General features: G+C 44.7%; 7 protein-coding genes across 13 annotated transcripts; 1 reads left to right on the top strand and 6 right to left on the bottom strand.

The window, feature by feature from the left end:
• Positions 1-45357: 45357 nt before the first annotated feature.
• On the bottom strand, positions 45358-70637 carry HTRA3 (HtrA serine peptidase 3). The gene is made up of 9 exons (XM_064710166.1): positions 69967-70637; positions 61784-61883; positions 59844-60066; positions 59022-59216; positions 56402-56434; positions 55612-55726; positions 49307-49355; positions 47593-47688; positions 45358-46344 (listed from the first exon to the last, which is right to left on the bottom strand). The coding sequence occupies exons 1-9, from the start codon at positions 70388-70390 to the stop codon at positions 46179-46181; spliced, it is 1401 nt and encodes a 466-aa protein (XP_064566236.1). The 5' UTR covers positions 70391-70637; the 3' UTR covers positions 45358-46178.
• Positions 70638-73997: 3360 nt separating this feature from the next.
• LOC135446435 (large ribosomal subunit protein uL1m-like) lies at positions 73998-88289 on the bottom strand. Of its 7 annotated transcripts, none has more exons than XR_010439809.1 (11): positions 87162-87295; positions 86935-87040; positions 86095-86350; positions 85828-85911; positions 85424-85495; positions 85132-85243; positions 84603-84703; positions 83275-83356; positions 82484-82635; positions 75350-76305; positions 74002-74128 (listed from the first exon to the last, which is right to left on the bottom strand). XR_010439809.1 is itself a non-coding variant. In XM_064710160.1 (11 exons), exons 1-11 carry the CDS (start codon positions 87193-87195, stop codon positions 76298-76300), a joined length of 1200 nt encoding a protein of 399 aa, XP_064566230.1. In that variant the 5' UTR covers positions 87196-87300; the 3' UTR covers positions 76283-76297. The 7 variants fall into 7 exon arrangements, 6 of the variants coding, with proteins under 6 accessions (XP_064566233.1, XP_064566230.1, XP_064566231.1 ...); XM_064710160.1 differs by lacking the exon at positions 74002-74128 and adding an exon at positions 78578-78770 and having other exon boundaries at positions 76283-76305; positions 87162-87300; XM_064710161.1 differs by lacking the exon at positions 74002-74128 and adding an exon at positions 78620-78770 and having other exon boundaries at positions 76283-76305; positions 87162-87298.
• Positions 88290-88971: 682 nt separating this feature from the next.
• On the top strand, positions 88972-109567 carry CNOT6L (CCR4-NOT transcription complex subunit 6 like). The gene is made up of 12 exons (XM_064710158.1): positions 88972-89080; positions 101685-101806; positions 101913-102099; positions 102486-102571; positions 102910-102999; positions 103781-103849; positions 104103-104260; positions 104629-104783; positions 105043-105194; positions 105887-106111; positions 106565-106767; positions 106862-109567. Exons 2-12 carry the CDS (start codon positions 101695-101697, stop codon positions 107072-107074), a joined length of 1650 nt encoding a protein of 549 aa, XP_064566228.1. The 5' UTR covers positions 88972-89080; positions 101685-101694; the 3' UTR covers positions 107075-109567.
• A 1302-nt stretch (positions 109568-110869) lies between these two features.
• On the bottom strand, positions 110870-112318 carry LOC135447231 (interleukin-8-like). The gene is given in 5 exon segments (XM_064712145.1): positions 110870-111151; positions 111153-111197; positions 111305-111388; positions 111648-111783; positions 112255-112318. Coding segments are annotated over 5 exon segments (447 nt in total). The 3' UTR covers positions 110870-111033.
• A 305-nt stretch (positions 112319-112623) lies between these two features.
• On the bottom strand, positions 112624-114804 carry LOC135447229 (C-X-C motif chemokine 5-like). The gene is made up of 5 exons (XM_064712143.1): positions 114747-114804; positions 113448-113543; positions 113202-113331; positions 112972-113055; positions 112624-112888 (listed from the first exon to the last, which is right to left on the bottom strand). The coding sequence occupies exons 2-5, from the start codon at positions 113509-113511 to the stop codon at positions 112864-112866; spliced, it is 303 nt and encodes a 100-aa protein (XP_064568213.1). The 5' UTR covers positions 113512-113543; positions 114747-114804; the 3' UTR covers positions 112624-112863.
• LOC135447230 (interleukin-8-like) lies at positions 112624-116317 on the bottom strand. Its single transcript, XM_064712144.1, has 7 exons — positions 116242-116317; positions 115866-115995; positions 115280-115363; positions 114747-114819; positions 113207-113331; positions 112972-113055; positions 112624-112888 (listed from the first exon to the last, which is right to left on the bottom strand). The coding sequence occupies exons 1-4, from the start codon at positions 116300-116302 to the stop codon at positions 114810-114812; spliced, it is 285 nt and encodes a 94-aa protein (XP_064568214.1). The 5' UTR covers positions 116303-116317; the 3' UTR covers positions 112624-112888; positions 112972-113055; positions 113207-113331; positions 114747-114809.
• A 13893-nt stretch (positions 116318-130210) lies between these two features.
• On the bottom strand, positions 130211-136527 carry CCNG2 (cyclin G2). Its single transcript, XM_064710157.1, has 7 exons — positions 136267-136527; positions 135185-135322; positions 134200-134450; positions 133988-134066; positions 133808-133906; positions 132530-132735; positions 130211-132048 (listed from the first exon to the last, which is right to left on the bottom strand). Exons 1-7 carry the CDS (start codon positions 136375-136377, stop codon positions 131916-131918), a joined length of 1017 nt encoding a protein of 338 aa, XP_064566227.1. The 5' UTR covers positions 136378-136527; the 3' UTR covers positions 130211-131915.
• Between the last annotated feature and the right edge of the window lie 3088 nt (positions 136528-139615).

Genomic DNA, 139615 nt, shown 5'->3' with positions numbered 1-139615 from the left:
CAGTGTGACCAGAAGCATATTTATAATTGCTTTAAATTGTTTACACAGCAAAGTAACAACTGACGCAGCTGTCTCCTCCTCCCACCACTCCATTTCCTTTTTTGTCTTTTTGCTATTTCAACATTTGGTTATTTTGATGAAATACATTCTGCCATATTGCTTTACTGTCTCCCTTGTTTTGCCTCAAGATTTAAAGATGATGTGAAATGACTTAAGGCCCAAATGTGGATGAATTGGCATCTGTACCATGACATCTTCCTCAACAGAGATTTATAGGTGGAATATGTCCTTTGCAGGAAGCTCTGCAGAACACAGGAAGAAAGTTGTGTTTAGATCTGCAAAACTAAGCAATGTCCTCCAACAACATCACACCAGAGGCTCTGTATGATGAAGCAAAGTCCTGCCTTGCCTACCACCTCTCTTAAAAATATTCCCATCTCCAGGAAGCAACATCTCAGAAAGTGCCATGTATCTGTTGCCAGCTGGCATTTTTCACTCAGTAGAAGAGCCAGAAGACAGACAAAAAGGCAGAAATTCAAGATTTTTGATCTGTGCTCAATTTAGGTCCAATTTGAGCAGTTACTGTGGGTTTGTTTCTTTTTTGACTTCCCACAAAAAATTCCTCAGAAGATGAGCTGCAGAAACAGTGCTATGTGCTGTTCTGGAAACTGCATTCCAGAATCCTCCTCCTCCTTCAAAACTGCCTTACTGTGTCCAGGATCTCAAAGGTTTTACATCCAGGTGAAATGTGGGCACGAGAGAATGCTGTTCAGCCCCTTTCTCCTCTCTTCCCTTCATTACTTGCACACTTCCATCTTTCTGTAAGCTCATCTTCCTGCCCCACAGCAATGCAGAGGGCAGAGCTGTATCCATCATTGTCAGTAGCCCATGCTGGTGAGCCACAGACCCATGCAGTTTGGCTCTGATCTTTCTTGCAGCAAGGTTTCTTCTGCTGGAACTTTAATCCACCCTGTCACACCCCACTTCCAACCTCTAAATTCCCAATACAAGGCATTGGAGTGCCAAGTCACATAATGAGGTGGCAACACTAAGCCTCAGAGCAGGTGGCAAGCTCACCTATGAGCCTGCCTAGTCACAGGGGACCAAGAAATCACATCATGTGAAGATGAAAGGGCATCACAGAAGGTTTGTAATGCTGCACTGAGGTTTTCTGAGATGCACTGACCAGAACACAGATCCCTCTGAGTGAGTGTGTCAGCCTGGATTCCTGTACTGGACCTGAGTTCTGTTTCAGGAGTTCTCATGCCTGGCCTGTATGAAATAGAAAAGCAAGAAATTCAGTCCCCATAGGGTTGGCAGATGCCACAAAACCACTGGCAGGCAGGCAGTCACACTCGTCAACTGCTAGCCCAGAGGCTTGAGTGTGTGCCAGCAAGTACAGCACACTTGGCATCATCTTGCTTTATTTTCCATGAAAACAAGTCCTCTTTTCAAGATTATGTGATGCTCTCAGCCTCTCCTCTGTGTCTCCAAGCCAAGCCCAGGGTTCCCACAGGTTCCCTCTTGTCCCACAACTTGTTTCCCCTATTTTCCTCTGCTCCACTATGTCCCCTATTCTCCTCCCCATGAGCACTGATGTCTGACATTCACTCATTTCTTGAGCCACTCTGAGTGCTGCTGTAGTTTTTGACACAAAATTTGAATCAAATTAACATACTTCAAACTCTCCTTTGACTCAAGTGCATTTACAGCCAGAGGCTTTTTTTTCCTTTCCTGTCTCTGGGGTTTTGCCAGTGGGACAATTAACATTGCCACAGGTGTGCCAACATTGTCCCCTTGAGCCAGAGGTGGCCTGTGCCCTTCTCCACTGCCTGCCAGGTAAGCATTGAGCTGTCTGCAGCTTAGCCCTTCCCTGTGTTTGATGTGATTCCCCCAAAGAACGAAAGACAATTATTTATTCATGTGTACATCACCCTGCGCAGTAAATAAATAATAATGCAACATGTGAAGAAGCCATTTCCATTTTTCTTTCTACTTCTACCCAGTGTGAGCATGTAGCAAAGGAAGGACCTCCCAAATGTCCTTCTGCAAGCACTGAGCATCCCTTATCCTGCTACAGATCTTCCTCATATTGGAAGTTTTACAGGTTCATTGATCTAAAATATGCACTCACATTTGAAAAATCCAGGCAGTCACAAGTTAGATGTCTGTACTGAATGGCAGTGGAAGCTTTACTATCACAGGAGGAGTTTTTCAGCATCTTAAAGGAGCTGATGTCTTGGGCTAAGAGTATATAAATTGATAGTTTCTATGGCAAGATGCTTTTTTATCCAAGATAAAGGTCAAGCACATCTGGAAGATATAATAGCTGTGTCCTATAGAGACTACATCAACTATCTTGCTGCCAAAATCTTCTATAAACAGGCACAAAGGGCCAATCTGCTGATTTTCCCAGCTGTCACTGGTTTATTTAAGGGGCTATGTCAGTTTTCAATTATTGTTCAGTTAAGAAAAAATGAAATGTATTGTGTAAGTTCTGTGTCAAATTACCATTGTTGCATGCTATGATTCCTTGAGATTTGAAAAGCTGCATTTCTGTTCTACTTATCTTCTTGGATTGTACATAATGGTTAAATGGTCCCTAAAATCTTTTAGCCATTTCACACACAAATTAAACTTACTTTCATGAAATAATTATAGGAAGAAATCTGCTTAAAGTGGGACAACCATTTGGTGTCCCAATCCAAACTGTCCAGTGCATGTCTTAAATGCACAAATATAAATTTTTACTTTATTTTTGAAGTGCTAAACAAACTCACTAATCACACTACTTAAAACTTCATGGCATAGATATGAGGTGAAAATGCAAGAGCACAAGCATAAGCACGTGAATCTACAGTGAGATTCTATAAGCAAGAAATCTATTGAGAACAGAGAGGTGCAGGAGCTGGTGGCAGGAGGGACTCTGCAGACGTGCATCGAGAGCCCTGCTGCTCTCTGCAGCTCCTGAGTCCAGTTCAGGATGGTGAGAACACCCAGGGGAGTGCAGAACCCACAGCCCCCCTCTGTGGGTAAGGCTGAGCCCTTTTAACCGTGCTGCCAGCAAGGAGGTGACTCAGAGGATGCAAGGGCAGCATCCAGCTCCCTTCTCTGCATGACCTGCACTTCCCTGGGAAGCACCTTCACCACTCACTTATGAATGAAGCAAGTAGAAATCAGACCTGGATGCATCCTGAGGTGTCAGAAGCAAAGCAAAGCTCAGCAGTAGAAGTTTAGGCCTGGTACATGGTTCCCAGCTCCTTCTGTGCTCCACAAAGCCCGCAGCCCAAAAACTTCTGTGATGTCCTTGGCTGAAGCTGAGGAGGAGGAGTGTGGTCAGCTGCACCACATCCTCATGACCAGGTATTCTGACCAGGGCCTCACCATTTTCTGCAGCTGACAGTTTGTGCTATAAGTTTATATTCACCACACTGGACACTTTCTGGGATTAAAAGGAAAGTTAGTCTGATATTGGGTTGTCCATTTCATTAATCACCTTAATTGCTGATTGAGAACTTACATTAGCAAAGAGATTTTAAATGCAGATAAGTATTAAAAGGGCTGGACTTGTAGCAGCTGGTATGAAGGGACAGGTAGGAGGTGAAGCATCAGGGATTGTTTTTGTCTTTATCCTGGAATCAGAGGAAGTGAGAAACTGACACTGCTCTTGCTTCTTTTACACAAGCATTCTTATTCTTTAGAGAGCTAAAGTAAATAAAGAAGTAGAGAAATGAAGAGACAAATAAAATTCTACTTGTAATTTACTCCACTAATTAAATGAAGACACAACATTTGGTTATAAAGCTGCACCAGAGACTTTGTTAGGGATTTTTGTTAGGGATTTACAGCTTGGCTGTGCAGTAGCTGCCTTCAAACTTAGTTGCTCATGGTCTCAACTAAATTTTATAGTTCTGTCTCCTTAATTTAGGCCCTAATGAACTTTTCCTTTTCCCCAAACTTAATTTCTTGACCAGCCTTGTAGATATAAAGAAAGCATGAACACACTGAGAAAGAGATAGATAGATAGATAGATAGATAGATAGATAGATAGATAGATAGATAGATAGATAGATAGACAGATAGATAAGGAACAAGTTTTTTACCAAGTACTGGTCAACACCTCTCTGCTTCTTAGTTACATTTTGCTAAAGCAGAACAAATTTTTGGACATGTACAGTACGCTTACAAAAATATTTTTCTACTCTTATCCTTTTTTATAGGCTGGGTCAAGTTAAACATTTGTGAAAAAGATGATTCAGCTCCTTCATTTACATGGAACTTTTGTAGCTCACCAGAGGTGGAGGACAATTAAAAGCTTGTCTTATGAGGTCATTCATGAAGGATGATTAGTTTTCCTGGGAATCCAGGGCTATTAGAGGTGATAAGGTCTGGAGAAACTCCAGGACAAAAGGGGGAGACCGCTCCAGCATACAATGGGAGAGGCTCTGATGAGTCAGCACTTCTGAGACAACAGAAAGCCAGAGCACAGCCAGGATGCTGGCAGGGACCTGTCTGAGCAGCAGGTGCACGTTAGTCAGCATCTACCAGGAATATTCACAGAGGCAGTCCCCAGTGAACTTCTCTGGGCACAACCTCAGCTCTTGAACAACTTGAAAATGCTGATTCTGGGACTGGAACACGTAGGTCTTCCTAAAATACAAATCAGGCAGGCTATAAGGAAAACCTGGGCTCAGTCTGCAGGCTGGACATTGGCCAAAGAGTGCTCAATACACAGGGGTGGAGGGAGACATGTAGGGGAAACAGAAGATTTGATCTCAGATTTTTGCTCTGTGGATAGTATCTGTGATACCTGATCAAGTGGTGAGCCAAGCAGCCCCCACCTAGACCTACAATTGTGGGGGCCTGAATATATGTTGTATTGTGGGATCTGTGTGGGTCTGAGTTGCTCCAAACGAGCTGCAGCTGCAGGGTCCTTAGTTGGGCAGCAGCTGTAGCTCGTGAAGGTAACTGAAATAAATAGGGGTGGGTCAAGAGCCCAGGAGGAGCCCCTGGGAAGACAGGAAGGACTGAGCTGCAGAGAATGGAGAAGAGCCCCAGCAGAGAGGCGAGAACAACACTGCAGCGAAGATTACAACAACTGGTGCCCCGTGTGAGGAAGAACACACAACCAAACATTGAAAGAAGGTATGGAATCCCCCGGACAGCCGAGAGCTGTGGCAGCCTGAGAGCTGGGACTTTGGATTATAATATGGCCTTTGAATTAAGGAGCTGTAGCAGCAGAAAGCTGGAAGAATATGGCCTTTAAAGAAAAGAGCCTTGGAACATCTAAGGACAGCCGAGAGCTGTGGCAGCCTGAGAGCTGGGACTGTATAGGGATATGCATATATTCTATGTATGTATCTAGGACAGCTGAGAGCTGGGACTGTATGCATATTGTAATTGTATAATTGTTAAAAGAAAAGGGAGAAATGTGGGGGCCTGAATATATATTGTATTGTAAGACCTGTGTGGGTCTGAGTTGCTCCAAACGAGCTGCAGCTGCAGGGTCCTTAGTTGGGCAGCAGCTGTAGCTCGTGAAGGTAACTGAGATAAATAGGGGTGGGTTAAGAGCCCAGGAGGAGCCCCTGAGAAGAAAGGAAGGAGTGTGCTGCAGAGAATGGAAAAGAGCCCCAGCAGAGAGGCGAGAACAATGCTGCAGCGAAGATTACAACATATAATGAGCAGGGGATTGGTGCCTGAACCAGCCTCCCCTGGCCTTAGCTGTCTATTGAAGGTGCAGCTGAGGTGATCATCTAGAATGCCCTCACAGTCACTGAATAGAAGCAGGGTCTTGCAGAGTACAGCTCATAGCAGCTCTTTCAGAGGTCTGTGGTGGGGTGAGATGAGCCACATTTTCTGCAGACACTAAAAAGTTATTTGTTTCCAGAAGGAATATTAGGGCACACACCTGTAGGTTTATTTCATGTGTCCCCAGATCTGCTGCACCCAACCAGCTTTGGTCAGATCCAGAAACGAGCCTGTGAGTACCTACATACAGCCTCTGCCATTTCCAGCCATCACAGGGAGAAAGGAGAGTATCCCACTGATGGAATGGGGATGGTCCCTTTCCTCCTGAAGCACTGTTACTGAGAAGTATGACCATGAGCAAGAGAGAGAGAAAGAGGACAAGAACCATGACATTTTAGATCAGGTAACTTTCTGTGTCTCAAGAAACGAAACTTTAGTCAACAACTAAGATTGTTTGGATGGGGGATATTTATTTAAGTCCTACACTGGGTATTGGACACATCAGTCCAACTGCAAGTTTTGAAGGAAACATCCTGTTTATGCAGAGTCTAACACAAGAGGGATGAAGCAATGCTGTTCCTCTTTAAGTGCTGTTGGAGACAGAAGCGAAGAAGGACCACAGCTTGTGCCTGCCAGTGAAAGGTGCCTTGGCAGACTCTGAGGTTAAGCCTCTGCTGGTAAATTGAGCAGGTTCAGAAAGGCACCCAGGCCAGCAGGGACAGGGCAGGCTCTGCCACTGAGCTCACCTGTCCTCCAGCTGTCCCTGCCACCCCAGCCCTGCCACTGCTGTGGCAGCTCAGCCCCACTCAGCCAGGAGCCAGGCCCAGCAGTGCCTCATTATTGGTAGGAATTTAACACGTGGTGAAAACAGGCGAGAAAATTTAGGAAGAATGAGTAAAATTCAAAATCATACTTTGACCTTTCCCTTAGACAATAACACACAAAAAAAGATTTAGGCAGGAATTTTCAAAATTCAGCAACCCATGGCAGATTGGCTTATTCTTTAAAATTACTGAAAAGGAAAATCTCTAATCTATAGAAATGCTCTTAAATTCACTGAGGTCATCAGAGATGGCAAAAGGTAGAGGAGTCTTAATAGAGTTCAAAGGTGCCTCAGCTTAAGAGTTGGAAAAATAGCCAGTACTCCAGATGGGAAGCAAACTGAAAAACATTCTTTGTTTATATTTATTTATTCAATTTCATTGTGTCCTTGGTTGCCCAGAGGAGCTACTGAGAGTAGTTTCTACTGTGCTGTTGGTTAGAGTTAGGTTACACACACATTTAGAAATTCAGCTGTCTGCCACTAATGAATTGTTCAGTGCAGCTTGAGGTAATGATGCAATTAGCAAAAGCAAGCCAAATCTGTCCCAGGTGAAGCTCTACTGATGTCAGTGGCTTTATTTGGGATGATGTGCTTATTCCAGTGTGTGTAGGGACAGTGTGTAAAAAGAAGAGCCTTGAAAAAGGACTTGCATGGATTTCATTTGTCTTTTCCAATACTAATCCTGCATTACATTGAGCAAAATGTCAAAACACAACATTTGCATTTCTGGGGGCCAACTCACAGGCCCAGTGCAGTAATGCCAGAACCTCATCCAGTGGATGCCCATGGTGGGGGGAGGTGGGACAAGATGATCTTTAAGGTCCTTCCCAAACCAGACCATCCTATGATTTATGATTCTCTGACTCTGTTTAATAATTATTTTATATTTGTTATAGTGTCCTTTAAAATTCTACCCATAAACATGTAAAATAACATGTTTTTTCGTTTCCCAATAACAGGGTTTCCATTCCCTGCTGACATGCTGCCTTTTTGAATTTGTAAAAGTAAAATAAGTACTTGAAGTCCTTATGCCCAGCTATTCAGGAATCAATCTGCTTCAGAGGAGACCACAGTAAGTGCATGACAGACAAAATAAGGGTGAATTTTGCCTTCACTCCCCTCCTGATTGGGACACTGTGAAACACAAAGCAATAACCTTTCCTTGGCCAAAAGGCTTTTAAAGTCTGTTCCACCAATTAAAGATATATTTTATTGCAATGAAGTTACCAGGGCTCCATGACTGTTGCCCTGATAACTAAGAAACAAAATAAAGATTAAAACTGAAAGCACAAACCAGCTATTTCACCCAGGTTGTACAGGAAGTCTGTTTCAGAGCTCCCAAATCATTCTGATTCAGGGTTGCTCAATTAGTTTTTCTGGACTTTGCTGGAAATTGTGTTACTGTCCCCTTGGTAGAAAGTGAAGCCCTGATGCAGGTCTCCCCAGCCAGAAAGCCTCTCCAAGCTGCAAGAGGCACTGGCCTGCATTAGCATGGGAGACATCACATCTGTGACTGAAAAAATCCAAGTGAATCATGTTCCTGGTCAAGATCTTGTCCAGAAATCATCAGCCTTAGTTGGTGTCTTAAATAAAGAGCCATCCTTCCTCCTATTGCTTTGAAATCAATAAGGGCAAATTTATGACAAGAAGGAAAGTCCACTTGATAGCAACATAAAGAGTACAACAATACCTACAGGCCTAGGCTTTATTATCTCTGAAAAAAACAGTGTTTTTTTAAATGGATCTGCTTAAATGTGACCTCTTAAATGATCTCTGCTAGTGGGTTGCAGCAACAGTTCCCCAGCTGTGCTGTTATTCATAAGTAACCATAGAAATCAAAGTGCTGCCAAGTATGTGCTCTTTGTTTTTTCGAAGGGCTGAAAGATGATGCAGTGATGTCTTTGCCCCTCCTGACTTAATTCTGAACTCACCCCCTGGCAGCCCTGATGGAGAGGTGAAGATGAGACTTGCTGTTATTGGAAAGCTCTGCCATCAGAGAGCTCAGTCAACAATGTCCCTCCTGCCTCTGGGATGATGGTGCATTTTCGAAAGCCCTGCAGCTAGAAATAAGATGTGGTGGGAAGTTATATCCTGTTGTTTTTCAGTAATTGCTGTTTTTAATGAATAATATATTTTGTTTATTTCTATTGAGATTGAACTGAAGCAGTGTTGGTATCCTTAGTCAAATAGTGTGTTATGGAAAGGAAAAGTTGTATAAAATCTCTTCTATGGGGACACTTTCAAGTTATTTATTAGCCACATTGATCTTTGAGTTTTTCTGGGCAATTTTGTTCTTTGAATAAGATTCTCTGAACTGGCATCTAGGCTTTTCCAGTATCCACAAGAGTGGCACAATTCCAATGGGCAGCACTAATCCTGTGTTAGGATGGGATTAATCCTCCTTTTCCCAGTCTTAGAAGGAGCAATTAGCTGACACCAGCTCCTGTCTTACAGGCAGCTACAGCTGGGTGAAGGGACCAATCATGATGTTCTGCTGCCCATTTACTGGGGAACTTAAGGACTAAGAAACCTTGGTGTTTTGCTTTTTATTACCCCAATTTCTTTTTTGCCACACCCTGTACTGCCCACAGCAGCCAGGTACCCATGGGCAATGACAACCCAATGTGCTTTTGCTTTCCATTGACTGGGCAACATCTGCCCTGCAGGAAAGGACACAGCTTCCCACCTGTCCAGGAGAATTTAGAGACCATCCAAAATGTGGTGCAGTGATTTCTTCTGGAGCTTTTCAAGGGGAAAATCACAGAAGAGGACTTTCTAGCTTGGCATGGCAGCAATAAATTGTGCACAGCAGATTCAGCTGTCTGAGCACTTCTGGCTTGGCATCAGTGTGGAAGTAACTCATGTCTCTCTACAAACACAGTGAAAGAATCACCACCCCAGACCTGTTAATCAAAATTAAACAAAATAATAGATTTGGCAAAAAATATTATTTCCCTCTGTCACCCTTTGAGGGGTTTACTACTGCCCAGTTTGATTTCACCACAGGAACTTTGTCTAAGGGAAAAAAAATCCCTTAAAATCTGGCTTATGCTTGCCAGATATTCCATGTTGATGTGTACCAAAAATGTTGGATCATAGAAATGTTTGCAGTCTGAAAAAACAAAACATCTTCATGTTGGTTCAAATAAGGAAATCATACAAATACCATAAAGACAAAACTGCCAACTCCGGAGTCCAAATGAATTTAAAAGTCTATATTTAGCTCCTACTATTTCTGTTTCAATTATAAAACATTTCTTGTTAAATACACACCCTCATCTCAAATGCTACACTCAGTGTATTTACTTGGAGCTCCATAATTCATCTCTATTTTTAGTTTGCTCACAAATAGAGGAATAGCAAAGGACAGCAAGTAAATGATTTAGGCTGATGTTTTGACAGGACCCTCACAGCTGCTGCGCTAGGAATTGCTCTGGAAAAAATCCAAACTTGCCCAACTCCTGTTAAACAACTTGTCTTACAAAGTGTCAGTTCTTAAGCAAGCCTTTCCCTGCTTTTGGGAAAGGTAGGAGAAAAGGGTACATGAATCCTTGATGGAGCAGAAGGAGTGGATTCCCTAAGTGTGCAAATGGCATTAAATGTTGTTTTGGGACCATGGATCACTCCTTGAAAGAGAGAGATCCTTAATTTAAATGCCAGGCCTGGATGTTACCAGGGGTATTGGGCTGTTGGAATTTTTTATCCTGACTGTTTGGATTTTCTTGAAAGATTTGTAATTCCCTGATTGCTCATTAGAAACAAAAGTGTTTCCATCTTCTAATAAATGCTAAATTTCTTTCTAGAGTCCATTCAAAATGTTCAGCATATGTTCCATGTGCCCTGTTGCCTGCACAGAGCATTTCAAATTTGCCAACAGCCTGGATTCAGGAGGTGAAAAAGGGAGCGAAAATGCAGAAACATGATTCAGTCCCACTTGTGGTAAATAACAATGGGATGAAAAGTAGAGGGGTCTATTTTATTTTAAATAGAAAAAATGTTAATACTTAACATTTTCAGCAGGTTGTAGAAAAAAGAAATCAAACTGATGTAAGATGTGGATGGGCAGCGGAGGTGTGGGGCCAGGCTGTTCACTCTCCCTCAGGCTCATGCCAAGGTGTGAGGGGTCAGGTCTCAGTAAACCCACTGGACACTGTCAGGGGAATGTCTTTGCCTTACCACTCTGTCACATGCATGGTGCTTTTCCAAGCTCAGGGGGAGTGAGATTAGGCCAACATCAATTTGGCTGAATGAGAATTGGCTTAGTTGCTTGTTGCAACTAAATGGGCTCTCACAGGATGAAGTTTGGGAAAAGGAAAATTTAAACTGGAATACAATTTACACCACTCGAACGAAGGAGGATGTGAAGCCTTTCCATAAGGAAAGAGGCTGTTTCTTGTGTCCGAAGCCTTTCAAAACTGGACCACACAAAATCCTAACTACTCCCAGGAGCAATAAGCTACTGGTGGAAAGATGGAAGGGATGAAGTAATATGAGACAGATATTAAACCCTTCTTTGAGGTACAAGGAGGGAGGTATATATCCTCAATAGAGAGAAAAAGACAGGCAGAGGGGTAAAGGCTAACTCCAAAAAAGTCAGCTATAATTGAATAGTAATCTAAGTTTTTAAGTGTGATGTGGAAAACTCTAATTTAGCTGCTGTAAATCTTGGAAGAAGTTACATTTCACTGGTAGCTCACTTTCTCTTTAAAGCCTCCCACTTGCACATCCATGCTTGACTCAATGCAATGGCATGAGCCAAAGCCCAGCCAGGAGCCCTCCTAGGCTGCTGGAATAAAGAAAAATTCCCAGAATAATTTTTTAAAAAATTTTTAAAAAAAAGAGAAAATCACCTAACTACTCTCATATTTTAGCCTAATTTGTAATCATTAGGATATGGCATAAAAGGCCAGTTTTGCCTCAGCCTTCTTTCCGTTCAACTGTCCTTTAAATGCCATCTCTGGGTTGAGCCTTTGAAAAGTGCCTGTGCTCAGGACACAAGTCCAGATGAGGCCCCTGGGTGGGATGATGGGATGACAGCTGGTCCCAGAGCCCTTGGTGCAGCTGCCAGGCCAGGCTGTGTGTGAGGGCTGCAGTGACTGCTGGAGCCTTGTGGCCACATTTCTCTTCACAGAGAAAAGCAAGGCAAACTTCCCAAGAATATTTCCAGGATTCACATTCTCTGAACCTCAGAGAAAGGTAAAAATTCTTATCTCATTTACTCCTCCTGTGTTGTTCACAAGTGGAAAGCATCATGGAAGACTGTTTACCTGAAGGGAATTGATAATTGGATTCTGGTGTGAGTGTTTTGACAGTCACCTGATTATGTGCAGAATTGAGTTGAGTTGTGTGTTACTCTATCAAGAGCTACAGACAGGAGCAGACACACCATTGTCATATGTCCAAATTCAGTCCCAAACACTAAACTAGTTAATTATACTGAAATATGTTTACACAAGCTGACTAAAAGGTAGAAGATAAATGTTCATGTCATAGTGTTTATAACGAGAGTAACATCAGTTTCTTCTTGCATGGAAGTTTGAAAGCTGCAATACAGAATAAAAAATTATCACAAGTGTGAGGATTTTTTAAATTAAATATTTATATCAGGAGATTTTCCAATTTGATTAGAAGGATTTTTGAAAGTAGAATTGGCTTGAAATAGCTGCACATCAAACAGCTACTCTCTCAAACTAAATTAATGAATAAAATATAAAGTCCTATACAGCACTGTGTGACATACATATGGTTCAATATGAACCATAAAAAATGGCTCAGTTATTCTCTTCAATGCTAGAGAATATTTAAATACAGAACTATTTTTAAAACATTGAAAACAAAGAGAGGTTTGACACTAGAGCACTTTGCACAGCAATACTTTTGCAGCAGCATATCTCTTTAAAATAGCAAGAAAATGAGAAGAGTTTCTAGGAAATATCAAAGACAATGTTAATAAAAGCAACTCAGAAAAAAAAAAAAAAGAAGGAATAAGGGAAAACAAAACTGACAACTTTCTTGTAACCACAAGCTTTGATTAAATGCTGAATTCACACTTGCAAAGACATTTGTTCTGCAAAGTATAAAATTTACTGCCTGTTCTGAACTGCCTGTGTCCTGTTTTATCAGCATCTGATGTTGCTGATCCCTTGGAAGATATTTGTTTCACACACCCAGTGATGTCTAGTAAGTTCCTTCTCCTAGGAGAGACTGAGTATTCATTTGTTGCAGCAAATTCCCAAAAACCTGCAGTGAGCTGGAAATCATCCTAACTCAGCTGGGTCTTCTCAGAATGACACGCACTGACTGGCTGCAGAAAGATGGACTGAAAATACATAACCTCATCCAATGCTAGGTGGTCCCAAATGCCCTTGGAACAATTCTCCAGTGATTTTTATTCTTCTTAAACTGATATCTCACATTCATGCTATCTCAGAGTGTGAAGTTTGAGCAATATAATGAATCATGGAAACTGAGGCATTGCAAATACAGGCTTACTAAGAGGCTGCAAAAACAGCCCATGGAAAACAGCAGAGCAGCATCTGCAGGCTTCAATGAACTTTGGGCCAAGCCTTGAAAAGCACTGCCTTCTCCAATGACCAACAAATTAAAAAACAATTAATTAGATTTACTTCTAACTTATGTCCCCTTCTAAGAACATAAGCAAGATAATTTTCTATATTAAAAGTGAAATTCCCACTGCTTTAAAAGATGAGTTTCTTCATCACTAAGTGCATTCACAGCCAGCTTCCCCTAATTAATAACGGATCATCTGAGTTGAGAATAATGTCATGGATGGACAGGCAACCAGCTCAATCCACAGATAGTTTAGAAATGTCTCTGTGTTGCATCTCTTCCCTCTGTATTTTCAATAATTTGGACATGAAACTGTCACTTCTGGTCCTAAATTAGCTCCAGAAGATAACTTCTGTTCTAGTACAGAAGTACCACTGGGTTACAATGCTCTCTCCTAGGATGGTGCTCACCAAGAGCCCAGGTGAGAGGGAGCCAGTCCATGCCCAGGCTGTGATCAGAGGCTGGAGCAGGTCTCCTGTGAAGGCAGTCTGAGAGAGCTGGAATTGCTCAGCCCAGAGAGGAGAAGGCTCCAGGGAGACCTTAGGGCAGCTTCCAATGCCTTGAGGGGATAAAGGAGAGCTGGAGAGGGGATTTGGCAAGGACATGTAGAGACAGGACAGTTGGGATGGCTTTAAACTGAAAGAGGGGATTGGATTGGATTGGATTGGATTGGATTGGATTGGATTGGATTGGATTGGATTGGATTGGATAAAAGGAAGGAATTATTCACTGTGAGGGTGGTGAGACACTGGGACAGATTGCCCAGAGAGGTTGTGGACTCCCCATCCCTGGATATGCTCACAACCAGGCTGGATGGGGCTCTGAGTAACCTGATCTAGTAGGAGGTGTCCCTGTCCATGGCAAGGGATAGAAACTAGATAATCTTTGAGGTGCCTTCCAACCCAAATCATTCTAGGATTCTATGATTACCCTGAAGCTAGAATTCTGACTATATATACTGAAATATAATAGAAGGGCCTTCACTGAAGTTTGGTGCTGTTGTCAGCTTTCCTCTAAAGTACTACAACATCAAGGATTCATCAAAGCATGGAAACATTTGTGTTATCCAAAACCAGCCCAAACAATACATTTCTAAGTTCTCCTGTCAGAAAACCAACATCAAACACTTGGCATGCTTGACACAACTGGTTTTTAAAAGACACCGCAGAAAAAAAATCAAATGTTTCCAATGGCCTCAGTTGGAAGCATGACATCTCTTTAAACACGTTCCCTTAAGGATTATTCCCCAAACACAGGGGAGTAAAGTGATTTATAATTTGTTTACAAAAGAGGGTCAAACCTCTAAACATCAAGGCTGGTGCCATTTTGGTGTATTCTGAAGAGTTGAAGGGCTTGGGTTGGCCTGTACAAGAGGCTTCAACTGCAGCTGGTAATGGTATAAACACAGTTGTGCTTAAATACATATGCTTATACTTGTGTAGCTGATTTTGGCCAGGCAAGGAATTATACTGGTAGAACAGTTTTTATTAATATACATTCATAACTGTATCCAAAACAGCATTATGCCAACATATATATACACTGGAAAAATAATAATACTCTTAAACAATCCCAGCTACATGATTATAGGCACTGCCTCATCTTCTCAAATGGCTTTTAACCTTCTTCTGAACACTTACTATAAGGATGAAACATATAAAAGTGGATTGCAGTCTATCTTTCCTGCAGAAAATGTAATGTACAGTCCATTTGACATCTTGAAATAACATTAAGCGAACCAAGAAACCTGAAAGTTAGATTTGGCGTGTGACATATTTGTAAATCAGCTTTCCGTTGCATCAAATCCTCCATTATTTTTAATAATGAAATCAGTGTTGCAGCCCTGTAGCTAAGTAAAACATTCACTTAACATGGCTGAATCTTTTAAATGATTATTCAAGGCAGGAGCTGGTCTGTTATGCTCTTTATGCTGTGCTTAGAAGCCAAGGAAAGTCTCAGTGGAGGGTAAGTCAGTGAGAGCCTTCCCAGAGGGCTCTGGAGGGTTTAGCAGCTATTCTGCAGAGTAGGTGCCATCAGGTGTGTGCATTTAGGAGAATTCCCAGGGGCAGAGCTAATAGAAAGGTCCCTCTCCCTCCTGCTTGCTTGTTTCACCCTCAGAAGTATTTTTGCAGATAAAGATGATTCCACAGTGATTTTTAATTGTTTGCAAGGACCATTTAGAATTGTATAAAAATTAAGTGTGCATATTTAGTGTAAACCTGTACTTACCATTTTGGAGGGTTGTTTTCTAAGGGCTTTTGGCAAATTAGGAAGCTCCTGCTGCAGCTGTGAGTACTTTTTATTTAAACATCTGAAATTCCACAGCTATCAGCACATTAGCTTGAGCTTCAGTGACTCGTAAATCTTTCTCAGCATCTTATTTCATGAGGTCTAGTTCAAGCGTTAGATGGAAATTGCATTTTGCAGAGACCATATTTGAGTACATTACTTAAAGAGAAGCAAATGGATTTTCATTTTAGCAGTAGTCCAGGTAAATACTAGAGAGTGTTGAAAAAATGAAGGATCTGGTTTGAGCTGGACAGCAGGTTTTTAATAGAAATAAAAGACAGAGATATTTTTTACCATTAGTAATGACATGGAACATCAGAGATATCTGAAGATCTGAGGCATGAACACAGTGTCTCAAAATGCACTGAAGGCAGGCACAGCCTTGACACAGCAGCTACCTTGCCAAAAGCTGGTGACAAGGGATCCACCCACCCCAAGAATGCTGTTTGGATTCCCAGTTCTTCAGCCCCACTTTGAACACACCCTGCAGACAATGGCAGGGCTGCTTGCCTGTTTTGAAGCTACCAGCTGCAATCTGAGCCTTTTAAGAGCTTTTTAAGCATCCATCTTGGACTGACCTATGATACAAGTAATGGTATGCCTAGTTAAGAAACAAGAAAACTCTTTTGATGATGTTCCAGATGGTTTTCATGTGTTTACCACGCAGGCATCCATTTTTTGTGAACCTTAAAGCCATGGCCTATTTGAGCCTGCTGAGAGATTCAATATTTTTCTGCACCACAAGATACTGTGCAGGTGGTTTGGGGCTCCTGCTCAGTGCTATGATCTAAAACTTCCCAAATTTTAGAGAACCTAGGCCAGATCTTCTGCTTTCCACTCCATCATTGTTCTAAGACGGATTGCTTGTCACATCCCTGAAAATGCAAGGGTTTGAATACCCTTTCTTATGACCCAGGGTGACTTTTACTTTGAATGAGGCCCCAGCTTGGCCCAGCAGTTTTCTCACAAAGTGAAGATTCAAATCTCCCTCACCACCAACCATCAACACAATTGCAGCACCCATGTAGGCAGAGGAGCTAGGTTTGTATTGCCCATAAACTGGGCACAGTGTCTTACCAGTCAAAACAGAGAGTCTTTTCACCATTTTCCTCCACTACCCAGTGATTTTTATTTAGCAGCTTCTGCACAGTGAAATTATCCATTGAGACACCTCAAGAGAACAAAAGTCAGCCTGAGCCCCAACAACCCCGTGGTTTGTATCCCCTCCTGAGCAGTGGGCACTTAGACATGCACTCATTCTTCTGTGGAAGGTGCTCACCAAAGGCTGAGGGGAGCTACAGACAGGAGAGGCTTCACTGACCTATGTGAAAAAACAATTCCAGGAAAAACATCTGGGCCAAGCTAGACACGGGAAAAATTCTCGTGCATGGAGTGTCTTCATCCTTGCATTATCAAAGACTAGAGATTTTACCTTGCTCTCCCAGATTTTCTCCAGGCAGAACTGGAACACGTCCTGAGAGTGTGGCCCAGGGAACAGGGATGTCATGAGGAAGACTGACAAAATGTGTGGAGCTTAAGAACCCTGAGAGGACCTAGGTACTGATCTGCTATCAGGATTTTGAAAGAAATCCATATTTCCAACACTAGAAATGTAGACATCTAGACATGTTCACTGATGGGAATTCCATTTCTGTGAAAGGTATGAAAAAATCCAAGGATCTATGTTTTGGATTTGAGTACCTTAAGCTCCTTTGCAGACCTTGGCCTTTCCTTTTTATCTCTGACACTGATGTCATTCATGGTTTGTGCATTTTTACAGAGCAAGTGACATAATAGTCTACTACAGTCAGTCAATAAAAATCCAAATAGAGCTGCAAAAAGCAAAAGGCTATTTTTTTAAAACCCTAAACAGGAATTGTGTGGTGTTTAATGGACTACCTGCAGTGTAGGGAATTGCTTTGGGCCAGGTAGAAATGGGCTCCGGAAGTCCTGAACGTAGTCAGAGCAAATAGTTTCCAGACAGTGACAAGGTTTTCAGGATTAATAACACAGGTGATGTAGTGTAAATAGGCAGCCTGCAGAGACACCAATCCTCCACTCCTGCTTCCTGAAAATCAGCTCTGGTGATTTTATTGTCCGTGTGACCATTCTTTTCCAGCGAATTCCCAGGCAGATGCTGCTGTCAGCACATTTATGTTTCTCAGAATGGACGATAAAAAATCAGACATGTGACCCAGGCTGTGTAACTGCAAAATGGTAGCCCCTCAATGTCTCCATTTTCACCAGCAACTTGTGCACCCAGTCAGCACCAGCCACGTAAGCTCTAGCACTGACAACACAGAAAAGCCCAGCACATCATCAGAAGACTATGACTATTCTCCTACCTCTCCTATATATTACAGGTTTTTTTCAGCATGTCTATTGAGTAAGATTTTTCATGGAAACAGCAGCAAAGGTTTTGGCAGTTGTAGTGTTTATTCATCATCTGTTAATGCAGTGGGCAGAGCACTCATGCAGCCTGTTAAACACCTATTTCTAGTTGTTTTCTTAGCCTAAGGAATGTCAAATTCACACATCCTAGGAATGAGATCTAAACATTGAACTGTTGGAGGATGACTTCATGCACCCTTTAGACAGCCAGCTTTCACTGGAGTTATAAAAGATTCACTAGGCCAAGAGATAATCCTTCTATTTTCAGTTTAAAGTATTCCTTTATGAGGGCAGACTCACGTTCCAGTCCTTGCTGTAAGACCTGTTTATATATCTTGTCCAATTACTATGGATACTAAAGAAATACCATGCAAAATTCCTACATGCAGTAAAATTAGAGGAGTGTGTTTGCAGCTTTCAGGGAAACAACCCAACCCCTAAATTAGAGTGTTGATTTCATTGCTTCTTTTGTCTCATTCATTTTTCCTTGAGTGTGATCAAAACTGAATTTTCCATCGATAGAAAATCTTTTATTCTCAGTTTAGTGGGACACATTTGTATTCCACTTCATTTCTGATTTGCCCACAGCTTTGTCAGCATAGGAACACACTTTACAGTGTGCACTCATTGTTTTCTAAGACCAGTTAGAAATAACCAAACCAACATCCTCAAAAGCACAACTCTGATGCTATTTGGCTTCCATCTTCTTTTTTGCAAAACTAAATTCTGAGTCTGAAGAAATTTAGTATCAAGCAATGGTTTTAATGTTTAGCTTAATGTTTCACGGAGTTCCTCCTCCTTACTCATGCCCCTTGGGCTATCACTCCTCTTGTTGTTTTCATCTTTAATAAATGCTTTTAGCAGGTTTTTCTTCTTAGTCATAATTTGGCAATAAAACCACCTTTTTTTGATCTTCCAATGTTTTTTTTAACTTACTCATTGATTTCTCATTCAATAGAGTTAACTCCTCAAATTCAATATGCATTTCTCTATTTTAATTAAATTATTCAGTACCTATCTGAAATTTACATATGAAGCACAAAACCACTAGATTCTGAAACTCTTCAGCAATAAAACATGTTTTCTTACTTCCTGATTTGTGTTAAAACTTCTTCACTGACACCAAGATTTCAAAATATCTTTCCACAGTTATATATCTCATTCCAAAGAAAATCCAGTGGAGAACATAATTTAGCATTTTTCCATATTTAATAGCATTTATTCATCCTGAAAGTACTTCAGTGATGTGACAGTGATGCTATGGTCATCTGGACTTTATATAAATCTCTGGAAAGGTGCTTCCAGAGAGTACATCCTTTCTCCTAACTTTACCCCTTTTTGAGGTATGCTGTTATCTTCTTTTTTTTCCAAGAAAATTTAGAAAAATAATACATTCTCAGCTAGTAGGACTTAGACAGATGAAGGTAGGCAAGAAGTCTTCTCCCTCTTCTGTAGATTTTGGCAAGGTCTGACTTTAGTGTTTCTTAGTTTCCATTAACATGATAAATAATGGCTTTTAGTAAAGCTGGGCCTAGCACCAATTCTTGTAATACTTCTTATGTTCATCTTCCCTTCCAAACTGGAACATAGCCATTATCATTAACCTTGATTTATGGTCCCCTGTCTGCTTGCCAGCCTACTTGAAAGTGTAGCTATCCTACTCCTTTTTAATTCATTTCTGAAATGAGATTCCATGCCATGTTATTATAAAGTCCAGATTCAGCAAAAATTCTGAATTCCAGCTGTATATTAATCCTGCCACTCCATTTAACCAGAGATGTCACTTTGAGGAGAGCACAAAGCCCAAGGAGTGTTAGGAATGAGCATTCCCAGCACAGCAAGAATAGGGAAAATAGGTCTGACAGGTTGAAGAGATGACTCCGGATTTCAGGAATAGTCATATCCCTTTTCAGAGACCTTCTGTTTTATCATTATGCCAAGGAGACAGCATGAAATTGTCTTTACTAATTTTCCTCAAGAATTCATAACCATTGGCTCCATTCATCTGCATTAATAGAAAAATACTTCATTACTATTGTTATTTAGCTGCTAAATACCTTCAGGAAAGTTGGCATTCTGAGGGGGAATTGGTTTAGTATGATCATCCTTGATGTGTTCAATACAGTTCTATTGTGATGTAAGGACTAAAACCTGCTCTTTTTCAAAAGCTTTTTAAAAATAAGCTTTGTTCTGAGGTCTCACTCTGTAATCATCAGTGAAAGGGGTAATTAAGCTTCTCCATTGCTAAAAATTTGTTTCTCCTTGATTTCTTTCCATCTTTGTCTTTACTGATAGGAGTGGAGGCAAGGCAAATCTGATTCATAAAGGCAGGAATTCTGAATCTAGATAAGGAAAAGCCTCCTTTGAGGCAAACAACCCATTGCCCCACAAAAGAGCACCTGAAGAGCAACGCAGGGGCAGAAATTATCTGCAGCAAATGCAATTTGAAATCTCTCATAATTTCTTGAATATAATAAGGAATATAAGTAAGAGCAGCAATAAATTATCTAGCAAACATTTTATTTAATGGTATTCATTTCTTCTTCCCCCTGTCCCTGTGAGCATTGTAGCACAGGATAAGCACACTGAGAGACTTTTAGGTGGTGTAAAATACAGTTTACAACTTCTTCAGGAAGGAAAATAATTATCAGAAAAGCTTGAGGCTGGAGAGTTCATTCATTTTCTAGCTTTATTTCCGTAGAATATACCCTCAACACTGGCAAGAAGTAAAGAGCAACAGTCTCAGTTGCTAACCCCTGGTTTTCATCTCCCTCTAGGGCATCTCAAGCTCAAAATCTCATCAGACACACTTTGATCCAATGAACTGATGCTTCTGCTGTGACCTTGTAGCTGGTGCTTACAGCTGTGTCTGTGCAGTAAGATAACAAAAGCAATACAGGAGTCTGAGTAGACAAAATAAATTCCTTTAAAACAACCAAAATTGTTACACAAGACCATAAGGTGGAAAGGGAAAATGTACACGAGAAAAGACATTAGGAATTCCTAATGAATTCATAATGAGAGGGTTGGGGATCAGCTGAAATTGGTAAAACAACTTTGTATGGTTTCTTTGGGCCTGGGGCATAGAGAGGTGGGAGGGTATCTTTACTGATCATGAAGTGTAAAAGGGAAGGTGGTGTAGCTATGAGATCTGCATTACAATTATGGGCATTTCAAGACATTTAATTCTGTTTGCCCCATGGGGTTTTCTTGTTGCTCCCCCCCCCAAATTCTACATGTAAAAAAGGAGGGCTACAGAGAAAACCAACTTTCTCTACCAAAGAAACCCGTTTTGATCCCTGACATTTCATTTTATTCTCCATTTTCTTGCCTACCTCAAATTCAACATAACCTTTGGAAGACATTAGCACACCTATTTGTCTGAAACAACTGTGCTCTTTTCTTCTTTGTTTTAATCCTTTTACCAGCTGCTTTCCAGCAACTTAGAAAGAATTTAGGTCTGCTAGATGTTAATTATTACGCTGCTTGCCTACTCCCCACTCCGTGTGTGTGCCCTGATCCTGCTCTTCTTCATCATAAAATCACAGCAAACTACACCACAGAGGCAGCATTACTGCAGAAACGTTTCTACACACAGAGGTCCTTATCTAGCCATTGCTCAATGCTCTCTCAGGGAAACCTGACTTCAGTGGGAGAAGAGATTTCAGGTCATGAACTGCAGAGCACAGGAACCCCCACGGAAATTTTATGTAGCAGATCAAGGCAGTGAAGCCCCGCCAACACAGTCCTGTGGGAATGCTGACACCACAACTGAGAAGTGTTGACTTCTGCCTCCACTTAGGATATACTGCAAGAGCAGAACCTGCATTTATATATCAGCCTAAGGCTGTAAAACCTTTCATGACGCTTCAAGTTTGATAAAAACATGTTTGTTACTGTTTTAATATTACTTTTAGCATGATCTTATTTATAGACCTAATAGTAGATTTAAGATATCCTAGAGGTGGAGTTGGTAGCACTGCCTACTATTAAACATTACTAACACTTCCACTTACAAGGCTCTGTATTTAACAGCATATAGCTTTGCCAGACCTGAATGGTTTGGGCTGCAGTTTTACATGTAGTTAAGAAAATATAGCCTTAGGCTGAATTTTATTGGCAAGTGCCAGCCAAAATTTTGCAAATGTCCAGCTTTCTTCAAGAACAAAACTGAGAAAATATCTTTTGCAATGTTAAAAGTACACAGATATTTTCTTGGAGAAGCTGGAAGAGTATGCCACAAGACACCTTGGAAACACAGTGAAAATTATACTTTCTTACATGAAGCACTTTTTCACTTCTTTCCACCAAATCTAGGCAAAGTTTTACAAGATAAACTTCTATGACATCATAGATCAAATGGGCTCAGCAGAAACAGCTTCTGGTTTAAAAGCTAAACAGCACCAGTCCTGTCCTCAGTGAACAGTCCACATCTCACATCTCCTCTAGTGCTGTTCTCACAGAGTTGGAAATGGGCATCTTCCAGATTTCCTCTCTTTGGGGACAGATTTCTTGGTATAGACACTAAGCAATAAAAATCAAGCTGAAACATGAACTTGCATGGGAGGAAGCACAGAGGAGAAATGGTCTACTAAGGATTGGAGAGGGGGCAAAGATAGACTAGTGAAGGGAAGGACACTGAAAATGAGTGGATGAAGATTTAAATCTTTTCTGGAGGATGGAAAGTGAGCCTGGATGAATTACTTGGAACAAGAGGCCCAGAAGAATCAATGCAGGCATAGGAACATGTTGGACAAGGTGAGACATGAAGTGACAAGTTGAGAGTCATAACATACTTTTTTTAGCCTGCAATTGATACCCAGCTTCCTAAGCCTCATCCCTTGCTGCTGCCAGATCGTGGCTGTGAAACCCATTGCTGATCTATAATGCATTTTTCTTCTTCACAGCTGGTCTCTATAAATTATGTCAATGTATTTCTGCTGTAAATTATTTTACTGCTCGACAGCACCCTGCTGTGCTCAGCAATGATATATGATGAAATACTTCTGTTTCTTTTACAAGAAATATGAAATCAGGCCTGGTCAGAAATGGGTGCTGTGGTTTAAGATGACACTGCCATCTAAGCCAGAAATTTGATTTCCTCCAGTGGTTTAACTGTACCAATGGCTCCATCATCTCTAAATGAAGCCTAAAAATGTCTCTTGCATATTCAGTGTGAATTCTGGAGAGGTTTTGGTGAAAATGCTCAGATGTGACTGATGTTGCACTGAACTTGACAAAGAACATTTGCACAATCTGGTCACCTAACTCATAATTACAGTAATCTCCAGCTAGGACATGACCTAAACCAATTCGAAAGCTTCATAGCCAAAAAATCATTATTTGGTAGAAAAACAACAAATAGGCAGGCTTTTGTTAATTTATTTAGTACAATGATGATGATACAGTGGGTTTGTGTAAAATGCTACTTGATATCAATGGAAGGCAAATGCTTGTGCTCAAAGATTGATTTCTTAAGATTTCAGTACCTGATTTTAGTTTCTAGATTTGCCTGTGGCATTTTAAAATATTCTGCATGTGCTGACACATACAATTGCCTAAAATATGAAATATTCCTTGTATATTTTCTTTTTTGTCACATGAGATTTCCTTATTTTAGTTCCTGATCTAAGAAATTTTATTCTGGATACCAGAATTTATATGACCCATAGCTCAGTTCAGTGTTCAGCTCTTTATTTTTGAAAGCAAAGAAGAAAATTAAAAACCATTCTGGGTACTTTTTCTGAATTTGGTATACTGAATCAAAAAAGCACAGATATTTGTTTGTGGTTGGAAAAACCCAAGGTGCCATTGCAGTTCTGTTTCACCTACTGTTGAGGTTAGGAAGAGTCAGTCGCAGTTTTTTCCACAGTTTAGTTTGGCCTCTGACTTTGTTCAGTCACCCTGTGTCACACCAGTGCCAGCAAAGCTATCCATTTCTCTCAGCATCAAACACCAAAAACCCAACTCCATGGAATTAAATTCTTCCCCTTTCTTACAGCAGAAAGGTTGAAGCTTACTTGAGCTGAAGCAGGGTATATTTTGTCTGTGCTCTCCAAGGCTTCCTACAGCAAGGTGACAGAAAGGTGACTTGTTAGAATTCTGATCAAGCACTGCTGGTTTAGGATTTTCTTAGAAAATCTTTTCACCTTTCTGAAATGGAGGAAATCTGGGCAGATCAATTTTCAGAAGAAAAAAATTGTTCCCAAACTTAGGAGCCCTCAGGCTGAATCTCAAAGCAGCGGCTTTAAGATATTTCTTACTGGCTTTGCAGTAAGGCCAGACTGAGGAGGTCTGGATTCAGTACTTGGGTTAAATAGAGCAGATTCAGCTTTCTGAGTTACAGCCACTGAGGAACTTAGACTGTGAACAGAGGACTTTGGTAGAACAAAGGCACCAATACCTCAGGCTGGATGCTTCCTGCCCTCTGCCTATCTGGGATACAGGCAGGAGCCATTCCTCCAGCTTTGCCCAGAGGTCCACTTTAGAGAGATTGCTAATCTCCGCTTAGAGAGATTGCTAATTGCTAATAAGAAGACAGAATACTGTTTGTGTATGTATTATAAGTTTGGACCAAAACACAAGCCTCCCTCCTCCACACCAGCCGCAAGTTGCATACTCTCCTGGCTTTGTTCCTTCTTGGACCTTGGATTCCTGTTGGCTTGGTGGAGAGGGAGAGCTCCAGTTCTCCCCAGCCCAGGAGGCCAGAGCTTTGCTGTCTGCCATGGAAGCACAGCTGAATGCCCCTCATCCAGTGCCTGCCTGGCCCAGTTCCTTGCCTGGTAAGAGCTTAAAGCATAAGACCCAAAAAACAAGGGAATCACTTTTTCTTGAGGAGTACTGTTTTTAAAGGAAACCATGAAACATTACTCTTTCAAAAACCAGATGTAAATCTCTAGCCACAGAAGACCCTCTAAACTCTAAAATGTATGGATACATCATTCTGTAGGCTTGAGTCCAGAGTCTATGCTCTGGAGAGGGATAGTATTCATAACACATAAAACCCCCATTCTTTTCCTATTGGTTAGGATTAGGCTTCTCCTTGCTTAATACGTGTGTTATGTATTTTCCAAGATGTCCAGTTTTCCTCTTGCTCTTCAAAGGGAGCCCATGTATTTTCATACACACTCAGTCCTTGCACTCAAAGGGTCAATGAATTAAAAATGCTGGTGCATCAAAGTTCTTCCAGGAAAACAACCTATGGGCTAGATCCATATAATTAAATTTCTTGTCTGTAACAAAATTTGGTGTCTCAATTTACTTGGCCTATTTGAAACATCGAGACACCAAAAACTTACCCTCAAAACAGAAAAACAATTTATAGTGTGAAAAGCAGAATGTTTACAAAACACATTACAGAATCAAAACACTGATTTTTTTGGATACAGAAATGGAGACGTAAAGGCTCTGTATAAAAGAGTCATGGAAAACCACTGGCTGGACTGTTGGACTTTGTGATTCCAAATTAATACTTTCTGATCCAGCCACTGAAGCCACCCAGCATATTCTGATGAAATCTGTGCAAGTGATTTGCCAATATAAGTGGAAGAACTGGCTCAGTCTGTACTCACTTCTCCTTAGTGTGAATGGGATTACAGAGACAAACACTATCACCCACATTGACATTTTCCAGTTATTGTCCAAAGTGTTGCTAATGCCAAGAAACAAAACAAGAAACGAAATTTCTTTTAGGATTCCCTCAACCACATCAGTTATCACTGAGAGGTAGAAGTATACAACCTGAATCTCAAACTCCCTAAGTCATATGGGAATATTTTGCTGGTAGAATAATACAAGGACTAAATTTTACTGATGTTTGCCCTTTTCCTACCCTACTTAAGATGTTACTGGCTAGTCAAAAGTACAGAATACTTTGCTAAACAGATATATGCTCTTTCTGTTCTATCCAAAGTCCATTATTTTTTACCTGTTGGCTATGAGGAAATGCTAAGACATTTGGGACTGTTCAACCTGGAGAAGAGAAGGCATCAGGGTGAGCTAATTGTGGCCTTTTGGTGCCTGAAGGGGGACTGCAGGGAGGATTGAGAGAGGCTGCAGGAGCTTGCAGTGACAGACCAGGGAGAATGGCTCCAGGCTGCAGGAGAGAGGATAAGTTCAGGTGTTTGGAAGAACTTTTCTGTGAGGATGGCCAGACACTGGGATAGATTGCTCAGAGAAGATGTGGATGCCCCATCCCTGGAAGTGTTCAAGGACACTTTAGAGCTTTGAGCAATCTGGTCCAGTGAAAGGAATCACTGTCTGTGGCAGGGGGGTTGGAAATAGAACATCTTTATAGCCCTTTCCAACTCAAGTCATTCTACAACGTACTTTATGATCTTTTTGTTCTGAAAACCAACAGATTACCCACTACAACCAAACCCATTTGTATCACAATCTTTAGTCTCATACTATCAAGAAAACTACATGTTCCAAAGTATGAAATCTTAGTATATGGATCAAGAAACAAAAGGAGGATTAGACATTCAAGCAAATTATGTATTTTTGGGCTGCCGTCAGCTTCAACCTACTACATTGTTGGTTGTTCTAGGTTGTCTTCAAATCTCACTGTGCTTCAACATTCCTCTTCAAATCTTCAGAAATAACACTACTTAGACATATTTAAGGAATATGCATCTAATATATGTCATGCCAATAGATGTCATTAATGAGTATCGAGGCAAAAAAATTAGAATTGCATCATCACACACTTGAGTTATACAAATTAAAAATCAATTCCCTTTTACACAGTAGAGAATTATAGGAAGGAAAAAAAGATGTCTAACACCTTAAAAAGGGTGAAACAACAATTATTTCACCTCCAATACTTTGGAAGGAAAATAACACCGCTTCAGTATTGAATATACTCAGTGTTTATGATAAACTATCAACACAAAAAATCTGTCAGATTCTCTTGCATCATTTTCATCTTTCTGTGCTTGTATTGTTTATATACCCATGGTTTCTCTCTCCCTGACTCAGACATGCATCATCACTATTTCTGGGAAAATATTATTGACATTTTGTCCTTGGGTGTCTGTCACTTGTGGAGGGGGAGGGGTGAGACTATCTAATGCATGGAATGTAGGTCATAAAAAGCTGAGGACACTCAAGATGTTTTTGAACCAGAAAACAGACTTTACTGGAATAGGAAAATAAGGAATTAGATGGCTTCATGTGATTTAATTTTAGATGCTTCACTGAAACACCCCAGCTGCTCTGCTGGTAGCATATTTTCTAGAGAAAATTAGCTGAGTGTTCTAACAATGGTTCAGTGCTGGTAGGCAAAGTGAGAAAAAGTCAGCAATTAAATGGAATTTCTTTTTTATCTCTGCAGAAATATTGGGGAACTCAACATTCCTGCAATTCAGCTTGCTCATGCATGGAAGCTGCAAGGTACAAGCTGAAGCTTAGACGCTACCTCACCACCTCCAGCCCCATCCAAGGCAATTCGTAAAGAGCACTTCACATCACTGACAAAGGAATTTGGGACAGTTGGAAAGTGCTTCACAAGTTTTTTCCATTCCAATTCTTCATTCTGGGCGGTCCTTACCAGACCCTGCTCTGGGTTTTGGCTCTTCTCTACCCAAAGCTGGCCAGAATAATTTCAGTTATATAACATTTGCCAGACACTCTTCTATTCTTCAGCCTGTCTCTTTTCACCACATTACCCAGAGTTCCAATTTGCCTAATAGCATTTTCTCCCCTTCCTACTTCATCAAATTCTCTCCTTGATTGTCATTATCTCTGCGAGAATCTTTACAAATATTTAAAACTATTTCATATCCCTAACTCCTACTTCAGAGCTCAGAGGTTAACACATAGCGCTGCTCTCTCCCTGGTCACTCTTGTATGGGTACCCAACAACAGTTACAAAGGGAGATATTCATACCTCAGCAACTGGAATCCTATCACAGACATCTTTTATGAAAAATCCTTTCCATAGGATTTTTTCTCCTGAGAAGCTGAGAGGCCTCAGGAACAAAATGCAAACAATGGTTGTCTGCTGCTGTGGAATGCAACAGGTGGATCTGTGATTGGCCCATCTTGGTTGTTTCTAATTAATGGCCAATCACAGTCAGCTGGCTCCGAGACAGAAGCTTTTGTTATCATTCTTTCTTTTTCTACTCTTAGCTAGCCTTCTGATGAAACCTTTTCTTCTATTCTTTTAGTATAGTTTTAATGTAATATATATCATAAAATAATAAATCACGCCTTCTGAAACATGGAGTCAGATCCTCGTCTCTTCCCTCATCCTAAGACCCCTGTGAACACGGTCACAGAATCTTTCTTAGAAAGCTCTCATTTCCCATGAAGTCAGTGGAGAATGCTGTTTTATCTAACTTTGGTACAGGTACTAGGCATGGGGAATATCCTTAAACAACTGTAAATACATGACAGAGGCTTTAGAAGCATTCATGTAGGAAACATAATTTTCTTCTGGGAAAGCAGAAGCCTCCCTTTTATGGCTGTGTGTTCCACCTAAGTGGAGTTCCACCTAAGTTTTTGTGGGACTGGGAGGAGTGATGACTTGCAGGGCACAAAAACACTGCTGTTGATCCATGTTATTGGTCCTTTTGATATTCTGCTCCCCTCCCTCTGCCCTTACCCAGTGCTGTGGGATGGGCAGGTGTTGGTCACAGCCTGGGCACGATCCTGAGCACACATCTCACTCATGCCCTGAAGCTGGCCTTGCATGGTTAATCCCTCATAGCCAGGTGGTTACTGAGCATTTTGAGGACTACTGACCCAAGTGATTTCCAAACCAATGTTTATGCAAATGGGAGGCACAGGATGTTTAATGTCTGTCTGCTACACTTCTAGTGCAGTCACCAGAAACCATGTAATCCTCTATCTATTTAATAGCTCACTCGAGAATAGCAGCCAGATTCCCCTTTCAACAGTTGTGGCCCAGAAAATGCAAGATTACACAACTTCAGTCACTTCTTGACAGCTTACAAGAAAGTAAGTTTAAAAGGTCTTTGTGGGGTTGGAAATTTCTGATTGCAGAAGCCCAATCTTAAATGAAACACCATAAAACACTACTAGGGTATAAAAGACATTCTTTCAGAGTTACAGAAAAATGCACATTGCAGGTAATCCTCTAGTTTGTCTGCAAATGTAATAAAGTCCAGGAAAGGAAGCAGTGTTGGAGATAAATGATGGAGAAGGATCTCTGCAGTGGCAATGAGAAAAAAGACACCACTTGAAAATATATATGATCATAGTCCACTTGATTTTTAACATTAATAGGAAAGAATTAAGAAAAATAAATTTCGAAGTGCCAATTCAAATGTACATAAGTTGTAGTGGATCTAATTAGCCCTCATAAAGACTTGAAGGGAATGGCTGCAAATGGTATATCAGATCAGAACTTAATCAAAAAGTAGAAAACAAATTTTCATATAAAAATCTCACCTGAAAAGAACATATTCAAAACGCAGACATTCTGTATTTTCCTATAATAGCCAAAGCATAAGACAAGAAAAAGTACTAAAATGTCATTTAGTCTGAGAGAAAAAATTTGGGTGGATGCACTGGTAGAACACAATAGAACTCCAGATATGAGTGAGACTGTCAGGATAAGTTTTCCTGAGTAATTAATTCACAGAGAAGAAAAAATTCAAAGGTAAAGTAATTAGGAATATCTGCACCAAATTGGATAGATGAGTTAAACTAGATGTTTAAATTACTGACAAGGCTGTATTTCATGTGTGCTTTATCACTTGGTTTACTATCAATAAGTAAATGAAACAATTAAAGACAGTACAGAATGCAAAATAAACCTTGATTAAAGAAACCAAACAACTTTAAATCCAATTCAGCTAAGGCTTAATACTGAAAAGCATCAGAATGTTAACTTCTATCCCAGTCGTTCACTTAGAGCCTGAACTACAATGTTTGAAAATTAACAGACTCCCGCAGGAACGCAGAATTTCAATATAGAGTGCTATTGCATGTCTTTTTCCACTTGATCTACCTGATATAAAACTAGTAGACTAAAGGCAGATTGCAAGTGAGTCTGAATTTTAAAAATCTGGATATGCTATTAAATGCAGACAATAAGGAGTAGTAAGCACACGGGGAAAATTCTATACTTCAAGCCATGATTTTTCTTTTCAATAACATTTTTGCAGCTCTGCTCTTTATATAAACTGAGACTCCTCAATTTCCATCTGCCCCATTCTGCAATTCTCTGATGATACAGTCTAAAAACCAGCTAAGTACCAAAGCCCTCAAATATTATATAGAAAATATACATTCCAGGCCTTCAAAGCATTTGAAAGCAAAGCCTCTTTCAGCTTTTCCTTGACAAGATCTAGTGAGACAGACACACCAGCTGCTCAGACCTGAAAAATGGCTTTTTGAAACAAAAAATATGAGTATAGCAAATATTCAAAATGAGACATCAGCACATAGAGACTGCCTGAAAATTAGGAATAAATCAGAGCTGTGACACCTGTAGTGGTATTTGTATTATACAGGCAGTACTAGCAACAGGCAGCATCTTGGTTTAAATAATCAATCAGCCGTCTCTTTGACTTGGCTCACTATCAGGTGACATAGTTAATGAAAATAAGATCCTGGAAGACCAAAAAATTCTGAAAGTAATAAGATGTTTACAATTAAAACCAAATTACAGCAGATTTTGCCACAGAGTAGATAACTTGCATATCTGAGAATGGCATATGTCATTCCTTGACAGTTTCAATCAATTATATACTCTCTTCTGATAAAAACAAGAACAGATTTTTAAAGCTTCATCTATAGAAACTTTCTGTTTTCCAATGGTTTAATTTGTGAAGGAAAGAGAATTTGCCACTGGAGAGGAAGGCAGGTAGGGTGGTGGTGTACATCTGGGACTCTGGAAAAAGACAGGAAAAGAAAAGTCTTGCCTGGTCAGTATTTCAGTTGCCCTCCATTTTTACATTTTTCCTCCATAATCAGCCACTGAGAAGATTTCTCCCTGGCTCCATGCTGTGGAATGAATACAAGCACTAGAGCAGGAAGATTGGACACAGCTCTCATGCTGATACTAATGAGGTTCCTGGTATAATTTCCATACCCCCTCTAAGCTGATGCTATAAATAACAATCAATGCAACCTTACATGGCTAAGTCTTGATAAAGTTTCTGATGGTGCCAAAATATCCTATTTCTCTGCTTGCCAGCTGCTTTCAATAAAGCGCCTTCCATCTTGTGGAGCTGTGTTTGCATTACCCTCCTTCCCCTGAGCTGCTTACAGTGACACTTACAGTTGGGTCAGACTTTTTCCCCTGTCTTGCCCTTTTGCCTCTGTACAAAAAGTAGGCTCATTATTCTCTGGAGCCACCCACAAAGAAGAAAGGATATGTATATACCACCTCTTTCTAAAAGCATTTCACATTGATTTAAGACTTTCTTCCACTCAGAGCTCACTTGCACTGCTCTTAGTGAAAGCTCTCTAAAAATGGCCAGTAAGTAATGACAAATAAAAATAAAGTTGAGTGGAAGGAAAAGAGCTCTAAAGCTGACAATTACACAGGGACCTTTTGTCCTAGTCTTATCACAGCTGCATTGACATTGGATAGAGGCAGAGAAGCAGCTGTGGGTTGAAGTTTGGATGTTTCTCAGGACTGATGGCACTTGAGAAACATTTCAATATTGTAATACTGGACCTCTGTATCTAATCTCAGTTAAGACTTATTTCAGATAGCTTCTCAGACCTCAGTGCTCATAATCCAGTCTGATTTCTGTTTTTTTCCCTTAGGGCAGGAATCACACAGAACTCACAGAACACTGAGTAAGAAAATCCAGTTCTCCCAATTCTTATTTCCTGTACAATTAGACAATGTATTTGTTACAGTTTATGAAAGGAATCTGTTCAGAACTTAAAGGTCAATTAGTCTGAATGGAACTAAATTCTTGCCCTGTGTGCAAAGGAAGAAATAGAAGAGGGGAATGGTTACTATTGATGAGGGAGTAGTTTATAATGTGTATTCCAACACTCTTGCTTATGCATTAAGCCAAATGCCAGGCAGGCAAAAAAAAATCTCGGACTAAATTTTTCGGGAAATCTATCAAACCGCAAACCCAGGCTAAGTCAGAGTGAGTGTGTGAGTCAATGCACTTATTTAGAGCTCAGTAGTGCTGGGCTACAGGCTCACACACAGGGAGAGGAGTCAGTTGTTGCTCTGAAGCAGTTCCAGTCCACAGTAGGAAAGGAGACCCAATTCACTGTGGTACATGAAGCAGTAAATGTTTAGTTTTCTAAAGGGAATTTGAATTCATTTATGCCCCAGAAAGGAAAATCCTAATAATAGTCTTATCTGAACTATATCTACTTTATTTGGAACTGGAAAGTAGGGTTGTAAAGGTTATTTTGCGAGATCTGATAACTCTTTACTAAAGGATAGAATTTTATTACTTGCTATTGAGAATTGGATTAAAACAATTATATTGGAGTCTTCTTAAACTTCCATTATTGGTCATACTACCTTCTATATCACCATAAATGGATTCAGAAAAGTAACTGGAAAAAGATCTGATCTAATTGCAGAAGTAAGTACAGGCTCAAGATTCAAGGCTATGATGTTATGGGTTACTTTTTCAGTTTTCTGCCAAATATTTTATAAGGCATTCTTACAAAAGGCCACCATTAATTGGGAGATTCCCCAGAGGAACAAAATATCTGCTGTAACAAAACAGTTGCCACAATTTTTAGAGTTAAAAAGAGATATCTGTTTGTATTCAATTCCTGTTTCAACAATGAGATAGTGTTGCGAGAGATGTCATAAGAATTATTTGTGTATGAAAAAGTGTGTCTCCAGGCTATAAGAGGCAAGGGGCAACACTGAATTTGAGTGTTTCTATAAGTACACCCAGCTCCAAAATAAATGTTAAGAAACTGGCTTTGGTGTGATTAAATTTTATCTTACTGCTACATCAGTATTGAAAATATGATTTTGTTAGTTCTGTATTTGTACATCAGAGGTAGACTGACAAACTCTTATAATATCAGAGACTGCAATAAGATTTTTATATTGCATTTCATTCTAATTACACATTGGATCTGGTATTTTGAATTGAAGGTTATTATTTTGATCCTTGAGATACCCCTCCATTAACCTAAGAAAAAAGTAATGTGTCATCTAGGCTGTTTCTGTGGGACTGTGTACTCTGGTTTCTCTTTCAAGTAATTGCAGTTACTTGTGCCTTTATATTTCTCACTTCAACAGCAGCATTGGCCCTGTCGTCTAGAACCTTCACCATACATTAAATGCTAAACCAACCCTGCACTCAGCACAGGTGAGGTCACATCTCAAGGTCTGTGCTCAGTTCTGAGCCTCTCCCAACAGGAAAGACACTGAGGTGCTGGAGAGCATCCAGAGAAGGACAATGGGGCTGATGGAGGGTCTAGAGCAGAATTCTGATGAGGAGTAGCTGAGGGAGCTGGGGGCTTTCAGCCTGGAGAAAAGGAGGCTCAGGAGGGACCCCATGGCTCACTAAAACCACTGCCAGTGGGGTTCAGCCCCTTCTCCCACATAACAGGACAAGAGCAAACAGCCTTAAGTGGTGCCACAGGATGTTCAGATTGTATACTATGAAAATTTTCATCATGGAAAGGGTTATCAAGCACTGGAAGTGGCTACTCAGGGAGTCACCATCCCTGGAGGTATTTAAAGAAAGTGTAAATGTGACATTCAAGGCCTTGGCAGTGCTGGGTTAAGGGTTGGACTCAAGGAAATTGGAGGACTTTTCCAACCTTAGTGATTCTTTGAATCTATGATTAAAATTCAGGGTACATCTAAGCTGGTCTAAAACTCTGATTTGAGGACAACATTTTCTTAGATGTTAAACTTAATCTGTTTTATTTAGCTAAAAAATGCAGACCATTACATAATCCTATTATTTTTACCAACTGCATGCACTCCTTGAGAAGAGCATTAGAGAATAACACCCAGTGACTGCATAGTCACATTTTTACTGATTACCACAGTAAGGTTAAGTCAGGTGAGGACAGAATGAAAATACATAAAATAGAATAGGATAGCATTGAATAGGAGAGGCCAAGCCAGGCCAGGCAAGGCCAGAACTAGGTTGTCCTCCATTTGATTTGATATATTTATATCTGCTATGTATTTGTAATTTGATTCTTGAAGTGTTTCAAAGGGATCTGAACACTTTTAGCTTTGTTTCTTCAGAAGTCAGCTCAGTAATTTTTACAGATCCTAAAACTTGCAGTATATTTTCAACTTGGCTCAAATCCAGGTCACCCCTTAACACAAAATTATAGCTATTTCATGACAGATGCAAAAGGACTTTGTTGATCTTAGACCAGATCTTAACAGCTTGTAACTTACCACAAAGTCTAGTACCTTGTTTGTGCTTGCAATAAATATGGAGGGGATTGACTGGTGTCTGGATTTACTCCCTGCCTTTTTCATATTGCTTCTCAGTGTCACAACTGAACATGAAGTCCAGCAATATTTATCAGATAATGGGGTTTTTTTGCCCAAAAAATAAAAGCTTATTTTTAGGAAAATACTGGTTTCCATCATGTAAAGAGCCTTTTTTCTTTACCTGCATTTCATTATAAGCTAATGAATAAATCTTGCCTCACTACATCTCTCTCCTGGGATTTAGAATATTTCACATGAATAATAAAAATGTAGCTATTCTTGTTAAAAAGTTAGCATCTTTTTGATTTCTCTGTTCATAAATCCTCCTTTTCTCTGCTTGATATCCAAAGCTTGTCTGCTGCCTTTATTTGGAAAAGTCAACTTGGCAAAAAGCAAAGGCTGGGAGTAGAAAGACAGGGATAAAAAAGATAGAGGTTATTTAATTTGACAACCTGACCTTAGTGGTGAAGCACAGAACACACAGCTCTAGCATCATCCCTAAAGGCTCTTCTGAAGGCTTTAGCAGCAGCAAGGCTCAATGCTTTCTTGCATCTTGAGGTATCAAAGGAAATGGATAAATCTTGTCTCCTATTTTCCCCCTCAGAACTGGCTTTCTCAGAAGCCGTGCCAGTATCCAAATAGCTGCCTTATGAGTTTATACTGTGTAAAGTGCACAGATTACTTACTTCAAAATTACCTACTACTATATTATTCCATGCCTAAAAATAGGGAAAATCAGACAGCCTGTGCATATTCTGCTTTCTAACAGATTTATAAAGAGTCTGACAGGTAACTTGTAGTTTGCACTTCTAGCACACCTCAAAACCCTCAGCTGGTTTTCATATTCAAACACCCCAACAGCTCCCAAATATTTCAGACCTTCCAGAACCAAACACATTGATAATGCACAATGATGTTTATGGGGATTTTTCCTGTTCCTACTTGTTGTAATGTTAATTTGTAGGGCGGTGGTGATGGAGGCTGCCTTCAAAAGAGCCTGACCCTTTCAGACAAATGTTTGCTGCGGTTGTGCAGGTAAGATCTGTCAGCACAGACACAATTTTAGCATTTGGGGTATTTTCCTCCAATCCCTATAAAAATTGGAGAGCATCCTTGTGCTTTAATTTCTCTGAGTTTTGACCCAAACACCAGTCACTTCCTCTCAGAAGGTAAAAGCAAGTGGAAGATCTTCTGGCAAGGCAGGGATTTATCTTGTTTTGACATATTAGCTTTGAGTTTTTCCCATGGTATGAAGTATGGCCCTAACTTATGAAGGACAAAGAAGAAATTAGCTAAGGGATAGTTTAATTTTATATTTACTATTCTGACTTTTAATTGCAAGAACCTTAATACAGTAAGGGAATGTTCTAGCTGAGACTTGACACGCAAAGAAAACATATATAAAAATTAAAAAGAAAACAAAATGAAAAAACCACCAGTACTGACTCTTTCTGATAATGGGGAAACAGAGTATGACTTTACCCAGAAAAACATGTTAGAAAATGGGTGGTGACTTATCAGGATTAAAAAATGATTAAAATATAAACTGTCAGCTGAAAAATCAGTCCAAATGAAATGGAAGATGCTTAGATACAGCACCCTGACTAATTGGCCATGTTGTCTTTAGCCTGCTCAGACACTGCATTCACACATCTATAAAAGCACATGTTCACAGCCATGAGCTAAGGTTTCAGTGAAGAGACTGAATATCAGAGCGGAGCCAGTGTCCATTTAGACATCTGTCCTCTTGCAGACCACACAGGCCCAGTGCGTTGTGTTATTTTAAATCACATGGAGACAGAATCTGCAATTTGATAGCATAATCTTATTTTCCTGAGTTTTCAGAATGCTTTGTGTTAGCAGTGCTACCAGTTACATCAAATAGATGCAGGAAGTGCAGCAGAGGAGCAGTTAAACAACCAGTCCACCATCAATCAGCCTGGAACAGATTTAAACTGCAACTCCACTACTTTTCAAGTATGTTGCAGGAAACTTGTTATCTGTATAAATTCAGGGTTTATTTACCACAGCCACCTCCTCCCTTGCCCTCTTCCTGCCACAAGATTCTCATTCCTGTGACATTCTCATTCCTGGTCAGATTTTTTTAATGTCTGCTAGACACAAAATTCATCTGTGATTTCCCTGGTGAACACTTCTGCAATTTTTATATTCACTTTTATATTAATTTCTATTTTTTTGTCTTATGTTTGCATAGACTGCATAGGCACACACAACATGAATGCACCATGTATATTTTGTGGTATATATAACCTGGAACTCATGAGCAGTGTGTGCTGTGTCTTCATCTCTCATAAGATCAGGGCTGCTGTGACCTTGCTACCTATGGCAGATGAAACACAGGTTGGACTGGCAAATCATTGCAGAGATTTAGAGGGATATTTTAATACTGGAAATACGAAAATTCCAGCATGGACCACATTTCAGTGTTCACCAATATATTAATCATGTGCTCAACTTCAAGCACGTGTTTTCTTTCCCAGATTTTTTAGGTTCAGGCCTGGGATTCTGTGGTGTATTTGTGCTGGATCCACAGACAGATTATTTTTTAAGCAGACAAAGCTCCCATGCCTGGAACTGAGCAGCAGATGAGTATTAATTTCAGAGATAATAAATCTACCTGTTTTCTCTTTCAGGATTTTAGTTACCTTATACTGTCACTCTCCTGTTTCAGTGTTTACCAAGGCTATTGAGACTTAGCATGGAAAACGAGCAGAGTTATTTTGATTCATTGTTGTAACAGACTATGAACACCTCCTCTGTTTTCAGAAATATTTACCATAGCAGCTGAAAAATTATTTTTCAAAATACTATGGCTACAGCCATGGGATTAGGTCTTGGGTTTAACCCAGAGAACCTCCTATGCCCCTAACACCCCCTTCTCTAATTCTCCTAATCTCTGCACACACAAAAGAAAGTTATCTGACCTAGAGTGACTCGGTTTTTCTTTTCTGTTTTTAGGGAAAAATTTCAATCTAAACAAAATCTATCCTCTGTAGTACATTATTATCAATATGACTTTCTATTTGTTGAAATTGGCACAATTAGAGGTGGGGAATTATCAGCGCAAATGAGCTGCTGCTAAACATCACTAAGTATTTAGCCTTAATGTCATGCAGATCTTTTCTATTTTGTATACATTTAAATGCTGGACATGAAGCAGTTTCTCAAAATGGCGTGATTTTATCTAAAGATGCCTAATATGGAGCAAACCCCACAATTTTAAAATGAGTTTTATACAGCTGCCATTAAAAATTTGCAAAATTTCCTTCTTCTGGACGTGTTATGTGCCCTGTGATGTAATTTATTTTATTTTATTCCTGTCTGAGCTGTTGATGTGTTTGTAGGAAGATAAATGAACCTCAAAATGTGCCTCTGTAATTAGAAGCATCGAGATGAACCTGAGGGGAGTCTTTCCTCCAATAAAGATGTTTACATTCTGGTGCTTTCTCCCCTAAATCAGGACACAAACCAGTGCTGTGGTGTTAGATACTGCCACACACATATAAATTCTGTCTTATGGCCAGTCTCTAGGAAAAAAAATACCACCCACAGTGAATCATGTAATCTATAAGGTATTCATGAAATACCACCTACATCTTCTGGAGAATCTGAACCTCAGATCCCATGGGAATGGGACTGTGTAAAGATGCAGTTAAATAAACCTCTGTATCATCCAACCACTCTGAACCACAGCAAGAGCAAGCTGAGCTTCAGGCCAGCATTGCTTTTCTCCTCTCCTTCACTTTCCTCCATGCTAATAATGAAAGCAGGATGGTGGGGAGCTCATTTTTCACTCTTTGACATCCCCTTTCTTGTTTTTCTCTAAAAATAGAAAAGACCACAGAGGCTTGATTTCACAGAGTGTATATCTATCACTGTAAGCCCACACTGCACATGCAAATGAAAATGTGCCAAGAGCTGTTCAAAATCTGTGATTTCTTTTAAATGCATAACTTTCTACTCACTGACCACCTTAAGCTAAAGCATCTCTTTGCATTTACCCCCCAAATCTCATGGATCTAAACAAGATGATAACCGTAGCAACTTTTTTGTATATTAGAAGTAAATGTAAGCAGGAATCAGTTTTCAGGAGAAAAGAAAACTATATTTTATGCTGATTTATCATCTGCAGAGTTATGTTCTCAAACAGATGGAGGTGGGTATCAGCAAGCTGGGGGATGTAACTTCTGCCCAGCTGTTGTAATTAATATCAATTAATATCAATTGCTGAAAACTCTCACAGTTACATGCAGAGGCAAAGGTGTGCCTGGCCTGCAGCAGTCAGCGGAATTAGAGAAACCCACCCAAATTCCATGGCACACCTTTGTTAGCTGACAAAGGAACTTCCAGGTATCTTTTACAGGGTCTTTCTGTCTTAGTCTTTCATCCCAGAATCTGACTTCATGCCATTCGGGTTGTCAGCATTAGCAGTTTACTCTGGTGGGTGAAATTTCATCAGTAATGTATAAAATAAATGTTGTGTTATGAAAACACTGCCCATTAAAAAAGTTATATTAGACAAGGTTCACCTCTCTCTTAAGAAAATACTGATTCTATTTAATTACCTACCATGTTTCAAAGCAAAATAATTTCAAACATTTTTCAAATATTGTTTGAATTAAAGGAAAATTTGTAATGCCAAGAGCAAAATGTGTAAAGATTAGTATTTTTATTTTCAACACAAATATTAAATTGTTTAAATGGCATAAATAAGCTGTACTAAAGTTTGCTTTATTCTAGAAGGTAGTGGTGATACAAAGAAGTTTGCCAGGCTGCCTTCAGAGGCTGCTCTCTTTCAATTTGCCAGAATTTACTCATATGTCTTTTTCTGCAGCTGATGCTACAGATGTCTGTGAAGCAAAAACAAACAAACAGAACACACAAAAAACCCTCAAAACAAAACAAACAACACCCCTCAAAAAAAAACCCTAAAACATTGCAGCTCTTCCATATAATGTTCAGTTCCTGGTTTTGGTGGCTTAGCCTTATACCAGTAAGATTAATCACACAACATTGATCAGCAAGAGCTCATAACTTCTCCTTAAAAAAATCTCAGAAGCATTCAGAAAATTTACTTCAAAAATAAAACCAAACCAGAGACCATGTGTACACACATTCTGGGGGAAAACATGCAAAACAATGGTAAATATTCATCATTGCACCTCTCATCACTTTCTCAGATTTTGCCCAGTGACTTTCCTCTTCATATAACATCTGACATCCCAAACCACTGAGAAACTGCAAAGAGTTTTTCAAAACATCAGAACTCCCTTAACCTGCTGCAAAAGTTTCTCTGCTTTTCTCTAAAAGGGGAATTTCACTGTAAGATTTATGCCAGAATGGCAATATTTAACCCCAGAGAAGTAACATATTTCAGATGTTGAAGTCTTTCTGCAGGGGCACAACTGGCAGCTTTGTGGCCTTAATGTGAGCAATAGCTTGTTTTCCAGCAGGATGCACACCTGGCAGTGGGTGACATGCAGGAGCAAACACAGCACTGGTGTCCAACCATAGGGACTTCCAACATGATGGACTTCCAAGCTCACATGCTTTAATGTACATAGGAAAGGGTTTTGGGAGCATTTCTGCTGGTTGAGGCATATTTTCCTATGTTCCTTGCGTCTGGATTTATAGTCAGGAAAGAAGCAGCTTTGGTGGTAAAACAACTAGAAAGACAAGTGTAATTAATGCATTTCAAACACAGATCAGATAACTTTAGGTAGGTGGGCATGTCATGGGGGAGTGAGCTTAAAATCCCAACAAGTCAGGAATCAACATTTTGCTACCTTCAGTAGAAAAACCTACTCCACTGCTCTTGTAGATAAACCTACACAATACCATGAATTTTCACATATTGATACGCTCAGAAAGTACATTTCTCCCCTTGTCACAGAACTTTATGGCTTACTTCTGCTGGACAAGGAAAAAAGCTGCAATTTTTTTCACTCATTCAAAATTAGGATTGAACTTCAGCTAGTAATCGCAGGTTAAATCTTCATTATTCTGGATCCATCTTATAATTATAAGGTTATTTACATCCATTGAAAGTCATCTCACCTAACTTGGGATTTGTACAGTGTAGTCATGTACATCAGTTCAGATTATCTGAGGCCTCTTCAGAGGAAGGAGGCTTTATAGTAAATATTTTTAGGATACAACCTTTTGGGCTTGTTTTGAACCTCTGCTTTCTGAGAAGAGGAAAGCCACTGTTTCTTTCCCTCGATGCTAAGGGGCACGTGGACAGGTAGCTCAGATGAAATGACCAGCAGTCTATGTGACACCAGCCCTGGGGGAGAATTCTTCCTATGGAAGGAGAACAGAGCAGTTGGCACAACTCTTGCACTGCTGCACATCTTCTTGATCAACAAAGATGTCATAAAATCATCATCAAAAGCATTAGCACTGTACTCTATAGCTTCATGATCTCTCTTTGACATTTAGGATCTTACTCAGAAGACACTTGAAGGCTTTTTGTTTTTCTGTTGTGTGTTGGTTCAGTTTTTAGGGTTTGGTTGTGGTTTTGGTTTTTTTTTCCCAAGCTGCTTCAGGGGCTGCAAGCAGCAAAGCATCCTGCCCTACTACTTATAGTAATGGGGTAAAAATAATTTTAAAAGTGGAGCACAACTTCAGATGGAGGCAATTGCGAGTCATTGAACTCAGCAGCTGTGCAGCTGCGTCACCAAAACCCTCACACTTCCCAGTTATTTTCCTTGGCCACTGCTGCCTTTAAGAACTTGTTTTTTCCTGACTATGCTTCAGTTGGCTGTTTGTGAAGGCCGGGCTGGTGTTTGTTGAACAAAGAAAGAGCAAGAAGTTGCTTCTGTTATTCTCCAGAGATATTTATAGGGAAAATGCTGTTTAATACTGACATATTCTCACAGTCTCTGGGGAAGAGAGAAAGGGAGGGGAAGAGGAAGGGGGGATGGGGGAGCACTGTCTGACCTTTCTCCCCAGAAGATAAACATCAAAAAATCAAAAGAGGAAAAACCCAAATATATAATTTCCTTTTTTTTTTTTTTTTTGTGGTTGTTTCTGATTGTTGCAGACTGAAGTTTCTCTCCTGTATCCATGTTCTCTTCTCCCTGAGCATAAGTTCACTGCTAGTAAATATTATCTGCATTTTTGAGTGTAAAAATGCAATAAAGTATTTTCTCTAATGTTTGACAGAAGGTAGAGATTTGGACCAACCAACAAGGTCTCCTAAGCAACTACATTTTAAGTGACAGAGGTCCTCCTTTTTGCCTCGTTTTACAGCCCATGGCATCACCTGCATAATCTTCTATAGCAAAGGTCCAGGAAGCTGTTCAGCAGACACTGACATAGGGAAAGCCTGGATAAAAGACTAAATCTACTATTTACAGAACACCAAAGTAGCAAAAATAACCTGCTACTGTTGGAATAAGGATCAGAATAAACACAGACCTGGAGACTTTCCCTAGGCATGTCCAATTAAATGAATATTATAGCTAGCCAAGTAAATAAAGGGAATAAAATTTTAAAAAATATGATGAACACCTTTTTCCTTCCCTTTTTAAGTTTTCTTCCTACTTCAAAGCAATCCTCAGGCTTTAGTTCTGTATGTGGGCACAGAAAGCACACCCATACTGCCCATACACACTGGGGTACACCCTCAGCCTTGTATGTCTACAAACACCAGCTCCTGCCTGGTGCTGCCTAAACAGAGGCAGCATCTCCCATATCCTGCAGTGTCTTGTGGTTAAATAAACTTCTCATCAACCCACTGCCTGAGTATTTTCCTATGGACTCGAAATGCTCAGCACAGCACTCCAGACTCCAGAGCCTGGGAAGAAAGAAATAAAAATTCCTCCTTCTTCCTTATTTCTGCTTAAACAACAAAGCCTCAAGCAAGACACAAGCAGTCCAAACAAACTTTAAAGAGTGTGAGGCTGCTCCCTGGGATATATGGAGATATGGAATAGCTGTGCAAAGGGAGAAGAGCAAACAGAGGGCAAAACGCAGAGGTGTGAAAGCTCTGTGGCAGATGCTGTGGGGAAGAGCTTTGCACAGAATAGCTGATGCAGAGGCAGCCCCAGGGCATGCAGAGAAAGGAGGGACTGTTGGCTGGGGTGTGGTTGTGCTGTATGTACACAACAGCACACAGAGAGAAGGTTATGCGGGAGAGCTGACTTGCACTGATTTTCTGTGTGGACACTGGGGCTCCCCAGTAATTCATATTTCTGCTGCCTTTTCAAGCCTTTTCAGATCTTCTCAGGGCAAAATTCCTGCAGTGGCAGCAGACACAACTGCTGGACCATGAGAGTGCTCTGGACAGCACAGCAGCCGCAGCCTACAAATCACAGCTTGCTGTTACACATGAGCAAGTGTAAAAGCTTGGCAAACCCCAAGGCTCATGCACACCTTGAGTCCTGCACAGTTCCTTGACAAGTGCTGGATTCCCTTGTTTTTTCTTGTTTGCATACACAAAGTGCCTCTCTCTCATCATCATCCCTGTGATGTTTTTTAGCTGGTATCAGAGGTACAAATGTGTTAGAGCACTCATTTAGTGGGGCAACAGAGAGCTACAAAAAAAATCCACAATCGGAGCAGCTCTGTCGGGCTCAGGGAAGATGACAAAGTGTGTGGCACTTTCACTACAGCCTAAAGGCTCTCTCCCCATTGCTGCTTCTTGGGGACAGTCACTGATGTTCTGGGATATTACAATCCTATAGTGAGGGTAGAGAGTTATAAGGTGCCATCCCTGCAGAAAGGGGCCTTCAAGTACTTGGCAGCTATACAGCAGCTGGCCCAGCGTCATGCCCATCTAGTTATAGGAAAGTAAGTAGCAGACATACCTTCTTTTCGTTTTTTGTCTCGGGATATGGTTTTCTTTCTGTTGTGTGTTGTCTCATTTTTTCCTGCTCCACCCATACCCTGCCTTCCTAACAGCCACAACCTTTATTTATGGATAGAATTTTATTGTGCATGGAGTGTTCTCACTCCTGTTTTGTACCAAACATTGAGCCTGAAGAGTTGTCATTGCCCTGCTCAGCTTCCCCGTGGGCACACAGGACCAGGACAGGTGAGAGGGAGCTCCCCACAGGGCTGAGCAGCAACCACAGGTGACCTTGCCGAGCTGCAGCATGGAAGTGTCCTGAAATACTCATGTCTTTCTTACAGTGACTGGTGGTCTCTCTCTTTCCTTATTTTGCTGATTAGGCCTTGCAGAAATGATGAGGTCAATGACCACTTTAACTTGAAAAAGCTGCAGCTGCCAGTCCAGTTCTTCTGAGAAATCAAGATCACTTACTTTTTTTTCCCCTAAGAGATGCAGCCAGAAACTGCTTACAACAGAAAGACTGCCAGAATATTTTGTTTTAAAGAGACACCACCTGCCATTTTACTTCCTTTTATCCAAGAAACAGAGATATCAAGTTTGGGCCATAAACTCAATGCTAACTGCTGGCATTAGAAGATGCTGACCCTATCTTTGAGTAATTACCCTTTGCAGTTCTGGCTGATGTCAGGGGGACAAGTGGAAATTAATAAAGCCTACTCATATCTCAGCAGACAAGGGTCACACCACAGCTGAAATGACACAACGCTCCTGCAGCCAAAGGGAATGACAATGCTTTCTTTCTAAAGGATTTCAGCTGGCCTTTGTAACATTGGAGGGAGATCTGTGACAGTACAGCAGCACTTGCAGACCACTGAATGTGATGTGTGAGTTCATCAAGGTTTTCAGAAACAGTTTACAAAACCTAGGAACTGCTGGTAGAATGCAATATTTTTTGATGAATAAGGAAATAGCCTTTCTCTCCCCACACACTGACTTGATTAAAAGGCCAAGGCATTTGGCAAGCATCAACAACAGTGTTTTCAATTTTTAATATTGTTGTGTCACTTCCAGTCTCTATCCAATCTTGCTGTATTAGGAGTTTTTATGCAATCTATTTCAAAATCAGCAATTTGTTAACTGGAAGACAAAAAGCTTATTTTACAGTAAAAGAAGCTAATCACTCTCTAAAGGGTCTTCTTTAGCAAACAATTCCTTGGCCAAAACCTGAAAAAATGGCAAAAAATTTAGAAATACTTCAATTTCTTTTGTATTAATCAATGGTTACAAACAGACACCCCTCACAAACTGTAAAATGTTGGTACTAACATGGTACACACAGATGGATAGGCTTAACTTTGGCCATGAGAGCATCCTTCTGCATGCCACAACTACCCTGAGTTCAGAACACAAGTAGACTTTTTGCAAGTCTGGATGCTAAGGCTGAATCTTAACATAAAGGAATTGGAATATTCAACAAGTAACACTGACCATCTTTTGCTTGTGGTGTGAAAACAGCTCTTTGTTTAGTGGCAGCAGCGGGGGTGAAGCCATCATTACAGGCACATCACATTTCTGTGATGGAAAGTAACACTGTTCATATTTAAGAGGAAGGTACCCCATCCACCCCTGAACTTCAGAGCTGCAGTCCCAGTCAGCCAGCAAGGAGGCAACAGATTGTGCTTTTCCACATGTCTGGCACTGAACAAACCTGCAGATGCAAGGCTTGTCACACATGAGTGAGCTGGTATAACCAGAAAGTCTAGGCATGATGGCAACCTCAAGGGTACTGCTCCAAAGATTAATTCCTTTTTGCATCCATGTAACAAAGACACAAAAAACAGGTCTGGAAAGCACAGCTTGATGTGGAAAATGCTCCAGATAGAAACATTCCTCTGCCTCTTTGGGAAATTAAGGAATATTCACTAAGGGAGAAGATACTTGCTTGGTTTGGGGTACCCAGGAGATCTGGATTTAGCTCTTAGCAATTTCTCTCCTGGGTTTATTACACAGAAGTCTCACATGCTCTAGCTGTAAAACAGGGTTACTGTTGTGCTTCCCTTCTGCCTTTCATCACATACAGAGGGAACTGAGGACAACAGGACCCCAACTTGATACTCTCTAGCTGACATCAAAGCACAATTCATAAATATGGAAAAACACAGTGTAAATAAATGACTTGTGTGCAAAGCATTTCTAAACAAAGTCTAAATAAGGGCAGAATAATTATATCGTAGGGATGCAAAGGGTTCTCATAACATCAGGGCTGAATCTTCTGTAAGAAAATTTTCTCTTGGGAGATCTTATTCCAGAGACAAGAAGCAGAGAACACATACTTGTTTAAAAAGAGGTTTACATCAACAGATTATTTGTGTAAACTTTAATCTCCTTACAGTAGAAACATACACAGTCAAAGCCAAAAGTAGTGTAACAATTTTACAGCAAAGCTTACCAGTAAAAATGCAAAACAGGTTTGTATCAAATTCTTTAAAAATTGTGCACTTTCTCAAACTTAACTTTGTTCAGCACATCGTTTTGATTTATATATAAGGCATTAATTCTATAAGAATCATTTACTATATTCCAAAAATCGCATGACCTAGGTGTAACACTCTATAGCCTGACACCATTTTTGTTCCTTTCAATATTTACAGATTTCATCTACCTGCATTGACATGGAGCAGAGAAGCACTAAGAACAAGCTTTGCCAATAATAGGTTCACATTGAAAAGTTACATAAAAGGAAAAAAAGCTCAATTTTGCATTGCAATAACCTGGGTTCTGCTGCAGCCATGATTGTAGTTTGAGAACAATTCTCTCTTTTATATACTTCCTCACTTCCAGTGGCATTTGGATCTTTCCATGTGCAGAACTGAATCTGCTCTGCAGCTACAGGAAGTGGGACCCATTTCTACAAGATATCCAAAATCAGTTTTTCTCCTCCTCCCCAGAACACAGTACTTAAGTTTCTTTGAAATTTAAATCTTCTATAAATGGCATCTTTGAAGTCATTCTAGCTACTATGTACAGAAATGGCTCAGGCAATTAAGTTAGTCCACCTTGTCATTAGTCAACAGGAAGTATAATTACTGTAGCTGTAAAGGAGGTATCTAGTGTTCCAGAATAAGTGAGTTTACTTATGGTGAGAGCTCCCTCAATTCTATTTACATGACAACTTCAGGCTCAATGTTAAATAGCAAGTCATCATTTCCTCTTCGGACTTCAAGTAGTAGAGGTGATTCATTCATCACAGCCTCCTGCAGGTCGCTGGAAGTCACCAAAGGACGCCCATTGACTTTCACAATAATATCTCCATCCTGGATCCCTCCTCTGCAAAGGCAAGAAAAAGGCACTAAGCACGCATTCGATGCAGAGGAAAAGTACAAAGGCTATTCACCACCTCTTTTGAAAATGAAATAAATTTTTATTCGTTTTAGTCTCCACTGAGGGGAAATTCCAGCCTCCTGACTGTGAAATAACAGGTGGCACTTGCTAAATGCAAAACAAGGCTCAGGTTATTTCACTGAGGATTTTTTCTTAAACAACAAAAAGAATTTTCTGATGTCTTCTACAAAACTACAGCAAATGAGAAAAAGAAAAAAAGGCTTTTATCTATTACTGATTCACTTTACTCAGTCCATTTGCAAGACCATGCTTTTATGCCACCAATATGTATTTCAAGAACGGAAAATTAAAATCTCAAAATTTCAAGACAGGGACACCAGCTAAAGTACTGGTAAATTATTTCTCTCTTGCCGCTCAAATGTAATCCCGAATAGCTGCTTCTATTACTTTTGGTTTTGATCTTCCTAAAATCATTTTAAGAAATATTTTATTTACTTTGCAACTGTTCTGTCAAACAGCCTCTTCCTTTAAGATTAAGCACTGTCTCAGATAACAGCTCTGACAGTGCCTTACATAAACACTATTCTGTTACCTGCTTAAACTTAATCCAAGTTTCTGTTCATTAATATTCAACATACTTCACAAAACTCCTCAAATTAGTTCATTGTATTTGGGATGTTCTTTTTATTTGCACACTGTAAGTGTTTCATAATGTCATCAAAGGTTGTAGTGAAGTGGTGGCAGTCTCTTTTATCAAGTAACAAGTGACAGGGCAAGAAGAAATAGCCTTAAGTTGTCCAAGGGGAAGTTTAGATTGGATAATAGGAAAAATTACTTCAAAGAAAGGGTTTTCAAACACTGCAAGAGGTTCCCCAGCAAAGGGGGGTGTCACCATCCCTGGAGGAATTTAAAAGATGTAGAAGTGGCACTTACAGTGCAGGACAGTTTGCTGATGGCCTTGGCAGTTCTGGGTTCATGGTTTGACTTGATGATCTTAAGGATCATTTCCAACTTAAACAATTCCATTATTTAAATAGTTCTGAAATGTTTCATTTTTGTAGAGGTGAACAGAATCTTAGTACAAATATTTTAAACCTAAAGGCACAAATTTTAATTGTTTAAATACAGATCAAGCCTGGTATGAGGAAATACTTGAATATAAAAAGAAATATTACCTTCTAGTATCCCTTTGGAGTTTTATTTGTGGTGAAGAAAATAATGTGCTTTACCTACCTATGAGAAGGTGAGTTTGGAACAACTTCATGTACATAAATTCCACTTCTGACATCAGGAAAATCAGCATTACTGTGCTTTAGTTCCTCCACCAAGCTAAAAGAAGAACAAAGTTACACAGAATATAAATATTCCTATTTATTAAGAATTTTTGTGACAAAAAGTAAAAGACTTAACCATTATTCATTTGCCTGTTGTTCTGTGATGAAAATGTAGGGGATTTGAACTTGGATTAAAACAAATTAGATTTTAAGAGAGGCAAAACTCCTTATCTGTGCAAAGCATGCTAAACTTAATGGTCTTGTACCTGCAAGAATCTGACTTTGGCTCTTTGTAGCAGTAGCACAGAGGGCCTTGTTCATGAGGACAAGAACAGAAACACTCTCAGGGACAAAAGGTTTTTCTGCCCAAAGACTCATTGCTGGTCACAGGGCAGACATTTGCTAACTTTTTTTGTTTCTATTATTTTGCTACTCATTCTTAATTTGTGTTTATCTAGACCAATTGAGTTTTTGATAACTCCAGAGAGAAGATAGATCAGAGAGGGAAACTTCAGTTTCCTCAAGTTGTTATCAGCAATTTTTGTGGATCACTTTCTAAAGAAAGAAGACAGGAACCTCCTGCAAAATACAGCCTCTACAAACATCCCCTCATTTCAAAGATGGTGACATCATTTCAGGTCTGTGTACAATGTGGGTTAAAACCCATTTCTGGAAAGAAAGCTTTTAAACCAAGGATGGATCACTGGGCTGTCTGCCACGAAAAACTGGGGTCCCAAAGAAGGAAAACAAGCCAAAATCATTACATAGCTTCTCTTTGTTTGATTTAGTACTGAGAAAGCTAACAATTGAATAACTAAAGCAAACACAACAAGGGAAGTGGTCTTTTTCTGAAAACAGGCCTGCAGACATCTTACATGGCTTCCTTAGATGTTCCAAAAGCAGCAAAATCTCACATCACGTTCACAATTATGCAGAGAAACATCCTGAGTGTCTCTCCATCAGTGATGTTAATGCCATTACACTGATTCGTTCCAGCTGAGGATCTCACCCTTCAGGGAGGACTGCAGGAGAGTAACTCAAGAATAAAAGATGGCTTTACTACAACCCCAGCTGGAAACTGTCCTGTTCAATCTTGCAGTCTACTGCCACATTGGAAACATGCCTACTGCTGGGAAAGAACATCAGCTCAAGAGCCCTCATTTATTATCCAAGAATATATCTGGGTAACAGCAAGACACAAAGCAATGTAAGAGGGAAAAGGGAGTAAAGAGCCAGAGGAGGGTGTCCATTTCTGGCTTTGTTAACACAGAGACACAAAGCTTTAGTCTGGCACTTTAGCAGCTCTTTTTAGTTAATGGTTAGACACCAAACCTCACACCATATGGCCTCCACTGGCACTGATAAAACACCCTCCATCAGCTGATCTGTCATGGGCACTCAGTCACCTGAAAGCACCATTTCGCTTAAATCCCGCCTAAAACTTGGTGTAACTCCAGATGTCCTTGTCAAGAACTAAAATCAGTATTTAGAGAATTTTCAGGTCTCAGATCATAGATTTCACCTATATCATTTAAATGCCTGCAGATTTCCTAGAAGCCAGTGCCCACTTTGGGATCTCTGGAGATTTGCAGAGAAAGATGAATGCATTTCTGAAGCACTGCTGGCTACACCTTGTGTGCATGAACAAACCACTGCCTCTCTAAGGTACTTACGCAGGTGTTATTGTCAGCATTCTGATGCCAATGAAACGTTTCTTCCCATCTGAAAGGAAGACACAGGATATTTAAGAAATTTAGGTAAACACTGACAAAAATAACTGCTCTGATGACCCAAAATACCTGAAAATTAAAATAGAATTTATCAGATTTTAACAAAACTAAACAAAATAGCACACATCTGTATAAAGTGGGGGGTTTTTTATTAGCTTTGGTGTACAGAATGACAATCCCTCTCCCTGCAACTAAGGGTAAGAGAGAAAGCTCATTTACACTCTAAGAGTTTTTCCTCCAGGAAATTACTGTGATTTAGTATCACATAAATTCAGTAAATAGAAAATTTCATAACCAACTAGCATTTAATCTGAAACTGGTTACGACCATTTCATCATACGATGGTTTCATTAAAATGTAGAAATGGAATCTAAACAAATCTGAATTTCCAATTTTCACAGAAAGGACAATCAAAAAGTTTACACTGATTATAATGCAAATGGCTTGTTATTTCTACCCCAAAGAATAAAAAGCAAGTTTAAAAAAAATCCCAAAACATGTAGACCTTTGCCAAAATGATTACAAAAGTACTCAGAGGGCTGGAGCACCTCTGCTATGAAGATGGGCTGACAGAGTTGGGGTTGTTCATCCTAGAAAAGAGAAGGTTCCAGGGACACCTTAATGAGGTCTTTCAGTATTTAAAGAGAGGTTATTAGACAGGAAAAAAGGAAATGGCTTCAAACTAAAAGAGGGTAGATTGGCAGTAGGTATCAGGAAGAATTTTTTATTCTGAGGGTTGTAGCACATTGGAAAATGCTGCGCAGAGAAGTGGTAGATGTCACAGCTGCCAACACTCAAGGTCAGGTTGGATGCAATGAAAGGTGTCCCTGATCACTGCAGAGGGGTTGGACTAGGTGACCCTTAAAAGTCCCTTCCAATAGAAGCTATTCTATAGTTCTATGATTTGCTAGGACTCTGTGGAATTTTAAATGGTGAGAAATCACTCCTTTAGGAAGAACATCACATTTCTGAATTTTACTAAGCCAAGATATTGCACAGCTGGCTTATGAAAAAAATGCAGTTTGATGACTTCCTGCAGTGAGTGCTGCAGTACTCAGTCACATCCGCCATGAAACAATATTTCCCTTACTTGTTCCAGCACAATGACTTCACAAGATCTTTGAGTTTCTCCAGCTTTTCAAATGAGGAAAAAGGAGATGCACACAGTCTTCTCTAGTTCTCATTCCTTCCAAGAAAAACACTCCCAAGTAAAAGACTTAGTTCTGAATATTACACTGGGGTAATATTCCCACTGGGGTCACTGAAAATGTTGACTGCTAAACATTGGATTTGCTACACTCTGAAAAATCTGGCATCCATAACTGTCATCCCTACTTTGCCCTGAAATGCTGGGCTCTCCTCTATTTTAAAGTAAAACTAGCAAGATCAAAATCAGCTATAGAATGTCAAGAAGTTCAATTGCTCAGATTCAAAGTCTGAAGAGCTTTGGGCATGACCATGAGCTAGCTCATGGCGCTCTTCCACTTTCCATGGCAGCAATGTAATTTTTCACTTTTTAAAAATATTCAGACATGATAACTCACCCCTCTAAAAACAATTCCCTTGTCCATGCAATGTAGACAGTTAAATTATGAAATTCCCTTCAGTGACAGCATTTGTGATGACACTTTTCTCTTTGCATTAAAAAATTTGATGCTGGGCATCGCCTGTGAGGCAGAAATTTGCAGAAACAAGAAGATATTCTGGAGCCTGAGTTAAGAATGTTTACATGATGAAAAATGAAAATGAAAGAAGAGACAAAAGAAATTGACTTGGAAGAAACAGAACTGCAAGAATGAAAAACCACAGGAGAAATTACACTAGTGATAAAAGGAATTATTCTCCAGTGGCTAAAGATATATGTAAACATAAAGCATTAGGGAAAAAAATTAAGTCTTGCAACTACAGACTTACTCCTAACCAAAATTCTAATTCTACCTTCAACTTTGGGCAGGTCAAAGTATTACTTCGCTTCTGTTGATGCACTGAAATTCAAAAAGGCCCTCAACCCTCTCTCTGCAGTAGGTTTGTCATACTGCAAACAGCAATTCATACTATAGGAGTAGCAGGCTATTTCATAAAGTAAAACTAAAAGCTACAAGCCACAGGTTACTTTAGCAGCAGAGTATACACTCCTCTCTTTCCCCTCTCCAGACATTTTGTGTGTCAGAATATAATTCATTCATTTGCTTCAAAAAACTCCATTAGATTGAATTTAACCCAAGTTAAACACCTTCAACAAAAACCACAGTTTTCAACAATGAATAATGGGAATTTAACTGTCCATCTTATTTGAAGTATCAGCAGAGACTGAAGAGGCACACACAACCAGTAGTAGTGTTTTATCATTCCCAAAGTGTAGGCATGGTGATGTTGGGCCTAAGTCACATTGGCAGAACAGTGTGTGGCACCTGGAACTACCAATGTCATATTACATCTGCTCTGTGAATAGAAAGTCTCAAAACCTGTCATCCTGGCAATTTGTGCAATCATGAAAGACAAGAAAAAAATAATTAGGAGAACTGGAATAAAGTGATGTCATCACAAGGGTGCAGTCCCTCCAGTAGTTAACATACGTTAGAAGAATCAGGCTTAGCAAATGTGAAACCATTGTGGCCTAAAGCTGGAGCACAGCTCAGAAGAGAAAGACTCAAATCTCATTTTTGTAAACACCAGGCCAGATTAAACACTGATTCCAGGGGTACAAAGCCAAGCAAACCAACCTCAACCACAAGACTAAACTTAAATCTGCTTAGTAATAATAGAAAGTCACAAGCAGCTGACCCCAAGTATCTAGATGCAGTTCACTATTCCCAGAAATTTCTGTTTCAGAGTAAGGAAAGCACTTGCCTTACTGTTAAACTTTATTTATTGATGCTTGCAATAATAGAGATAAAAGCCAGACAGATAAACACCAACCGAAGGCACAAATGCTTACAACTTATAAACTGTAGCAAAAAGAACTGATAAATCCAAATTAAGGGGTCACGTACTCAAACTTCTATGGGCTTGAGTAACTGTGGTGCAAAATTATACTCAATGCAGCTGATTTCAGTGGGGCCAGCATATCATCAGGACTAGACCTTCACTTCTTACTCAAGTGCCAGCTTCTACTTTTCTGATAATTCCTTTTTCACCTAGCTCATTTTGCAGATGACATGAACAGCCCTGAAAGCATTCAAGAAAGGTATTCTTCTGCCTACTAGAAAACATGCAAACAGCTCAAGCCTATAATGCTGGACTCTGTGCAGAGTCCCTTTCATATAAATTGCATAGCTGAATTTAACAGTGGTCTGAATCTACACTCAGCAAGGCTCCTAAGCAACCCTCATGATTTGTGGTAATTATTATGGATAATAATCATTCAAATACAAAGGTAAAAATATTGATTCATCACAACTAATACACAGTCCTGGGGATGTAATATGAGGATTCATGTAAATGAGTTGTTTGGTGTGGCCAAAGCAGAACTCCCCCATTTCCCCTTGCCCATCTGAAACAAGGTTTATTCACTTTTCTGTTGACACTTTTAGAGGCTAAGCTGACCTTTTAGGATAAATTTTATCTTTAATGTTTTTTTCAAATTGTTGACTAACTGACTTCTACCTGAAAGCATCTAAAGGACTTCCTAGTTTTACTGTTCTGCTCAAGTCTAAACTAGGAATAGATAGAGCCAAGACCAAAATGGAGAAATTCCTAAAAAAAAAATTAAAAAATAAAATCAGTCAATGCTTAAGTATGTAGTTAACTTGCAGACATAAACACAGAATACACAGCTGGTTAAAACTGAGATACAGATGGAGACACTTAACTTTATGTAGCAATTTAAGACTTCCTAACTATAAAAGGACATTAACCTTATTACTGGTAACCCCAAAATTAGCAAAGGCTTTCAGACCATTCAAGAGACAAACATCTCTGTGAAGGTTGTGACAAATCTTTGGTCAAAAATACATTAGGTGCTATTATATATTAAGAATGCATTAGGTAATATAGAATGTACAGAAAACATAACCAGTGCAAATTCTTCATTCAAATTACATCCTCTACTTTTCCCCCACTCTCCACTCCTGTTCTTCAATAGATCAGATATTTGAAGTTATTATATATATGATTTTAAAAAATATATGCCTTCTATATAAAACAGTTATCTGATCAACTGAGATTTGAAAGACTAATGTCCAGCTTATTAAACAATTGAGTATCTACTATGCCAGAATAAATCTGGAAAGAGTGGTATCCTAAGGGAATGTTATCATCTTCAGGCAATATGATATTAAGAGCAAAATGGTAATATCCATAAATGTCTTTCTATGACCTAATATTACCATAAGGGAGGATCCCACTGAAACTACTGAAATAACTGGAAGAAAAGAAAACATGATAAAAACATCCCTAAAATTCTGCTTACATAAATTCATTATGCCAAAAAATAGCAACTATACAATAAATCGGAGAACTATTACTAAAAGCCTAAAAAATGAAAACTAAGTCCCAAATATGTGGTGAAAATATCTCCTAGAAACTTTCTTTATGCATTAAGGGCTGTAAATGACTGCTCTGCTATAGCAAAATTATAAGATGTACTTCAGAGAAGCAAAAGCAAAAAAATTGGAAAAATAAGTAACAAAATTTCCTGCGCCCCAGGATTTTGGAGCAGTGACAGTCACACTGACTAAAAGAAAGTATAAATCTTTTTGATTAGGGAATCATGTGACATGATTAAAAATAAAAATCTGTATGCTACAATCATGCTACAATCATGGTATAAAATTTAATCTTTCACAGTTTTTTCCTAGGGCTCCTCCATGGCTAAAGCTGTCTCTGAGCCCTTAGCTGTGGAGGTAGCTTAGCTTGTGCCTGAAGGAGCAAAGTGACTGATTTCAGTGGTGACATCTCTGAGCTTCACTGAATTTCCAGCCCCAGTTACCAGGAGATGGTGAGTTCTGCACAAAGCCTCAGTTCATGCCTCTAGGCCAGGGCTGCAGGCTGAGTCATTGCTCCTCCCTGGACTGGGACTTTGGTTCTAAAGAGTAACATCGCTAATGAGACACCTGCTTGTTTTAGAAACCAACAATAAGTTAGTAACCAGGGTGAATACACAAGTTTTTTTGACATGTTGACTGAAACAAAATTATGTCAGCTACTTTGAAATGCACTTCTCAGCATATATTAACAACTTTTCTTCAACTACTCCTCCCCCTCACCTCAAATCAACAGTGAAAACAATATGATTTGTGGAATTCAGCAAAACACAGATAAGGGGACCCATCAGGTTTGTGATGCTCTCATACAAGCAGATGCATCACTTTAAAACCACTGACTAAGGGAAGTTTCCAAAATAACATTGATCTGAGAAGACAGTGGTGTAGGGAAACAACCCTGGCATCAGAACTGGATGAACTCAGGAGGAGACAAGATTAATAACAAAAAGATTCAAGAGAAGAAGCAGCAGCAGCCAACACTCATGATAAAAGATTAGTAGTAGGGTGTGGACAGATAAATTGGCAAGAGAAAGAGTAAGGAAGGTTTGGCCTGGATGCAGCATTACTAGATCAGATTTGGCTGTGTAGCCTATAGTATGACATCTAGAACAGGGTAACAGATATGCTGCAGGCATGTAAAAAAAGTCTAAAGTACTGCAGTTGTCATTGCCAATATATTTAGATTTATATGCTGTCCAGTGCAGAGGCCTTTCTGCCTCTCTCCCATCTTCCCACGTATTTCTTCACAAATTAGTAACAGCCTTTCTTCCACCAGGGCCTGAGAATCTGTCACAATATGTGATTATATAGCACTGACATACATGACGATGATAAAATACAGGTCAGCTTCTATGGACTGCATCCCACCTGTAGACAGATGCTTTAAAAGGTTTTTACCTTATTTTCTACAATATCCCTTAATTTTTTGCTTGGACAAGAAACAAAAAGAAGACAATAAAAACTCCTTAAACAAGTCATCATCTGTTCTCAAGATCAGTTGAGACAGTGATGATTCATCTGTGTCCTCACTATTCTCAGAGGCCCTATTTCCCATATTTATACACAGTCTGCTCTTTGGGGGTGTGAGTAATAAAAAACTCTCTCCCACTTCTGTGAGATTGTTTTCTATTTCCCAGTCTGATGTCCTATAATGGAGAAGGATGCTGCTCCTTTCAGTAATAGGATCCCACACCCATGTCTTTTGGCACTTCACCTGGATCAGGATAATAATTGGAAGATGTCACTATTTCTTGCAGACCTTACCTTTATTCTGTTTGTCATGTGACTCTGTGAGAAACTGAGTGATACGGTCTGAAGGAATTGCAAAAGAAATTCCAGCTGTGACCTTCAAGGTGTTAATCCCAATCACTTCACCATCCTGTTGAGAGACAACACCCAATTAAATTTGTTCCTAAGTACAGGATTCAGCTCCCTGCCTAGCATTTCATGTTAAAAGCTGGTGTAAGAAATTCTAGAGTGCTGTAATCACTCAAGAAATAAACACTACTTATAAGGGAGGATCTGGGCTTTGATTCATGATCCATTTCACATTTAACTGTGATGGCCAGAGAGATTACAGTACAGTGTGTTCATCCAAGGTCCATCCCAACACTCAGCAAGACATTCCCTCTGCCAAGTGGGCAGGGGAGTCACTACTACCACTACAACACTGCCCCACAACACCAGTGCTGATTTAAAGCAATCTGTTTTGAAAGAATTGTGTGGGGTAGCCAGGTTCCATCTCTGCTGTGCATGCCAGGTTTCACAGTGTGAACTAACAAGCGTAACTGCTCCCTCCAGATCCAATATTCCTCACTGCTGGGTAAACTTTTCTGGGGAAATTTTTGCTCAATGGGGAAATGTTCTCCTATGGTGTGTGAACTGAGACCCAATTTGCATATTCTGCATTAGCTACAGGCTATCTGCCTACCATTAGCTAAGTGAATAGAAGCTGGATTGATCCATGAATCTTTCCAAAAGAACATTCTCCCACTAACTTGAAACTAGCTCTTGAAACAAAACCAACCAACCAAACCAAGTCACATGGACTTACCAGATTAACTAGAGGTCCTCCAGAGTTGCCATACTGTAAAAATGACATAAGAGAAAAATAAATTAATACTTCACTATTGGAAATGCAATTCTCATTACAAACAGTACTGGTTTTGTAAGTAAATGAAAGAGAAGATATCATTTCTTAGGCAGTACTGACAGACACATTGATCACAGAAGGTTAAAAGTAGGTCTTATCCTACCCCTCCACCCCTCTCATGATTATAGTTGTTTGGTTTTTTTCAGAAGCAGGAATTAAGTTAGGAGCCACTCCAAATAGACAGACCCTAAGTTTAAGACATTGAATAGTTAAAACTAGTATTTTGATTCTTCCAAAGCCTGTCAGAACAACATTTTGAAATAATTGTTATTTAAAGTTATAGTTCAGTGAAGTGCTTCTACAATTTTTGTTTCACTCATCACTTTGGTTTGTAACACTGTCAGTCTCTCATTCTCCACTGGAGCAGAATACAGTGGTTTGCATATTTAATCACAGCATATTGCTATGAGGTAGCCACTACATAAGCATTGATTTAGTAACCACAGACACATATGCCTCTCTAGGGAAGGCATAGAGCAGCTCTGGCCAGCCCAAAATTACCTAATACCTAATGGCCCTTAAAAGAAACATGCAACAGGACCACAGGAAATGAGAGTTGGGGATGTTGCTTGTCCATCTTCAAGCTGGCTCAACAATTTGTTTTTGAGTGAGGCCAGAGTTTTAGAGTAGGTTTCCAGCCAAAGAACAGCAAACAGCCAAAAGCAGCAACTTACCACTCAAAAGAAACAAAAGCTAAATGTATGACAGAGAAGTGAGACACAAACTGTTTACACTTAGATAGCACTGGGCAAACCTTATAGGTTCTTAGGAGAATAAAATAGACATTAAAATTTATCAAACAGCTTCAAAGTTCAAATTAAACAATTAGATAAGTTCCTTACATTGTACCTCTCCAGTGACCAGAGGCTGCACATGTGATTTTTATGTCTGACTGGCACAAAGAAACCAAAATAATGATTTTTCAGCCTTGCTTAGCACATAGTCTTTCATTCACTTGTCTTTTGCTTGAAGGATGTGAAAGACCTTCAGCACATGCAATACAGCTCCATTTAGAATCTTATGGCCCTGTTTTCTCCTGCCCTATGTTACTGCTGTCCCAGCATTTCTCAAAAGGCAGCTGCATGCACATTCCTGCAGGAAAGTCTTGGCTGAGCCACAGGAATGCTCTGAACAGACCAAACTCTCAAACTCCTCCCATTCTCAGGAGAAAACGAGTGCATTAGCTAAGCACAAAGCATCCTTATGCCAGGGACCATCTTCATGTTTTGCAGTCCCAGATGGCAAAGCAATTCAAACTTAGTGTCATTTTCCTCACCTCATCTGCTATCATTCTTTGGTCCAGAATTATCTGACACACTCTGCTATCCTTGTCTAAACCTGCTCATTAGCTTTGGAAGGCAGCAAATGTCTAAATACATACACAAGGAAGGAGTCTGAGCTTGAAAAATGAGTACAGGCAAGAAGTCAAGAATCCCATGTTCCAATTCTGTTTCCACCACCAGTTCAGTGTGTGCTCCCAAGTAACCCATCTTGCCTAATTCTTCTTGCATAGCTGAAGAGTAATTCCAACTAAAGGTCTAGAGAGGTTCAGCTCCTGGGTCACACAAAAGCTTTTTGAAAAAGCTCACTTTTATGTCATATCTTAGTACAAAAAATAATTCTCCTCTTTTTTCCTCCCTCCTACACGATTTCTTTTAACAAGTCTGTGACAATAATGATTTGTGAAGCACTCTGTGTGTGTAAAACACTATTATTTCTTGTTAGGACAAATTTGACATTAAAGTCCAAAAAATAAATCCTGAAAATATTTTCCTTTCAATGTGTAACAGATTTAAGGTATAAAATTTCAGGCCATTTTCCACCTCAGATATGTGTGCAATGCTCATTTTAGAAGCAGTACAAACTAAACACATACCCAAGCACTTCACTTAAGCTCTTTGGATCACTCAAAGATGCTCTGAAGGAACATTAATGTATTTCTATATAACATGCACTGCTAGGACCCTTAGCTCCAAACCATACCTCAAACTTTGCCATTTTCCACCTCAATTCTTGTTTTGATTACATGGTGTGCAAAGGGAAAACAAAAACAGCAACAAAAAGCCCCAGTCCCCTCCTTATGTTCTTACCTGGGTGTCCTGTCATTAAACTGAAGCACATACTCTCAATTTGACTACTCTAACTGCTTCTAAAGGATGGAGATGAAAGAAATTTTGGCTCTATTCTACAGCTTCCTTGACCAGAGGAACTCGGCAGGCAGAGAGAAAAATGTTTTAATTTACTGCTGGTGGACACAACCGTGTTGCTGAGATTTACAGAATTCAAAGCATCTGACTTATGCAACATCCTCACAGACAATCTCAGTGGGAGAACTTTCACTTATCATTCCCTTCACAACACTGCCTGAACACACCTTACAGACACTGCACAGAGTTTTGAAAAAGAAGAGTTTCACTGGTGTCAAACAAAGCTGCTGGATTCACGTCTCAGAGCAGGCACTTCCATGCTGCACAATGGGGACAGCCTGTGAGGTGGAGCTCATCCCACACCTGGTGCTTACATTAATGATGGCATCTGTCTGGATGTAATCCATGTCCGAGTCGCGCAGGCCCAGCTCTTTGCCGTCTCGCTGAGCCGTGCTCACAATACCTGTGGTCACAGTGTTCTGTAAGGCAAATGGGCTCCCAATTGCCACCACAAATTCTCCTGGCCTCAGATCAGCTGAGTGTCCCAGTAACAATACTGGTAGTTTTTTCTTAAGTGAACAGAGAGAGAAAGAAATAAGCATTAGTTCATACTTGAAAATAATCTGATTGCAAAGATCAAAAACCAGCAAAAATTAGGAACAAACACTTTCCATTACATTAATGAAAGAGCCACTCACTATCCTATACCCAAAACTTATGCTGTTTTAAACCATCTTCAAAACCAAACAAGGACATATAGTCCCTCGTAATTTCATTGAGAAAAGAAGGGCATCAAAAATTCCCTGTTTTCGAGCAGATTGTTGTCTCCTCTTAGAACAGCACAAAAACCAACCACTGACTAACTGTTGACTACCACTCTCTCTGCATTATGCCCACCTTGCAGTCCATGCATACTGACACAAAGCTTAAAAAACATTAGCCTGGGTATTTAGGAAAGATAGCATGATTTTGCCACATATTAAATGAGTGGAATTTTTTTTCTTCATTTTTTACAGTTCCTAACACAGAAGACAAAGTAATTTAATTCCAAGATATGAAAAATTTCCAGGCCTGTATTTCAGTACATTGTTCTCCACCGATCTTTCTAAGGAATCCTTAAACATATATTCTAGTCAATCACTTTGTACTAACTGAAACTGCCCAAATGAAGGCATTCTCCAGTTTATGCCACTCACCTTAGGGTGAATCTTTATTGTTGCAATATCAGATTTCTTGTCAATGTCTTTGATGGTTGCTTCATAGGTATCTCCATTCTGGAGCTGTACCTTCAGTTGTTGTCTCCCTGATATTGCATTTGTGCTTGACACCACGTGGGCATTGGTCACAATTAAACCAGAATCAGACATAATAAACCCAGATCCACTGGAAAGGGGGACATTTCGACCAAAGAGAGGGTGCCTGTACAAAAAGCAAGCAATTTTGCGTCATAAGGAAAATCAACTTAAGATTATATTAGACATCACCACCTTTCACTCTGAGAATCATTTTTTTTTCAAAAATTACAAAGAAAGGATCCCTTCCTGAAAATTGTGACTGGTTTTAGTCAGTCAGGGAGATAGGAACAGAGGTTTACAGACAATTAGCAGGATCCTTTTCCTTTGATTTCCAATTCTGTCTTTATGAACTTCCTTGCAGAGAGGGTAGGTGACAAAAAAGGAAGGAGAAGGAGCCCATCTGATCCCACTGGTTATTGATTACATATTGAAAGAGGGAAATAAAGCTAAAAAATTAACTGATCATCTAATGGGAAAAGGGGAAGAAGAAAAGGAACCTTGCAGCTGGACAGAGGCATAAAGGAAGAGATGAGCTTTAAGGAGATCATGAAGCCCAAGTGCAGACTGGAAAAAGCATGTCTCGAAACCAAAATTACTAGGAATGTGAAAGAAAAAATGGAAAACACTAACAATGGGTAAAGCTTGGTGGGAAACAACATGTGCTGCAAAACAGACAGGTAAAAGATTTTACAAACTGTCCAAGGCATTACAAATTTTATCTGTGAACAACTGCTGTAATGACCTTATGTTAGGGGAATATAAAGTGTCTGCATAGCAGAAGACAAGTTCCAAGACATGGTCCTGGTTAGGATATTATTTGAAAGTCCTGGACTATTTAGCAGTAAACAACTGGAGCCAATCCCAGGAAAAAGTAGTATCAAAATTAGCACCCAGCAAGCTGCTAGGCAAACATTTACTTGTAGGGAAAGAAGAAACAATCTTAACTACATATGCAAAGATCTTAAGGATCTTCAGCTGCAACATCCTCTCAAAGGACCAATCACCATGTGCATAAAACTGTGTCTCCTGATATACTTGATTATCTTGATTTTGTAAAATCAAGATACAGCCTACAAAAAAAAAAAAAAGCCCACAAAAATTCTCAAAGAAATACTTATATCTGTGGAAATTGAGAGGACTCTAGAAAGAAAGGTATTCACATAATGGAGTTCATGCAATATTTGCAGTATTTTGTTCTGACAGCAGGTTGTTCTGAGGACTCATATTTAAACCTCCCAGGTTGTTTTGACACTCAGTGTTGATCTTGCCACCTTAGGTCCAGCTTCAGCATCCTGAATATTGGTGATGGGCTGGTCGAGAAATTTAGTACATTTCTTTCCTGTCAGGAGTCATTTCTGTGTTTAGATAGGCTACATCTCCTTGACCTTCTACCTCTTAATGCTCTTCCTGCCCAAATAAAATCACCTCTCATTCAAAGTTGAAAAAGTAACAACAAGACATTTTTTTCCAGCTTAGTGTCTGAATATATATATACACTCACATATATATATAAATGTGTATAAATATGTGTGCACATATATATGTATTTAAACTGAGATAACAAATACAGTCCAAAAAGCAGAACATTTTAGTGAAGGCTGAAGATACCTCCAAAGATGAGATATACTTATTTTAGGGTGGATAGTATATATTGCATAGTACTGTAAAGCCATTAGAATAGATCTACTGAACAGGAACAAAAACCACAAATGTGTGGTTCTCTGGAGAAATGGGTCTGCTGTCATGTTTTAGAATATTTTGTGAACCTCAAATTCAAAAGGAAAGTTACTACACTGTAGATCTTTGTTAAACCATGTAACTAAAAGAATTGAAAGTGTTACCTGAGGAAAAGTTCAATGTGCACAACTGCAGGTGCAATCTTTTCCACCACATCAGCGATGAAGTTGAATTTGTATCTTGGGCTGCTCAACTGTAGGTGACCTATACTAGCAGAAAGAATTGGATATGTTAATAAGACAATACTTTTTTATTAAGTAGGCAAGATGAACCTGACTTGATTTGATCTGTTTGTCCTACCAGAACAGTTTCCAAACAGTACTGGAAAGGGAATCAAAGTCATTAAAGATAGTTCAAAACTTACATAGCATTCTGTGTGATCCTGAGAAAATTAAACATCAGCATCACTTAGCTCTACATTCCTTTCTTTGGACGTCTATAAGCTCTGTCTTGAGCATTTTTCTGCAGACAACTACTTGTTATTATCCAAGACACACAGGGTCATAAGATAGGTGAGGCTGGAAAGGACCTTAGGAGGTATCTAGTTTCTACCTCCTGCTCAAAGCTGCATCAGCTGCAAAGGGAAACAGAGTTGGGACTTGCAAAACTCCAAGGACGGATATTCCAGAAACTTTCTGGGAAACTTGTCCCACTGCTTCACCGTCCCTCATGATGTCTAGGTTTTTCTTACATCAAGTCTGAACTTCTTGAGCTCATGTTCCAACTCATACCCCTTGTCTCTCGTCCCATTATGCACCTCTGTATGGATCTGGCACACAGGGAGGCTGCTCCCAGCTCCCCTTGAAGCTTTCTCTTCCCAAGGCTGAATAAGCCCAGTACCCTCAGTTTCTCCTCACAGGAGATATGTCCTGTTCCCCCCAACCATCCTCATGACCCTCTGAACTCACTCCAGTTTGTCAATGCCTTTCCTGTGTACTGAGAGATCCAAAACTGGATGCAGTATTCCAGATGTGGTCTGACAAGTGCTGAGTACCACAGCTGTAGAATTTGGGAGTCACAATTAAAGCTTAAGTTCTATTTTTTTTTTTTAAGTAGACACATTAGAAACCTGCTTTAAATTACAACCTTTGCACCTAAAACTTTCTGTAAATTCACATTTAAGCTGTCACATGCAGCTGGGCCTAGCAATAGGCTACTAAAATGTCTGACAAAAGCCAGTATGGTACTACATTAAACAGCACTATACACAGCACTCATTAAGAGTGAATAAAATAGTGTGAAGCTAAGATCTTAAAGAGGTGGGGGAAAGCCCACAGCACCCTGGCTTCTAGCACCACAACATCCCAAAGGAATAGCACTGCTTGTGCTAAATGTCATGTTCTCTGCAGTCCCTGATACACAGAGCCATATCACCACACATGTAAAGCACATGTAGGGGATGTATCCCCACACTCAAATAGCATTCTTTTGTGTTCACAGCCTGAAGCTTTAAAATTAACTATGGGATCTACCAAAGGGAGCAAATGAGTTGAAAAAACCAGACCAAGAAGATTAGGAATTTCTTCACAGAAGTCTCCAAGTTCTTTATCCTGTTACTGGACATGGGATTTAGTTCTGAATGAAAAGAAACCCTGCTTAAATGTAGCAAGTTAGATTTATGTGATACTGAATAAACAAAAGGAAAAGCTTGGCAGGACTAGGTTCAGTCTATTATTTCTATGTACATTCTCACACACTCTGAAGAATCCCTCCAGCCAATTGAATGTTCTTGCTTTAGTGCTCAGTTTAAAAGAGACACAGCAAACAGGAATCACAGAGGACAGTCAAATGTAAGCACAATATACTGGTATTTATTTTGCTTACAAGGCCACTGAAGAGTTATTTTACCTTCAGTTCCCAAGCAGCTTGCCTGATTATGCATTATATCCTTTGAAGTCTACTGACATGACTTTGAACACTTGCCTACACAGCAAGTGCTCACTGACACGACATTACCATCACATTTATCCTAATAGACATGACCATGCATCAGTGAAAGGCAGCTGATGAACTGCACAGAACTGGGAAAAAACTGGGGATGAATGCAGTCTTTCAGTTGGTGTAAATCAGCACAGCTCTGGGTGAGTCAGGGCAACTAAAACCATTTGCATCTTTTAAGTGCTCAACTGTTCTGCCCAGGCCAAATGGATGCAGCACTGTACACAGCCACAAGCACAGGAAGATGCTTGTTCAAAAACCTCACTCCTGACTAGCCACCAGGCAAACATCATGGGTGCCAGTGGCTTTCCAGCTAGGATTTGGGGGAGGCAGAGAGAAAGCATCTGAAAGAGGTAGTGAATGCAACATGAAAAAAAGGCGAGGAAAATAAAATGCAGCAATACAGAGAGGAGACTAAAACTGAAACAATGATTATCTTCTTTTCATACAACAGTGAAAACATTTCTCTGTCTGAGCAGAAGCCCAGAACCTCCTTGCTGGAGTTGGAAGACAAGAATGCTCAAACCTGAAATAAAATTGCTATCTGCAGCAATATTAAAGAGAAATCTGAAACAAAGGAGGATCAGGAATAACAGACACTCAGGGTTTGTATGAAAGGCATGTCTGAAGATCTGGGCTGATCAGAGATGAGCTAGTTTTTCTCTTGTCTGGTGGGGACCAAACACTGGTGAAAACTGACTTACAAAGCTGATCTTTCTTGAATAATTTTCTGCAAGCTGGCAGTGATGAGAACCTTTAAACACATTATATGATGTGCCAGGAACTCAAACTACAGACACGGAAGATGTAACTGCACACTTGCATTCACTCAGCACTACTTAAGGGAACTGAAGTGTTGGTCATTATTAACAGCATTTTAGTGCATAATTATTAAACTGATGGTTTTCATCACAAATCCTCAATATACTTCAAAAGGGTGGAACTGAAGCCTGGGAAACTGAAGAAGGAATCAACATCCAGCACTGAGTACACTGTATAATGTCTATATACAATGAAGAATCCATCCTTTAATGTGCACTAGTTGGTAGACACCAGCTGCTGCTACTGTCCTTACTAAGAGACAAAGTTAAATATCTATCTCCCCCCTCCATATTTCCACTGCCTTGTGGAGCCCCACACAGCCTCAGATCTCTGCTGCCCTGAGCATGTAACAGCTCTGAGCCCACAAAACCCTTGTGGATTTTGACCCATTGACCCTCTGAGATTTGCCACACAGTTTTTCAAAGGTCTCTCAATTATTTTCCATGTTATTACTGAATGTTCAGAATCATCTCACACTAACAAAATCTAATTTATCTTGGCAAAAACCCATAATTTAATCCAATTAGCCATGTGTTGCATAACCAAGATTTCAAAGGTGCTGCAACCAGGTTGCATTTGAAATAAAACCAATGTTTTGCTGTCTATGCATTTCTTAGTCAAAAAAAACCTAGATTTCCAACTAGATTTTCAATCTGCTCCATAGCCACAAATCAACCAGATTTTCAGCAGCCCTGAACTTTGAGCCTATCATTTCATCTAAGTGATTAGATCTTCAGGTCTCCAGCTCCCCTTGCAGAACACTTAAAATTCATATTTCAATTTAAGCGCATGGAGCTAAAGATTTTCAGCATATTGTCTAAAATGTGACCTTATGCTTCCAATTTTATGGGCTCCAACTACAGAATTTAAATGGCTAAAGCTGAGTGCCTTTCAGGTAGGAGTAGTCTTATTATCAGTTTAAGATTTTTCCTGGATAGTGGTGTTATCTACAGGCTATGGGTCCATTTAATAGTGGTTTATCTACTTTCTTGCAGAGACAATAGACTCCAATCTCATTAACACTGCTGTAAACCAGGAACAATGCCAACAAATCTGTAGAGTTAACTTACTATGAAGAGAACTGGAAGAAAATTCAGCAGAAATAATCATTATAATCCCACTGAAGACAATAAAACCAGACCAATTTACATTTGCAAAAGACTGAACGTTTCTGAATATCTGCCAACTTAGTCCCTGTAGAATTAAATCAAATCAAATCACATTCACTGCTTTCTTAAAGACAATACATTGTATTAAAATCCACAATTTTATATTCATTAAGAATATGTGAGCCTGGAAAACTCATTCTTTTAGGGTTGTTTCCCCATCCCCCTTTTAAAACCAGCTTCAGAAAAGATCTGTGCATTCAGCAAATTATTATGTCTAAGGGAGGACTGCAACCTGGCAGATCTGATCACCAGGGATAAACACTGTCCCCACTGTGCTTTCATGGAAAGAAATGAAAGACAAATAAAAGATTATAATGTCTCTGCTTAAAAAACAGAAACATCTGCTGGAAGCATAGGTTCATGGGCAGCTTTTCTGATTAATTCAGCATTAAGATCAAGTTGCATAGCTGTGCACTGACCATAAAGCCTTGGTGAGTTTAATGCCACATTATGGTTCAGGCAACTTGTTTATACAATGGATGTCTACCGTGCACAGATGAAAACAATTTGGTGAACCAACACCAAAGTGGCTTTCTTGTGCAATGCAGCAATCACAAGGGCCAGACAGAGACAGACTGGCACAGGCTTTCTAGCACAGAATCCACACTGATTTGGATGCTTGGTATCCCTCCTTTCCAAGTGACCCTCATGAGGAGGTACAACAAGAACAGCCTTTTCCTGTTACTCATCCTTTACAAAGCAGTCAAGTGCTCTATTCTGAATTGCATACCAAATCCTGTACACTGTCCATCCTCACCTGCAGTAACTCAAAGCAACTCAGGCATAAGGAAAACAAGCAGCACAGGAATGTGACCAAAGTTTGTGTTTCCAGCTAACATCTCACAGTACATTTCCCTAATTACAGCTGCAGGCAGCTTTAAGGCTTTGATGGCAATAACACCAGCAGGAGACTTCTATCCCTCACTGGGCCAACTTCTCAGAAATGCACATAATCATACACTCAGCTGTTCCTCTGTATCTTCAAGGTTATGTACAGGCACACGCCAAACGTGCGTGTGCAATGACTTATGAATTAATTGTGTTTCAAACACTCTTAGGAATATGAACTTTTAGGCTCACAGCTTTCAAAGATCTGACTGACTTGGGTGAGTCAACATCACAACCCCTTTCTGAGAGTGAATTCAGGTTAACAGTGCAGAGTACACTAAATGGTGAGTGTCAAGTCCATCCTCAAAGGTTTCCTAATTAAGCTTTTAATTTTCCTAGTTCCATTGACAAAAGAGCACCAATATTTAAAAAAAATATTTTTGCCTCCATGTCTTAGGTAAGAAAATACAAATCTTTTGACATTTGTAAACGTCAAAAGAAGCAATTTGAAAAATAACCTTGCAGGGAATTTAACTGTACTAAGCTGTACTGACAGATCAAAACCAGTCCTTTGTTCAAGAAACAAGCAGGTTGACTGTCGATGGCAGGTGACCAAGTGAATCCTTGCAGTGAGATGTCTGACATCTTAGTTGATTGATACATGGCATTGTTAAAACTTGCACTTGCTGCCCTGAGAAACATGGCTCTATAGGAATAGATCTTTGATTACAGAGATTGTCCTCCAAAAGTATTTCTCCCATTACTTACATGCTAGCTTGTAACAGCTTGTTGTTATCACAGTAGGTGACAGAAGGCAGAAAAAATAGCTTCACAATATATTCCCATATATAAAGGTATATACTGTTGAAAAAAGTTTTAAAAACCCCCCAGTATTTGTAGCAGGGAGTTGAACTTGGCACAGGATTTCTGCAGACTGCTCCCACTGGTATCTCTGGGCACTGGTACCTTGCAGAGCATCAGTAATGGAGCCCCTGGACCTCCATGCAGTGCACGCCCCGTTTAGTACACTGTGTGCAGAACTTGCAATTTGGCATGCTGCTTTTCAACCTCATCCAGGACTTCAACAAGAACAAAAACATTTTAAATTCTGTTAACTTTTCAATTATCACTCAGTAACCCTGGCCACCTCATTCCTCCCTTCCTTCCTGCATCCTTGTTTCACGTATCCCTATTCACCAGACTGCTGTCACCAGGAAACCACTGCTAAGTTTCTCAGTCTGTCTGGGTTTATCACAACCAGAATCCAACTCAGCATCAACACAAGCAGCTGAAAAAGGAGAGGAGCAGACATTTCAGGAGCCACTCTAGGTCTGTGCATGCTCTAAATACAGCCTTAGTCATACTATATGATGCTTCTGTTATCTGAGATTGTTTTTAATATATGGATGGTTAAGTAAAACTGCATTTACTTCATAACTAGCTTATCCCTTCAAATTCTGAGTCATCTGAGGCCAGGCAAGAACAGGAGAAAAAGAAATTTGACAGCAATTTTAAACTGTCAAGTTTCTTCCAAGCCTCTCATTACAGCCATTGCAAGTTATTGTTTAAAAAAAACCAAAACAAACAAAATAAAAACCATAATTGAGTTCTATTCCTGGCTCAACCACCAACTCAGCCTGACCTTGGGCAAGACACTCGGTTTCTTTGAGCTTCAGTTTGTGCAGCTGTAGAACTGAACAAAAAAAATTAAATCTCAACTGAAAACCAGATGCTTCATCTAAGCTGATGTTTTCTGAGACAAAAAAAAATAAAGCCAAAATAAAGTAAACACTAAAATAGTTACTTGAAAAAAAAAATCTCTTCTGCCTCACAGCTCTAAATTCCTAAGCCTATTAGCATTAGATTCAGGAGGATTCCTTAAAGAAAAGTTCACATATACCAAATGCCAAGCACTCAGCAAGCTCTCAGATGCAGACTAGTTCACTCATTTTGGTTAAGCATTTTGATTATTTCACATGGATCAGTTTCAACTAAGTTTTAGGAATACTAAAGTTAACATTTGCTGATGTGAAAAGGCACAGGCAAAAACAATTTATAACTACAAAATACTGGAGAGATGGAAAATTGCAGCTTCAGGCTGGCATCTGAAACAATTCTTGGCTCTGACAAGATACTCTGAAAGGAACTCCAGGAACATCATTTGAATACCTTCCCACTCTGAACTGGCTTAGCCTTTCCAAAGATCAAAATATATATGAAAGGCCCCCTATCCACAGAAAGGCTACAACACAACCCCTATTCCCTCTGAACCCTCCCAATCATTTTGGCCAGTTTGCTGTGAATAAACAGGATGGTTAGTGATTTACCTGACATAATGAAAACATTAATGCATGTTTTAAAACTCCATTAAGCATAGCACTTCTCTCTTTTCAGGAACTCTATGGGAAATGTAGCAGAAGCAAAGCCTTTTAAAAATAATATACCAGTAAGTATGTGGAAAGATACTGCCAGCATTAACACTTCCATAAAGAGACACATTTTAATATTAAAAGGAAATTACTAGCTTAAGAGATTACTAAACTTTCCAAAGTTAAATCACCAAGCCTGAAGTTGTGTGTCATAGCATATCACAGGATCTGCGCAAAGGCCTCAACACTTTACTACAAACACAAGATTTGATTGCCTGACTATCAATATTTTACACTATAAAGGAACTTCTCAGGGTTGGTTTTTTTTTTTTTTCTTCCTTACAAGATTTTTTTCCTTACAAGGGCTCTACAAGACTACAAAACCCTTTGGTGAAGAAAACAAACCAGACAAAAGACTATGTTTTAGGTGGTTTTTCTAATACGCAGCCCTTTTCTTGCCCTGATGGGCTTTTAGAGAGGCGTTTTCTGATTCACCTGTCGGGTCAATCTGACAAACAGCCCAAAATCCCGCAGGGACGGTCCCGGAGCTCAGGTGTTCCCGGGTCCCGCTCTGTTTGTGCGGGCTGTGCCCTGCACGGGGGATGCCACCAGCACCAACACCGCCAGCCAGCACTGCGAGCGCAGGCGGCAGCGGCCGCACAAACAGAGCGGGCTGGAGCTGCTGCCCTGCCTCCAGAAAGGCTGGTGCCGCTCGCTGCCCTGCCTCCAGAAAGGCTGGTGCCGCTCGCCGCCCTGCCTCCAGAAAGGCTGGTGCCGCTCGCCGCCCTGCCTCCAGAAAGGCTGGTGCCGCTCGCTGCCCTGCCTCCAGAAAGGCTGGTGCCGCTCGCTGCCCTGCCCTGGCCTGGCAGCCGAGCCACCTGCACGCACCTCGCTCCCACCTGGCGAGCGCGCCCGCCTCTTGTCCCGGGAGCGCTGCGAGGCATCGTCCACAGCCGTGCTGCTGCTTTGGGGGAACCCTTCCCAAACCCCAGCCCACCCTGAGCATCCATTCCGCATGCCACGGGTGTAGTTATTTCCACATCCCTGGAGGTTTTTAGAGTACCTACGTCCACCCAGTCTTCCCAGGCCACTGAAAATCGCGACTTTCTTTACCCAGGTATCCCACCCCGCGCCCTGCGGCAGGTCCCACCATGCTCCTACCCGATTCACAGGCTCCCTTCTGGACCTGGGCGATGCCGGGCAGCCCGTGCTGCAGCGCCTTGCGGCTCACCGCCTTCAGCTGGCAGATGTTGTCGTAGGTCCGGCCGTCGCTGCCGCACACCTGGGCGCTGAGCTTGCACTGGCAGACGCCCTTGGCGAAGCGCTTGCCCATGGGGTAGCGGCAGTCGAGGCTGTCCCCGCAGGGCGGGTCCTCCTTGCGGCCGCAGGAGTCCCCCTCGCCCGCGGCGCAGATGAGGCAGCAGCCGCAGCGGTCGGGCACGTACCCGCTGGGGCAGCTGGGGCTGGGGCACGTGGAGACATCGCAGCGGGCCGGGCACTTGGCGCGGCCGTGCTGGAGCTCCGCGGCCAGCGGGCCGGCGCTGAGGGACAGCAGGAGCAGCGGGCTCAGCAGCGACACCCGCATCCTCGGCGGGGACAGCGGCGGCGGAGCGCGGGGTGCGAGCCCGGCCAGCCCCGGGGTAGGAGGCGGGAAGGTGCGATCGCGGCGAGGGAAGGGGAAGGCGGGATTTATGCACACCCGGGCAGGACGGTGCCGTCTGCCCCGGGCAGCGCTTCTGCGGGCCGAGCGGGATGGCGGAGGGCAGCAGGCCGGAGACAGGGCCGCGGAGTCACGGCCGGCTCGGTCCCCGCAGGACGCGGCGGCTCCCAGGACTCAGCTGGCCGGGCTGAGGCGCCGAGCCATGGCACGGAGCGCCGAGGGCAGGCGGAGCGGGAGGCGCTGGGAAGGCGGCGGCAGCGCTGCAGGGTTATATGAGGGACGGGCCCGCCACCTCCAGCAGTACCGGCCGCTGCCCAGGCTCCACCCCAGGCGGGACGGACGGAGCGGGGAGGGCCCGCTCCCCTCACTGGGCGCTGCGGGGCTGAGCCTCCCCGCCCTCCTGCTGGTAAATCACCGCCCCGAACGGGGAGAGCCCGGCGTGAGGACACCGGCGGCTGTGGGTGCCCGACGTGGCATAAACAAAGGCGAATCTGTTATATCTGAGCGGCTGTGATCTCTGTGAGTGCAGGGGCAGAGAGCCGGCAGCCGCTTTGCCTTCCCTCATGCTTGTCTTTAGTGTCAGCAGTTATAAGGGCGTTTGTCGCCACTGCCACCGAAAGGTAATCAAGTTTGGCCTCTCTTGGTTGGTCTCTGCTGTAATATTAAGCACGGTCTTGGGCACAAATCCCTCTTTGCCGGTGTTAGAGCAGAGACACAAGTAGCTGAACACGGTGCTTGTAGCCAGTCGCTCTGCAAGGCATCATTGCACATTGTACGAGATACTTTCCAGCTGCCAAAGGGGATCTGCTGGGCTCCGCACCGTCATTTGCTTCAACAAAAGATTTGGCAGCTTCTCTATAATAGTAGTTGGAAGTGTTGCCAAAGCCTTAATATTTGAGGTTTGAGGGTTTTAATCTACTATTACACATATTCAAGAAGACTATCATATTCAGGAAGACTAGTTGAGAGCTTTCTGTTGAGCTCTCAACTAGTCACCTCTACAGTCTTTATAACATGCAGAGTAAATCTTGCCCATGCATGGCGTCTTTATCAAGAAAATACTCACTTTTGCTCTAAGGTAATCACAACTTTTACTAGACATAACTTTAAAATTAATTAATCCAAGTACGGGTTGACCTGGCTTTCAAAAAAGTTAAGCTGACTTCAGAAAAAGGATGTCTGACATAGGTCACCCAGAGCCTATACCAAACTTTGGAAGTCTTACTTGCTGGATATGACACATCCAGCCTTGACTTCTTCCTGCAGTTCCCCTTTCCCTCTTATTCACACAAGAGATAAAACTCATGTAGTCCTGCAAGGTACTACCTCAGGCCTTCTGATGGGATCCTGTGAGCTAGGATTAGGTAGGCACAATTCACTGAGCTGCATCAGGCTGTAGGGTTGGAATCACCATACTGTGTTCTAATTAAGGACCTCTTGAATGCAGTAGTCAGCAGCCAGAATCCCCCATGACATTCGGTGAGTTAGTGTTTTGTTGTTCCCTCTCTTATAGGAGCAGAGTTGGTCCAGGCCTGGATTTTCCAAGCAGCAGCAGTCTCACTCATGACAAAAAGAAAGGTATACATCATAGCTAAAGATGTGGCATGTCTTGTGATTTTGCTGTAGCGTACATTTTTCCACACTTTGAAAAGGTAAAGTTTACCTAAATGGCTTTATAGTGCACTATCTAAAATATGAAAAATGTCGGTGTTTTGATAAACTTGCCCTTTAAGGAAACAGACTAGTAAAAGTGAAAAGTGTTTGGCCTAAAACATGGATCTGAAGGAAACAAGAGCACTGTGTGTAGGTAAGGTGAATATTTTTGTTATTTACAATGACAGTTACAAGGAAGACTTTGGGAAAAATGTTTCAAATTACAAAGTAGTAAATACAAAATAGTCTGTGAGGCACTGTTGTTGCTAGTGTTGGACTACAGACTATTTCATAGTTCGGTTGGATTCCTGTTGTTATCTCTGTAGTCACACTTGGAGACTGCAAACAATATAAGAAAACAGGATGAATATCAACAGGTAAACACAGCTAGCTTAATTGTAGAGAATTTGGCATATAAAATGAGTTCACAGATACTTTCATAATTAGCTTATCAGTCTGCATCTCATTCATTTAGGATTAAAAATAAATATAAAAATCTGAAAGGCATTTTTTGCTATCTGATGTCTTGTAGCCAAAATATAACAGATGAAATTATTTGTCTCAGACAAACATAGGTGTAGTATGGGATACTTTCCCCCCCAAAACTCATTATTCCAAAAAAAAAAGAGTGATGCAGATAGTAAGGTTAGGAATAAAAATGAGACTCACAACAAGTATTGGGTGTGTTCCTCTTGGGAACAGTGAGTAAAGTTTCTTGGCTCAATGTCACTTGTTGAACACCTTTCACTAGAATTTGAATTCATTCTGAATTCAAATCTGGAACTAAAAGCTGTTTAAATAATAACTCATTCAGTAACAGTTCTCCATGACTTGGAAAAATGAGCATTTCATGGGTTCTGAATCACCTCTGTCTGGTGGAAATGATGCTTTACTGCAGAGTTGGAAGGGAAGGGAGGTGCCTCAAGACAAATCCAAAGCAATGCAGCAAATGTTATTGGTGACTCAGTGGGTCTCTGTTTTCTCTCTTGAGGGCCAAATTGTGTTTTTGCAAGCCCAAAGGACAGCAGAGCATGCAGTCACCATTCAGTCCTTACCTGAATATAAAGACTTAGCTCCAAAACTCACCTACTGCATTCTGAACTCTCCTCTTTTCTTTCTCACAATAGGAAAGAAAATCTTTATGAAGTTAATTGCCCTTTTGTGCTTGCTTGTTTCCATCTCCTGGCAAATGTGCAGGGCAGGTCCCTGGCTGTTCCTACTTGAGCCTGGCAGCATATGTGTCACCAGAGCCATGGATGCTGGGCTCTTCTGTGCTGGGTAGGCCACACAGCCATGACAGAGAAACAGGGTGGCACATGACATTGCACAGAATTAAAAGCTAAATGATGCTCTAGTGCTCTTCTGGGGATCTAGATGCTGCTGATAATGGAAGTGCCATTTGAATTATATCTAAATCTAAATTTATGAGCCCATAATCATTAAAATGCATACTTAAGAGCTCAAGTAGAAGAATATTTTCCACTCTGTCTTGTCCCAGTCCATACTGGGTAATTATGTGCCATCTCTTTAAATCTCTATGTGTCTCTTAATTATAAAAGTCACAATGCATTCCAATTCACACACAGTCCTAAATCCTATTATTCTAATTAATCTTGGTGTATTCATAAGTCTTGTAAGTTTCTTTGGAGTGAATTTCTATGTTATTCAAATTTGTTCTTGTTTCTTTAATATGGTTAAAGATCAGAAACACTCACTGCTGTTACGACCTAACTATACAAATTGTGTAATTAAAAGACCCTCTAACCTTGCCATTGAGGTCTCTAAATTAGGAGCACATGTTTAATATTCATCCTCACTTCCTCATAGGAGTATTTTGAAAAGAAATCCAAAGCACACTTTAAACTGGAGTAATAAACACTGTTTATTTATCAGATTGTCTGCATCTCATTTCCTGGACTAAACAGCAAAAGTCTGTTTGCACTCCTGACATTGCAAGTCTCACAAGCTGATCCAAGAGAACATCTGTCTGTTTGTTTTCAAGACTGGACGCTGCAGAAGAAAAGAAAAGGTGGGAGAAGTAGTAAGGCTTTCACAAACACATCAGTTCAAACAAAGTGAGAACTTTCTCAGCTGTCTTCCAGGCAAGCCAGGCAAGCTGTGCCCTAGAAATATACTTTTAAGGAAAAATTTCTTTCTCTTTCCTGCATCCCCTAATAGTAATTGAAAAGCAGAGATCATTTTTTCTTTTTCATGTTCTGCCTGAAACTGAGGCCAATAAATAATCTTTGGAAATGTTAATGAATCCAAAAGTCTGTTCAAGAATGCTCTGAAAGTAAAAAATCCAGAGCTTTTTCTCCTCTAATATATATTCAGCTATTCTGAATTCATTGCTTTTGGTGCAGAAGAAAAAAGGTGGGTTTTTGGCACAGAGACAGGGTGATCTGAAGGAAATGCCACAGCCTGCTCTCTTCTTCACTCCCTTTCCAGCCAAAAGAACAGTTTGTGTTAGTATGTTTAAGGAGAGGAAATTGAAACTGTTAATAACAGAACTGGCCTAGGAATCATAAGCTGTAAATTTTGCCACACTCTTAACACGCTTTTTTGTAGTTGTGGAAGGGGGAATTGTGTCTCAGACTTTATTGTTAAGTTATTCTGCAGCGTATTTTTAAACAGGTGTTTAGGAACAAAAGAGGAGTGTTTTTTATTGGAAAATACTGATTCATAAAAATGAAAGGTGTCCAGAGGAAGAAAGCAATAGGATTTGTGTTTTGAAGAGCTGTTTGATGTGTGAGGCTGTTTGTGAAGAGACAAGGGTAGGTCAAAATATGTGTTTGAACAGGGAAGAATGGAGAAGGAAAGAAGGAAATGAAAGACCCTTTTGTTTTTTCCCTCCATGAAATCCAAGTAGCAAAATTTCAGGCTTTTTTCCTGAGCTGTAGGAGACAATTTCAATTCTCTGATCTTTCTGGTCAAGAACAGGGACTTGCCTTTGGTGTTGCAGGTAAATATTCTATTTACACTGGCAAATCCAGTTTCTTATATATTTTTAGAAACTTTTGGTTTTTTGCAGAAGCAAAAAGACAGGAAAGATCAAAGCCACCTAGGAGTGCAGGTTTCCTGCTTTGCAGCCCCCTCTCTTTGCTGCACTGTGCAAGCTCAAGTGGCTGCTGAGGGGGCTTGAGGGCGCTCAGCAGACCTAAGGCAGAGTCACTGCTCAGCAGAATGCCAAAGTTTATAGTTCTTTAAAAATACTGATCTATTGATCCTTACCTCCTGCTGGCCTCCAAAGGGAGAATGGTGACACCAGCTACTATCAGTTTAGCATGGGGAGAACTATCTGAAAGAAAGAGGAATCTCCTTCAAGTCAAACTTTTGTGGGTTCCTCAGACAAGACATGTTGCCAGGCCCATGCTGCATCTGCTCTAGCTCATTGATTTGTGTGTGTGTGTGTGATTTGAATTTGTGGAACCAGCAGCCACATGGAAATGGTTGTGACTCATAGAAACTCCTTATTCTTGTCAAAAATGTTTACTGCGAATTGAAGGAAAACACAAATGTAAATGGGATTTTGCTTCTTTCCGCTCCATGCGCTGCTTTGCTCTTGAACAACTGCCTAAAACTTCAAATAACTTAATCCCAGCTGATGTATCCCTGTGAATATACATGTCCTGCTCATCAAACAGGACATTGTTGATGAGCAACATCCTGCTCATCAAAAAGGATGCAGTGCATTAAAGGGGACATAATTTCTAAGGAATGAGTTAAAGGAGTCAGTTTTTGAGCTTTTCTACTTGGCTGGGCCAATATGTTCGACCTTAGGATGCTCTTAATGAACTGCCAAAATCAACCTAGGAGAGCAATTCACAGTACAGTGAACATAAAATCACTTTATAAGCCTTCAGAAGACCATAAAGTAATAAACAGATATGATTAAGAACATACTTTGTCTCACAAGCCTAATTTCATCTACAACAGAATAATAGGTATTGTAGACTGTGTAAAAGCTGTGGGTGTCACATAATTACATACTAATATTACTAATATCTTTGATCACATTTTTGTAAGCAAACGGTGAAATTAACATCTGGGTAAAACTTCACAATTCACAGCTTCTTGGAATTCTGCTGTCCAAATAGTCATCAGTCCTTTTAAGTCCATCACAAATTATGTTGCATGTTTCCATAGGAACACATTTTGAACACTGTTGTTATGGTTCCTTCAGCTGACTGCAAGACAAAAGAATAGAAAAATTGAAATTTACAATTATTTCTTTAAATGGAGAAGTGTTTCTGGTAAATAAGATGCAATTCAATAAGAGCAGCTGCAGAGTGCTACACTTAGCACAAGCAATGAGCAATCCAGTAGTGAAGCTGACTGGCTCAGTACAGTTCCCATGTAAGTGTGCAAGGCTATGAGAGACCCCACCACCTCACCTGTTTCCTCTTTCCTCACTGCTTGTAAGGTCTCAGTTGGAATTCAGTGCCTAGATTTGCATTTCCTGCTTAAAAAGTAGTACATGAATCAGTTGGAGAAAATCCACAAGAGTGTGAAATCATTAGACCTTTAGAAATATGACTTAAAGCTAAGCCTTAGAGACCTGAAATTTTTTAGTCTCGGACAAAAGAAGATAGAAAAAGGACATGATAAGAGTATTGAAATATGTAAAAGGTTGCTGAAAGAGAGTAACAATCTGTTATTTGTATTCACTGGGATAGCTCAAGAAGAAAAAGATAGCTCAAGACTAAAAATGCTACTAGGAAATGTTAGGACTGGTACTACAAAGATTGTCTTCAGTGTAAAGTGTATTTTTAAATATAAAGATAGCAAAGAACTGAAACTGAGTTTGTGGACAATATGTGGAATCTCTATTTTTAAGGACCTTGTTAATAAGAAAGCTTATATAGTTTTTGTTCAGAAATTACTCTAGAAAGAATAGATCCTGTTTTGGAAAGGTAGAATTTTGAACTCCCATCCTACTTTATTTCTGATTGTCTCACCATAATGCAGACAATCTGTAGAGGGATAAAATATAAGTAAATAAAGGTAGTATAGAAAGTAATCTTACCCCCTAGAGAGTTGCAGCTGGGTTAATTATTAAAGCTGTAGCCAATAAGATGAAGAGTGTTATAAAAGAGTGGATTGGTTGGTTGAGGGGAACTGGAGTCAGTTGGGTGCTGTGAGAACATGGAAGAGTCAGTGCTTAGAGGAGATGCCTATGAGAAACATCAAGGAAGTACAAAATTCTGGCAATATGGAACCCTTGCCATGTAATGACAATAGAACTTTTTTGATATAATGACAACAACAATCAGCCTGATTAAAGGTTATATGATTGAATAGCAGAAGTCCTTAAATGAGTTCAGGGAGCCCACTCACATTTTCAAGATAAAAGAAAGAAAAAGACTGATTGAAATTAGGGATGAAGGAGGATTCCACTAAGATTCTTGCAGACTTGGAGTTTCAGTAGTGTGATAAAAACACAAGGCAAAATCCAAAGAGAAGTACAGCGAGACTGGAAGTGAAAATGGTTGTACAGCTAGAGTCTCAGGTCTAGGGATGATCAGAGGATAAAGTGCTGAGGGCGGGGGATCTAAGAGAAATATATAACAGATGGGAGGGTGGGGGAAAGAGAAACATTTCCTCCAGATGGGATGTATTATCTCCTGGAAGGATTGGCAAGATTAGAGAATCTTGCCAAGAGGAGGATATATACTGTGAATAGATCTATACTAACTGTATTACATTAAATTCTGTTCAGCAAGTAAGAAAAGACTTTGTTTTACAACAGTAAATTAGTTACTCTTTTAGAAATGCAGATTCCATGTATTAACCCAACTTCCTCCCTTTGTACTATCATTATTGGTATCACTCTGCATTCAGTACATAACTATGCATATTTTGTAAAACATCCCAAAATCAACCTTTTCAGTTTTCCATTTCTTCCCTAATGTTTATTTTTCCTTGATACCATCCCATTTTATGTGACTGGCTTTTTCCTTTTTGGCAGAGTAACAAGGTTCAGGGGCCTGCAGATTTTATGAATCTTTTTATGGTGGCTTGGCTTTGTGGAAGGATGGTGTGGATGTGACTGGATGTCAGCCAATCTTTCTGTGAGAGGGTCTGCAGGGTGGGGGTGGGTGCCAAGAGGGATGGGGATTGGAAGACTGAAACAGAACTTTAGAATTAATTAGAGAAACAAATATAGAATTAATTCTAGAAATCAAAGTTAAAAGTTTAAATTTATGAAGAAACCTTTCTTCTCTTTAATTCATGAAGGGATAAATTGTTCAATTTAACTTGGAAAGGGTTAGGGTATTTACCATAAAAATGGTGCTTTGCCTAGAGTATATGATGCTTTTCTCATCTTTTTTTTTGTAATTAAATGGTCAGTCCAAAGAAAGGTTGTGGAAAAAAGGTGGGTTTAGGAGCCTTTCCAACCTCAGGTTTTCAAACTCATGAGCCTTTTCCTAGTTATGAATTAAAAAATTAATAGCCTACGTTTGTAGGATTCCGGCTTCTCCTCCCCCTCACGCCGGCTACCTGGGCACGGAGCAGATGCCGCCTGTTTCCATGTCCATTTCTTCTTGGCTTGCACACACACACAGTACCATGTCCATTCAAGAAAAGCTTCCTCCAGCAGTGCACACTCAACACATCCCAGAGCCAACGTTTCCAAATGAACGTTTGGCTCCTACAAAGGATAAAGAAAAACAGCCCCAATTTGAAGTTACAGCCATTCCAAACCCCAAATTAAAATGAACTTGGAAAGTGAGTTTATTTTTACTAGTCTGTGAATTAAATGTTGGTTTTTTTTTTTTTCCCCTGCCAATTTCAGCGTTCCTGTTTTATAGCAGTACCCTAGTTCCACACAACAGTTGGTTGCACAGGGCTGGGTTGCTGCTGCTGCCTTCATCTCCTGCTTACCAGATTAAATGCAACGATGGCAGCTCAATTTGATAACAATTCCCCGTGGTAACTCCATCTGCTCACTTTTGATTCACTTCCTAATGATTCTTTAGGGTTTTTTTTCCTCCTCAGGACTGCATGCCTTCAATCACTGTGCCAGAATTCCCACAGCAAAAAACACACAAGCCCCAGGTCCCTTCTAACTCCTCAGGTGAAACTCTGGACAACTTGACCAAACTCAAAGAAACGCCAGCAAGAAAGAACAGGTGCAAATAATTAAAACCAAGCACACAGAGCGTTCAATAATTTCATACAGAACAGGTGAAAATAATTAAAGCCAAGCACATAGTGTTCAACAACTTTATACAGAACAGGCTTCATATAAATGTGTCCGGTCCATCTTTTCACCATTTTTGTTCTTTATCTTCCTGCTGCTGTTCTTTAGGCTTTGACAGCTTGTTTCCCTAGTCCAGCTACTGCCTCCTCCTCCCTATTTCTCCTACCTTCCTTCCTGCCGTTCCCACAACACTGCTCCAAAGACCCTGTTAAAAGTCAGAACTCCAGACCCATAACTTAGGTAATTTTTCAGATTTTCCCTCTAGCAAGCACTCATTTCCAGCATTTCTTAAGTTTAGCACTCAGCGCAAAAGACCTGAAATTTTCAGAAATTCAAAGTTTGCTAAAGTTTTGTCCTTCACATCCTATTGAACACAAAAGCAGCATTTCTGTTTTGAGTCTACTTACAGATTAGCAGCAAATAAAATTATCAAATAAGCTTCAGACTCTCTCAGGAGAAATATGAGATCGTCCAAAGGCTGAAAGCCTGAAGGGTACAACTTGCAAAGCACCGATGCAGCTGTCAGCTGCTGCCACAGATCTTTGACATAATGGCACAAAAAGTCACTGGGGTTGTAGAAATTAACCACTTTTAGCCTCCCTTTTACCAAACCTCTAGGCAGAGGTCAGTTTTCTGCAAGTTGGTGTGAAAGAGCCATTCCTCCACTTGGCAAATCCCTGGCTGAAGAGATTGAGCAGACATACCTTGTGTTCCTGGAGAGCTGGCCACGTGCTGGCTCACACTTGCACAGAACAGCTGGACAAGCATGGCTCTGAGAAGGATCCATCTCTGGCAAGTGAAGTTGTCATCATGTGCATTCCCCACTTCCAGAACCCCTGACACTTAAATATTTTTCCAGCTTTTAACTGGGTTTTTTACAATTTTATTAATATTCCTTTTTAAAATCCATGAGATTAGCCCACAAAAACAACATGGCATGGCAGGGTCACCATGTGTGACCTTCACCCAGCATCTCCCAGTACCTGACAATTTGGGAAGACTGGCATTTTCCTCTTGTTTTCCAAGCAGGAGACACACTGACACTTCTGCCTTCATGTCCTGGTGGGATGAAGCCTCTAGACACCTGCAAGCTGAGGTACTGACAGAAATAACTGCTTGGAAAATTATGTTTATCCCTAACAGCGTTTTCTGTCAGCCTCAAAAGCTTTTCTCCCTCCTCTGTCCTATTTCAGTCAATCCAACTATTCCCACACGGACAGTTTTGGCTACAGCATTAGCCTCTCTCCCAGAGTCTGGCAAGACCAGTGGTATTGCAGAACATGGATAACAAAATCCTATTTAATCACTCAGAACACTCATCTCAGCACTAAAAACCTGTCAGCACTGGTGGCAGCTGCACATCCCTGCCCTGCTCCTCCAGCAATGGCACAACTCCCATGAACTCAGCTTAACCCACAGGGATTCCAGGTTTTTTGGAGTGCCACAAATTCCCTCCAAGTCCAGGTTGGGGCTGAGTGTCAGCCCTGCACTCCCCACAGCTGCACACAGGCTCCCAGGACAACTTCCTCCTTCTTTGGGCAAATGTTTCTGTTTCGCTGAGCTTGAATCCCAGCTCTTCTCCTCAGTTAAACTAACAGCAGGGCCACAAAAACAAACCTAAAAGCCCTCATACATCATCTGCAGGGCTAGAGGTGCTGCAGCACTGCCTCCATGCTCAGTGGGACAATCATAGGGATTTCTAAAGCCCAAGAACCACACGTACAAGTCCCACTCTGCCTGTCTGGGGACTCTGCTCATTACAGAGGAGCCATCTCTTGGTGATCATCCCTTCCATCTCTCCCCTCCCCATGCCAATCCAGCATTCCAGGATAAAAGGAAGTCCCAAGGCACTCAGCAGCTTGTACAGCACTGTTTCAGCATGGCACAGAGCAGGGGCATTACTCCCTCAGCAATCAGTAGCACAAGTTCAGAACTGCACCTGAAAACTTGCTGAGCCCACCAGCTCCTCCTCTTGCCCCCCTGACCTCCAGAGGCCCAGACTGCCTGTGTCCCCACAGCTCTGGGATTTTCCAAGTGCAGATCCCTGCAGGAACCTTTGTTATTCCATGCTTTTATTCTCTGAGAGCACACTCAGCAGTCTGAGAGCTTCTGATTTAAGCTCACCTGTGCATTTCTGCTTAAGCATCACTTTTTTTTTAAATCCACCCATCAAAGAGGGCAGGCCTATCTTTTCCCAAAATGGACAGTGAAGTCTTGGAAATAAGCCAGGAGAACAGAGAAAAGAGAAATCTATTCAGATAATACCACAGGCTTTGCTTTTCTACACCAACAGCTAACTCACATTCAAATTTTGGGTCGCAAACACCACACAACCACTGGAATGCCTCATAACATCCCTTACATGTGTAATTCCTAAGCAATAAAGATATCCCAGTGCACTGGCATTGCTTTTCCCACTTGCAACATGCAAAGTCTATTAAGTCAGTGTGAAACCTTCCTATACACACCTCAAAGGGAATTTTTGGATCAAACTCTGAGCAAAGCACCCCACACACAACCAAAAATAATCAGCGTGGCCTGGCAGGAATTGGTCACCCTGACTGACAGCAGCCAAATGCTTCTGATGGGAGCTAAAAGAACTCCCATGCAGCCAGATCCCAGTAAGCTCTTGGAAAAAGGAGGCCTGCCTCCAGTAGCAGGAATGATTTAAACCTTTCCAGATCTGGACCAGCTCATCCCTGTGGTAAACAGCCAATCCTTTCTGGAACCATCTTACATTTCGGGGTGCAGCTTTACGAACAAGTGTTCAGCAACAGAACGCCCCAAAAAAAACCACTTCAGGAGAAATTCCAGGCAATTCCAATGCCTGCACAGGAGGGAAGGCCGGGAGCGCCACCTCCTGGAAGGAAAGCGGAAAATAGCGGCAAAGAGCCGGGTCTGCAGCTGGTATTCCAGGAAACATGGGAGCAAGGTGAATGCTCGCTCCCCTACAAAACACGGCCGATTCTTCCTTGGGGGAAAACACTTGCTGGGTTCTGACAACAGGCTCCTGCTCCTGACAACCTTACACCCAATTTAGACATGAAATACACAAGCTGCATTTATTTTTTGTTCTCACAGAGCATGATTTGAGTGACACTTCACATCTGCTTCCCCAGCTGGAGCGCCAGGCCCACAAGGAGAAGATGTCAGGTACTAACGGATTCCTGGACAGCTTTTTGCTGATCCTCATCAGCTGCATCTTCTTCCTCTTTCTCCTCTGCTTTCTCCACCTGAGGTAGGATTCCATCGAGGTTCAGCAGCAAGCCTTCACTGGTGGAGGATCTGATAACCAGCCTCTGCACAATGGGATCTAGGAACACAAGGGGCACCACCCAACTGGTCACTCCACCCCTTGCCATCAAGGCAGTGAAAGAACAACACCAGAATCAGGCTTGACACTCCAAATCAGGAGAAAAGCTAATCCTCACTAAAATGGGCTGATGTACATTGATTTAAATTCATTTTAAAAAATAATCGAAACAAAGCATTCCTTTCTCCACCTACTTTATATTTCAAGTCAGGTAACCCCTTATAGTTTTTATTTGGGCTTCTCAAGGCATGTGTACTTGGCTTTTTATGGTCTGGTCTCTGCAGCTACTCTGAGCAGCATCACTGGGAGAGAAGCAAGATCATTCTTCTGGCAGACATTAAGCAAGTATCGACACAAAAAAATGGGATTTTAGCTTACACAAAACTCCTTGCCTAAAATTATTTCAGGAATCACCATTTCCTGTCCAGCTAAGCAGATGCCCTCTGCTTAAAGTTGACTTGATTATTCCTTTGGCTAAGAAATTCAAATTAAAAAAAAAAAAGGAAAGAAAGAATCAACTTTCCCTTGGAGGAGCAGGAATTTTAGAGATACTTGGAGAGCAGCAAGGTAACTGCACGACCACCCAGTAAAGAACACCCATCTCCCACTTGGGTTTGCTGCAGCCTGAACAAACCTTACCAAAATTGGATGGCTTGAAGGTGCAGATATCCTGGATAATTGTTTTCAGGTTGGCAATGATGTGCTCAGTGGGCATATCCAGCTGCAAAAGGACAGTGCCAAGTTAGTCATGGTGATGATGCCTGGAGCCCAGGAGAATGGATCTGACAGCACTGCTGTTGATGTTTATTCTACGTTTGGATAGGTTTCCTTTCTGTGAAGGAGTGACAAATCCCATCAACAGCCTTATCCAAATGCTGATTTGCTCACTCTTCTCCCTAGTTCCACTCAGGACACGAAATTCCCAGGGCTTTGTAACAACATGGAGCTTTAAGGGCTGAAAACTCTTAAAAAAACAACTCTTAAAAAACCAACATATACACAAGTGCTTTTGCAAAAACCTTACTAAAATGACGAGCTGTCAAAGGCCACAAATGCATCAGCACCTAGAACTGGAGGCATCAGGAGCTTGAACAGAATGAAATCCATCAAAAGAACCAACTCATCAGCTCCATGATGAAGACAGGTCATGCTCAGAGGGTTCTAAGCACTCCAAAATAGTTCCCAAATGAAGATGCCAGCTTCCCACAGTAAATCCTTTAGTTCCCTTCTTATTTCTTAACTAAGTCAGACTCCTCCAACAGCAAGGTCAAGAATTCCAGCTACACACAAAACTACAGACAAGGAAGCCCCTGGAATGCCCATGCACAGCTCAGAGCAGCTACTGAGAATTTATAAACTCATCTGTCTCCAGCACTGCCAGGCAAAGCTCCAGGCACTTCCTACCCTTCCTGCCTGTGCCACCCTCAGTTAGAGGAACACCAAACATCAGGCAGGATTACAAAGATGCAAACCAGAAGGAAAACAAAAAAACCCACCAGAGCTTAGGGCAGAGAAAATGAATAAATAAGCCAAAATTATTTTCTATTTCAAGTAACACAAACAGTTCTTGCTTCCTACTCCAATCCAGAACTACAGTTATCAAAATTAGAATTCTTTAATTATTTGGTTAAAGCAAAGACTTTTTGACTCTTTTGCATATTGACCATGGACTTACAAACCCATAGTTTATTCCTTACCAAAAAAAAAAAAAAAAAAAAAAAAAAACCAAAAAAAAAAAAAAAAAAAAAAAAAAAACAAAACAAAACAAAAAAAAAAAACAAAACAAAACAAAACCAAAAGTTAAAACAGCTAAGATGCACACAACAAAGAGTTGTATTTTCTCCAGAGGTTAGTGAAAAAGTGGTCAAAAACTTTGAGAGAGAGGCTGAAGAGATGGTTTTTTCCCCTCTTTGAATACTACAGTTCTGCTCAGGGCAGCAAATGTAAGAGCTCTGCACACAACTTACTCTGGCTATCCTTGTCTTGATGACGCTCTCGTCCTCCACCGAGTACTCGTGACATTCCCTGAAGAACTGCACCATTCTGGGAATGTCACTGCCCAGGGAATCTGTCCAGAAACAAAACAAAAGAAGCTGTCTGAGCAATGCTTATTGGCACAGAAGGGTGTGGCACCAGGAAAGAGATCATTCAATCTGTTCATTAAAGCAAACACCAGTGCAAAGCACAGTTTCACAGAGAGGACAATGGTGCCCTCACTGAGATCACAGAAACAGTCTCCCTGTTCCCTCCTTCCCCTCTCAGCAGGATCAATAAGCATAAGGGCACCCAGCAGCCAAATGCTGGGTTCTTACCCCAGGTTTGCCTGTTGCAGGAAAAAAGGGATCCCTAAAGTTCCCTTGACTAAGGCAAGTGGTGCAGCCACAACCTAACTCCCAAAGTAACCCCACATGCTGACAAAAACCATTCCAGGGGCACCCCCAGGGCTCCAGCTCCCTCAGGAACTGCTAAAAGCTGCAAGCAAGAACTGCTCCTTACTTCTCTTGGTGCTGGGGTACTTCTTCCTCAGCTTGTTCCTCAGGGGGATTAACTTGGGGATGATGGCAGGGACAGCCACGTAGAAATCAGCCTGGATTTCATCCTCCAGGATCTGCAACAAGCACAATTCCACTCCTTGCATTCAGGCTGGTTTACAAAAGGGTCCAAGCACAGAAACACATCTCTGTGCCTGCTGCCTCCCAGCCAGAGCTCACTGGACATCAGGCTTCCTCCCCTCCCGGCTCCAATTTCAATTAGGATTTTTATGTAATTCTTTAAGAAAAATACACACCCACTTGATTAATTCAACTCCTCCCACGATGGCAGCCCCGTGCTCTCGAGCTACCTCAGCTTCCTGCTCATTCTGTTGAGAGAAAAAAGGAATTAAAAATAAAAACAGCTGCACTGCCAATTAGCTGCCAGCAGAGCTCAGGGAGAGAATTCCAAACAATTCAGTCCAAAGAGCCACCAAATAAACCCATGGCACCCCTCAGGGATCATCCCACAGAGATAAAATGATTCATTGGCAAAGGACAGCTGCAAGGGTGTGCTGGACACCAAAACCCATGGAAATGAAGGAATTCTGCCTCACCCACCTCTGTGAGCACAAAACCCCATGAAAATGAAGGACTTCTAGCTCACCCACCTCTGTGAGCACAAAACCCCATGAAAATGAAGGAATTCTGGCTCACCCACCTCTGTGAACACCAAGACCTTGTTCACCTCATCCGTAAAGCGATGGGGGAGAGCGACACCACTGGAAAAAGGATCCACTTTTTTCTGGCAAAGGAATAAAAAAAAAATTAAAGCAAACAAACAGAAATTAGGACTTGAGTGTAAATTACATCACCACAGGGAGTTGGTCCCCTAAAAATGAACAATAGAAAATGCAAACCAGGTGAGGGACTGCCCTCAGTCTGAGCAGCCCCAAAGCCTTCAGGAGTGCCAGAACTGCCTCCCCACCTTCTTCTGCAGCGCCATGTCCAGGAAGACGTTGATGTACACAAACTGCTTGGGGTGGGTGAAGTCCAGCTCCTGGAACCTCTTGAGCATGCCCACGGCCTGCTCCAGCCCATAGGAGGGTCTCCTGTAGAGCCACGTCAGGTACACGTCGTCCACGGGCTTGCTCATCAGCGGCCGCCTCCGAGGGAGGGGCTTCTCCTTGGCCGCCTCCTTCGCCTTCTCCTGCCGGCTCCTCTTGGCATCTTTTTTGGCAGCTCTAAGACCAAAAAAAAAACCCCAGGCACGTTGTGAGGTCATCAGTTATCGTATTTTCACAGCATTCTGATTTTATAAAGCAAGGTTTTCTCCTCCCTCTCCCATGGCATTTTGCATTCAGTTGAACACCCAATTCTCATTTTCCTCCCTGTTTTCAGAGGATATCCAGGCAAGGAAAGCAATATTAAAATAATAACTGGACCCTCCATCCCTCTGTAAAGAGTCTGCAGCACTTGAGAACACTTCATTCCCTGTCTACTCTTGCTTCTCCCAGCCACGCTGTTATTACAGAGACGGCAAATTAAACAATGAAAAGCCAATTAAAAGACGGGAAGGGTTTCAAACAGACTCCAGAAGCTCACCAGCTTTCACTCTGACATGCGACCCTGCTACATCCCTCAAAGGCACAGCCCAACACCACAGCCTCAAGCTTTCCCTGTGCCATCAGCACAGAAAACATTCCCTGCGAGTGTAGGCTGTTCTCCGGGAGCCTCTGAAGGTCAGCCGGCTGTCGGAGCAGCCCTGCGGACACCAAACCCCCCAAACACCCCCCAACACCTCCCGGGACGCCGGACCCGCACTCACTTTGCTGCGGCCGCGTAGGGCCGGGCGGTGGCGGGGCTCACCGCGGCGGGGACGGCGAAGCGCTGCTGCAGCCCGGGGAGGACCCAGCCGCACCGCGGGGCCAGCGCTGCGGGGAGAGAGCAAACACCGCCTCAGCCACGCGCCGCGGCCCCCGCACCCCCGACCCGCCCGGACAGGCCCCCCTGCAGCCCCTCAGGGCCGCGGCACCCTCAGCGCGGCCCCCTCACCTCGCCACAGGCAGCAGGCGCTGGGCGCCGCCATTTTGCCGAGCCGCCCTGGTGCACCACCGGAACCGTTCCCTGCGGAACTCGTTCCCCGGGGCTGAGAAGAAGCGTTCCGGCGGCCCGCAGGCCCGGGCTCTTTAGCGGTGTGCCAGCCAGCGCCGTCCCCCCCAACCCGCCGCGCCCGGGCCTATCGTTCCGCGGGTGCGCGGGTTCCGCTGCCCCGAGAGAGGCGACCATTGCCCAGGGCTGGTCAAAAGTCCTCCAGCTCGATTCTTCAGTGGCCTCAGAGGAGCCTCAGGGCGAACCCGGGTTGTTTCGTAGCGCTGAGGCCTAACTGGTCCCCCTTCCCTGAAGCAACATGGCGGCGGCTCCTGAGGGCAGTCAGAGCCGCGGCCCTCAGCCACGGGAGCGTTGACACCTGTTCAGCCACGGCTGTGTGCGAGAACATTGCCTGCTGCAAGCCACGTGTAATTCCAAAAAGAGATTTGGTGGCTGCCATCGCACCCTTACTCCCTTGTGGGGTGGGTGGGAAAAGAGACACCTAATTCACTGTCCTGGAGCAGCATCCACTTACAAACATTCACTTGTATGTCCTGAGCTGTTCAGATCCACACCACAAACTGTAATGGTTAAAGGGGGCTTCTATTCCACACTGATGTGCTTTTGATTAAAAACATTCCAATCTCCTAGTCTTTCCCAATCAGTGTGTGTCCAAGTGTTTTTACATCAGGGATATGTGGCTGCCTAGAACTCCCCAATGGATCTGTGTGCAAGGATTACAAAACCAGACAAGGGCGGCTGTGTAAAACAAACTGTAACAAAACTGTGTTCATCCAATCCAACACCTGGCTCAGTGTCTTCGGAAAGTATGGACATGGGGAGGCAGGAGGGCGACGGGAGGAAAAGGAACCCTCCTCGGCTAAAACACCTCAGCTGAGGAGTGACAGCCGTTTGTTTAAGGCTCCAGGGGTAAAATGAAATTATTATGGACAGGTACTTGGCATTGTCCCCTGTCCCTCAGTCCCCTGTGCACTTCTGGCCTTTTACCCAGCAGGTCTCTGCCTGGAGCACGGATGGAGCACGGATTTCTGGAGATACACGGGCTCGCAGATAATGATCACCCATCACAAACACCTCCCCAAAGTCTGTTTCCTACCAACAGCCCCAACATCCATCGCTGAGGCCCTTCCCGCTCTCCGGCCAACAATGAACTTCTTGGGTCCAGCATCACCTCGGGCAGCTGCAGCAGAAAGCAAATTCCAATTAACAGACCCAGAGCCTGATCTCTTGTCCCTCCCTGTGCTCCCCCGACCGCTTGTTGCTTCCTCAAACACTCCCTGGTGCATTTTAATTTTTTAATTTTTTTTTTTACCTGCACTTCCCTGCTCCGGCTGCCCACGAAGATCCGTGCCACCGACACTTGGGCGCCCAATAAACTCCACTGCCTGGAGGAGGAGAAACAGAGGGGGCAGACACCGAGCAGATGCCCGCACACTCAAATCCCCGCCGTTCGCCCCGCATTCCCAGGCGTCCCTTCCTTCTCCCACCGCGGCTGTGAAACCGAGGGGGGAACAGGAGGGGAAACGAGGGGATAAAGGGGGCGGCGGGTTCCTTCGTGCCCCCACCGGAGCCGCTCCGTGATCGCTGACACGGCCCCGCGAGTGCCCGCGCTCCCCCCGCCGCGGCCCCGGCACCGCCCGCCGCCGCCTCCCCGCGCCCGCCCCCGTCTCCTCCGCCCTGCGCGCCCCGGCCGCCGCTCCTGCTCCTCCTCCTCTCCTTCCTCCTCCTCGCCGCCGCCGCTGCCGCTGCCGCCCGGGCCCCGCGGCTCCGTCCCCGCTGCCCGCGGGCCGCCGCCCGCATGTCGTGTGCGCCCGCCCCGCCGCGCCGCCGCCGGCCCCGCCGCCCCGCCGCGCCGCATGCAGGTGAGAGCGGGCGGGAGCGGCCCCGCCGCCATGTCGGGCCCCGCCGGCAGCGGCGCGGCCGGGCCGCGGGTGCGGGGGGTGCGGGCGCAGCCCCCGCCGCGGGGAGATGGCGATCGGCACCGCCGAGCAGCCCCGGAGGCCGCGGCCGCGCTGCGGCCGGAGCCGGAGCTGCCCGAGGGGATGCCGCGCTCGCCTCGGAGCCGCGGGGGGCGGCCGTGGGGAGAGCCGTGCTCGCGGGGCCGATTCCCGGCACGGGGGGACGGATCCCGGCCGTGGGATGAGCCGTGGCCCTGGGGCAAATCGCGGTCGTGGGGTGAAGGCGGGCCCCGGTGTGAACCCTGGCCGTGAGGTGAGCCCCAGCGGTGGGGCAGATCCCTGTCCTGGGGTAAACCCCGGCCACTGGGTGAGCCCCAGCTGTGGGGTAAATTCCGGCCATGGGGTAAATTCCGGCCACTGGGTGAGCCCCAGCTGTGGGATAAACCCCGGCCATGGGGTGAGCCCCTGCTGCGGGGTGAATCCCAGCCTGGAGGTGAACCTCAGCCCCGGGGCTGACCCCAGCCGTGAGGAGACCGGGGCTGGAGGGTGGTGCGTGGCCGTGGGGCGAATCCCGGCCACGGGGCCAAGGCTTGGCCCCAATCCCCGCCACGTGCCGTGATGGCATCTCGGCCTGGCACTGTGGGTGACCCCCAGCGTGTTTGGGGTGACGGTGCCTTTGGGGTGAGGGTACTTTAGGGTTTAGGGTGTTTTGGGGAGATGCTGGTCTCGCCACCTTTTCCCCGTGGTCCACAGCAGTTCCGTGGGAGGAGGAGGGTGACAGGAGTGCAATAAAACCTGGGCTGCCAGCCCAGGCGTGCTGCTCGCAAATGAAAGCAAGCACTTGAGCACTGAGTTTGGTTCCAGTCTGGGGCTCGCTTGTTAAGCTCCTGTTCAGTGTGGTGGTGGAGGGCTCTGTTGCTCCCAGCCACGCCACATTTTATCTGACCTTCTGGAAATCTTTAGACCAATGGCTTTTATCGGGCCCTTTTGGAAACTTTGAATAGGCTGAGTATTTATTTTGGGGAGGTACAACTTCTCCTGAGTTACCGTGCTGATAAAGATTTTACACGGCCTTGGTTAAGCAGGGAATTTTTTACAATTAAAATGTGATGCTCCCCCACAAAACTCAGAGCTAACCCAGAGGGGCAAACACCCACCCAGGAGTTGTTCATGGTGTGTAGATATGGCTGATAATGAAAATGATGGCAACGTGCTTATTTTTAAAAAGAAAAAAAAATAGCACATTATTCCTCACAACCCAGGGAATTCCTAGAATCATTGTATCGTCCTGTATCCCGGTTTGGAGGGCCACAGAGCTCTGGTGAAGGCGGAGCACGGCCTGCCAGGGATTTCATTTCTGTGAAAAACAAGGAAATGGTCCTGCCACACATCCCTGTCCCGGAGGGCAGCATCCCTGGACACGGCTGTGGTGCCTCCCAGCAGATCCAGGCTGGCAGGACGCTGAGTTTTGCTTTGTCCCACAGCCTGACCCGGTGTCCTGGACGGAGCCCTGCTCCCTGCCCACCGAGGGAGGTGTTTCCAGCCTGGCTGCAGAATTTGGCTCTGGAGCAGGTGGACAGCGTGCACTGCTGGCACCTCTCTGCTCCGTGCTCTGGAACAGTGATCCAGCCTGCACATGGGGTCGGCTCACCCAAACACAGCTTGTGTTGGAGCTCCAGCCCAGACACCAGATCTCCTCCCGAGGAGGCTGGAGGTGACTCCAAAAGCTCCGGTGCAGTGTGCCTGTAGGGTTTCACAGAGCAGTGGAAATTCTGCAGTGCTCTGCTGTCTGCTAAACAAACCCTGCTAAACACTTTCAGTTTTGTTCCCTTCTTACTATTAAAAGCGGGGGCTGCTCTGAGTGCTGAAGTACAGCACAATTTAATTTATTCCCTTTTATCTCTTCCTACAGGGGCTCTTTCTCCTTTCATTTGTGCATTTAACTGAAGGACAAAACTCAGTGTAAGCAGCCCATAGGTGTTGCTGTGCAAAGTTTAGTTTTGTGGCACCCTTGGAGGGCCAGTCGCTAACGTGCCGGGGCTGAGGCTCCCCACAGCAGCCTGCTGGACAGACTCACCCTGGCTGCAGCGTGGAGCAGGCAGAGCTGTGCAGTGCCTGTGGAGTTTGCCAGCCGGCAGGACGAGCTGCTGCTGGCACAGCTCTGCGGGTGCCGTGCCGGAGCGTGAGCCGCGAGCGCCAGAGCAGCGCCAGCAGCAGCCCAGCTGCAGGAGGAGCGCAGTTATCTGCACCAGTGCACCCTCACTGATAGAGCTTGTTTGCCTCGCCTCCAGGCTGCTTCTCCCCAGCCCTGGGAGCAGTGCTCCTTCAGGGATGGAGCTGCTCCAGCATGGATCTGGGAAGGAAAGGAAAGGAAAGAGAAATGCAAGGCTGCTCCAGGTGTATTTACCATCCTCTTCCCATCCAGAACCTGTGGGAGCCCCATCACATTTGCAGTGGGAATTCTCTTGTTGGCTCTTCTCTTTCCATGGGATAAAACTTCCATTCCGTGGGAGCATTTTGTTGTTTCCCATTAACAGTCGTGGTTGTGACCAAGTTTAGCTTTCACACCAGTCCTGGGAGAGCAAAAGCCAGAAAGTGATCCCAAGGTATCTGTGTGGACTCTATTAGGAGAATGAAAAAGCACCAGTGGAGAAAAATTAATTAATTTCCACACTGGGTAAGCCTCTACTTAATTTAAATCTAAACCACTAAGAATTAAAACTTAGAGTTAGGTAGATCACAGCAGCCACTGGCCTTTTTGTTTGAGCCAGTGTGCACAAATGGAGGGATGTGTTTCTTCTTATTAAAACCCTCCCCAAGGGTTTAGGTGGTAAAATTAGCCATCAGTAACTTGCATAATTTCCAGGCAAACTTTCTTGAATCACCCCCAAAAATTCTGCTTTTATCAGCTCTAATCTGCTGGACACTTTTGGGTTACTTGGGCTTAAAAGGGGAGATAAATCCAAATAAGTGCTTACTTTTTACTTGCTTACTGTTTAGTGGGAAGAGGTTTGGGGAGTGCCAAAAGGGCACTCGAGGCACGGGATTGTAACCTGATTTGCAGACTACTGAGAAAGCAAAAGTAACAGTGGAGCCTAGTTTTTTGGGAGCATAAGATGGCATTTGTGAAAACTTTAAAAAATAAGTTAAAATATGTCTTAGGCATATTTAGATTCAGGAGGATTTGCTGTGGATTTAGTGCTTTAGAGCATTAAATGCTAAGCCTCTTGTAATTTTTTTTTTTGTCCAGATTCTGTGGTTCTCTTGGTGGCAGGCTGTAATCAGGGCTTGGGTGCTCGCTACAGTGACAGTGTGGTGTAACCTCACCTTCTGATTAATTCTTTGGGTTTCCAGTGATTTGTCTGTGCAGCTTCTCCATCTCACCTGTAATGATTTAAAAACAAAAAACAACAACAAAAAAGGAGGTTTATTTATCAAGATCCCTACGTGGTGACAATGTTTCTGGAATTCTGCTGCTCTCCTTCCCTGTCTCTTGTGCACCTCGGGGCTGTCATCAAACTTCCCACCACAAGACCACCCCAAAAAGTTCAAATTAAAGTAAACTGAAGTGTCTGGCCGGAAAGGGCAAAAAGAACTTGACATGCCCAGGATTTTCTGGTCCCATTTGTGCCTTCAGATCTCGGGGCTGGCTGCAGAGAGCGCCGTGGAAGGCCTTTAGCTGAACTTGCTGACTGGCATTGCTGGCAGCTCAGTAAATTCACAAAAGGGCTACGTGACACCCACCTCCAATGGCAAGGTGCTGAGCCTCACTGGGGGGCTGCTGTGTGCGACAAAATTCCTCTCTCCGGGTTGAAAACGAGAAAAAAAAATTAATTCACACTCTGCCCAAAACAACAACCAAACTGAAGTTACTCTGAGTAAAAGGGAGCACTGGAAGAAAATCTTCCTAGAATCCTGTTTAGGAGAACAATTTTTGCAGTCTCTTGGACATCTCCTTACAGAGATGTAGCTTTTGGAGTGTTCAGCCACCACCAGGAAGCAGCTGGGCAGGTGGTCATGGCAAAGAGAATTAAAGACAGGCAGAAATGCTCTGTGTGCTGTCCTACAGGGAGCACATTTTATCCCTTGGAGGGGCAGATGTTCAACCAGCACTTAGAAAAATGCTCCAGGACCAGCAAAAAGCAGCTCCAAGCAATCGTAGCTCCAAGTCAGGTGCAGTCAGCCAGCACAGGGGTTTGGGGAGCTGCACCCACACCAGGGGAGGGAAGAGGAGCCCAGTGAGTGTTGGGAGCAATTTGCCTGCAGTTTGTGGGTGGTGTGTGCTCACCCCTGCCCTGGCATTGCCTGAGGGCAGTCCTTAGTGCTGTGTGGGACTGCACAGCACCGTTTGTGCTCGGCATTCACCTGGGTGGGATGTGCTGGCTTCCCCATTCTGCTTGCCGGGCTGGGGAGGAGCTTGGTGGTTTTTCTGAGAAAGACAGAAAAATTGTGAGTAAAAGGGCTGTGAGACTCCAAATGCAGATTTGCAGGATATGAAGGCTGGGGTGTAAGTGCATGTTCTAAATTAAAATTTTCCCTTCAGCAGGAGTTTGGTTTTGGGTTCCCCCCACTTGCAGCTGGAGGGTTGGGAAATTTCAGACATGAAGAGACAAATCCTTCAGAACACCCTGCCACCATCCCTGGTGATTTGAATCTGGATTATTCCTTACACCCTAAACAAAGCATAAAGGGAAACCTCTTGTGCCCCCAGCCAGGAGCAGCAGGAATTTTTATGGAGGCAGCTCTTGTCCCATGGGCCTTTCCCCTTGCCAGGCTCTGCACCCACCTGTACTCTGCAGAGGCTGCGTGGGGAACAGGAATGCAAAGCAAAGCTCCTTCATCCTGGCCCTTCCACCATCAGCTCTCCAGGCCAACAGCTCCCCACACTGCTGCTTCCAATGGCCTGGAAGGGGAGGCCCAATTAAACATTTTACATGATTTTTTAAAGGCAGAAAAAGTTCCTGGGCTGAGGCAGCTCGTCAGGCTGCAGGAGAGGGAGGAATGTTTAGCCTTGTGCTGCTGCAGAGGCAGCCTTCTCCTTGCTCTGGTGTCAAACACATTTTTTTAAGTTCATCAGATTCCAGGAGTACAAAAGAAAGTACAAAACCCATAAGCTTTTGGTCAAGCTGTTAATAATAATCAGGATTTGTGGCTGGTGTTCAAGTTTGCTGTTTACCCTTTAGGGCAGCTGAATGAATTGCTTGGGTGGTTTTCCCCTCGCTTTTCAGGAATGCTTCCATCTGAGTGAACATCTTTGTGCCTTCTAATCACAAATTAGTTTTGCTTTCTTTTTTTTTTTCCTTCCTAAGAAATCAATCAAAAGCCCTTTCAAAAGGCTCTGGATTTAAGGACCATCTAAAGAGAGGGCTGAAGCCTTCCTTCTGCAGATTTGTAGCTCTTTTTTCTCCATAGGATGCTCCCAGGAAAACTGAGAAAGGGGGAAAGCAGGGAGCATACTTTGTGTGCTTTGCTGGATATCCCCATCCTGTGTGAGATCACAAGGGGGGGTGTATGAGACCAAAAAAAAGTTCTTTATCCTGAGTCAGCCTCGATATGTGGAGAATATCCTTTGCTCTTCCTGCTTCCCCTATAGCTCAAAATTCAATTTCTGCTTCTTGTGTTGCATTATTTTACAACTGGCCCTGGCAGTGGGAAGGATCTAGCACAGGATGAACGGCTGCCCAGGCAAAATTCCCACATGTGAACGCCTTTCCTTGAATCCCTTTTTGTTCTGGAAGGTTAAGAAAGCAAAAGGAAAGCAGGGCCAGATGACTTCTCACATACCAGAACATTCCCAGGTGCCAGGAAGAGCTGGGCTTGCCTTTTTTTTTCCTCCATCCAAGTCACATCTTGCCACTGGGAGCGGGTCAGTCTCCAGGGACATGTTTGTACCTGTGCAAGGAGCCTCTTCCTCCTCCTCCTCAGTCTGGAGCAAAAGACAGGGAAGCAGTGGAGTGCACCAGAGGAACTAGGAATGTTTGGAGTGCATGAGAGAAGCACATCTCTGGAGTATTTTGAGACCTGTGGACAGACCAGGAGGTTGGAAACTAGGTGTTTTTCTGCCTGCTCTAGGAACCCCCAGGTGCTTCCTGTACAGGTAAAGGGGGAATAATTCAGTTTTAAGTCATTGGCCATTTATTTCATGGCAGCTGCAGGTCTGAACAAAACAACCCTGGACGTGGGGAGATGAGTATAACTCACAAGTATTTTCTGCTTGGCAAATTACCTGCTTGAAAACCTCAGGCTGTCAACAAGGCTCCAGCATTCCTGACTCCTTACCTGCCTCCTGACCTACCCACTGGGTCTGTGCTCTTCCTTTACTCTCCACTTCTGGGCAGCAGGGGAGGTAGCACCAGGCCTTGGACTGCATTTGTCTTCTGCAGCTTCCTTTCAGAGAGCTCTGTAATTAACCTCTCACCTGCCAGTGTGCTCAGAAATACCAGAAAACCAACCTGCTTGAAAAACTGCAGCGAAACTTGCCAAAGGTATTCCCTGGCTGCGGGTGAAATCCCTGCACAGGGCTGCACAGAGGAGCCCACACAAGCTGAGGAGAGGGTGCCCAGGGAAGCTGTGGCTGCCCCTGGAGCCTGGCAGTGCCCAGGGCCAGGCTGGACAGGGCTGGAGCAGCCTGGGACACTGGAAGGTGTCCCTGCCACGGCAGAGGTGGAACTGGATGGGCTTCAAGGTCCCTTCCAACCCCAGCCAGTGTGGGATTCTGGTTGGAAGTTTAAGTGAGTTGGAAATGCTCACAGGAAAGACTGGATTAATCAGATACAGAAGCAGCTGAACTATCTTTCAATATTCAAATAGTATGCTTTGCTCAGGCTATTAGGCAAACTTTTTTTAAAAATGTAAAGTACATTTAAACACACCCTCTGGAGAAGAGGGTTTATTCCTATAAACTGGGGGGGTTTAACAAATCCCTTCTCTCCTCTCTGAGCATACAAGCCCAGCTACTCTGAGCACTGTGCAGCATCCTGGGCCCTGTTCAGACTGAAAAGGCTCATTTATTGTGCCAGTGATTGCAAAACAGTTTCCACTATCAGTGTGTGCTTTTTCCTTTGGCTTTTTTTCCCCTTTTTCTCCTCCTTCCTTTTAAAATCTTGAGCTTTGACTCATCCAAACTTACCTGTGGTTGAACAAGGCAAGCCTTGTAACCCTAAAGCTGTTTGAATTGAGTTTTTCAGTGGCACATTTTCTTTGGATTGTTGAGGGAGAGAAACTGAAGTGTTGCTGGGCTTTGCTTATTTTGTGGAAGTGCTGGCAGTCTCCCACTGAAAAGGGAAGATGACACCTTGGCCGTGGAAATAATCTCATTTCTTTTCTCCTAGCACAAACTTAGCTTTGAAGGATGAAAGGGTATTGATGGTTCCAGCTGTATCTTAAGCTTGGTTCATTGAGAAGACCTCAGCGTGCATGGATTCATAATTCCTGCGGGGTTTTGCTCCAAAGCCAGGTCAATAGCTGACTCCTCTCCAGGTATTGATCTGAGGAGCTGTGAGGCACAGTGCCTGAGCAGGCTCTGTGTCATTTCTAGTGACTGTGCGGGTGCCAGAGCAGCCCTTCCCCTCCTGGCCCAGAGGGACCCTGGCACACCAGGCACCCCCAGCTCACAGCACTCGTGCTCCTTGGGCTTTTGTGTCTCCCCAGGCCCAGGAAAACCTCCTGCTTTGAGCTGCAGCCATCCTTGGCTGCTTCTCTGCCGTGCCCACAGCCCAGGACGCTGTTTTGTCTTGATCCAGCACTGGCTTCTTCCTTCCCCACACTCCTGGTGACTTCAGCTCCTAATCCTTTAAGCCACTCTGTCCTGGATCTCATTAGAAGCCCAGCACTCCCCAGGGGATGGAGCAGCATTGCAAATGGGTCATTTCTCTGAAACAGTGCAAGATAGTTGTGTAAATAAACAAGCACACTGCTTAAAGCAGCCCTTTGGGGGCTTCTGATGACATTTATTTACAGGCTGGCTGCTGGGAACACTTCTTGCCCTACAGTGGCCCCTTGCATGCGTTTCTGGTGAGCAGAGCCTTATTTTGGGGAGCAGCCTGCCCTGTGCTTGCTCCAAGAGCTGCTCTGGAAGCACCAGGTGTAAAATGCACCTGCAGACCTGGTGTGGGTTCCAGGAGTTGTCATGCACACCCTGAGAGGTAACAGGCTGCTCCCAGCAGGGAGGAACTGTTCCTGTGGAGGGAGGACTGACTCTTAACCAAGCACAGCAATAAAAAGCAGCTGTGTAATGCTGTGGAGGATTTCCATGCAGTAAATAGTTCAGCTGGTCCTCTAAGTGGGGGTGTGACATGGAGGAAGAGGAAGGGTGGAAACCTGGATGTGCTTGTGTTACCTGTGATTTAAGAAAAGCCTGCTTCATTTAGAGGAGATGAGGGGAATAACTGGTGGGTGTATGTCAGTGGGACAATTAGCATTTCCATCAAGTGAGTGCCAGTTGGCTCTGGAATTAATCAAATACAGCTCGTTCCCTCCCTTCCCACCCCTCCCCTTGGCTTTTGCTGTTTGCTTCTGTGACTTGTCTGTGCTTCTCTGGGCTCAGAGAGATAACCTGGAGCCCCCTGGGACCCCAGCACCACTAAATTTACAGCTGGAGGTTCCTGCTTACCTCTTGCCTTTCCCTAGTCTCAACTTGAATTTCCTTGTGCTCTGTGTCACACTTCCCTCAGGGATTCTTTCAAATCTCCTCAAACATGGTTTTTCAATTGTTTGGGTTCTTACAATTAAAAAAACATGATGAGGCATTTACATTTGATTCCCTGCTAATCTCTATCCCCAGTCATGGTATTTGGAGTAAGAAGCTGGAAAGACACAGTACCTGGGAGGGCAGACTCAGGGTGCTCCTTGAATTCCTGGCAGAGGCAGTGCACACAGAGGTGGCTGGACACAGTCCTGCAGGAAGGCACCATGACAAAAGCTCAGATCCACGCCAAAGACCATGACAATTCCCCATTCTCCAATATTTTCTTGCTGATTTATACACACTAGGTGCTGTATATAGGGATATAGCAAATAGTTTACCTTAAGCTGACACATCTGTACATACCCCAGGTCTCTTTGAATGCCCTTCCCATACCCTTGAACAATCAATCACCTGGTTTTCCTGCCCCACGGAGGAGGAAATCCAGTTTTTGTGTTTGCGGTATTGGCTGTGCTTCTCTTCTCCTCGGGGAGGCCAAAATGGGGAGACTTTGTCCCATTCCCCTAAAAGCAGAGCAGTGCAGACAAGCGGCCTGTGCACCACTCAGGCCTGATTCCCAAGCACAGGAATGGCCGTGGGGATGAAGAGAGCCAAAGGGTGCTGTTGGCAGCCCCAGCCTTGGAGCAGGTGTGTGTCACTGCTGGGAGGGATCGGCACATGGGAGGGCACGGACACTCAGCTGTGCTCTCAGGAAGGAAGGGCCGCTCAGGCCTGCCTGCTGGATCGCTTCCAACGTGCTTTGGCAGCTTGACTCACCCGTGTGCAGAGGCTGGGGGAAAAGGAAAGAGTCACAAGGAATGTCGCTGGGCTGCAGGCGAGGGTGGAGCTGTGCCCAACATCCATGAACACAGGGCTGCAGCAGGAGGCAGGCACAGCTCTTCTGCACTTGCCTCCTCTCTGAGGCACTGAGGTGTCAAACAACTTGAACAAAACACCTTATGGGCACTGTCATTTAACCAGTGCATCTTCTGCGCCCTTTGGGGAAGGGACTGTGTGTCTGAAACCCAGAAGTTCCTGTTGTTTGCTGCCCAAAAATCATTTCTTCATATGAAAGCCTCTGCTGCAGCCCAGTAACTCAGCCTTTGCTCTCTGACACTCCTCACACCTTCAGTAGTGTTCCAGTACTCATTTCTTTTCTCCAGGCTTTAAATGATAGTCATTTGCATGCCTCATACATACATACAAAAACAGCCCAGCAAATAAAACAGCATAAAAGCCCAAAAGTCCAAGGAAAAGGCAGGCACAGACTTACTGGTGGGAACACAGTACCTGCCCCTGGCCCTTTTTATATCCACCTCAGAGAGCAGCTTAGGCTCACCCAGGACCACATTTAGAGTTGCAACAGAATAATCCTGCTCTGCCAGTCCCCTCTGGGTTTTTTTGGACCCACAGAATTCCATTAGGAACCCCCAGAGTTTATAAATATTGTTCTTACTAATGCGCTGATGTCCTCCTCTCCGGGTTTTCTGTAATTTACACAAAATGAGGAAGAGATACTGTGTTTAATTTACACAAAATCAGGGCTGGATCTGTAGCAGAGAGCAAGTTTTAGTAGCTTCAGAAGTTTTCCAAGGGGAGCCTTTAGGAGAAAGGCCTGCCAAAATTTGCACTGATGCACATTGGATTTTGGAGTTAACAGATCCAGGGAACTCAGTGCAGCCCCCTGAAGACTGAGCAAAACCAGGTTGGGATTTGTGGATATTATTTTAGTTTCAGGACAAGCAAAGTGGGAGATAGGAATGGCAGGAGTTGGGCAGAATCCATGTTTTGCCTAAGAACAAAATTACACATGGTGACTTTCAAGTCTTGCTCAATGTTGCTGTGATGCAGGAGGAGGAGAAAAAAGTGCATTTGATTTAGGTTTGTTTTCCCCTTTCTGTAACTGTGGCAATGACACTGCTGCCTGTTTGACTCACCACGATTTCAAAGCAATATTCAAGTGAGTAACAGCTGAAAAATGTGATGTCCTTTGCCTCCCAGCTCAGGGCTCACTCCTCTGCAGGCCCCTGATGGCCACACATGGCTCTGCAGTGGCAGAGCACTTGTGCATTTCAGCATCGTTCCTTTGGGCGCCCTGCCAGGGAGCACTGCTGGAGCTCTCAGGGGCTCAGTGGGCATCTCTGGGCTGCTGTGGATGGGCAGGGCTGGCTCAGGTGGGCTCAGCACCGTGCTTTTAAGGACTTCAAACAGAGCACTCACCCAAGCCCTGGGTTTGGACAGCGAAGTTCTCTGTGTGTTGGGTCCAGGTGCCGTAGAGGTGCAGTCAGTTTGAGGTCTGACAGATGCAGCAGCGAGGGCAGGTGGAATGGGGCTCTTGTGGCTGTGAGGAGTCTGTCTGAGTGCTCCCCACTTTCACACCAGCATCTGAAGAGCAAAGATAAATCCAGCAAAATGCAAAGCACCAGAGATTTGGCACTCCCAAAGCGCAGCCTGCTCGTGTTGGGGGGGGGGGGGAAAGGCTGTTGTGATTTTGGGGTTCTGGAGCAAAGATGGAAGGATTCCAGGTGTAATCCCTTGTCCTTAAGTAACTGGTTCCCTTCGTGGCCCCGTGCCAGGCAGTGTGAGCACAGAATCCTCTTACGCCATAGCTCTGCTGGCCGTGTGACCTCGCCTGGACATGGCAGGGGGCTATAAATAGGAGTGGGGCTCACGTGTGCCCCTGCAGCTCCCTTGGGCCCTGCTCAGGGAAGGAAGCAGCGGCCCTGTGAGTGAGGGCCTTGGCAGGGGACAGCCCTGCCAGCTCCTGCCCCGTGCCAGAGCGCTGCTCTGCCTGTCAGCATCGGCTGGAAAACACTGCAGGACTTGACCCTCCGAGAGGGAAAGCGGCATCTTGGGTTAGCTGGACTTGCTGAACAGAGCCCTCAGCTTGTTACCTCACATTCAGGTTGGAGCTGTTTGAAGAACTTCCCAGCTACTGCAGCTGGCTGGAGGAGAGTCTGGATGAGGGAAGAGCTGCATCCTCTGGAGCAGCTGCTTTGGAATTGAAATCAAAATTGCATTTTGTGTGTCTGGGGAGGAGAAGATCAGCCAGCAGCAAATTGGTGTTTTTAAATCACACACAGAGTCCTGCCCAGCACAACAGCCTAGGGAGGCATGGAATAAAACCTCTCCCTGTGTCCCCTGGCAAGTGGATGGTTCTTGAATTCTTGGTTCATCAGAGCTCCTGTCTGACAGTCAGGACAGCTGGATGAATTTGGCATGCACAGGCTCTTCCTTAGGCTTCTGATATTCACATTTTGCACTGGGCTGGAGCCCTTTGTGCCCCAGAACAGCTAAATGGGAGCTTTACCTGAGCTCTTTTTGTGGCTCCTGGGCCATTAGGAATACAAAGGTCTTCACTGATCCCGAGGATGAAAAAGCACAGAACACAAAAGCTGGATAGTTAATGGCAAAATGGAGCTAATTCCCCCTCAGACTGCAATTTTGAGCCATGAACTGGAGTGCAGTGCAGTGGAGAAGTGGGACTTCCCTTCAATCCTTGGTTCCCTGTGGAAGCTACAGGAGGGAGCAATCCAGGAACAGCAGAATGCTTCTGATCTTGTCTGCAGGCTCTGCACACAGCAAAAAACTCTGTGGGTTATGGGGGATAAAGTGGGAAACCCAGCAGGTGACTGCAGAACCCCCAACTTCCTGGGATGAAATGCTCTTCTCCATCCTGGGATTTGCCCAGGTGTGAGCCCTGCTTGGCAGGCCACAGTTGTTGTGCATAAACTCTGGTATTTACCACTGCCATTGGTAAACTGCCATAAACTCTGGTATTGTGCATAAACCCTGTGGTGTTGCAGGGTATCCTGGGAAAGGTCAGCTCCTGGCAGGACAGAAAGGAAGGAATGCTGTGCAGTAACAGTTGTGATGGTGTTTCAGACTAACAGGGATGCCAAAGGAAAAATATGATCCTCCAGATCCTCGCAGAATTTACACCATCATGTCGGCGGAAGAGGTGGCCAACGGGAAGAAGTCGCACTGGGCTGAACTAGAGATCTCGGGTGAGTTGCTTGGAGTTTGAATTCCCACAGCTGGCGCCCCAGGCCACTCCAGATCCAGAGGGGGTCCAGACTGAAGAGGTTTAAGCTCCTTGCTTTGCTCTTGCAGGGAGAGTGCGGAGCTTAAGCACGTCGCTGTGGTCGCTGACACACCTGACTGCTCTGCACCTCAATGACAACAACCTTACTCGCATTCCACCTGATATTGCCAAGCTTCACAATCTGGTTTACCTGGATCTGTCATCCAACAAACTCAGAAGTTTACCAGCAGAACTAGGAAACATGGTGTCTCTCAGGTGAGGGGAATTATTCTGGTTAACTTTCCAACAAATCTCTGGCGTGGGATTGGGACCGAGAGTTTCAGTTTGTTTCCTGTGCCTGTTATTTCAAATAATCCTGAAAAACTCCAGGCTGGTGCAGAGCTTTGGTTCTAATAATTACTTTTGGGTTCACTGATTGTTGATATATCGCTGTTTCCATCCCTGGTTTCATCTTGGGCTTTGTGGCCTTTTCCCCCCTAATGAATCTATTTCAGCCCTGCTCTGACATGGGAAGATTGGCATATCTTTCCATAATAAAATTCAGGGTGAAAAGTGTTCTCTTTGAGGACGAGCAGTGTGCAGCACCTTAGGAGTTTGTTCTGCAGTAATCCTCACCCAGAGTGTTTTTGCATTTGCTGCAGGGAATTGCTTTTAAATAACAATCTGTTACGGGTTTTGCCTTATGAACTTGGACGGCTCTTCCAGCTGCAAACCCTGGGTTTGAAAGGTGAGCTCTTCCCAATTCCATATTCCTACGAGTTCTCGGGGATCCTGAGGGGGGCTGGCCTCAAAACCTTCCTCTGTTACCTCAGGGTTTTCTTACAGGTTATTTTAAGCATTAAGTTGGTAGCAAAAATGACCAGGCAGTTGGGAGAACAATGCTTCTCTTTCTTAGTGCCGCTAAACTTCCTTAGGAGCTCATTTCAAATCTGCAGTCAGGGAAATAAACCCTTTAACCTGCTGAGTTAATTTGTCTGTTCTCATTCTGGGAGATTTTCTTTGGGTGGAAAGCCTCAAGAAAGGCAGGCTGCTGATCCCCCTGCTGTTGTTTTGTGCTGTTGACAGGCAATCCTTTATCCCAAGATATTCTCAGCCTCTACCAGGATCCAGACGGAACCCGAAAGCTACTGAACTACATGCTTGACAATCTAGCAGGTACAGCCCGAGGGATCTGGTGCAAAAAGGCTTTAAAAGTAGCATTTGCTGTTAAAACAAGACTCTGAACCACTGCAGGGAGAGTATTCCTTCCCTGCCACAGTGTTTTCGTCTGGTGGCTCCAGTCATATCCCAAAACACACCCTCAGTCCCAGTGGAAGAGGCTGATTGTACTGTCTGAGGGTCTCCTGTGTTACAGCCAAATGTTCTCTCTGTTCTGTGTGAAACCCTTCAAGTACCAGCCAAGGGCAAAGTCTGCCTTGCTGAAGCCATTTTGGTTCTCCCCACCAGAAATAATCATTTGAATGCGAGCAGAATGTCAAATTTAGCTCAAGAAACACGGAAGCCATTAAGAACATCCAGTACCTGACCTGAGTCCTGCTTTGTGGTTCTGTAACTGAGCCTTCTGCTTTGCCACTCAGTGACTCCCAGGTTCAGGCACTGCAGGAATGATGGATGCAGGGCAAGGTTCTTGGAGAAGGGATGGCTGAACCATGCCAGGATTTACCCTCCTTCTTCAGCAGATTATTCAATGTTTCAGTATTCACTTATTTCGGTTGTGCTTCTAAATCTGAGAAGAAGAGACAGAAATAGTCACCAATATTACAAATGACATTTTTTCTCTTACTAGAGCTACTCATTTAAATGAGTTTTGCCTCCCCTGAAGACTCGGGGAGTTGGGAATGCAAAACACATTATTGTTCAGTCATCACTTTGACTTGGGAACTGTAACTTACAAATAGAAACTCTGAATTAATCACTGGTTTAATTTTTTTTGCAGTTCACCCAGAGCAGCTGCCTCCAAGGCCATGGATTACTTTAAAAGAACGAGACCAAATTCTGCCCTCAGGTAAATCTGTGTTCACAAGGTGACACACTGGGAAACGTACCTTGGACTTCATTTTCCTGGATCAGAGTGAAAACAGCAATTTGTTCATTTGTACTAGAAAAATTACCATATGGCTGTGCTGTAAATACCATTTTTGCCATTTGAATGGGATGCTGGGCATTTCTTTTCCACGTTGAGCTTTGTCACTCTTGTCCAAGCCAAAGAGACAACCTCCAGAGGCTGACAATCTTTCCTTTTCTCTCTCTCTTTGCAGCTTCATTTACAGTCATGTGTTACAATGTGTTGTGTGATAAATACGCCACCCGGCAGCTCTATGGCTACTGCCCGTCCTGGGCACTCAATTGGGAGTACAGGAAAAAGGGAATCATGGAAGAAATCGTCAACTGTGATGCAGACATCATCAGTCTTCAGGTAGTAGAACATAACTGCATTTTCCATCAGAAACAGCAAACCTGAACCTCCACCTTTAGGATTAGATGTTCCCTTGGGAGCACCATAGCCACCTGCTCGATAGCAAATTCCAGGTCTTCCCAATGCAAGCTGTACGTCCATATTCCAGTGTCAAATACACCAGGTGTGGTCTGCTGCTATCCAAAATACACCTCTGGCTTTGCCTGTGGGAGGGATTCCAGGGAATGCAGGAATGCACATCCATTCCCAGCAGGCCGTTGGTCTAGGAAGGGACATGGATTGTGCAGCTTTTCTGCCTGCAAGCTGGGCAGGCACAAGGAAGGGTTTCCTTCACTTCTTTAGCCTGAGGTGTTTGTGTACAATTGCAGGAAGTGGAAACGGAGCAATACTTCACCCTTTTCCTGCCAGCCCTGAAAGAACGGGGATATGACGGATTCTTTTCTCCAAAGTCACGTGCCAAAATCATGTCGGAGCAGGAGAAGAAGCATGTGGATGGCTGCGCCATATTCTTCAAAACAGAAAAGTAAGGGGCAGCAGCAGCTTCCAAAATTTACACCTAAACCTCAGAACAGCTCCCAGTCATTAGGATGGAAGCTTCCCAAAGCCTGAGAGTGAAAACTCTCAGAGTTTTCACTGCAAAAGAAGAACGCAGCTCTCGGTTGTGTCCAGGGCTTTGGAAGAGGGGGAGCCTGTGGGAGCAGACAGGGATGTGTTTCAGACGGGGACATTGCCACAGGGGCTGTGCCACAGCTGCTCACGGTGCTGCTCCCCTCCTTGCCCAGGTTCACGCTGGTGCAGAAGCACACGGTGGAGTTCAACCAGGTGGCCATGGCCAACTCGGAGGGCTCAGAAGCCATGCTGAACAGAGTGATGACCAAGGACAACATCGGGGTCGCCGTGGTGTTGGAGGTGCACAAGGAATTATTTGGAGCAGGTGAGTACGACTGTGGTGTCCTCGCTGCTGCTCAGCTCCAGGGACAGGCACGAGTTATTCCTAGTTAATCCACGCTGTTCCCATTGGCAGTGCAGCCAAACACAGCCCACGGTGGCTCAGACAGGCAGAGGTGACGTGGTCTGGTTGTGCTCACAGCAAGATGCCCAGCATTTGTTTTTCTCCTTTCAGGTTTCTGTCCCTGCTTACTTACTCTGTTACTTTCTGCTTGAGCAGCTCAGCTTTCCCAAGGTCAATGTGTTTACACACATTTGCTCTTACCAGTAGTTGGCAACAATGTTCAACTTCTATTTTCAACTCTCTTTTCCTCCCCTGGGTTGACTCCTTCCACCCTCCCCCAGTGATTAGATGTCAGTGCTAATGTACCGATGTGGAAGGAGGAGATTATCAGGTATCTTTTCCTGCCTCTTGATTGACTGTTACATTTTCATTAAGTTTGATGAGATGCAGCAGGCAATTCCAGCACAGGTAGCTGCTGTGTCCCCGTGGCTCTGGGGTTTTCATGGCTTCAGAGGAGGCTGCAAGGAGCTCCCTGGGCTGTTTGCAGGCATTTCAGCAGGTTTGAGCAATGACAACACGCCCATCTGCTGCTGTGTCTGAGCTCTGAGGAGCTGCACCCCGAGCATGCACAAGCAGGAGCACAGAACCTCTCACTGCTGACGTTGTTTGTCCAGGTATGAAATCGCTTCACGTGGACAAGCAGCTGCTCATTGTGGCCAATGCCCACATGCACTGGGACCCCGAGTACTCAGATGTGAAACTCATCCAGACCATGATGTTCGTCTCAGAACTGAAAAACATCCTGGAGAAAGCCTCGAGCAGGCCCAGTAGCCCAACAGCAGATCCCAACTCTATCCCTCTGGTGCTGTGTGCGGATCTCAACTCACTGCCTGACTCAGGTAAGGCTGGCTTTTAGGCCTGACTTGGAACTTACCTTCTTAGAACGTTCAGGTCCGCTTTCTCTTCTGAAGGTGAGGGGCTTGTTGGCACTGCCCAGGGGAGGCATGGATGAAAGCTTTCCTAGGAACTGCTGCCTTTGGAAATCTGGCTGAAGAGAGAGACTGAGTCCTGCGGCTGAGCTGCCTGCTTTTCATGCTCAGCTAGACACTCCAGGAGAGCTGGCTGCACCTGCAGAAGTGTAGAAAGGCACAATTAGATCTTAAATAAGTCATTACATAAACACCCATGCCTGAAGCAGCAATAAGTAGGAAAGAAGTGAGTTCCTGATGAAGACTTCCCAATGAGGGGGTTTGGGTTGCTTTGCTAACTCTGAACTCATGGTGCCTTCTGGTTTTTAATATCCCAAAGCTGTCTTTCAAAGCAGCTCCCTAAAGCCCTCCCCTTGCCCGCAGGTGTAGTGGAATACCTGAGCAACGGCATCGTAGCTGACAACCACAAGGACTTCAAGGAGCTGCGTTACAACGAGTGTCTGATGAACTTCAGCGGCAACGGCAAGAACGGAGCCTCGGAGGGCAGGATCACGCACGGCTTCCAGCTCAAGAGCGCCTACGAGAACAACCTGATGCCTTACACCAATTACACTTTCGACTTCAAAGTAAGCCCCGCTCCCGCTCGGCTCCCCGGGCTGCCCCGGCCTAGCGAGGACGGGCCCTGCCCTCACCGCGCTCCCTCCCTCCCTCTCTCCGCAGGGTGTGATTGACTACATTTTCTACTCCAACACTCACATGAACGTGCTGGGAGTGCTGGGCCCTTTGGACCCCCAGTGGCTGGTGGACAACAACATCACGGGGTGCCCGCACCCGCACATCCCCTCGGACCACTTCTCGCTGCTGACGCAGCTGGAGCTGCAGCCGCCGCTGCTGCCGCTGGTGAACGGCGTGCACCTGCCCTCGCGCAGGTAGTGGGGCAGCGCCCGCCCGCCCGGGACCTGTACACTTGTAAATCCCTCTAGGTAGGAGTGAAGTATGGCCAACCTGCAGCTGCTTCTCCGAGCTCCTTCCCTTGTGTGTTTGAGAAGAGATTTTTGCACATTTTGGTGCACGGCGGTATCATTTGGCACTAGGGCTGGAACCAAAGTATTATTCCCCTTTCCAGGTTTTTAATTTAATTTTTGTTTGTGTTTTGGGGTTTTTTTTTTTTTATTTTACTTTAAACTGGCTTTTTCTTTTCAGTAGGAAGCTGCACTTCTAAATGGACAAAAGAGATGTAAAAAAACTTGCATTTAACATATTTCAAGGTAATGCTTTTTTCCAGAACGTGGCAAATTGAGCCAGCCTTTTAGGAGAAGGAAAAACAAAACTAGAGATGCTTGTATTGTAGGAAGAATGTTAGAAATACTGTTTGTTCAAATCCAAAATGGAGACTCAACTCTGCATTCAACATAAATTTTGCACATTATCAAAGCACTTAATTACCTGACTATAAACGATTGGCAGCATGGCCCTGCCCCTCATCTCAGTACTATCAGAAAACCAAAGATAGCCAAGTATCTGTGATCAAATTCGAGCTCTAAATCCTCCTGGTTCCAATTTGTTTGGGAGCTGTTGTCAGTCAGGGCTGAAGCAAAAACCTGCTGGTTCCTTCCCAAATGTTAATGCTCTTTGGATGTGTTGGAAATCCTTGTTTTCTTTCCTTTTAATGCTCTGGGTGGCCAGTTCAAAACCTTGTGCCTCAAGAGGCATTAAACACGATGCAATTTTCTGGAGAAAAAAAAAAAAAAAAACAGACAAAAAAAACCAAGTTGTTTGGCTGCTTAATGTTTAAAAAAAAGGCACAGTGATAGGAAAAGGTCGTGTCTGTGTTTTTAAGTTTTTCTTTATTCTGCTTTTTTGCTGCTATAAGATTTTCTTGAATTTCTATTTGAAACTTTTCATGCACTTTACTGTTTCTAGTCTCCAAATGTGATATTTTTAATAAATGAAAAGCATTTTCCATGATGTGAATGAAATTTTTAAGCAGATTGATAAGCCTATATTTATGTCTCATTCGTATACTTCAAAAAAAGTCCAATTTGAATTGTGAAATTAGTTTTAAATACAAAAGAGCCATCTTCTGTCTTGCAAAACTGCCAAGTCAGGCTGCTCCTCTTTAATTAAACATTTCCTTTGTCATTTTATACACAGGAAATTTTCCATAGGGGGAAAAAAATCAATTTGACTTAGAGGAGAAACTATTCCCTGACTCTGACTAGGGGCCAGGGAGGGGGTGGAGTGGGCCAGAAGGCAAAAATGGGTTCAGCAGAGTGACAACTCCCTTGGAAAAGTGCCTAAAAAATGGGGGTGTCATCTATGGCCTGGGATCAATTGGAAGCAATGGGAGCTGGGGGAAAGTCCTGCATAGCACTTGCTTTGTGCAAAACCAAAAACAAACAAACAAAACAAACAAAAAAAAAAAAAAAGGGGGGGAAGATAATCCCTTTCCAGAGATGGATTTTCCTCTGGGTGCAGGTATCTCTGTTGGAATATACCTCAGCATTCCCTACCTGGCCATGGCACATGGATTGGAGAGCACTGGAAAGTAGAATAGCATGAAAAACTTAATTCTGTGGACATTACCTTTCTGTATTCAGCTGCTGTATGTTTTTTGGGGAGGGGGGATGCTCTGCTCCCCCTGTTCCTCCAGGCACGGTGGTCCCAGCGTGAGCAGTGTTTCCTAACCATACTTCACTCCCAGTATTTTTGGAGCTGTTTGTACAAAACGGAATTTCCGATTCGCCCGTGACTGTCTATGAACTGCAGAGGAGCCCATTTAGTAATAAAAACCCAAACCCAGCACCAACGTTTTGTAATGTGGGGGTGGAAGAGGATGGGGATGGGAAAACCCAAACCTTGGCAAACGCTGTAAGCTGCTCCTGCTGGATTTCCCTTGGGTTCCTGGCCATGGAAGTGTTCTGTTGCACCAGGGTGTTCCGCTGGATTTTCTCTGCTGCACTTCCCAACGCTCATCACGCCACGCGGTTTTTAACACAGATTGGTTTTTTAACAGACATTGCACAAAAAACCCCAGTTTTGTTCATGTTTCAGTCAATGCATATGTTTACTGCCTCTCCTGTGTGGCTTCCTCCCGGTTTTCCCTTCCCAGCAGCAGCAGTGAGGGGATGGTGCTTTCTTTCCCGGCCTCGGTTCCCAGCACGGTGCAGGCAATACCTGGAAAAAAGGCTCCAGGCCCTTCCCTGCTGCTCACTGCCTCTGTTTGCTTCCCACACACGGTGCCTGGTGTCCACTCCCCAGCAGCAGCACTGCCTAAAGCCAGCCGAGAAAACAAAATCCAACACCCTTCTACAAGCAACTTTTTAAAAAAACTCAACCTGGTGAATCTGTCCGATTACGGGGTTTTGTGTGTGTATATATATATACATATATATATATATATAAAAAAGAGAATTTTGTACAATGCAGCTGAATATTTCTGCTTCCTTCTTTCACTGCAAGGAGACTGAACCTTCCACAAGTTTGGTCACGCACACTCCCTCCCGCTCACCCTTTGGTGTTCCAAGGTAACCCAGATCCCAAGAGAACCTGGTGGGAACCACTCACATATTAATCCTCTCTGCCAAGCATCAGCCAAGAACTCACTTCAGCTAGGAATAATTTTAGGTGGCGATCATAAACCTCTAGATGCAGGTTCGGCACAACCCTTCCCTGTGGGAATGGTGAAGGTGAGAGTGATCCCAGCGCTTGGGGTCCATCCACCCTCTTTGGAGGCTCCCACACCGCCTTGCAGGGGTTGTTTGAGCGCTCAGGGGGTTTGAAGTCAGGGTTTGTTCTTGTGAGCTGCCTTTGCAGGCAGGAGGTCCCATCCCTGAGAAGGTGGAAGTGCACACGGAGCAGGGGCAGCTGCAGGGTCACTCCCGGGCACGCTCACACTGCAGTTCTGGGGGGATTTATGCCCTGCCTGTGGGAATGGCAGCTTTGCTTCACACTGGGGGCCTCTGGCAGGAGGAAACACTGCTTGCCCTGGACCTTCGGGCAGCTGCGGAAAGGGAGGTCATCAAACCCTGAACTGCTACATTTCTCTTCCCTTTAAAAATTACTTTTCTTTTTTTTTTTTTTAATTTGCTCATTGTGCAGATGGGATATTGCTCACTCACATTGGATAAGGCTAAACATCCACTGGTTTCTTCCCACCACATCCTTCTGGACTCAGCAGACAGCCCTTTTGCAACCATCCTCATCCCTGCTGTGGTTCCTGAGGAGCACAGGGCAGGCAGAAGGGAGATACCGAGCCTGGGTGGGTGTTTGCCAGCTTGCCCATTACTGGCATCAAGTGGGCTGGGTGGGCAACACAAATTTGATTCCTGCAGACCTTAAACACCTCCTCCCAGAATGGCCCAGCCAGACTGCCAACAGGGATAATCCTGCACAGGTCACACCTGTGTCACCTCAGTGCGTGTGGCCAAGGCACACTGACTGCTGTGCCAGGCTGGGAAATGGGACTCCACAGAAAGCCTCAGCCAGTCCCTGGGAAATCTCCCACTTCTGTGTTTGCACCGCCAGGAGCCGGCAGCAGACCACATCCAACCCCTGCAATTACCTGGAAATTGTCAGGAAAAGGCACCGACTCCTGGAGCACAAGTGTCCTCGGCAAGGCAGCCAAAGGCTTCACGCTGCCACAGCCCAGCCTTAACTCCCCACTCCAAAAAGCCCAATTTTTACCCAAATCCAGGCGGAAAGAGCTGCCACAGCCAGGGAGGGGGAGCACATTCATCCTTTTATTGCTGCCACCGGGAGGGGCTGTCACTGTGTGCGGGAACAGCGCAGGCACCCGAAAGGGAAGGAAGCAGAGGGTGCTGAGGGGAAAGCAGGGAAAGGCTCCTGCTCAGCCAACACCCAGGAGCAGAGAAGGGCCGGCGTTGTGCCACTCAGCCCAGCGTGTCTCGGGGCAGGGGGGCTGTGTCATTCCTGTCCCACGAGGGATTCATAACCATGGATTCCTGGGATGTGGCCAGTGGGAAGGACGGGGCGCAGGTCTCCGAGGGGAGGTGCCTCCCGCCGCAGCCGTGGCAGCGCTTTCTTGATGCCATTCCTGGAGAGTTTGTGGAGGGAAAGAAAGGAAACCAGGAGAGTCAGGGGAAAGGGAAGGTCCTGCAAAGGTGCTGGGTATGTGTTTTCCAGCCTCTGGGCATCGCCTACCTCTGCATCAGCTTGTGGATGAGCAGCCGGATCCAGGGCGCCTCGGGAGTCACGCACACCTGCCTGTTCTTCTTCAGGGTGAGGCTGCAAGGCCATGAGTCCCTCGCCCCATGCATGTCCCTTCCCCAAAGCTTTTCTAACCCACAGAGAAAACGCCCCTGCTCCCTCAGCATGAACATTTTGGGGCCCTGACCTGATGACCCTGAGCCACGCAGGGAGGGACACCCTTGAAATTGGGACCAAGAGTCACCCCGACATTTATGGGCTTCCCCCCTCCACATGCTTCTGCACCAGGACACAAAGGAGCAATTGGCAGGGATTGGTTCCCAGGCTTTGCACTTACATGACCTCCTTCCTCCTGCAGTGAATGCCCGGCGGGGTAACATGGATGGTGAGGATCAGCCCCAGGTTGATGACGTGGGCGGTGGATTTGATGCATTTGCACCTCATGTTGGTCAGCAGGCTCTCCAGCGACAGACCTGTGCTCCAGGGCAGCCCACACCAGCTCTCGGGGCCCCGAGGGGGAGGCACATCCCATCCCATCCCATGGATCCCATCCCATGGATCCCATCCCATCCCATCCCATCCACCCAGCAGGGCTAATCCCTCCCAGCACAGCCTCAAAGCTTCTTGTCCTGTATATGGAAGGGGTTTAGCTGCAGGGTTGCAAAATTTAGCCAGCATTTTATGAAATAAACCCACTGCCCACCCACCGAGCACTCGAATTTCGTGGGGGTCTGAAAGAGAAGCAGTTTACACCCAAGAGGCAAACCCCCCTCTCCACCCCCAGTACCCCCCTCCAGCTTAGCCACAGGATTTAAAAGACAATCTCAAAGACAAGCAAGAACCAGAACTGAAAGCTTAGTAGATGAAACCCATGCTCAGCCCCATCTGGGACACCCAGTGCCCCTGTCCAGGCCATGGATGGACAGACACCCGAAGGGACTCACCACCCCCTGGCACCAGGCTGCTCAGGAGCAGGGCCAGCGCCAGGGCCCGCAGCAGCAGCCGCATCCTCACTGCCCTCCCCAGCTGTGCCAGGGCCGCTTTATAGCCAGCCCCTCGCGCCAGGGGGATTTCACAACCCCCTCTGGGACTGGGAAGGCCAGAGGAGGGGGAGGACAAAGGGTCAGCTCCACTTCCGTGCCCTCGCTACCCCCTGCCACACGCGGCCTGTTCCTGCCCCTTCACCACAAAAGCAGAAAATTCCGCGCCCACCTCCTCAAACCTGGTTTTGCCCAAAGGCTGCTGCCCCCCATGCCTCCCACCCCGAGCACCCCGACCCCTGGCACGCCACGTGAAGGGAGGCAAGGGACAGGGACAGCGGGCTGCCACCTTTATTGGGCCTGCTGGGTCACGCCCAAAAGGGACTCGCAGCACATGGCTATGGGATTGGAGAGGCTGGAAGCAGGGATGGGCATTTTAAGGGTTTAAAGGCATTAAAAGGGGCTCAGGCAGCAGCATGCTTCCCCCTGGACTGGGGTAAGGCAACAGCAGGATGGGGAAGGGAGGCAGTTTTGGGCCCAGCACATCCGGCCGTGCTTGTCGTGGCAGCTTCCTCAGCGGGGAGCCTTCTTCTTCCTCCTGCCAAAAGCAGAAGGGGAGCAACATGTGAAGACAGGCTCCCACGGGATGCCCCTGGTGCTCAGGGGGAAAGGGGAGCTTACAGGTGAGGGAGGTCCTGCAAGAGTTTCCTCATCCACGGCGTGTCAGGATCCACGCAGACCCTCTTCAGGCTCTTGAGCGTAATCCTAGAAAACACACGGCCTTTCAGACACGACACCTCCCCTCCTGCAGACAGCCGAGCCTCCCGCCGCTGTCGCAAGGACAATGAGCACCGAACCCCAGCAGGGCCGGGAGGGCAGGGCAGAGGGCACCCAGCCCTGGCAGCACTTACACCACCTCGGGGCGCCGGCAGCTGCTCCCCACGGGCCACACCTCGACGCTGCTGTACATCTCGGGAGGGATGAAGGCTCGCGTGCTCTTGAGGCAGCGGCAGCTCCGGTTGCCGTTGGCTTCCAGGATTGCTGGGGGGGCACACGGCCACGGCTCACACAAAACCCCAAAAGCCTCCCCGGGCAATGCATCTCCTGCATCACCCAGCCCAAAGCCGGGCAGTCCCCGCAGGGCAGGGCAGGCTCACCCGTGTCCCCAGGGCGGTGGGACAGCAGCAGCACGGCCAGCAGCAGGGCTGCCCGCACAGCCATGCCGGCCCCAGCCCGGGCCCCGCGGCATCCCTCTATTTGAGTGGGGAAAAGGGGAAGTAAAGGGGCACGGGAGCTCACTGAGTGTGCAAATGCCGATAAAAATGGCTAGGGGCTTGGCAGGGGGCCCGGCTTCCCGAAACCGGCTCTGCTTTCCCCTTCCTTTCTTGGTTGTTTCCTCCAACTTTGTTCTTAGCACACACAGCCCCACCAGCCTGGAGGCTTTCTGGGGTGCTTTTCTGTCCTGCACAATCAGGTGTTACTCATTTCTCCTACAGCCACCTTGTCCCCTGCAAGGCACAACCCAGCAGTGCCCTGGTGACATTTGCTTTTGATTTTTTTTACCCCAAAACTCTGCCAGGACACTCACTCCCATTCCTGACATATTTCCTTACTGGCCTGGACTGGTTTTTAAAACAGCCACCTACAAATCCCAGCTCCATCACTTGGATGTGGAGCACTTCGGCTGGAGCGTCCCATCACCCTACCACCAACATTGTGCCCTCAAATCACCACCAGGGGAGATAACAGGTTATGATGGGAGGGACCCCTGACAAGAGGGGATAGCTTCATAATGCCAGAGGACAGGGTTAGATGGGATAGTCGGGGGAAATCCTTCCCTGTGAGGTGGGCAGGCCCTGGCACAGGGTGCCCAGACAAGCTGTGGCTGCCCCTGGATCCCTGGAAGTGTCTAACACCAGGCTGGACAGGGCCTGAAACAACCTGTGACAGTGGAAGGTGTCCTTGTCCATGGCAGGAGGTGGGACTGGATGGGCTTTGAGGTTACTTCTAATCCAAGCTGTCCTATGATTCTATGTCATACACGGCTTCAAAGCTAGGAGATCCAGAGAAAATACAACAGAAAGAAAAATCCTGCATTTTATTGGACTTGAGCTTCCGGAACAGGACATGCCACGCTGTGCCACACAAGCCTCAGACACACACTCTGTTGCCGAGCACTACACATGGAAAAAGTCACAAAGTCATTCCTAAAGAAGCAGGAGCAGCCCCTGGCAGGGAACAGTTTCACAGTCCACAGGCAACTAAATAAATGAAGGATTCACATTCACGCTGAGCCAGGGACCGAGAGCAGGGGAGAACTTCCCCCCAAACCTGCCACGGGGCTGGGGCCAGCAGTGAGGCACCCTCCCCACAGCCACTGCCACCAGAGCCACATGTGGGGCTTTTGGGAAGGGGAGGAAGACAGGGCAAAGTGAGGAGCAGTCAGGCCTGCACACCTGGGCATCATCTGCCAACCTGCCTCGGGGCTCTGGGCACCAACTTCCTTAGCAGGAAACCTTTTATTTCTTCCTGTGAAAAGCAGAAAGAGGAGAAAGGTGTGAGCACAGAGAAAATGGGGTCTGGGAGAGGAAGCTCCTGCCCCAGCCGAGGGAAGTCGCAGCCAGGATGGCCACAAACCCAGCACAGGCACCACAGAGCAGGGCAGCTTTCCTGGCATCATCACACTGCTGCACCAGCCACCAGCCAACCCTGCTCCTGCCACTGCTCCCCTCGTGCTGCTCCCCCTAATCTAAATGCAGCACTTGCAGCGTGTAAGCCAGGGGTAGCATGACCCACAGATGGGTTGTGTGGGGCTGAACACTGCTTTGCACAGCAAAGTGTTGCCCCTCATTGCTTTGGAAGAGGGTCCTTTGGACAGCAGCAGCTCTCCCAGAGCTCCTGGGCCCACGAGAGCCTCCCAGAACCGTGGGTGTACTGGGATGCTGTCCAGGGACACCTGGGCCAAAGGAGTTTCCACCCAACAACTTACGTGCTGGCAATGCGCTTCAGCAGCTTCTTCACCCAGGGGGCTTCGGGATTCACACACACCTTCCCTGAGGTTCTTAACTTAATGCTGAAATGCAAGGAGAGTTCCTGAGCATTCCTGTCCCCTCCAAAGGCAGGCATTCAAGCAGCCAGAGCTGATGGGGAAGAGTCACATTTTGCTCACAGTACCAACAATTGTAGAAAGCTGCCAGAGACAGAGAAAGCCACAGCATGGCTGGGAACAAGCAAGACGCAACACATTCCTACGTGGAGCGGACACTTGAAGCCCAGAACATTGCTAAAAGTATTTTTTCTGGAGATTTACAAATGTATCAACACTAAGCAGCTAGAAAAACCTGGGAAAACTTGTTAGGGCTCATGGTGCCTCAGTGTCGGAGGAAGTGCTTCCTCCAGGCTGCAAACAGCCCTGCTGCAGCTCGAGGAATCTCCCTGCTGGAGAGATTCCTTTAGGCCCTGGGGATGCGCATTTCTGCCCCTGACGTTTTCCAGCCAGGAAGCAGGTGGCGCTTTTGGAAAGGTTCAGATTCCAGAAGCGGGATGGTGGCAGCAGGGGAGCCCCCGGCACTTACATGATCTCCGTGCGCCTGCAGCTGCTGCCCACGGGCCTTATCTCAATGCTCTCGTATTTCTTGGGACTGATGTATTCCGAGGTTGTCTTGGCACACCGACAGCTCAGGTTCCCGTTCACCTCCAGGATGGCTGAGAGACAGAGAAGGTGGCAGCTACAGGCGCAGACAGGCCGGCAGGGAGCACAGTGAGCGGCTGCCCCCTGCCCCTGCTCGGTTCCCTGCTCCCAAAAGCTGAACCAGAGCCCTGCAAAGCACGCTGGTGCTTTTCCCCTGGCAAACAACAACAACAAGGCCAGCCCTCACCGAGCAGGCAGGAGGATGCCCAGCTCCCAGTGGCTCTGGGTACAGGATGATGCAGCAAAGGCTCCGGGCTCACCTGCGTGGGCAGGGTGGGACAGCAGCAGCAGCAGCAGCCAGGGGAGCAGGGGCGCTCCCATCCTCAGCGAAGGCGCAGCCCCACAGACAGGAGGGGAGCACAAACAGCCCTATTTATCGCACAAACAGCCCTATTTATCAGGGAGGGTCCCGCCCCGACACGGGTGCAGAGCTCACAGCTCGGCAGTCACGCCCGGCCGGCACAGACACACAGCTCATCTCTCACACGCTCCCCACAGACAGCCCAGAAGCTCGGTGATCAATATTTGTAACTAAAACCAGCCATTGGGACGCAGTGCAACGTTTGGATTCCCCACACATCACCCTTCACTCCCTTGAGCATTTACCCCTCAGCCACAAAAAAAAGCCCAGAATGAAAGCAGAGCCCAAGCCCCTGACTAAGCAGGGGGGATTTTAGCATACTCAGACATTTACATATTTCTTTCTTGGGGCTATATTTTCCCCACGCTATTTTTGCCGCCTCTCTCATCAGCAAAAACGCCTCACGCCGTGCCAAGGAAAAACAATCGTGATCTCCCTGCTCTATGCTTGCACTCAAATCCTTCAAATTTTCGAGTAACTCACCCAGGATGGCCACAGGAGCACCCTGTGCCCTCAGGTGTTGGTGGGATGGGGGCTTTGCCCTAAATAAATTCACTGAAGTCACCAGCCGGGAAGCAAAAGGGGAAGGGGATATGCGGCGAGGCAAGGAGAAAGGAAGAGGCCACAAGAAAAGAGATGTGGTTGTGTGATAATGTTGTAATTTGGAACTTTCAAATCACATCAGCATTTTATATAGCTGTTACCAAAACAGTAAATATATTTTTTTAAAGTCTTTCATTCAAGCTACACATCTCTCTTTGAAAATCTTGGGTTTTTCCTCTGAGATAGGTCCAAAAGTTTTGTGAAGTGCAAGAGATGAGTGGGGAGTTTAATTCCCTGTACACCAGGGTCACAGAGAGGCCAGGGACAATTTCCACGAGCTATTCCCAAAATCCTGCAGAAAGAATGGGTGCCTTGCTGTCACAGCAGTGGAAGAGGAGATGACCTTAAAACTGGGTTTTCTTTAACACTTCCAGAGTTCTCAATTTCCTTGCAGAGAAATTATTAGAAGGAACACAACCAAGGGCTGGTTTTGCTGGGTTGTGGCAGGAGTTTCTTAGAAAAAATGGTGGGAAAGGCAGCAACTTAGCAGAGAGATGACTGGTCACCTATGCAAACTGCTATGAAGGCATAAAAGACATCTGAAAACCTTTCTGAAGTTCCTACCTATAAAATGGTCCTGCTTTTTAGAACTGGGAAAAAACAAGAGAAGTGAAAGCAACTTTCCCCAGAAAAGATGGAGCTGGACCATTCAGCTGCTGCACTTCCAGCACTGGAGGAATCCAGCAGCATTCGTGGCAGTGCTTAATGAAATTGGAACAAGAAGAAAATGATCCTTGGACACATGCAACAGACAGAGCAAGATGAGCCAGATCCTGTCCCTGATTTGTGGCCACAGGGCAGGTGTCCACCTCGTGCCCGCCCTGGAAAGAAGCAGGAGCTCCAGAAGCATCAGCTGGATGGATTTTGGGAGGCTGTGTGAATGGCCAGGGTAGCAGACACGGGGCTGTGCTGGATTAGAAAGATGTAAGTGATGAGCACTGGGCTGGTTTCTCAGAAGGAAACGCCACAGCCATGGTGGCGGCAGATATTTCTGCACAAGTGGTAATTCTGCAAAGGGAGAAGCAGGGGGAGGATGTGAGCCACGTCTGCATTTACGCTGACTGCTTCCTGGATGCCAGGAATCCAGAAGAGTGGCCCTCAAGTAGGGATGTGTGGCATCATCCAGGCCAGCCTCAACTGAAACACATCCAAAGCACCCTCACAGCTTCTCTGTTTTCTGCAGCAGCTGCCCCTGTGCAGGCAAGACTTTGATTTTAGTGATTTTTTTATCTAATTCTTATTGGATTTTTGTAATATTTCTCACACCTGTAATACTTTTTAATCCTTCCTAAATCAAAGCCCTCCAAAGAAGTGGTGCAAGCAGCACCTAAAGGCCACAGGGAAAACCTTTCCATGTTTACCAGGATGGGCAGAAACCCAACCCTGACGTCGGTGCCAAGGAGATGCAGCTCTCCAGCCCTTCAGGGAGGACTCACAAGAGGCTGCATCACAAACATCTGCAGCAAACAAACCTCTCAAAGAGAATCACTTCAGAGAAAGTGATTTTTCAGCTTACTCCTCCTTTGCCCATAACTCACTCAGGGTGCCTTGCAGGAGAGAAAAAAAAAAACAACCTGTGGGGTTTTTTTAAAATTATCCCCCAAAAACCCCAAGCGCAGTGAATCTTCACCACTGTGGTTTGTGGTCCATCACCTGCTTCAAAGATAAAGATGCTTCCTGCCCAAACCTGAGAAACCTGAAACCCACACACATTTCAGTGTCAACATGACAGCACCAGAATTAGCCAAAACCTAACGAAATCAGTTCAAAATTAGGTTGGGTGAACAACACATCGAGCTTGCTCTTACTTGCTGCCTTCAAGTGAAGATGCATGACTTGCTGCTGATGCAAGGGGACAAAATTGTGAGTTTGGGCCATTTTTGGAGACAGCAGAGTGGGGTCGTGACACCACTGCAAGCACGCGAGAAACCTGCTCTGGCATCTTTCCAAGTATTTGGTGTGCTGAGGGCTAAAGAAGGGCAGCTTCGAAAGGGAATGGATAAGGAAGAGGGAGCAAGGCTAGGAGCAAGAACAGGAGAAATTACAGAACACTTAAGAAACCTAAATCCAACATAACTGCCTCCCTGGTCCCTCATGGGGACCTCTGGGGAGCAGCTTTCTCCTGCTGAAAGGACAGCAATGCAAAACCAGGGATGCACAGACCCAAGGGGACAGCTTCTGGGAAGTCCTGGCCACCCCAGAGACACAAACGGCACCGAGCAAGCGCAGGAGGAAACCCCCAGACCTCTGTGGCAGCCCATCCTTGCTGCTGGAAAAGCACCATGAGGAGCACCCCAGCACCCCCAGGCTGCCCCAGAGCTCTCCACTGGTTTCCTGCCCGAGCCACTCCGAAACGCACCTAAAACGGAGCACAGGAGCACCGTTACTCCTCAGTGCCACTTCTGCCTGGCACAGAGCATGTCGGGCAGGAATGGCAGCCAAGGACTTTCCCACAAAGTGTCACCAGGGCCATGTGGCCCAGCTGGCTCCCCACAATTTGCATGTGGGCACAGGAACCGGTCTAGACGCCGCAGGTGCTGCCGAGCCCTCGGGCACCGTTGGCCATTTGCATCGGGGCACCCTGGGACAGCGAGGGCTCAACCATGGAGCAAGGGGATGAGGAGGATAACCTTCATCCTGGGCCAGGAGGGAGCCAAGGAACAGCAGCTGGGCTGTTCTAAGTGAGCCGTGCCTGGCGACTCGGCCTTGCTGCCCTCGTGTCAATGGCACGATGTGGCGTTCACACATCCCCGCTGGGTGCAGGAAGGCCTCTGGCTTTGAGCACTTCCTTCTGGGGCTGCTGAAGAAGCATTCCAGGTCTATTCACAAAACCAAACCTCCTCCAGCTACATCCAGCCCAAGCTTCACAAGCTGGGAAGTTTCTGCTGAACTCAAAGGCTGCCATTGCTGGTGCTGAGTTATTCCTATTGGGCAGCACATTCAGGCAAACACTTGACAACAGCCCTGGCTCTCCAGGAGTGTTATGGCAAAGTCTCCTCCCCTTGCCCTTGAAGCCTGATATCTTGATAAATGCAGCTACAAGTTTGGTTAGAGTCCAGTTCAGCATTTTATGTTTTTCCAATTATTTGCGGTTTCCATTTTAGTTGAGCCCATAATTTAGTTGTCTCCACATTACTTGCAGAATAACTCGTAACTATTATATCTGGTAGAGTTTAACATGGCCTTGACCCATTTTCTACTGGTTAAGTCAGAAGACAGCAGCCCATCCACAGAAAACAGTGCTTCTCTCCTCAACCACACACAAGGTAAAAACTCACCAGAAATGGACCCAAAATTGACCATGCATCCTGGGCTTACACCTAGGGTTGTTACTTTCATTAATGTCCACTTAACATTTTGAGGCCCCATCTCTTCTTGCCAAGTGCCTCCCCACTTTTTTCCCTTGGGGAAGATGTTTTCCCCACATTTCACCCACAAGACACCATAGGAGTAGATATTTTTCTATTGGGAAAAACCCCAAACAAGCCAAGAGCTGCTGTTCTCCAGCAGCAAGTAGAAGTGCACACAGCAAGGAGGGGAAATCCAGGTCTTCACTGAGAAGGAAGCTGCAAGACCAATGAAATGAGCAGCCTTCCCTTTGGAAAGCCCCTTGTCAACTTTTCTCTTGGAACCAGCACCCCTGAATCAGCACTCACACCCAGCGATGCTGCCAGAAGAGACCGAGAAACTCCAGTCCAACTTCTGCAAAGGATGTAAATCTCAGCAGCTGAAAGAACCGATACTGAAAGGAGTCCTCTTGGGCTAAAGCCATCCAGCACTGCCCAGATCTGGGGGCTGCAAGAAAGGTGGCTCGAGCGTGTCCCAGGCTGGGAGGTCACCGAGCTGCGCCCCGCCAGGTGGGAACGCGGAGGGAGATGAAAGGGAGAGAAGAAAGGCCCCGGGAGACACATGAAAGTGAAACCAAGAGGCACCAAGCCACGAAACCCGCTTTGATCTTTGCTCAGCTTTTATCTCGCCTGTCACCTACCACACACACCCTGAAACCCAGCAAGGCCTCAGCACTCACATCTGTCCCAGGGCACAGCCTTGGCTTAGACACAGAACATTGCTGAGGCTGTTGGGTATCTCCCCTCCCTTCCATACCCACATTCCCGTGGTCTCTGAGGCAGCCAGGAGTGAGCATTTCACCCACCAGTTCTGGCCGTGTGGAGTACAAGGAAGGCGCTTGGAAAGATGTTTCCCAATATAACCTAAGCACAACAAAATGAGGGACTTTCCTCTTGCCTCTAGGTTAGGGCTGGGGGAACGAGGGCAGCTTAAATGCTGGTATTGTGGATGTTACCAGGTTTAGACTTGCCGTGGCAGGAGGATGTTGTGTAAAAATAAATCTAAAACATACATACATATATATATATACACACACTTATTCATATATACATATATATTTTATAACATATTATATAATTATCTATATATAGAATTTTATTTTATATATATACTATATATTTATAAAATTTACATGATTATACATATATATATATATATATATAATCATATAATTATATATAATTATATAAAAATATATATATATAAATATATATAAAAGCACCAGCCAGGCTCTCATTTTGCAGTGCATGCAGGCTCAGAGCTGGGACCACTAGGGAGCAGCAGACACCGCCGTCACAGAGAGCAGCCGAGCAAGGAAAAACTGGATCTGCCCAAGCACCCAGATCCCGGCAGAGGATCACAATCCAAGTTAACTGACTGTGCAGAAGAAAGGAACGAACATCATTCCAGTGCTACACCTGCCTGCTCTCATCTCAGCGGGCTTTTTTTTTTTTGTTTTTTCCTGAAAGGCAGCTTTCAGAAGCATTTCTGAACCACCAGAACGCAGACCAGAGGAAGGACAGACAGGCAAGAGCTGAAGTCAAAGAAGGGCTTCCTCCTCTCCCAAAACACACAGGCTGGTGCTCTTTGCCCAATTCCCAGGCAAGAGCAGTAGCAGAACTGGCTTGTCTTGATGTTGTGCAGCAAAGCAGAGTTTAGGGGAGGTTTTTGGGTGGGGAGAGGCATGCTGGAAATCCAGAAATGCAGGTTAGACCCCGCAGACCCTGCAGCAATGTAAAGGGACCTTGAGGAAGATTGCTGCACGGATCACCCTCAGAGCTGAGGAGCACAGAGAGCTGCCTGCTTCCTCCTGCCTGGCTGGGGACTGCATGAAATCCACACCACTCCTGCTTTCCCAAGGTCAGAGACAAGTTGTTAGCATACCTAGAGTTCTGCCAGAGGCATGAGGATGCAGGCTGATGTGCTGTGCCTTTCCAGCCTGTGTGCCCGGGCCCTATTCCCAGCTGCAAAGCTGGAGGTTAAGCAATGCTAAGCAGAGACAGGAGCTTGACACTGTCCAGCTGCACCCCTGGGAACAGCTGGAAGCTGTTGAGTGCCACACAAACCCACAAACGCCACGGCTGGAGCAGCTGGACAAGCAGAGCACAGGCTGCCTGCTTCTGTCTCTTGAGGGTGTGATTGCACTCTTTGTGGTTAAATCCTGGCAAAGCACACAGCTGGGATCTCTCCACTGAGTCCCAAAGAGGAGCAACAGTGGGATCCAAGTTCAGGAGAGTGCAGGGCAAACATCTTGGCTATTTCTCCTGGGGTTTTGTATCCCATAGACACACTCAGCCCAGCACAGCAAGTGCTAACACGGGTGCCAGCCTGCAGTGTCAGAGCTCCAGAGAGGAAAGATGAAGGACGGAGAGCCTGGGCAAAGGGGGAGCACTTCCCCCAGGGTTCATGCATGCCCTGGAGAGTGGCAGATAGAAGCAGCCTGTCTGACAGTTATGTCCCAGCCACCCTGAGCCTGGTTTTTCCTGCCTGGTTATCATTCCAGCTGGAGGGGAGTGATACTGGGAAAGTCACCCCACGGGACTGGAGGGCATTCAGCTGCTCCCCAGGGAGTGCAGAGCTCTGCAGGGAATGTGGACAAAACGCATTTCCAAGCAAAACACCTTCAGAAGCCGGGAATTTTAATATTTGGGAAACTACAGCCAATGTAAACCAATGCTTTAAGTCTATCCCACTGCTTCAACACTTATCCAGCCTTTGGAGGCAACAGCAATGGGCCCTCCCCAGCTGAATTCGTCATGCTAAAGGAAATGATGTTTATCTGCCCCAAATTCACATGCCTGGGAGTGAGAGACCAACAGCAACACGCGAGGGTGATTCACAGCACATTTCCATGGAGCCCTGCCTCACCCAAAGCGCTGTCTCTGCTCTCGGGTCAGCCTGTGGAAGCGTTCAAAGGTCACGGTGCTAAATGCTCGCTGGTGACACCGCAGCCACCCGCCCTGCCCGCCTGCTGCTCCCTCCCTTGCTGCCCCCTTTGCTGTTTGCACCAACGGCAGCACACTCACCCTTCCCTCCCCAGCCCCTCCTAAGGTTAGTCATCCTCCTGCCCAGCCTCAAGCCCACGTTTCTGCCACACCTACAGAAAAAACCTTCTCTTGAGGCGCACGTAACCAGAGTAGATTCTTGCATTGCAGGGTCACTGCAGGCCAGCTGCAGCCACCTGCACACAGAATCACTGACTGGTTTGTGTGGGAAGGGACTTAAACACCATCCACTTCCACGGGCAGGGACACCTTCCACTATCCCAGGTTGCTCCAGGCCCCATCCAACCTGGCTTTGCACATTTCCAGGGATGAGGTAGCCACAGCAAGTTACAAGCATTTAAAATGGAAATAAAAATGCTGTCCTAACCCTCTGTTCTGCAGACAGTGTTTCACTGAGAAAGGCAGGCCATTTCAAAAACACAAAGGGAAAGTTTGCATGGAAAAAGCAGAATCCTGGCTCTGCTCCTTCCTCCACTCATTCTCTCATTATCCTTCTACTTCCAGCATGACAAGACTGGTCAGGCACACAAAATCTTACAGCTCTCCCCAGAAAGAACAAACCAGAAAAAACAAGACACAAGAAACCCAAAAGGCTGTTCATAACAGGCTAACAACTGCTCTCCACATTCCAAATCCATTCGAGAAAACAAACCCTTCCCTTAAGACCACCTTTTCAACCATTTGGAAAACCGCTTGGCACAGAACTCTAACAAAGAGTGAATTCCAACTCAACTGCTTCCATGAGAAGTGGCACTGACACCAACCAGCCTGTGCTTTTCCAAGCACTGCCTGACAACACCTGGCCAGGACAAACACTGTGCACATAGACACTGCTCCCTGCCCCTGAAACAAGGTGAGGCCAAGGCACATATTGCTACCAACAAACAAATTCCTGTTGCAATTCCACAGGAGCCACCGGATAACCACAGCAAAACAATTAGAAAAAGCAGGTGTACTTACAGAGAGAAGTGTGGCCACGGCAGCAGCTGTGAGAGGAGCAGGGCAGGAGGAGCCCTGTCACCTCTGGAGCCACACTGTCCCCCCAGGCCTCTCTGCTCCCTGGGGCTCCCACAAGCAGCAGGAATCATTTGAGCTAATCAGAAGACAAGTTACTGACATTTTAGCCTCAGAGTCCTTTCCTGGAGGCTTCTGCCATGCTTTCTCAAATGTTTTAGTAAAATCACTAAATCACTGCTGCTTTCAGAGGCACAGGAGTACCCTTTCATTTCTGCCTTGCTGCTCTCTCCCCTCTTTGTAGCAAAGCTTTTCAGCACATGCCAATCCCTGAAGTCAGAAAGCAGTTTAACATTAAATTTGTGCCCAAGGAGCCAAAAACCCCAGGATTAACAGGCTTTACTTTCCTTTCATTCTGCTTCCACACTTCCAGTGACCCATTTTACACAGCCCTGAGGGCTGAAGGGGCTCTGCAGCCAGACTTTTTTGAGTTGTTCCTATTTGCACACAAAAGATGCAGCTCCAAGCTTGTTTTTAACTGTTACAAACAGGATGCACACTGCAAAAGAGGGGGTTCCTCACTATTCCAGCCACTTTGGGGCAGTTCCCCAGGACAGATGCAGCCAGAAACAGAGTTCAGAAATATCATTACAACTCTCAGTAGGCACTGAGAAAGAGTCAGCCTGCCCTTATTCACACCTAAAGAAAGCTGTAGCAGGCTTTTGCTAGGAAAAGCCCTCCCACAGGATTAGCCCCATTGACAGCCCCCCTCTCCATCAGGCCTGGGCCACATCTCCCTCACCCACAGCGCCATAAATACCCCAGATAAACACAATGCCTTGGTTTAAAACAAATCCCCTGACAGGCTGCACGTAGAGGCTTGTCAAGCCTCCAGCGCCCTGCAGGCTGCACTTGAAAACCTCTGTCCCAGATGATTTATCTGGCAGGGAGGTTCCTTTTCCCCAGGAGGGCATGGAAATGCTCTCACAAGGTTCAAAGAAGCCATCACGCTCAGGTACCCTTCCAAATGTGTTTGGAATAGTTTCTTTCCAGGCCTTTAATGATAAAATCCTACACTCAGAGAATCTTTCTCTGCCTTTAGTAAGGCATAGGAGATGGTTTCTCCTAATCCCCCATTCCCTGGAAATCATGCTCCAGCCCAGATCCTCCTCCCTGCACGTACAACCAGCACTGCCAGTCAGCTCTAAAAATGCTCGTGACTAGAGATAAAATGGTCAGAGATCCCCCATCTCACACTCTGTGATCTTTCCTTCTATCTTGTCTGCTCAAAACTTTCTGTTAAGACACAAGGTCTGGCCAATTACTCCTGGCTCAATCTACAGCAGGGTATTTCCACTTCTGAAATGGAAATCAAGACACAGGCCCAAGCTACAAGTGCAGATTTGAATTTCAGACTTCCTGAAGTTCAGGAGCATTCTGACTTCGTTTTCATTTCACAGGAAGGCAGGACAGCTTTGCTTGCTTGTTTCCAAAAACCTGGTACTAAAGAGAACTTGCTCAAGCTACCATTTGCGAAACTCAGGTGCTGATTAGGTATTTTACATCCAAAGCCTTCCCTTTGGGATAAGGGAAGATGTGCAAGACATGAATTTTGGAGCTCATAAATCTCTTCAGAAAGTAGAGCTAGGTGGAGTGTGCAGTGACTGGAAGCATCACCCTCTCTGCACACAGCAGGAAAAGTGGTGCTCCAGTCTGGCCATCCAAACAGCCTCCCTAAATGCCCTCTGCTGGGAACTTCATCAGTCTTACCTGAGCAGCACTTACCAAGGAATTCCATACCTGCAGGCATCTTGTTGGAGGAGCAATCCCTGCTCCAACTGCAACTGCACAACTGGACCCCAGTCCAGGTAACTGGTGGAGGTGACAGGTGACCTGCCAGCCTGGACGAGGTGTTTCCAGGATCCCAGGAGGTGGACTGGCAGCTGGAGCACAGAATGGATGTGGTCCACACTAAAGATTTAGTGTGAATGTGTTGAAAGATCTGTGGCAAAAGCCTGCCTGTGTAGTTCCCTACCTCAGCCTTTCCAGAAAAAGTGAATCCTGCTATCCCTGAGTGACACAACAACAGAAGGACTAACCCAGCCCTTCCCTGTTCCACAGCCAAGGTGACAGCCCCAGACTGAGCCTGGCAAATGACCAGGCCCAACTTGGCATGCAGGTGTGAGGGGATTTCCAAGCTGGTGGGAAAGCAGCTTCATCGAGCTGGGTGAATTTCCATGGCAGACACACACTTCTCTTGAGGCAGGGACAAGAGGAAGGACACAAAGTGCATGCTGATGTCAGCCACTTGAAAAAGGACTTTGATCCTCAGGGCTGGGGACCCAACACCCCCAAGAAGCAAGACATTTCACAAAGCATTTTATCTGCCTTTATGTAACAAGGCACTCAGGGCATCAGTGGAGGGGTGACAGAGCACTGTCACCTACAATTGCCTATTCAAATAAGTTGTTCCCTGCTGTCAAAAGATATAAACTGATCCCAGAGCAGCAATATCGAGCCATGGCCAGTGCAGACTGAAATGCCCCACACGCCGCAGCATCTGAAAGATGGGCCTGGAAGGATCTGAAGGAAGAGTAACATAAAAGCTTTGACCCCAGCGAAGCAGAAAATGATTTATGAGCAGAGCCAGCAGGGCTCTCAGCCTCTGAGGAGGCAAGGCTTTATAGGCAGAGTGCAGCCCTGTGACTCCAGGTGGACCTTTTGTTCAGGGATGAATCCCAAGGGCAGACAGAAGGCAAGGCTTCCATGGCAACTGTGGGCAAAGGCTGTTAAACAGAGTAAGGCAGTCAGTGAATTCTGCACCAAGTCTCTCCCCAACAAGTGTGGCAGTACTGCACATTTCCAGATGAACACCACTAAAATGTACCTCGATACAGCCTAAATAGGACTTTATTTGGCAGTCAAGCAAGCCTTCAGCTGCTTCCCACTGAAATCCAAAGCATCCCAATCTCTTACATTGAGAATTACACACTAGTTACAGCTGCAACAGCTGCCCAGCACTCAGCTAACTATGGAAAAAGCACGGGACACGTCCTATGACTGTGCCCTCCTCACTGCCTGGCACAGGAAGTGCACAGGTTTTTCCCACTGGAGCAGAAATCCGTGTTTTCACAGGCACTGGGAGCCACAGAGCGTCCCTGCACATGGATCAGAGGAGAACACATCACCACCTGCTTGGGGTTAAAGAAAACATGCTGAAAACAGGGAATCAGACAGTGCAGGAGTGAATCCCAGCCTGGGCTTGTAAGAATACTCCACCAGCTATTCCAGGGCCAGTTGGAGGCTGTGGAGGTAACCACTCCAAGTGCATATCCTGGGACCAGAAAAAACCCAAATTCCTTCAAGGAGGCCCTGTTTAATTTCTCAGCTCACGCTGCATTTACAGCACTCAGTGTGGCCCTTTCCTGATTGCCCAGGCAGGATAAAAGCAGCAGGATTACATTCAAGGGAACAATAAAAGCTGAGGAAAGCACAAGGCACCACACAGATAACCTGTGGATGCACTGTGCCAGTATCTTGGGCAAGGAGCTGGCACAGACACCACAGCCACCTTCAGATCATCTGTGGCACAAACCCTCAGACCGCTGGCCTTGGCTTCTGTCATCCTGCCAGGAGAAAGCCAGGGATCACCTCCAGTGCTTTTGCTCCCTACCAGTTAATAATTGAGCTCTGGATGCCAAAGGCTTCCGAAATCCCTGACTCAGCCACTGCACATGACAGGCCCACTATTTAGCTAGTGGTCTAAACAGACGTGTTTTCCAAAGTTCCTTGGAGACTCTGGATTATAACCTGCACTCTTACCTTTGAAACATTTGACCCCCAGCCACACAAAATTCTTGCAGAACAAGCCTACAGGCCCTTGCAAAGCCAACAGTCAGCAAACCCTGCTTCCCCCAGGCCCTCACATATCCCACCTTTCCACAACAGCTCTGCCATTCCCTGGTTGAAGCTGATTTATCCTTGACAACTGAGCACTACAGCAAGGAGCTATTCCTGGCTTTGTTCTACAAAGGGAACAAAGGAAGCAAGAGGCTCAGGAATACACAGAAGGTCAAGGAGGAAGTGGGGAACAGAAGAAGGATCTGCCTTTGTCTCCCTAGGCCTATTGTCATCTTATTGCAAAAGTCCCACACCTTCTCTGTGGTTTCTCACGGACAGCTCCTGGCAGCACTGGCTCCTCCTGCACAGCACAGCCAACCAACTCCAACTCTCCCCTCACCCAGCTAACCCACCCTTTTGTAGCACCCATCTTCTTATTGGACACAGCTGTGGCCTGTTAAGGGCAGGCCTGTTCTGATCTTTGGGGATTGCTACAGCTGCAACTCCTCAGGGTGAGACTACCTTCTGCACTATCTTTATTTTCTTACATTCTATCCCTCCACATAGGCCCAGGACCTAAATTTCCCTAGATCACAGGCTACTCTTCTCCTTCTTGACTTCACTGGGGGGAAACAAAGCCAGTGCTGAGCACTCCAGAAATCCCATCACAAACGTTTCCTCCATTTAGGAGTTTAACAGTGTTCACGTCCCTGATGAACCACCTACTTGCCATGGCCAAAAAAAAAAAAAACCCACCAGCACTCTTTGAAGGAGAAATTAAACGCTTCATTAATGCAAAAATGGTTGAGATTGCAAATCAGAACCAGAATGTACAGGTCTAGAGGCAAGAGTGCTAATAATTCATGAGCGAAATGCTATGTTTATGCAACATTAAGGATGAGATTTTAATTGCTTATTACTCTAATTGATTTCATTCAGTTGTTATGGCAACTTTCTGCTTTCAGGAGATGCACTACACCAGCCACAGGCTTACACCACAAAGCGTAGCCATGTGACACCCCACAGCTGCAACATGTATTTTAAGATAAATAACACTATATATGTGCCAAGCATTTACTGATTCCCATTTTGCTGAGCTCCAAACAGCCAAGTGGGATCGCAAGAATAACACACTCACCTGTTAGTCCAAGCAAAGAGATGGCCTAGAGAGAGCCAAAGAGAGCTCTTTAGTGCATGCTGCTCTAAATTCAGAGTGCTCTAAGCTCTGGCAGGAATATCCTCCTTATTCCATCAGGGAAAAAAAAGGGGAGCTGTTAAGGGCCAGGGTCTGAATGCACTGATTTATTCTGAACACTTTATTGCTGAGTGTCACTTGTCATATGTCATCAAGTGGTGGGGAAGTCAAGTTTCCTGTTTAAAAGGCCATTGTTATAATTACTTAATTATGCAATGACAACTCACCAGGAACAGAGGTGCTTCCACTGCAGATCCCTTGTGGCCCAGTCCAGCTGGAGGAGAGCAGCAGGATGACATTTCAAGATGCTCTCAGAAACCTGTGTGAGCTTTCAGCATTATGCTTCCAATAGGTTCAGCAGCACAGGAAGCAACATCCCAGGAAGTGGACACAGGCAGGAGCTGTTTCAGGGGATGGCTTCCCCACAAAAGCATTGCCTTTGAGCCCTCTCAGCCCTCACCCAAACCAGTCTTACTGACAGAGCAGTTATGAAAATGAGCAGGCATTTAAACCCCCGTGACCACAAGCCCTGCACACCTCTGCTATTACAAACAAGCCAACCACCAAAATCCCCGCTCTCTGGGGGAAGCCAGGCAAACCTCCTCGGGGAGATCCACAGCCACCTGTCCTGGCAGCATCAAAGCTGAGCCTCCATCATTCCAACCACACAAGTGAAGCCACAACCTTCTCCCAAGCCCATTTCTCCCCATGGAACAGACGTGAAAGGGGCTGGATGGCACACCCAAGCTGTGCAAGCCCAGGACACAGCCCCGAGCTCACCCACTGCTGTGCAGTCTCCCCTTACTCTTGCCACAACTCCTGGGAAAGCTGGAACCCAGCTGTGGGATCACACACCCTGCACAGCACAAAAATAAAAAAAAAAAAGAAGCCAAAAGCTTCAAGGAACCGACTGCCACAGCAGGTAACAAACAGAGCACTTGGTTTATTTTTGTTCTCAACTGAAACAAGACTCAGTAGGTTCCTTACCCAAGCACTCCTGAAGTGAGCAGAGACTTGCAGCAAGAAGTCTTCAGAGGTACATGATTTGTATCATACAGAGTACACAATAAATTACTATCTACATGCCACAGACCTACAAAAAGTTACATACAATGTAAAAAAATACAGTATTTTCTGCTCTTTTTTTGTTTTAAATTTTTTTTCTGTACATTTTTTTTAATTTACATTTTCATATACACTTTTTGTAAACTTTTGTGTGTTTTTAGAAAACTGAAACCACATAACAGTTATGGACTTACAGCATCACTCTTACCTTTCTAAAGCAACGCTGGCACCTAGGAAACAGCTTTTAGCTTGTTTGCTCCTTCATTTCTACTTTGGCACCACCACACCTCACACCGTTACTCTGAGCTACTTTAGTCTGCTTTAGCCATGTCCTCACCAGGGAGAAACACAATTAGACTGGAACTTGTGCTTTGATAACAAAGTTGAGAAGAAAAACCATTACATTAACTACTTCACCATCACATTTACCTGATATTTTACTGCGTAATTTCCACTTCTCCTGCACTAACTGCTTTACATCAGCATGCAAACAAGTCTGATTATGACTCAATCAATAACATGAATATACTGAAAAACAACTACAAGGGTTAAATATTCAAAGGAATGTAGACTTAGCAAGGCTTACCAAGTTAAGAAGTCTAAGCTAATAGCATGGATTGACATGTCAGGATTTGAAACACACTGAAGTATACTATGTGAATTTCAGTGTAAAAACATCCGTACTAAAGAAAACATGGAATTACTCCTGGCCACACAATTTATACTACCTCAAAGTGAAAACTATATTGACTAGAAACCTCCTGCTTACCACACATACTCCTGGTGTGAAATAGGGATCCCTGAAGTTTATAAAAGCCAAGCTTCAAAAATTGCTACTTGGAGCACACAACTCAAGACCCTGCTGAAAAGGAAAAGCAGTTTCAGTGTTGGGCCCATTGGAGAGTAAACCATTCCAGCCTGGCACTATGGACACACATACATGCTCCATGTAACCCACCCAGCCACTTGGATCTAATCCCAGGACACCACTCCCAGGAGTGGAGGTGCCCTCGAGAGGGACTGCAGTCCAATCTCCTGCTCCAAGCAGGGTCAACACTGAAATCAAGCCAAGCTTGGGACTCTGTCAGGTGGAATCCCGAGAACATCCCAGGACAACAACTGCACAGTTCCTCTTGGGCCCCTCCCTTGCTTGCCTGAACCCATGGAGCAAGTTTCTTCCATCAACCAAGTGCTTCCCATTTAACCTTCAGGAAAGCTTCTCACTCTTGCTCCACTCTTCTCGCACAAGACCCTGACACCTACTCAGGTGTTGAGCTGCTGAGGGTTTTGGACCACCAGGTACAGAACTACATTCATGGCTGTTGACAACAGAACTGTACAACAACTTTTTTTTCTTTTTTTGCTGATCTGGGGACCTGAATTATTTTTTTTTTTAATTCCTTAAAATTACAACAACAAAAAACCAAGGCAGGCATTCAAAGCATTGATATACCACAGCAAGTTTTGCCTTAATACAGTTTACAGATCACCACCTCATTTATTATTGCCAAAAGACTCTATGGTGCATTCAACACTTCAGCCTAATACAATCCAGACTCAGTGCTAAGAGCGACAGCTGAGAGTTTGCCACTTGGGTTTAGGTTTGAGTTCAAAGAAGAAGGTGCCTTCCAGATCACTCGGAGGAGAGCTGCTAAGGCTTTCTTCCCCGCTGCTCATGTCTTCACAGGAGTCTTCACTAGAAGGAACAGTGGGAAAGGCAATTTTAACAAAGCACAGCCCCTGCGAGGTGGCAAAGCACTCCTCAATCCCGGCGTTTCTTGCACGCTTTGTGTTGCTGGCAGCAACATCCCGCATCTAAATAAATGCTGCTCAGCCTAAAGCTCCTTAGGGCTCCTAAAGCTGAAATCCTAACAAGGCACAATCCTCCTGATGCCAACAACACCCTACCGATCAAGCAGCCAGCATCAATTCCTTCTGGGGACTGAAAACCTTTGCAAGCCTTCCTGAAACCCAACAGTGCCTCCCCCACCCGGCCAAGAAGCTCTGAACAATGACAGCTCCCCCTTCTCTCCAGGTGCTGAAGGCATATTCCAAGCCCAGCAATATCGTCAGAGCCAGCACTTTGTTATTTCCCAAGCAGCAGCAATTAGTTCCTCTATAGTTATATAGAGGAAAAGGAGAATTCCCCACAAATGAAGCAGCCAAGAGTTACCCACCTCTCACTTCCATTGAAACATGCACCCTCTGGGATCGTTGGCAGCTCAGGAACACTGTAGTAACTGTTCTGTAGGTTCTGGGCTGTGCGCCTCGAAACAATCCAAACCAGTTTTTTGTGATCAGGCTTGCAGCATTCAGGAGAAGAATAATCTGCCAGGCATTTAGAGACCAGCTCCCTCCAGTAAAGTAGGTCACTATCACTTATCTGAAAATAAAAACCCAGAAGTTAGTTAGTCCATAACATATAGGCTCTAAGGATAACTCCTGCCTCCATTTTACCTTCTTGGGAAAATATATCAGTCAAACAGAAGCGAGTCATAACTGTGATACCTTTGTCAAAGTTGCTTTTAAAGGTGAGCTACCAACTCCTACACACCTGCCAGACAAGGCCCTGTTCAAGGTGGAGTTAGGCTGACAGTTTGCCTGTCAGTCCTTGTTACCATTATCTTTATTGCTTCCAAAGGAAAAATGAAACAAAGGTTATTCTATTTTAAAATGGAATAAAACTTTTTTAAAATTCCATTTTCAAATCAAAGTGAAGTTGTTTAAATTGCTTTAAAACAGAAGAAAAAACTTTAAACCACCATTTTAAAATGGAATAATATAGCACTTTAAGGAACTACTTGTATCCCTTAAGAAACTGGGGTTGTTCCATCTGACTGCAAGAGTGAAAAGCTGCTTCTAGGCCATCAAGAGAGGCAGCACACAGCTAGAGGCCATGAATCCCATTTTAGTTCGTAGGATATCCTGAGCTACAAGAGATCCACAAGCATAACGGAGTTCAACTCCTGGCCCTGCACAGGACAAACCCACCAATTCCACCCTGTACCCAAGGGCATTGTCCAAATGCTCCTTGAGCTGTGCCAGGCTCACGCTCTGCCCATTCCCTGGGGGGGAAACCTGTTCAGTGCCTGACCTCCATCCAGGGAGAAAACCCTCAGGTGATGGTGATGATGATAATAATAATAATACCCCCAGGTTTAATTATTCAGGCAAAAAGAATAAGCAGCCCAGCAGTCCCAGAACAGACTGGAAGTTTCCCCAGACCACACAGCCAGAGCTGCAGAAGTTCCATCAGCTGCCTGTTAAAGCATGCATTGAATACACACTGGGTCAGCAGTTCCTCTGATTTTATACATTTAAGCTTATTTTTTAATTGCTTTTTCAGCCAAACAGACCCTGTAAAGACACATTTAGGGATGCATTTAAGGGACCCTAAATGTAACATCACCCATCATTAACAATGTCAGCCTGAACAACCCACTGAGAACACTCACCTTCGAATGCTTTTGAACACGCAGAAGGATCTCCAAGAGCTCAACAGATTTCAGAGTCTGAACTTCCAGAGTGAGAAGGCACAAGGCCAGGACAGATGGCTGAAAGGACCAGGAAACAGCACTCAGCACCACAGCCACCACAAACCCACTCAGCAGCTACAAGCAACTGCTTCTACTCACTTTTGCTTTAGAGAACACCAGACGGCAGTTGCAAGCTTTTAGCTGTGCTTCCAACTTGTCCAGATTCAACACTTCTTTCCTGTGAGACATCCAAGAGAAGAAGGAAGGGTCTGCATGAACAAGCATTCCCTCACCAGGAAGCAAGAACTGAGGAGCTGCCTCCTCTACAGCCAAGGCTGCAATCATCTCAGAGGGGATTAACAGGGGCTCACCTTTCTGAGGTATGACAGAGTACAATAGTATGGTACAAGTGCAAGAAGGTTAAGGCAGTAGTAGCTTTAAATTCAAAGTGCAACTTTTCTGAAATTATCTTTTCCATCCGTTTCAGGTCGGACACAGTGCATTTACATTGGCTGATGCGGATGATCTCGTGAGCAGACGGGATGTTGCATTCCTCCTCCACCACACGGGCGGCCAGCTGCATGCAGCAAACTCCAATGCAAGACAAATGCTTGGGTTTCACCTGAAAACCACAGCAAGAGCCATGAGCGCATCACCAAGTGTGTTTGGAATCATCTCCACCAAACCCGGTGCTGGCCAGCTCCTGCCCCTGCCCCAGCCATAAGCAGTGTCCCCTCACTTGAGCTGGAGCCAACGCCACTGGGGCTGAGCAAGTCAAGTCCCACAGCTGAGCAGCCTCTCCTCAGGCTGTTCCCCACCGGGACACAAATACATCGCGGTGGGAACTGCAATTCCCTGCTCCTCCGAGCGGCAGTGCTCGCCCAGCCCACACAAATCCAGTCTGAGCCTGTTGTGGGCAGCCCCGTCCCTCCACAGCTTGTTCCTGCCCCTGCTCTCCTCTCCCCTCTCCCGTTGTACATTCCGTGCCACTTCAAGGCCAGTCCGACCAGAGAAGTGATGCAACTTCGTTTGCTCTGATGATCTAATAATGAGGAACTGCTTTCAGTCCAAGCTTCCTGCCTTAAAGCAGCACAACCACGCAGGAAATGATCACTTGGTGTCGGTCCCAAGGCTAAGCTAAGCTTTAGTTCAGTGCCCAGACACAGCCTCTAACACTTCCTGGCTTGTTTCCCTTAATTCCTCCTGTCTCAGACACCTGCATGGTGATGGTACAGAGTTATTCGAGGAAGTAAATCAAGCTGCTACTTGTCCTTCGGGGTGAAAGGAACTGCACTCAACTCCAGGTTCACAAAGCAGACCTTGGAGCTGCTGCTGAATCAAGAGCCACACTCATACCTTCATAAGAGCCAAGAATCTGTCCAGAATGTTGACAGCCAAAACAAACGTTTCAGTTGCAAATCCAAAGAAGTTGGTCAGGCTCCAAAGATCTTCCACCTTGGCATTCCTTTGTCTTGGACACAGAGTGTTCTCGTTCTATGGCGAGAGAGGCAAACTCAGAATTATTCTGTGGCAGCAGCAATCGCCGTGCCTCACTCCCTAAAGAGCCTTTTATTTAGCTCAAACAGGAGCAAACTTTTCCTTAAATACTTTATTTCACTTTGAATTGAAAAGAAAATAAATTTAGACACTTAGGACTCAAATCACACCCGCGGTTCAGAGATTACAGCCAGGTCCTGAGCCTCACTGGTGCAACAGCCAGCATAACCACATCTCCTGCTCGCCACTTGCCTCTTTTAAGACACATTTAAGACTTAAATAAGTCACCAACTGCAGGCATACACAGTGACTCCCGCCCTTAAAAATGACCACACAGCTCTCTGCCTTGCATGTCAATATTTAATCAACAGCTCTGCTTTCACAACAAACAAGCAGACTTATCTCAGGGATTTTTTTTTTTTGTTAAATATTAAGGCTATTCCCAAAGAACTCATATGCACCCGAAGGCACATAATAAGCCTGCCCCGAACTCAGTAAGGAACTTTGGTCGTTAACGCGGAGATGTTTATGGTCTATTTACATTTTGCTGCTCAGCATTGAACGGTTCTGGGCTCATTTCCCCAGACAGCGCCAATGAAAAGCCAGTGGTTCCCCTGTTTGTTACATCCCACCTCCCCTGCAGCGGCAGGAAGCTCCCCCGACGGTAACAATACACAGCCTCCCGCTCCCGTGCTCGCTCCAAGTTTAAACAATAAATACTAAACACCTAAAGTACTAAACGCCTTGCCCTGCAGGTCACAGCGCTTGGATAAGGTAACGTTAATACCTACGGACGAATACAGAACTAAAACAAAAGGCAAGCGGCGCATACAGAGAAAAGAATTAACTTTCCGCAGTTAGCGCGCTTTAAATTCCATTAGCCAGAATTTTCTCTGAAATTTTCGTTCAGCCCAGAGGAGCCCCCCGACACCGTGACCCACCTCGGCGGCGCCCTCGATGAGGCTGAGTCCCTTCTCGCGAGGCTGGAACCTCCCCTCCAGCTCCAGATGGAGGTTCAGCTGCTTGAAAAGCCACAGCGCCTCGCTGCTCATCTTCCCTTCCCTTCGCCTCCTTCCCCTCCGCAGCAGGGAAACAAAGGGGCCCCGCAGGCCGGGGGCGAGGGGACACCGGGCGCCCCCCGCAGCCCTTCACCGCTCGGGGAGGGGGAGGCGAGCCCGGCTCCCGTCACCGCGCGGACGGGGGTGGGCTCGGCCGCTGACCCCGCATCCAGGCAGGGCGGCCTGGACCCCCGCGGGGAGTCACGGCACTGTCACGGCACCATCCCCAGCCGCTCCCCTCCGCCCCGGCCCCGCTCCAAGATGGCGGCGCCGCGTCCCCGCCCACGGCTTCTGTTGTCCCGCGCGGAGCGATCCCCGCCGGTGAGGCGGCTCACGGAAGACAAATAGTCCACCCCCCACTCACGCGGCCCGAGGGCGCCCCAACTGGTCTCCGAGGTCCGGGAAGGGCACGGCCGGACCGCGGAGCTCCAGCACAGCGGGGATCGGAGCGGCACCGCGCTGCTGCAGCGGGGCGGGGAGGCCGCGCGGAGGAACACGGTATGGGACGCATCACGCCTTTAAAGGGACACCAGCGGCTCCTCATCCGTTTTGAAAAGACCGCCCAAATTCTCGCGCGCTGGGATTGGCCCGCGGTTCCCGGCCTCTGATTGGCCGGCAGAGCCTCTCGCCCCGCCCCTTCCCCGCCTCCCGGAGGGGAGTGTTGTTTACCTGCGGCGATTGGCCACCGCCCGAGGCGGGGTCTGTCTTGATTGGCCAGCCGAGTTCTGCCTCCACCCCGCCCAGTGCTCCGAGCCCTGGCAACCGCGACGAGCCCGCGCGCGCGCGCCCTGAGGCGATGGAGGGGGGGAGGAGGAGGTGGCAGCGCTCGCCCTCAGTCCCACAGCGCTCCCGTGTCCCCACAGCGCCTGTCCCACGGCGATCCCGTGTCCCCACGACCCTCCGGTGTCCCCACAGCGCTCCCGTGTCTCCACACCGCCTGTTCCTCAGCCCTCCCGCGTCCCCACACCGCCTGTCCCACAGAGCTCCCGTATCCCTATACAGGATAAAGATGAACGCTGACCTGACTGGAGCAGCCTGAGGATGCTCAGCCCTCATGGATCAAACTCTCCGTGTAACTCTGTGGGACCCTCCTCATGTTGTTCCTTGAGGGTTCCCAAAGACCCGTCTGGATTTAAAACCCCTCCGTGTCCTACTTCAGACCGAGAGATTTCTGTGCAGCCCGGTGTTGCAGTGGTTTTGGGATGCGCACTTCCAAACTTCCCTTCCTGTGGAATGAATCGAAGCCCCAGTGGGTCAGGAAGGAGATGGTGGATCAACCCCCAAAGTCAAAGGCTGCATCAAAGGGCTCCTCTGCTTAACGGAGTCCTCAGGACCAGAAAAAACAAATATCGTCTGGAGGCTTTGTGGGGCTGTTCCAACGTGCTCATGGATAAACACAAAGGGATAAATGCCCCGGGACAATCCCAAAGTGCAGCGATTGGATGTGTATACACACTGGAGACAAAAGTCTGGGGAGGTAACTCTGACAGATTAGTGCTGGGTTTGACCTCGTGAGGTTCCACAGCTCCAACAAACAGAAAATGTTTATGAAATGTCACAGGCTGGAAAAGTAAATCCGCCTTCTCCACCGAGCCATCAGCAGCGCTGGGCTCTGCCAAACTCTATTTCGAGGCACAGTCCCTGTCTGCAGTGCCAGTGATGACGGCCAACACTTCCCTCAAGTTTATTTTGATGCCGGCGACTCTGAGATCGCTGTAAACATGCTCGACTTTTCCTCAGGATGTTCCTGACGTGGGCTGGAGTTCCTGTAGCTACCAGCAGATGTACCTGGCCATCCCTCCCATCACACAGACTGATTGCTGGGCAGGATAAAAGCTGTTTGAGACATGGACCTGCTCCAGATTGAACAATTGCTGCGAATGGAACCGACTTCCAGCCAGCTGTGTGCACACAGGTAATGTTTCATTCAGGTAATCATTCAGGTAATGTTTATGGGATGAGTGTCTCAGCTCCAGTCTCTGGTATTAAAATCCCCTTAGCAGTTGCTCCCTTCTTTTCTTCCCCACATTCCAAAGTGCATCTTGCTGTCACAGAGGTGGAGTAGGGATGTTCTTCCTTCTCCAGCTGCTGTAGGAAAGCACCACATGTTCCAGTTTACCTAAAAGGACAAAAGGGTTCATTTTGTAAGCACAGAGCATGACAGCTCCAAAAGTACCAGTCCAGATACCTGCTTGAACACATACATTCCTTCCCCTTTACTAATTTAAACCTCACAGAACACTCTGAAAAAGTATCCCTCATATCTCATGTAGCCTAAGGGGGGAATCTCTTACCAGACCATGGCTCATTTCCCAGATTAGGAGAGAGGGATTCCTGTCCCATCTTTGTTCCTCAGTATTAACTCACTTGTTGAAAACAGCTCAAAAAAAAAAAACAATCAAAAAACAAAACAACCAAACCCCAAGGATCCTTAATATCAGTGATGGACTGCACCTTTGGGATTAAAACCAGGGAAAATGAGTCTGCTCCCTGTGCTGCCTGGACCTGGCAGAACAATGGAGTGTTGTAGGCAAAGGAGGAGTCATGCTGAGGTCAGCGAACAAAATCTGTTGTTCTTTTCTATTTTTCCTCTTATGCAAGGAATAATTTTCTTTCAATGTGGCATTTATTTGGGATTCAGGGGAGTGAGAATGTGGGGGGAGAACAAGAAACGTTTCCAGCATTCTGAGGAAACACAATTTACCTCTTCTGTAACACGCTTTACAGAGCAGCAATTCCTTCCTGACATTCTTTGGGAGCCCAAAGATGCACGTCCTATTGAGCAGGGATTGTTGTGGCCAGCCTGGCTAAACTATGTTCCGATCTGGCCGGGCAAAACTTGTCCAGGCATGCCCAAAGCACTCCCCAGGAATGGTTCTGGGCGGCAGGGGATGACACAGAGGTGTTGATTGGGCCCTGTGGCACGCGGATTTCCACACTGCAATAGGATTACAAACCGCGGTGATTAAGGGACACAGAGTAATTAACGCTGCAGACACAGCCATTGTCTGCCCACTCTGGACACCCACGGAGGAAAAACAGGGGTCACTTGGAACAACAGCTCCCTTGAGCCACTTATGCAAAGAGCTGCACCGACTTCCAGCCTCTAATGAATCCCGGTGTCCCTTATAGCGCTCCACACCCAATTATGCCGGTATGGAGGACAGCAGCACTGCTCACACCTGCAAGGCAGGAGTCTCACAGTGGTGTTTTTATACAAAACACACATATT

Source organism: Zonotrichia leucophrys, chromosome 4 (genome assembly GCF_028769735.1).
Source record: "Zonotrichia leucophrys gambelii isolate GWCS_2022_RI chromosome 4, RI_Zleu_2.0, whole genome shotgun sequence".
Taxonomy (NCBI): Eukaryota; Metazoa; Chordata; class Aves; order Passeriformes; family Passerellidae; genus Zonotrichia; species Zonotrichia leucophrys.
The sequence above is the reverse complement of the archived record's forward strand: the minus strand, read 5'-3'. Positions and strand labels throughout refer to the sequence as shown.

Coding starts and splice junctions, on each gene's coding strand:
- HTRA3 (XM_064710166.1), bottom strand. CDS start 70,390: ATGCGGGTGTCGCTGCTGAGCCCGCTGCTCCTGCTGTCCCTCAGCGCC. Junction 61,884..69,966: donor GAAGGGAGCCTGTGAATCGG/GTAGGAGCATGG, acceptor CTGCTAGTATAG/GTCACCTACAGTTGAGCAGC. Junction 46,345..47,592: donor CCAAACTCACCTTCTCATAG/GTAGGTAAAGCA, acceptor TTGCCTTTGCAG/AGGAGGGATCCAGGATGGAG.
- LOC135446435 (XM_064710159.1), bottom strand. CDS start 87,195: ATGGCGGCGCCCAGCGCCTGCTGCCTGTGGCGAG. Junction 87,041..87,161: donor CGCCTGCTGCCTGTGGCGAG/GTGAGGGGGCCG, acceptor CTCTCCCCGCAG/CGCTGGCCCCGCGGTGCGGC. Junction 85,912..86,094: donor ACATGGCGCTGCAGAAGAAG/GTGGGGAGGCAG, acceptor TTCCTTTGCCAG/AAAAAAGTGGATCCTTTTTC.
- CNOT6L (XM_064710158.1), top strand. CDS start 101,695: ATGCCAAAGGAAAAATATGATCCTCCAGATCCTCGCAGAATTTACACC. Junction 102,100..102,485: donor GGAAACATGGTGTCTCTCAG/GTGAGGGGAATT, acceptor CATTTGCTGCAG/GGAATTGCTTTTAAATAACA. Junction 104,784..105,042: donor ATATTCTTCAAAACAGAAAA/GTAAGGGGCAGC, acceptor CTCCTTGCCCAG/GTTCACGCTGGTGCAGAAGC.
- LOC135447229 (XM_064712143.1), bottom strand. CDS start 113,511: ATGGCTGTGCGGGCAGCCCTGCTGCTGGCCGTGCTGCTGCTGTCCCAC. Junction 113,332..113,447: donor CCACCGCCCTGGGGACACGG/GTGAGCCTGCCC, acceptor GTGCCCCCCCAG/CAATCCTGGAAGCCAACGGC. Junction 113,056..113,201: donor TGCCGGCGCCCCGAGGTGGT/GTAAGTGCTGCC, acceptor TGTGTTTTCTAG/GATTACGCTCAAGAGCCTGA.
- LOC135447230 (XM_064712144.1), bottom strand. CDS start 116,302: ATGGGAGCGCCCCTGCTCCCCTGGCTGCTGCTGCTGCTGCTGTCCCAC. Junction 115,996..116,241: donor GTCCCACCCTGCCCACGCAG/GTGAGCCCGGAG, acceptor TCTGTCTCTCAG/CCATCCTGGAGGTGAACGGG. Junction 115,364..115,865: donor TGCAGGCGCACGGAGATCAT/GTAAGTGCCGGG, acceptor CTTGCATTTCAG/CATTAAGTTAAGAACCTCAG.
- CCNG2 (XM_064710157.1), bottom strand. CDS start 136,377: ATGAGCAGCGAGGCGCTGTGGCTTTTCAAGCAGCTGAACCTCCATCTG. Junction 135,323..136,266: donor TCATCGAGGGCGCCGCCGAG/GTGGGTCACGGT, acceptor CTCTCGCCATAG/AACGAGAACACTCTGTGTCC. Junction 132,049..132,529: donor TGTTTCAATGGAAGTGAGAG/GTGGGTAACTCT, acceptor TGTTCCTTCTAG/TGAAGACTCCTGTGAAGACA.